This window comes from Euprymna scolopes, chromosome 35 (assembly GCF_053919585.1).
Source record: "Euprymna scolopes isolate OS-2025 chromosome 35, ASM5391958v1, whole genome shotgun sequence".
In the NCBI taxonomy this organism is placed as follows: Eukaryota; Metazoa; Mollusca; class Cephalopoda; order Sepiida; family Sepiolidae; genus Euprymna; species Euprymna scolopes.
In genome coordinates, this window is record NC_136516.1 from 8935643 (window position 1) to 9079821 (window position 144179).

The 144179-nt window shown below is 32.5% G+C and overlaps 3 protein-coding genes across 3 annotated transcripts in view; 1 reads left to right on the forward strand and 2 right to left on the reverse strand.

Annotated features, from left to right (window-relative positions):
* Positions 1–6802: 6802 nt before the first annotated feature.
* Positions 6803–61040, reverse strand: LOC145259672 (eukaryotic translation initiation factor 4B-like). Its single transcript, XM_080117333.1, has 16 exons — positions 60952–61040; positions 43927–44085; positions 41766–41956; positions 41509–41622; positions 41342–41387; positions 36101–36187; positions 35357–35791; positions 24248–24323; positions 20337–20368; positions 19319–19526; positions 18730–18830; positions 17031–17242; positions 16477–16543; positions 11784–11844; positions 11207–11279; positions 6803–8612 (listed from the first exon to the last, which is right to left on the reverse strand). The coding sequence occupies exons 1-16, from the start codon at positions 60962–60964 to the stop codon at positions 8538–8540; spliced, it is 1950 nt and encodes a 649-aa protein (XP_079973459.1). The 5' UTR covers positions 60965–61040; the 3' UTR covers positions 6803–8537.
* A 48-nt stretch (positions 61041–61088) lies between these two features.
* On the forward strand, positions 61089–107365 carry LOC145259673 (leucine zipper transcription factor-like protein 1). The gene is made up of 10 exons (XM_080117334.1): positions 61089–61214; positions 79856–79983; positions 87247–87441; positions 93448–93571; positions 94218–94283; positions 95809–95898; positions 103536–103589; positions 105963–106064; positions 106802–106905; positions 107226–107365. Exons 1-10 carry the CDS (start codon positions 61212–61214, stop codon positions 107248–107250), a joined length of 891 nt encoding a protein of 296 aa, XP_079973460.1. The 5' UTR covers positions 61089–61211; the 3' UTR covers positions 107251–107365.
* A 15667-nt stretch (positions 107366–123032) lies between these two features.
* Positions 123033–144179, reverse strand: part of LOC145259585 (ATP-dependent zinc metalloprotease YME1L-like) — a 42857-nt gene continuing 21710 nt past the window's right edge. Inside the window, exons 2-6 of the mRNA XM_080117239.1 lie at positions 139160–139308; positions 125238–125364; positions 124460–124533; positions 123894–124016; positions 123033–123179 (exon numbers count right to left, since the gene is read on the reverse strand). Of these exons, the coding sequence (XP_079973365.1) occupies positions 123033–123179; positions 123894–124016; positions 124460–124533; positions 125238–125364; positions 139160–139308 (620 nt within the window). The remainder of the gene's footprint in view (positions 123180–123893; positions 124017–124459; positions 124534–125237; positions 125365–139159; positions 139309–144179) is intronic.

The window sequence follows — 144179 nt, forward strand, 5'->3', positions numbered from 1 at the left end:
AGTGCAACCCGGAAGCACATATAGGGTAAGTTAGGATCTTCTCTGGCGATGTCCCTACCACATGGAAAGCCATCTTTTATATAGGCACATATTCCATGCCCATGGTGATCTTAGGGGTCAGATTTGGAAGTTAAATTAGAGTATCCTTTAATTATGAACTCATCTAGGGAAATGATCTGTCTAATGCCAGTTTCACTTAGAAATAATATGTCTGGTTTAATCTCCTGTAATTGGGGTTTAACCTCTGGAAGGTTAGAACGTAGACCCCTGATGTTAGAGAAGGAGACCTGGTAGTGGGGGTCTACGTTAGAAGTTGGATATCCGGGTTTAATCGTGTGTTTTTTATTAAGACTTTTCATGATGGTGTTTTGGGATTTGTGGATTAGGTCGACAGACATGCCTGAAGCAGAGCAGAGAGGGAAAGTAAGAGAAAAATAGAAATGAAGAAATTTTATTTTTTTGTAGCACATGAAAGGTAAAGCCGTAACAATTACCCACTAATATGGTATCGAGAGGCCCCACCAGAAGCTACTGCATGGTCCAGAATCCATTCACCAAACGGCAATACAGCAGCCCCAGTACTTTGCACCTGCTGATAGGACAGCCTCCTTAGTAGTTAATCAAATGTTCAGATCTGACTATCAGGCAGATAACGTCAGCCCAGATAAAACGTTTACCTCCAGCACCCTTACTAGTGACATGGCTACAAGGATAGACATAGAAACAGAAAATTTCCGACATCCCTGGCAGCTGTTCACACAAAATACTGCCAACCTAGAAAACAGCTTTTTCTTCTCCCTTTGTCAGAAAAATCACTCATTAAAAATGAGGACTGAGTGACAAATAAAGAAAAGCGAGAGTAATGAGAGCTGTCAATAACACATCCACAATGCATTGTCTACTCTCTATTAAAAAAAAAAAAAAATTAAGTATTCTACTTAATAAAAGTCCATTTGGTGTGTTTAAGAGGGGGTTAGGTAAAAGACCCCCTCTCACCAACTGAAAATGTAAACAATTGCAAAATCTGAATTTGAAACTATGTTACGTTGATATTTATTTACTATTAATCAAATATTTATTAAAATCAAAAATTCAAAACGAAACCTTTAAATTTCTACTTACAAAAATAATTTACTCAAAAAATCAAATCCATCAGAATTCATTTTGGTTGTTTCATAAAGAGTTATTTTAATCTTTTGTTATAACTGAAAAAGAGTGAATTACTTTCTGACCCTTCGAAACCTGAAAAGAATTTGGAAGTCTTTTGATTGTAAAATTAAGTCATTTTCGCTTTTAATATCCATAACAAATCCTCATTTATTAAAAGCTTGAAAGATTTGAAAGCCATTTACATTAGAATTTAGGTTTGATTAACCGCCCCCTTAAGTAAACACTTCATTAAATCTCCCCACTAACGTACTGTACTTGCAATAACCCTTATCCCTGAGTGGCTTCCAGGCCTTTATAAGTAGTGACCACCGTGTAAAAAAAAAAAAAAATGATCAAACTAAAACATAAAATTCACATTTAACTTTCAAAATCATACATGCAAAAATAAACAAAAACATAAAGTTTAGTTAAAAAGAAAAAAGAAACAAAAAGCAAAACAATACATCCTTTTTAATCTCAACACTAACCCTAAGTTTGTGGTGGCAATATGGAAAAATACATTTACAAATATACAATACATAGTTCTGAAAACATGTCCTTTTTACTCCAACACTAATTCTAAGTCCAGGTGGCAATAAAAAAACAGAAATTCTATAATATAAACATAAGAACAATACATAGATATCTAGGAGAGAAATGGTTGACTTGTTCAGTTAATTACAAATGACAACTAATTAGAATAAATTGAAAACAGACTTTTTTAAAACATAATTCAATCACAAAACAAAAGTATATTTTAGCATATATTTTATGTTATTTCTCCCAAGGAAGTCATGTTTTCAATCGAGTTTGTTTATTCACTATATTTGTTTGTGTACAGTCTAGCATCCACATCTTTTTACTAATTGTCACCAAATTTGGTCAAAATATTGATTACTAGTATATAAAGAAATTAGGCATAGATTCTTATGTCTCCTATAACAGAAACATCCTAAAATGGGTTCTAATGTTTCTCTACCAGGAGAGATCTACCCTCTTACCTCCTTTATATTTCGTTGATGATGGAGAGCTGTACACACAGACAGAAACACACGAACCCTATTGCTTTATAAAAATATAGATTTTACTAATTGTCACCAAATTTGGTCAAAATATTGATTAAGATCTAATTTAGAATAAATTTAATTTGGAGACATATAGATCAAAAGCCATGAAAAAGGTGAAAGTCACATTCAGCAATAACTTAGGTTCTGCTTGTGATAGACTTACTACTCGGTCCTTATTGTTGCCAATGATACCCCGCATCTTATATGACCTTGGAAAGTTCGGCCAAGATCGAAACCTTTATGGAATTTTAACTTTGATTTTTCTAAATTTAATGGCTCGATCCAATCCTTTTTTTTTTTTTTCATAACAGTTGTAGTGACTGAATCGCAGACCAATTCCTATGACTGCTAAAAAGCAAATGGTTCTAACAGGTACTTTCTTTATCTGCTTCGTTTGGATTCATTTTCAATAGCAAGTAAGTTTTCACAGGGACATGTTAACTAAAAGTATTTTCAACTAATGGAAATCATTTCCAATCCATAAAAATAACAACTCTATATGAAAATAATAAGACGATGAAAACTTTAAAAATTCAATAAGATGTGTTCAACAAAATCAATATTCTAGAGATTTCATCAGACGACCGGACCGCATCCATCGAACAGAATCTCAAGAATGTATACTCTACCCCCCCCCCAGCCCCACTCATGCTTTTGGCCGGGGAGTCAAAGAGAATAGAATTCAATGACAGTCTTCTCCATCTTGGGCACACATTCTTACACATGTGCGAGCCTTTTCTAGTCTCGCACAAAAACACACATTCATATTTCAAGCTATATTGCTTGTCACATACATCCGCGCACACAAACATATGCGCTCACGTCCACACACACGTACATTTATTCACGTTCGCGTACATACACTCACATTCACGTGTATAAACACACACGCTAACGCACACATATGTACTCACACACGCGCACACGAACGCACACATGGACGACGTCATTTCCGCTTTTTAAGGAAATATACACATGCGCAAATGACCACCGGAAACAAGTATAAAACAAAGAGACAAGCTGTTTCTAACCCTTTTTTAGGACCAACTCTCAACCAGAGAGGTTGGGCTAACCAGCCACCTCCCTTTCAGGAGGTGCACGCTTGCGCGCGTCACGCCCACTTACTACTATGTATGGGGCATGAGCTAACAGACTGTATGTACACATTCCCACTCTTTCTCTCTCTATCTACTACTGGTCCCTGAGAACACCTTCGCGTAGCTGACTACTAACTGATGTCAACTCTCATATCCTCTTCTTTGTCTACACGCTGGACTATCATTCTCAATTTCCACTACAACATTCATTTCTCTTCCCACGCGCGAACAAATGATAGTGACCCGAACTTGAGATGAACACACATTTCCTTTTCTTGCTACAACACCAGTCGTGCAACGAACATTGGTTACATACGCGCGGACATCAACACATGTTATAACTAAAACGTTCATTCTTTCAACAGTAAATAAACGACGTTTATCTTATCCACCAATTGAGTCTTTGTTTCCTTCAATTCCATTCGTTTCATTATTTTCTTGTGGCGAGCTAAGGTATTATACTCTGGTTCGTTACACACACTAGCAAAAGTCAAGCAAACAGAAACTACTCCCAGTTACATAAACACTAACAAAAACAAAGTAAACCGACGCATACACATATACAATGCTACAGTGCTGCTACACTAACAAATATTTGTGACTTTTAACTCAATTTTCGTTACCCAAACTCAAATTTTGATAAACAAACATTTTCATGATTGAAAGTAACTTTTATGTCTTTATCTTGTGCATAAAAATGTTTTGTTACAAAATTTTGTTTTCGCAAATTTTGTTTACGAAATTGTGTTTCTGTTTGAGTTAGCACTTGTTAACTGGTGATCTTTCTATTATTTTGGTGTTCCATTTATTTCTATTTTATAATTCATGCACATCCGTATATATGCTTGCTTCACTAAAACAACTTTTATAAGCAATTTATATTAAATGTTTGGTGTTGTGTGTAAAGCTCCTCCTCGCCACTGCTCTCCCTAGTCCTCGCCCCTTCCTAAATAATTCTCTCCTACAAAATAGGAAGTTTACTTAATCTAAGATGGCCGCTCAATAAAATTGTTGTTTCCACTTAGCTCTGTGTCATCCTCATTCCGATACTAACCCATGAACGTAACATATTGCAATATGCTACAGTCGTCTCAACTGGCTCTACCGAAGTCAGGGATCACCCCACAAACTGGAAACCACGACGTTAGTAATCACCATGAAACATTTTATCTCGATTAGGTGAACAATGTTAGTTATCAACGTGTAAATAAATTGATATTTCAAACAAATTCACTACCATCTACGATCAAAGGGAGGTAACTCAGTTGTGATTATTTCAAATTTTAAATAGACGCTGAATCTGAACATAACTCATCAAAAAAATGCTGGAACGTTTCACTGCGTTCTTTGTCTAAATTCATGTGAAACTAATTTTTGTCTTCTTGTGTACAAACATGTCAAAATTTAAATGTATTTTGAACAAACAACTTACTGCACAACTACCAACTTAGCATGGCTTTATAAATCTAATTCTTAATTCGCAATACTTACTTGTCTCAGGTTTGGGATGGATAAAGCAAAAAAAAAAAAAAAAAAAAGGGGGGGGGTATCTCCTCAAATAAATGCATTTCCTGTTGTGCTTTTAATACTTTCTTTTGTTTTATGTACGAATGACAACAGTAATAGGTACATTTATTTTCTGCTGGTCAATGAAGCTAAGTTAGACATAAGGAGGTAATGCCAGGAAAGATTGCCTCCTGAGACTGAACAGAATTATAGTACCTATTTACTATGCCTCCCCACGGGACAGAGTTAGACACCAGGGTCGTTTTTTAACGTGGAGAAAAGGTACAAAAATAAAAATTGTCTCAGCCGTGAAGGATTTCTCCTCCACCGAAAGAGAACAAGAAACAGAAGTGCAGCATCTGAAGAACAGATACTACACTTTGATCTTGACCAGAAGGCGAGTTTGAATGAATCGTAGCATTTTTTGGAATGTGATTTTATTATGCATAAAAATTGCCTCAGTTTAGAGATTTCACCTTCCTTGACTGCGGACAGAAAAGATCAGCTTCCTAAACTCTTACGTCGGTTTTTTTATGTAGGGAAAAATCCTGTTCCCAACAAAATGTTTTGCAAATATAAATATTTTGTTTTTTAATTTAAAAATAAAATGCCTACCAAAAAATATAATGCAGGGTTTTTTTCTTTTATGTACAAAATGGAACACTAGATTTGAACAGTGGGGTTTTCCTTATTTAAACACTAAAAATGCCTGCCATTAAAAAGTTTGGTTTAAATAGTTTTATCAAAAAGTTTTATGCGTGTAATAAAACGCACTTCACATAAAAATAAATCTTGCTGGCATAAATCCAAACAAGTTGATTATTTTATATTTGTTTACAGAGGCCATGTATGTGTGCAAAGGTTAAGGTCTAGTATCAACTGAAATCTGTCCCTTTTGCTTCTCAAATATTATGTATTGGATACTTTTTTTTTTTTTTTTTTTTTTTAAATCATGTTTGGTATTTTGATTTCAATGTGATACTTCATAAACATATACTTATTACATAAATTCAAAGAAAATTTTTTTTAAATTAAAAAAAAAAAAAAAAAAATGTATTTTTATAATTTCATAAACATTGCTTATAAAAACTTTGAATTTTTTATTTTGTTATTACAAGTGCAAATAAAGATTGTTATTTTTATCTGTATAATTGAACTTTTTTTTTTGTATATTTTTGAATAATGTCCTTTTCTTATATTCTATTTCAATAAATTATTTCACAATAGAAATACTGAAGAACAATAAAAGTGAAGAAACTGATTGGCCTTGTCACTGCTTCCGGTAGCAGCCATAGAGAAGTTAGGAAGTATGTTAGCTGACTATAACAAAAAATTGTTTCCGAAGTTTAGAAATGAGGATTGATAATTATTTATACTACTGTTCTTATCTTAAGTGTTATTCTCACATTACAACTTTCTTTAGAATTATCTTGTCAAACTTGGGAATCTTTCTGTCAAACTTTGAAATTTGTATGGAATTTCAAACACAATTCTTTATCTAATCCATAGGGATAGCCATGACCAGAAAGAAGTCTTAGGTAATTCACAATTGTATTCTTAGTATAGTCCACACTGAGGATTGAACCTTCAACCTCTTGAAGAGTGTCACTTAGAACTGAATTTGAACTTAGTATTTACTGCTATGCTACAGGTTCTTGTTAAGATAAATGCATTATCAGAATTGTTGAGTGTCGTGAACTGTTTCAAATGCATTTTATTTGTTGTAAGTTTTTTTTCTAAATTCATTTAAATAGATTTCCTGCAAATTTGTCCATTCCCACAAAAGGCAATTCTTTGGTAAACTTTAATTCTTCAAATATGAATTTAAAACTTTTGCCCTCTGAAGTGATTTACATTTTAATTCATGCCAGAGAAATAAAAATTGCACTCAATGAGAAAAGATTTTTTTCAATCAAAATTGTGACAAAACCAAAAATATAAAAATTCCAAGAGAAAAGGGGGGGAAAAAAAATACAAAACAAATTTCATTGTATCCAATTTTATTTTTTCTTCAAAATCCAATTTTAATTCCAGTTTTTTCAGAAGAAATCATTTTATTACACTTACAATTGGTAACATTTTAAATAAAATAAATTTTTTTAAAAATTAAGGAAAATAAAACATCTTCAAAATTTGCGTTAAAAAAAAAATTAAAAAAATAAATAAAAAATAAACAAAAAAAGGAGGGAGAGGGAAAGAGGTGAGGATGCCAGCTCATATTTTTGTCGGTAATTTTTACCGTAAATGTTATTTTTTTAATTTGTATTTTAGAAAACATTAGTTTGCACTGAAACATACAAACCTTTATTTATATATATATATAAGAGAGAGATTGAGATTTGAATATAAAACGTTTTAAAGGCCAGCATTAAGGTTTCTTTTGGGGGAACTAGACGGGTGGGTACAGGGGTGTGTGAATCTTTTCCTTCCAACGTTTGGTGTTCTGTTGCGCTTGTTTCACACTTCAACAAATATTTGCTTTGTCCAACATGTTACTGCTTAAGATATATGGCCTATCAAAAATACCCAAAATTTCTTTACAAATTAAAAAAAAAAAAAAAAATCTTGCAAACAAAAATTTCTTTGTCTCTTAATGAAGAAACTTGGTAGAAATTTATACAAGAACTTTAGAGAGAAAAAAAAAAAATAAGACGTTTTCAGGAATGAAGAATGAAAAATCTTTTTTCAGAGATCAAATGTGATTTTCTTGAAAGACAAATCATGCTTTCTTTGTAAAAAAAAAAAAAAAAAGAAAAGAAATAAAATTCTATAAACAAACAAAAATTTAACAATTAAAACAAAATCCCATTAATAATTATAGCATCCAAATTTTAAATGAGATTTGGAGAAAACAAAAAAGACAGAAAACCACGGCAATTTTCATGCCAATTGAATTCGTAACATGCATCTCTTGTAAAAAGAAAAAAAAATAATATCAGAATCTGATGAGAATTGTACTTTTAGAGCAACAAATTCATTTTTGCTTTCCACACATGACACACATCAAACGATCAAAGGGAAGAAAACCCACATTTTGCTTGTGTGTCTTTGACTTTTATTAGAAAACCACATTTAACAGGAGACATTGGCAAAGAACAAAACAGTGTCAGAGAATGTACAAGTAAAAAAAAAAAAACATGAAAGAAAAAAATTAAGAACAAGGGTGATGATGGGGGAAGGAGGGAGATGCACCACTTTGTCAGTTTCAAAAATTCAAATAAGACCAAGAAAGTTGGCAGACCCTCCCAATCGTACATTAATTATAAAAGAAATATCTTTTTGAAATGGACATTTGTATAAACCTTATTTTTTGCTTTTCATTCAATTTTAAAAATTTATATTCTACTTTAATAGAAACTTTAATTGTATTATCATCCCCCTCTCAACACCCTTTTCTAGCTTATTGTTTTCGTTTAATCAAATCTAAATCGATAAAATGTAGGAAGAAAAACTCTTCAATTCAGGCAGATTTGAGGGCCAGACGATTTCAGACTCCTTGAAGATGGTCAGATGATGACAAGAGAGCAATGTTGGACTGAATTAGAATTTGCTGTTTAAGGAGGGGGATGGGTGACAGAGTAGCAGCAGTTATCGGGTGGGGCTGTTGGTGTTGAAATATTAGGGGGTGGAGGAAGTCAAAGGGAGGAAAAAAAAAAGAAAAAAGAAAAAGAAACAGCAATTTATCAGAAACAGGCTGCTGCTGCTACTATTATAGAATTCAGGATAAGTTTTCTTGATATTCGTCCTCTTCCTCATTGTTCAAATAAGTAAATTTATTGGCATCAGTCCAATCCTGTGAAGACAAAAGAAAATATTAGCCCAAAAAGAAACAATGTGGTTCTTTGAAGAAGAAATTACTGTTGTGATTTATTATTTATTTTTAAACAAAACTTATCCCATTAGAAATTATTAATCTTATATATATATATATATATATATATATATATATATATATATTTTGTGTACAGAAAGTTGTTAGTTGAGACAGGTCATTGGTACCGTCGGTTTCAAGCCCGATAATAAGGCCCGTTTAAGGTATCCTTATCAAGCTCTCTTCAGCCAATATTATCGGGCTTGAAACCGACGGTACCAATGACCTGTCTCAACTAACAACTTTCTGTACACAAAATATAAGTACGCTCTTAAAATTTGGATTTTCCTTTTAATTGAGCACTCTGCTGGAATTCTTTTTCCAAAAAAACTAATCATATATATATATATATATATATATATATATATTGGCAAATTATATATAAATTTTAGTGGTGGGACGATTAATCAGAATTAAAATCGGAAAAATCCAAACTTTTGGGGGTATCAGAATCAGAAAAATTTGTGCCTAATTTCTGATTGCAAAATCGATTCTGTAAAAAATTTTTTAACTTAATTTTCCATTGCTTGTACAGATGATAAATCTTTATTGTTTTTAAACTATTAATAAAACTAAACTATAGATCATAATAGCATCCAAATAAGATGTAATTTTTTTATTTGCGTAAAATAAACAAAACAAAACTTGAAACTTTGTGAAAATTCGCTAGGAAACCTCTAGAAGAATGCAGTTTACTTACAAGGTATCAAAAAAATTGTTTAAAATTAAAGAAATATTTTGTCAAGAAAAATAATATCAAGCATTACTGCTAATTAAATCAAAAGTAGAATATAAAAAGTGTTGTTATTTAATCTTTAATTAATTTATTTTATGCTTTTGTCCAGTTGGGTAGGTTTTTGTCTGCTCCCTCACTAAGCATTGACAAATATGACAGGTACGGACAAAATGTATGAAAAAGCTTAGCTTTGAATTGAATTTGTGAATTTTCATGCTTCCTTGTGAAAAGCATTTAGCACAAAAGTTTCTTGAATTCTATCTGTATCAGTTACTTATGCTTAGACTTAGGGATTCCTACGGCACCTGAGACTATCTGAAGCCTGATAAACCTCACTTCCTATGTATCAAAAGTTGAGCTTGAAGGAAATATAAGGCAATAAAAGCCCAGACTACTAAAAGTATTTTTGGTAATTAACGTCTTTGATACCGTTTGGCTTTGATAATTTAGTTTTCACATTTCCCATTAATTGACACTACGCACGAAAGACTACGAAAATTTGCCAACATAAACTGTAAGTGCATATTAAAAAAAAATTATTATTTCATAATTTGAAAATTAATTACTAACATTTTTTATTTAATACTTATTTTAATGTAATGCGAAAGTTTGCATTGTTTTTTTTGTAAAAGTCAAATATTTTTTACTAGGTAGAAGAGTAACGTATCTTGCCTTTGGTAACATTTTATTTAAATTCCTGGTACTTATACAGTTTAGTGACGACATTAAAAAATGGAAATATTGAAAAAAAAAAATTTATTGTACGTAACTGTTATAGACTGAAGTTCTCCGAAAAAAAATTTCACTTCATTTGATCAAGTAGTTTTTTTTTTTACAGCGAAAAACAATTATTTATCACGACGACGTCAACGTGGCCATTTTGGAAATGTACCTCGCATGAATACCTCCATTTTAGGCCAAATTTCGCAATCTAGCCTTTTTTTTCTCGCCATATTGAAATGCGCACAATACATCTGCAATTTTTTTACGTTTTTTTTTTAAATAAGAATACTATTGAATATGCAAAGAAATTGAAGAATGCAAAGAATTGAAGAATTTTTATACGAGATTATTTTCGAAACATGCGCAGTTGGACACGCATGGATAACTTCGAAACTTCGTTTATTTACTTCTGTTACAAATTTAAAAAAAAAAAAAAAAAAAAAAAAAACACCCCAAAAATGGCATCTGTCTACGAAAAAAAAAAATCCCATTCTGGTGGGGGGAAAAAAAGGCTAGAATGGAGGTATTCTGCTATGTACGGCAGTTACCTGCCCTTGGGGAATTCCTGGGCCTGCAATAACATTTATAACTGTATAAGTACCAAATTCCTTTCTTTCTAAATAGATTTTCATTTTCTAAAACAAAAATAAAATGGAACAAAAAATATTTTAGTGAAGAATGTATTTAAAAAAAAGGATGTACACTTAAATTATTATATTGCAAACGTTACTTTTAACTTCTTTCTTTTCAAAAACTGTAAACATCATTATAACTGAAATTATTTATTTCTTAAAATTCTTTTTAAACATGGATTAACAAATTTAATCAAAAAGTTTTTCATATGAACCCACTACTAACTGTAATTCATGGTTGATACATGAATGCATGCAAAATCATATCTATAAACTAAAAGAATGCAAAGAATCTTGAACAGAAAACATTTCTGATTATTTGGTAAAATCTAAAAAAAAAATATTGAAAGGAAACTACAATCAACATTTGGTCGTTTAACAAATAAGTTTAAATTTTGTTTGGAGTTTACAAACTGTAATGTTACCTTTTTAACTTTGTCTTGATACTGAGGCATTTCTTCGTAAGATTTAGGCATTTGTTTATCTTTAGAAAATCGTCTATAAAATAAATGAAAATTTTAAATCCTTTTATGAAAATTTAAAAAATTCAACATAAAAAGTAAGAAAATGTAAAATAAAATGATTCCATTTGAAATAATTTAAAAGTGACAATAAAAACAGAAGAGAAAGTTGTTGATGGGCAGAAGTCTGGAGCATATAGTAACAATGCCTCAAGAATCCATTCTGGGCCGAAACTTCTTTCCGATCTTCAATGATCTTCCAAATTACATTCTAAAATCATTTATTGACATTTATACAAATGGCATAACCATCTATGGCAACACTTCGAAGGGTATTAATGATCTATTTCTCTTTTGGCACAGAGCATGTTGTACAATGAGCAAAACGATGGCTAGTTTTTAATACATTTAAAACCAAAATATTGGGTGTTCTGACAACAGTAGTTTAAATGTCATACAGAAGTTATATCACAAAAAAATTTCTTTAAAAGCAAAAGAAATGTTAAGCTTTTTTTAATGGAATATAAAAAGAGATGCTTACCCTTTTTCATTTCCACCTTTGACTACACGTTTAGGATCACTGTTTTCTATTGATCTCCTGTCTAAAAAAAAAAAAAAAAAAAAAAAAAAAAAATCATGATGGTTAATCAAACCATTGTGTAACATTAATGAAAGCATTAGTCTCCAACCTATGTATTATATATACAGACACATAAATATAGAAAATATACAATTGCTTTCAACACACAGAAGAAAAAGCTGTTTAACTAAATGTTATTTTACTACCCCCCCCCTCAATTGGGAATCTGCCAACCCCCCAATCTGAAGTGTGAAGCCGAACTTATATCAACAAGCACATCACTCAATAAGTCATGAGCCGAACTTATAGATGGTGCTACTAATAAAAAATCTAATATTTAAAAAAATACTAACCTTCAAATGGCATGTGTTAAAATTTCAGCCCAATCGAAAATTCAATTAATTTACAAATTAGTTATTTAAGTAATGCTACTGTTGCAAATATTTTAGCGTTGGATTTGAGATCCTTTACGAAATACCACAAATGTGATCAAGCAGCACAAACAAGGTTCATCAGTGTGGCTATGTATACAACTGAACCGCAGGTTGCATGGTTCGAACCTTAAACCTCGGGTTCCATAATCTTACATCTTTGTCTATACACCGAATGATTCAGTTGTACAAATGACAAGTATGAATACTGTATCTCAACAGTATGATACATCGTCTTCTAAGAGGATTCAATCTCAGCTTTAACAGGGGAGAGAACCTATGCATTACAGCTCAGACAAATATTTAAAAAATTTACTTGCCTACTGACAAAGGTAAAGTTAAAAAAAAAAGGTCAGCTTTTTTTTTTTTTTTTAAAAACCTGGATTAATATTTTAATATCTAAACTAAATATACTACAATAAAATAGTATCCCTCTTTCTTTTGATGTCATCTGGAATTTAAAGATAAATGAACAAGGATGACAATATCTATTCAGCACTTTCTTTGATATTTCTTTTTTCACATATTTGGTGATTTTAATGTCAACCACAGTAATTGACTCAAGTTTTCAAACTATACAGACGCAACTAGCAGCAGCACATATAGTTTCACTGGATCAGATTCCTTTTTACAGACTGTAAATTTCCCAACTCACCCCTCATAGTTCGCGAGGATTATCAAATTAAACTACCTTCTTGACTAAACTACCTGAGGACTAAAAGAGGAATGCTTTTAGAGCCAACTCAGGAACATTAATTTGATTGTTATATTAGTAGTTATCCCTAACTTTCAACCCTAAGCTGAAAAATACCCCCCCAAGCGGACCCCTATGCTTCTTAAAAATCATAATTATTTTTGTTTAGCATACATCTAAATTTTAATTGTGTTTGGAAGATAACAAACCATAGTTAATCTTTAAAGGGGAAAAAAATGTATGTTTACTTGTTTAGAAAAAAAAAAAAAAAAAAAAAAAAAAAAAAAAAAAAAAAAAAAAAAAAAAACAACACACACACACACACACACACACACAAATTTGCGTGAATTTCAAGTCCGAATAAATCAACTTTAAAAATCTCTGAAAAAATTATCGGTTTTCTGAAACAATTTCAATGATAATTATTCATAAATTAAAATATTAAGATATCAAATTAAATAAAATGTACATACTTTTTAAACTGAAAATTGCATCGTAAATAAAATAAAGCAGGTTAGTTAACAAAAACGCCGGCAATCAGTTGTAAACAAATCCTGCTGATTTTCACAAAAATATGGATCACGGTAAGTGTAATAATTTTGTTGTAATAAAACAGGAAATGCTTATTTAATCAGAATATTTTTGAATACACACAAGAATTTCTTTATTTTTCTCTAAAAAAAAGTTTCATATTTAACCTGATATAAGTTTTTTTATTCAATAATACTATAAAAAAAAAATTGATGACATTTGTTACCAATGCTTTTCCTTAGACTTTGAAATAAAACATTTGTAAAAGGTTGTTCAAAAGGTCAATTATGTAATCACATTACTTGATTTATTCTTAAATTTTATCATTTATGCAAAATAAGCTAAAAGAAATCTTTATTCATGATTAAATAGAATTCAAATTTGAAAGAAAATGATTATTTTCTGATGAAAGTTATAAACTTACTTTTTATTTTTCACGACTTTGTCCAGCCATACTTCTTTAAAAAAAATTAAACTGTACAGTATTATTGGATGTATAATTAATATAATCAGATCCTTCTAGGACAAGACAAAAATCCAGGTGTCCTCAATGGTTATACATCTAAACAAAATGACAATTCTTAGATTTTTATTGTTCCTGTTATTTATAAACAACCTTCTTAATGAGATTATGTTAGAGATGAGTATATTTGTTTATTAGACTATGCTCTATACCAGACCTATGGGGAACCAAGGCAATTTTTGGAACCTTAGAAAATACAATGTAATGGAATGGGAAGGTAAACAAATGTTAACATTTACTGCTACTAACACAATGCTCCTTTACTTCAACAATTGCTAAAAACCTTTTCAACCACGATTGCCATGGATAAGAACACTGAACAAACCTAATATTCACAAGATGAATTGGAACAAATACATAGAAGACATTGACAATTTGCTACAAAGAAGGTGGGATCCCTCAGCCATGCTAGAAAAATACTTATACCTGACAATGATATGTTGCATATTGCCTTTTTATAACTATGTTTTGTCTTCCTTTTTTTATATATAATGACTATGTAACTGTGCGTCTTGCTCTAATATGGGTGTTCTAATGGCCTTTTTGTGATAGTCTTTAAGGTTCATCCGCATGCATCTTTTCCATTCATTTATATAGAAGTCCTATATACAGTTGGGTGTGTGAAACCCCTTTTAAGGATCCTTAGTTGTGTATTTATCTTAGTAGTACTTAACTGCGCACGTGTGTGTATATACACACAGTAAAAGTTCACAATAGCTTTTTTTGTTATCTTGTCTCTTTTGGAATGTAATTCCTCCCATTACTGGTCAATGAGATGTAAAGAGCATCTAAGACAAAAACACCACACTGATTTTCTGGCAAGGATCTCTTTATTTTGTCTGACATCTACGAGTGAACCGAGGGACCCATTGCATTATTGAAGCAAGTTTTCTTGCATTTTTTCCGTCGATGCATCTCAAAACTAACTTAAGTCTGACCGTCTACCAACTTAAGACTCCAATCAACTGTCTACTTTCTACTTAAAAATCCTCATGTGCATTTCTGTTTATATGAGTTTATGTGTGTGGGGGTGGTAATTCTAGTTAACTGCTTGCACCCAAAATACACTCACTGACCCGTCTCACACCACAGGTGCAGCTACAAAGTTCACAGTTTGATGTGCCACCTCTTGATCATTCTGCAACTACCCAACACGAGAGAGTTGGGTTCAATTCAGTACCGCGTTAACCTTGCTATTCACGTCATGAACTCCATAACAGTATCCTATATTTCTACAAAGCAACCATTCACCCATGCATGGAATATTGCTGCCACATATGGGCCAGTGCATTAATCACTAGTTTTTCTGTATTGGACAGGGTCCCCAAAGTTTCCCATCTGATAATTCCCGCACTGTCAAAGCTTTTATTTTAGTCATCACTTTGTAGTAATGTGGTTTTCCCAACTTCCTTATTGACTTTATATATTGCTCTTCTGGTTTCCTTTATTCACCAAACCCTTTATCCACTGATTCCTATGCTTGATACACTTCAAGTTCACTATTCCTGTTACCCTATGCTTTTGTCCACACACAAGTTTGGCTGAATGGTTGGCCTATGAAGAACACAAGCAATGAGTTTAAGTAATGAAGCATTCAGCTAACAGACTCACTACAGGAAGTGTGGAGAATAGGCCTTCTATACTTCCACTCGACCACATAATCTTTAAACTCCTGTTTCACATATTCTTCGAGCCACATTGTGTTGTAAAAAAAAAAAAAAAAAAAAAAAGATATAGCTGCGAAAATTCTCATCAATCAGCAACTTTATTAATATGATTCGCTCACTTACATGATTGAATTCAATCACTTTTTACCTACCAATCTCTCTAATAAAAGTGTACCAAACCCACTCATTTCCTTTTCATTTCCAATCCAATACAAATTTTGCATTCTTTCCCACAATGATTCTAGCAGATTTATCTCCCAAACAAGTTCCCTGGACACAACACGGGCCAATACATTTTCTCTGAAGAAAATCAACAATTTTTATCAGCCCTTCCAAAATTTAAACTACAGCTTAAAATTTAACCAATTTTCTTACCATACCTGATTTTATCTACCTAGTGTGCAATTGAGGTCAGTGCTTTTATTGAGACCATCTCTAAGTAATTAATTCTAAAGATTAAAGACTGCTTCACTTGCTATTATAGTTTACATAAAAAAAAAAAAAAAAAAAAAAAAAAAAAGAAAGAAAAAAAAAAAAGTACAATTATTTATTGATTCCATTTTTTTGTCACTCACCACGTAGTCCAACTTCTGTTAGTTTTATACCAGGGGTTAAAGTGGACGAAATAAGGATTCACAAGCAGTATCAAATGTAGTTTTGATTAGTAAGCAGAAACTAATATTTCCTAACGTAATGCAATGATCAGCCCTTTTGCTTTCTTGGTATTATTTAATAAAATGAAGAGTTGAAAGTTATTTTTATCTTTTCTAGTTGACAGTTGAGTTTTTAATCAATTGCATAAACTTACCATTTTCTCTGTTGGAATCGATTTGATTTTTCTTCCATTTATCCGAAGATTCATATGAATTCTTATCCTATAAAAGAAGTTTATTATTAATTGCAAGGTTCTTTAACTAAATTGGGTAAACACATACATTTGTTTTGACGTTAATAGGGTTGGTTAGAGATAAAAATGAAAAATTGTTTTAAGAAATTTAAATTTATTGATCAAAGGGCCCTGTGATTCAAAAGGGGTATTTTCAGAAATGCTTATTTTCCTTTAGGAACCATTATACTTGACCAAATTTAATTTTTAATGGTCATTTCAATCTTTTCTAATATGTAGAAACATTTTATGGCTGTTCTAAATCTGGATGTTATTTTGAAGCTTTTAAACTAGAAAATAAAAATTATTTTTAGCTAATATTAAAAGTTAAAAAGTGAACATCAAATATTAATGGTCAAGTTATACAATTTCCAAATCAAAAAGAAAACCTGAATTTTCAATAAAACATGCATATCTAATGAATTTTCAAAAACTATTTTCAATAAATTGATTTCAGCTGTTGTTGGTGTGCTCACCTCATTATAGGAATTATCTTTCCCACTTTTCTGCTCAGTTTTCCGTCTTTCCCAAATGTTCTCTTTGGGAGGAGGCGCAGGCACCATTTTTGCAGGAGTATCTTCTTTGAGTGGAGACGGTGGAGAAACTTTCTCGTCTTTCTCGTCAGAATAAGCCTCAGATGTGTTAGAGGTGTTACTATCACGACGAGTTCTGCTCTGGTTTAAAGGAGCTAAAAGAAAAGAAGTTGTCATTATTCACAGATACGGAGAAGTGGGGACTGCTAAAAACTAAATTTTAAAAAAATACAAATTAGGTTTATTAATGTTATGAATAGTTTTGATTAATTTTCTTTTCTCTTTAAAAACAAGGGAATGAATTCTGAATTTTGATCAATACAAATTTATACAAGTGAACATAAATTTTAAATTACATCTCATAAAAATTCGAAATTGAATAAAATATATTCAATAAATTTTATATATTTTCCTTAATTACTTTTTTATAGAGAAAAAGACTTGTTTACACAAAGAAAAATATAATAGAAAATTAAGAATGAACAATCAACAATAATTTATTAAAAACTTGTTTTAATGTTTATGAAGTGATTTTCTATGACTATTGATTAAGAATTTTAATAATTGTATCTGATGGAGTTAAGTCATATTTAAAATTTTTTTTTTGTTTGCACATTTCTAAAAGTTACAGAAAAAGAACAACCAAGGGTGGAATTGTAGTTCAGAGAGTGCTAAGTTGCGCTCAAAAAACCTTCCTCGATCCAGTGATGTGCCTTCTAGAAAGGAACTCCATAGATGATTAGTGAAGGGGAGGGCAGCTGACGATCTGTTCATCAAACAGTTCAGATGGTCAGAGGAGATTTGCTCTAAATACTCAAAATAGAGCTAGGCACCAGGTACAAGTCATCTTAACAGAGTTCTCTCTGAGGTTTTCTTTTAATCATTTGCAGTCTGGCCGATTTAGATGAATTCCACCACTTTGTACAGGATGTGGAACAAACAAAGTACATATAGCTTCTTATTGTTTGACATAATATCAAAACTTAAAGAGAAGGAGAAAAAATACAGCTTTAATGAAGTATGATTATTCCGGTTTCTTCTAAAGTGAAAATGTACTTTTTGTAAAATAAAAATACAAAGTAAAGGAAAAAGGGTACTTTTATGGTTTAATAATAAAAAAAAAGTTATATTGTACGTATACGTTATGGAATGAAGTTCTGGAGAAGAGAAAAAAAAAAAAAAAAAAAAAAAATCACTTAAATTAATCAACTGCTTTTTTTTTTTTTTACAGCGAAAAAATAATTTGTTATGATACCGATCAAAAGGTAGCTAGGGTTTGATTTTAAAGAAGAAAAGCTATTATTTAAGATGTGGGTCGGCGCTTTAGACTGTTATCTCCCCGCCGTGGCATGTTCTAAAAATCCAAACATGGATACTTTCGGTTCGCTGCCATAAAACTGTGTTTTCCACTGTAAAAAAAAAAAAAAAAAAAAAAAAAAACTACTCAAATTAAGTGAATTTTTTTTTTTCAGAGAACTTCAGTCCAAAACGGATATGTACAATATTTTCATTTTTTTAATGTCTTGATTAAACTGTACAAGTACTGGAAAAAGAAATCTTTTATGTCCGATCATCTTTTTCTTTCCGCACTCATCTGACCGTTATCTGAAGCGTCATTCAAAACTCCTAAACGATTACTCACCAGGTTTGATTCCTTTACTCTGATTAGAATTGCTACTGTGTCTTCTTTCTCTTCGGGAAGATTCTCGGTCACCATCAGCTCGATATGGACGATCAATAACTCTGAGAAAGAAAAGATGTCAGTTCTCAAATTATAAACAGAAGAATTTCTGGCAGAAGTGGGTAGGGATAAAAGAGTGTAAATGAATCTTTATATTAATACAATTATGAGACAACTTCATGTATGCACACTTTTTTTTCGTAACTATGATAATTACATGAATTACTTTTTTAGAAATATTTAATCTGACAAATCCAAAGTAATTTCTGGTTTTAAAACTGAACAAATCCTCAAGTATTAAAAGACTGAAAGTTTTGAAAGTTATTAAAACATTATCAAAACAAAATATTTTTAAACAATTTGTTTCAATTAATAATATAAAACAATTCTCTTGGGTATTATTTCTTTTAATACCAAAGTTTATAACTTATCAAAATTGTTCAAACAAAAAGATATTTGTTGTAATTGTAATGTGAGAATTAAATAATTGTGTCATAATGTGGATTATTAGGCATCTTTTATTAAAATTTAAAAGGCCGAAAATTCTTACTTTCGATTGGTGCCGAGATTTTCTTTTTCTTCATCTTGGGATTTAAAGACACTTTCTTGTTTACGAAGCCTTTCTTCAATTTCTTTCTCTCTCTGACTCGTATCAACTGGACGTGCTCCACCAAATATTGAGGATGTTTTTTCAGGAACTACCTCTACAGGTTTGGTCCGAGGCTGTAATTTTAATTTTTGTCGATCCCGAGGCGGCTCTGCAAGCAAAATAAATAAAACTAAATGGTGATGACATTGGAAGGAAGGAAAAGAAAGATGCAGAGTACAACACCCTAAAATAAACATGTATTTTGGAACTTTATACTAAACAACTTCTAAAAAAGCAACTAGAATTTTTTCTTTTATACTTTTGTTTGTCCAAAACCAAGTACATTGCCATTGAAACGTAAGAGACTATTGTGATAGTGGCTAGATTTTTTTTAAAGTAGATGCTTTATTAAGGAAATATTTCCTGGTGAGCTTATCAGAAGAGGTCACACCATAATGCAACAAAGAAGTTTAAAGAGGTCATTAAAAGTAATTTTAAAGCTTTGGAGATTGAAGTCAATAACTGGTAGGCATTGACAGACAAACAGCTTGGGAGTTGGTTTTATTACCATCCACTCTGATGCATGTATTGTGACCATAATAAAATACATGAAGATCCAATGTGGTCAATGATGTAGAAGTGTTACATTTGTGATTGTATTTGAAAAACTTAAGCTTGCCTGAAAAAACTAACTACATATACATTGGAGAAAGTATTCACTATATCTCTTAAAAGTATTGCTTTAAACAATTTGGTTGTTGACAAATTCTTAGTTTGTAATTTTCGTCTTGTTCAGTAGAGTGAAATGCAGTTTACTGCAGTAAAGTGCAGCAGTTTTGTTAAAAAAAAATCTTGGATTTTGGAAATAAATTATTCAATATCAATGGATTTCTCAATAATATCAAATAAAATTTTTGTATGCTTTATTTCAAAGTAAACAATTGTTTGGAGTGTGTGTGTATGTGGGGGTGCTACTTACCACGACTGGAATCTCGACTTGAATTAAGATTCCTAAAATAAAAAACAAACAAAAAAAAGTTTTAGAAGCATTTAGGAGAGGGTTCTTTTGAAAATTGAAGAAAATTATCGCTTTAATTGATAATTTCACAATAATCAAACGAGTTATATTTATTTCCAATCTCCCTGATAAGCCAATTGAAAACAAAAAAATCTTTATAATAACCCACCACCACCACCACCAAAAATATTTCAATACAAAGAATTAACATATATCTATGGAGAGTAGAAAATACATTGTGAATGTGTTTTCAGCAGCCTCATAACTCTCACTTCTATTTTGTCCTTCAGTCCTCATTTACAATGAGTGATGTTTCTGACAAAGGGAGAGGAAAAAGCTGTATACTAGGTCAGCAGTTTTTTTTCCTGGATAGTTGCGCGAGATGTCTGTATTTTTCTATTTCTATTTTTGGGGCTAGGTCACTAATAAGGATGCTGAAGGTAAACGTTTTATCTGGGTTAATATCCACCTGATAGTCAGGGATTCGAACCTTGGACTAACTCCCAAGGAGGCTTGCTGATGCTGTTGGTGAATGGATTCTAGACCATGCCATAGCTTCTGGTGAGAACTCAATACCATGGGAGATTGTTAACAAACCCATTCATGTGCCCAATACTAACAGACAGTATGCAAGTCCCCTAGAACTTTTTCTTACAACTTTCCCAGACAGCTTACCCTTTGTTCTGTCTCCACTGATATATTCTGGTCACTTGGTTGTTTCAGTTAAGATACAAACAAAATATAAGCCTTCAGATGTAATTCTTTACTATACAGTATATTGACACTCTGTGGCTGACTAGGATAGTTTCCGAACATATATCAGATATACCTCTGTGTTCCATGTATAAAAAGAATATGTTCTGTTATCAGGCCTGACTGAATAGTTAACTGTCAGTATCAACCGCTTTATACCTCCAAGAAATTCCAGCAAAAACCAAACAACCAGCCATGGTTCACTTCATAATGTACCGATGCTGTTGCATACAGAAACGATTATTTCCATTGTTTTAACAAAATAGATGCTCTGAAATTAAAGCCACCTTTAAGACTGCTAGCAGCAACAGCAAAAGAGTAATAAGGAACCAGTCTGTTAAATCTAAAGTAGCTGAGTAGCAGCTTGGTTTCCACGAACCAAATAACAAACAGGGTTCTGAACAGATACATGTCCTCTATCCCAACCATTATAAAATGGACCGAGGATAATTTTGTCAGCATCTAACAAAGAAAATCTTTGCTTAGAATTTTGCAGCAAATTCTACCTTTTGCGATCAAGGCCGCCTACCTTTGGTATTTCCTTCTGTGACTGAAAACACACTATGTGACAAACATATACCTGTGCATGATGTTACCAAACTAATCAAAAACCTGGATTCCAGTAAAGCAACTGGCCCTGACAGCATTCAAATCATAATGATCAAAAAGCTTCAACTGGAACTAACTCCCATATTTACAAATCTGTTTAAATGTTTCTTAAGGAGAAATGCTTTCCAACACTTGGAAAAATTCACCAGTCTGTCCTGTATTGAAAAATTCCGGTGATAGGTCATCTGCCTTTCAATACAGACCAATCAGTCTCCTGTGTGTGATGAGGAAATTGCTGGAATCTGCGATAAATAGAGAAGTGGCCAATCACCTCAGCAAAAATAACTTACTCAATGACATGCAATATGGTTTCTGTTCTGCTAGATCTACAGTTGATGTGTTAATTAAATGTCTTGGCGGGGGCTTCGTTTTTAGAGCAATTGCTCCTGACATATCAAAAGCTTCTGATAGGGTATGACATAATGGTCTTCTATGGAATAGCTAGAAATGTCCTAAATTATTAAATTCTTTCTCTCTGATAAGTCTGTAAGAGTAGTTGTTGATTGGCAGAAATCAGAAGCTTATAGTATTAATAGTGGTGACCTTCAAGGTCTCATTCTAGGCCCAATTTTCTTCCTGATCATCAATGATCTCCTAAACCACATTCTTAGATCATTCGTAGACATTTATGCAGGCAACACTACTATCTATAACAACACTTCAAAGGCTGGTAAGGACCAAGATCTTTCTGACTTTTTCCTCTGACCCTGAGCATGTAATGCAATGGGGAAAAAGGTGGCAGATTAATTTTAATGCATTTAAAACAAAGCTTCTCTCTTTCCAACACTAACTCTGATCTCTACCAGATTCCAATTAAAATGAACAGCTCTTGTCTTGGGGAAGCACCATGTTTTGGCAAGCTTTTAAGACTGATCTTCATTCCTGATCTGAAAGAAACACATACATCAAATCTGCTGCCAGGATCACGGAGAAAATGGTTGGCTCATCTCACTTTCGTCCAGTAGATATCTCACTAATGATGCAATCCTCTTCCTATATAATAGCCAAATATGTCCTAAAATGGAGAACTGTTGCCACATCTGGTGAAGAGCTGCTCAGAGCATCCTTTCCTGCCTCGACAGTGTACAAAATCGATTTTAAAATTTGGTGGGCAGTACCCTTTTCTCCTTGCTGCTGCCTCTTTCTCATAGCCTTTATCTACTCTATCATTATTTTCATGGCAGGTGCTCGACTGAGCTTCACCATGCCCCCCCCTCCCCAGTCTGTTATGGCAAATCAGCAATTTCCCTTACTCTATATCTGTGCCTAAATCTAACAAATTCCACAAGCAGAGTTTTTTCCTAGAACTGTCCGTCTGATACACAATACCTAGGAGCTGCTTCATGGCATACTATAACATGGTCATTTTCAAGTTCAATATGAACAGGTTCTTGAAGAGCCATCCTTTAAAATAAATATCAAATTTCTATTATGGTACCCATTACCTCTTATCCTTGAGTGGCCTCCAGGCCTTGATAAATGGTTACTATATAATGTACAAAAAAAAAAAAAAAAATCAAAACACATTTTTATAAAATAATTAAAATGAGTAAAAAGGTAAAATCCCAACTTTTTCCTTGTTCAGGATTCAGTTGTTTTATAGTATGAAGCAAGCTCACTATCCAGTTCTCACAGTTCAGCTGTCTAACCTTCCTGTGATTGAAGGCATCCATATTTCTGAAACAGTTTATCCAAGAGGATGAACATTCAACATGGCCATATCAGCATAATTAATTAATCTTTAGGATAACCTCTATATTGAGCAAGTGTAGTGCTTTTAGCAAATCTTCTGACCTTATGTGTTGAATTTGTTCAGATTGCAGATCCATCTGATCATGGATCTGTCATTGCACTGCAAACAGGTAAGAGTTCAGCATCTACTGCCATATATATATCATGACGTGCTTAAACACAGCTCCTATACAACTTATACATTTATGTTCAAAACATAATGAAATGTACAAGCAAAAGGCAACAGTTTCTAAAATTTTTCCATTTGTGATCAACAATTAAAATGTTCAAAAGAAACTGGGTTTTAAGAAATTAGGAAGAATGAAATGTGGAAAATCTTACACAAGATAATTGCTTATAAGAAACCACCTTGATAACCTCCCTTGAGTAAATTTAATATTTTTAACTGTCAAATGTGGATAAAAAGTATATATAAATTAAATTTTCCGAGATTGAACTCTTCATGGTGTTAAGCAAAACAATGGTGTTTCCCACAGGTTCAAGATGTTTAAAGGAATGATAACGGTGAACCAGTATTGTTATTTCACATTTTGATGGTTACAAGGGTTACTGTAAATCAAAATATACAATAGCTCTAAATATGTGCATAAAATGTGACTTGGATTGAAGTAAAAAAAAAAAAAAAAAAAAAAAAAAAAAAGTTTTGCATAATAAATGAAAATTATGTAGCAAAGTTTCTGTTCAAAACTAATATTCTTGCAAAGACTACTAAAATATCCCATAAAGCTTTTATTCAAAATTCAATTATTAAAACTTACCTATCACTTCCATAATTTCTACCACGTCTTTCATAGTTTCGATCAGAAGCATAAGACTTTCTGCTCCCTCCATATCCTGGAATTAAAAGTAAATAACTTATAAATATAAATCATTAAAACAAATTATATTAATCCTAAGTATGCATCAATAAAATTCAATACAATAAATTTGACAAAAAATAAGAAGTCATGCAAAAAAAGGGAGCAGAAATTTACAGATGATAGAGGCTGAGACCATGTCCAATTTAATTTTTAATTGCTGCGTTATTGGTGTATTTACTACATTTCTTAGAAGTTAATTTCAAAGTCCAGATATCCTAACTGAAAAAGCAGTTTTCCTCCAGTTCAATCGAAATTAGCAAGGGATTGGATTGGATGGGTTTAATGACCTTTTCAGCCATTAAAAGTTGAAAGAAGGTTATCCTAAAGATTAATTAATTATGCTGATATGGCCATGTTGAATGTTCATCCTCCTGGATAAACTGTTTCAGAAATATGGATGCCTTCAATCACAGGAAGGTTAGACAGCTGAACCGTGAGAACTGGATAGTGAGCTTGCTTCATACTATAAAAGTTTTTCACAAGAAATTAGTAGTGTGCATATTTCAGATGTTGTATTTATAGTTGAATATGTATATATGGATGTCTTTAAATTTTCTTAGATTTTCATATATAGATTTACTACATTTAACTAGGATGTGTTCCACTGTGAGCCTCTTTTGGCATGGGATGCATTCTGGTGCCGATTCTTCATTGAATATATATGAATGGGTTATATTGGTGTGTCCTTTGCGTAGTCAAGTCAGTATTATATCTTCTCGGCGTGATCTTCTAGTGTTTGGACATTGTTCCTTAAGTTTAGGTTTTATGGAGTATAGTTTGCTGCTATCATGTTGATTTCATCGTAGTAGCCAATTTCTTTGTATGTGTGCTTTTATCTGGGGTCTAAGGTCAGTATGAGGAATCTTATACTTGTCAGTTGGGAGGTGTGAAGATTTTTTTTGCAGCTGTATCTGCCCTGTCATTGCCTTTGATTCCCACATGACTGGGGATCCAGACAAAAATAATGTTTTTGGTGGTTGAGAGGATATTGATTTTTTCTAGTAACTTTATTGTTAGTGGATTCTCTTGTTTTTGGTTTTGTATAGATAGTAAGACTGATAGAGAATTGGTGAGGATGATGAAGTTTTTGGTAGTTTCCTCTGAAATTATGTCAAGTGCTAGGTTGATAGTTATAGTTTCTGCATTGAATATAGATGCTTCGTTTTTAAGTTTTTCTTCATTGTGGTAGGTTGTTGCACATCCGATGTGATTGTTGCTTTTGGACCCGTCTGTGTAGAGAAAGGTGTAGTCTGGATATTGTAATTTTAAATGTTGAAGTTCGTCATGGTATTCAATAGGGTTTGTGGTAAATTTAAGCTTTTTGTTTGGCTTCAGTTTTATTTCTGCTTGTTTCATGGCCCATGGGGGCGTTTTAGGTATGAAGTTATGAATGCTGGCGATTGGTATTTTGGATTCTTCAATGCTTTCCTTCATTCAGAGACTGAAAGCTTTGATGGTTTTTTTCTCTCACGTTGAAGAGTTTTTCATATTTTGGATAGAAGGTACATTGATTGGTATGCAGGGTTGTTTGGGCAGGATTTGAGTTTAAGTAAGTATTAAAGAGCTAACTTTTCTCGCCTTAGGTCTAGGGGAGGGGGAATTTGTGCGCTTCTGAGTATAGACTGTTAACGGGGGATGTTCTGTATGCTCCTAGGGCCAATCTTAGGCCGGTATGGTATATAGGGTCTAGGCTTTTTATATATGATGTTCGAGTTGATCCATATATCAAACAACCATAGTCTAGCTTTGAGCGGACTAGTGCTCTGTAAAGTTTAAGTAGTGTTTCCCTGTCTGCACCCCAATCAGTATGTGTTACTACTCTCAGAAGGTTTATAGCTTTTTTACATTTTTTTTTCAGATAATCTATGTGTGGAATGAATGTCAACTTTTTATCAAAAAAATCCACAAGAATTTGTACTGGTCAGTAATGGGTATAAGCGTTCCTTCCATGGTTAGGACAGAATCATTGTGCATGTTCTTTAGTTTGCAAAAATGCATGCATTTCATTTTTTCCTTGAGAATTTAAATCCATTTTCTTCCGTTCATTTCATTATTTTGTTTAGGCACAATTGAAGTTTCCTTTCGATTATAGGTATATATTTCGATCTGCAACTTATTAAAAAGTCATCCACATATAGGGAGCAGTCTACCCCAGGATTAAGGTTTTTTACAATGTTATTTATTCGAATACTGAACAGGGTCACTGATAGTATACTCCCTTGAAGTACTCCATTTTCTTTTTCCTTCAAGTTTGAGAGGGTTGTGCCAACTTTTACTCTGAACAGACTGTTTTTTTTAAAGCAAATTTTCAATAAAAATTGGCATTCTGCCTTTTAGTCCAAGCTCCTTCAGATCTTTTGTAACACCATACTTCCATACAGTATCATAGGCTTTTTCCATGTCAAAGAACACTGCTGTAAAATGTTCCTTCCTTAGAAAGGCCTCTCTAATGAAGGTTTCCAGTCTGACTAGATGGTCTATTTAGCTTCAATTTTTCCTGAATCCTGATTGAAATTCCGTGATAAGGTTCTCTGTTTCAAAGAACCAGATTAGTCTTCTGTTTATAATCCTTTCCATGGTTTTATAAATGCAGCTTGTTGGGGCTATTGGTCTGAAATTCGATGGATCCGAAGCCTTACTTAATTGGAATTGGATGTTTGAGTTTTCAGATTTGGGGATTGGTATTATATTATGGCCTCTTTCCAGGTCTCAGGTACGTTTCCACTGGACCATATAATATTGAAAATTTCAAGTAAGTATTTCATTGAGGTTTCTGGAAGTTTTTTTGAGGATTTCATCGGGCCCTGTAGCTGTGTCATGGGATTTGGCTAGAGATTCTTTTAGTTCAGACAAGGTAAGAGGTTGGTTGTATTTTTCGGTATTTTGTGATTTAAATTAAATTTTCTTTTCTTCTCTTTCTCTAATCTTTTTTAATTTCTCTGTTTGTCGCATGATGAGATTTTTGATAAATTACCTACCAGGTTATTGGAAATGTCTTTGATCTGTGAATATTTTGTTGTCTTTAGAGATGTGAGATATTGGTGTACTACAACACTTTCCTTCTATTTTCCTCATCATGTTCCAAACTGTTTTTGCCTTGGTATTCACATTAATTTTGGATACATAATTTCTCTTTGTTGTTCTTTTGGATTCATTTATGATTCATCTGACTTTTGCTCTGTTGTTTTTGAAGAAATCCAGATTTTCGCTTGTTGGGTTCTTTTTGAATTTTCTTAAGGCAGCTCGTTGAGCTCTGATGGCTTTTCTGCATTCTTTTGTGAACCAAGGTTTGTTGTGAATGTTGGTTTTGGTTGTTTTCGGTATGCTATTATTTGCTATGTTTGTGAGCGTTTTAATGAAGTAGTTTAAATGGTCATCTTCATCTTTCTTCTCGGTTATTAATTGATCCTGGAAGTCTTTCCAATCTGCTTTACGTAGGTTCCATTTAGGTGCTTTTTGTTCAGTACTAGTACTTAGACTTTCCAGAATGATTGGGAAATGATCACTCCCACAGGTGTCATCGTGTACTCTCCAATCATAGTGCACATATATGGAAGGATCACATAGGGTAAGGTCAACGGCGGTGAAAGTACCTGTTGCCGGGTACATATAGGTATAGTTTTGATTATTAAGGAGGCCTAGATTATTTTTGTTTATTATGTTTTCTATTTCTTTTCCTTTTTTATTTATCTCTTTACTGCCCCATATTACATTGTGACTGTTGAGGTCTCCTAGCAGAATAAATGGTTTAGGGAGTTGTCTTATTAATTGAGTTAATTCAGTTTCATTGATTGTATCTTTGGGGGGGGGGGGGGATGTAGATTAAGCAAAGTGTTATGGTTCTATGTAGAGTCAATGAAACTGCAATTGCTTGCAAGTTTGTGTTTATATTTATTTGTCTTTGGGGGACTTCATTCTTCACGAGTATTGATGTGCCTCCAGAAGCTCTGTCCATATCTTTATTTATGCAGTTGTAAGATGTGTAGTGTTTTATGCTGATAGTATTATTTTCTTTCAGGAAGGTCTCCTTTAGGCAGACAATTGCTGGGCTTATGTTTGTTATTAATAATATTAGTTCATTTAGGTTTGCTTTTATCCCTCTGATGTTCCATTGTAATATTTTGTTGGTCATTTGGAGTTGTGTTCTACTTTCATTGTCTCTAATCCTTCAAATCTTTTCAGTTGGAATCCTTGTTCGGGATGTGGATCAGGATCACTCTTTTCCTGTTTTTTTTTTTTTTTTTGTCTGAAGGGATTTTTGATTCTTTTCTGGCTTGTGATGTGTTTGATGGTTGCTCAGTTGATTTTGTAGAAATGGTTTGTGGTTTTATTTCTTTTTTTTGGTTCAGTAGTGTCTTTACTTAGGGTTATTTTTGGATTGGTTCCAGCTGTTGCACTATTCATTTTCCTCATTCTTCTAGTAGTTCTTTCATTTCCTTTATTAATTTGCTTAAGACATCAAGTTTTTTTTTTTTTTTTTTTTTTTTTACATAGGCATCACCACATTATCAAGGCCAAGAGGCCACTCAAGGATAAGGGTTAAAGAGTGTACAGTAGAAATTGGACATTATAGTAATCATTAGTAATGAAAATTTGGTAAAGTTGATAACTTATATGGAACGGCTCATCAAGAACTTATTTACGTTAGACTTGAAGACAACCATATTGTAGTCAGCCGGAAAGCAGGAAAACGGAAGACAATTCCACAGGCGTGCAGTTCTAAGAAAAAAGCTTTGTTCATGGAATCTACGTTTAGGTTTAGGCACAGATAAAGAGTGGGGGGAATTATTGATAGTGTTTACAGCTAGACGAGTGTTTCTTGTGAAAGTTTGGCGAGGGGGGACCATAGATTGAAGCTCATTCGAACACTTTCCATGAAAATAACGATACATCAGAGACAAACTCGCAACATCTCTTCTGTGAGATAAAGGTTGTAAGGAAGAGAAAAGGACATCTCCTACGAGGCTACGAAGTCTATTTTGAACTCTATCAAGGTAGGCCAAGTCCTTTCTAGCAGCTCCTGCCCAGATGTGGCAACAGTATTCCATCCTTGGACGTACCTGGCTCTTATATAGATAGAGAATAGCATCAGCAGTGAGATATCTACCGGATCGATAGAAAGATCCCACCATTTTTCCAGCGGCCTTGGCAACAGATTTGATGTACGTGTTCCATTTAAGATCAGGAGTAATGGTCAAGCCAAGAAGTTTGTCAAAACTTGAGGCCTCTTGAAGACGAGAGCCATTCATTTCAATTGATGTCAGATGTGGATCAGAATGTTGATGATGTAAAGAGAGAAGCTTGGTTTTAGATGCATTAAAAGTTTGTTGTCAGTTGTATCTGTTTCATGTATGTTACCATTTTGATTGTTAATTGGAGTAGTTTTTTTGGTTGCATCTGCGTATGTTTTAGTTTCAATCATTTTCCCGGCCTCTGGGTAGGATATATTCTTTGTATGTTTTAGTTTGGTCACTTTTTCTTTTTTCCATATTTCACAGTATCTAGAGCCAGTGCCATGGTTTCCAAGGGAGTTGACACGTTTGAAATCTTTTCTGCAGTCAATGTGTCGACCGCTTTCCCCACACTGGTGACCATGTGCACCAATCTTGATGGTGTCCAAACTTCTGGCACTTGAAGCATTGGAGTGGGTTTGGGATGTAGGTTTCTACATTTATTTTCATCTATCCAACTTTCACTTCTTTGGGTATGGTGTGGGAATCAAAAGTTAGTATATATGTGTTGGTATTGATTTTCTCATTGTTTTTCTTGATTTGAACTCTACGAACATCTAACACATTCTGTTCCTGTAGGTTTGTCTTGATCTCTTCCAAAAGACAAAGTGAAAGTTTGTGACTTTTCACAACTCCTTTGCAGGTATTTAGAGTTAGTTGGATGTCTGTAGCATTTGATTTTAATATTTTCAAATATTTTTAGTTTCAATATTTTTTGGTTTGTTCTTCATTATAAGTCTCAATTAATAGGCTGCCGTTAAATTGTTTTTTAATAGATTTAGGTTTTAAAGTTTTAAAATTTTTTTCAATTTTAAAGGGTGATAATTGGCTCAATTGATTCCATTATTATAAATGTTGGGGAATTCCTCAGTTTTCTTGGCTCTTCTTCAGAGCTATTGGTGTCAAAGTCACCGGAGTGGGTTCTTTTTTTTGTGGTTGGGTGATTTTTTGGCAGGGAATAATCCATTTTATGATTTTTTTTTTTTCATCATCTTTGCTCCCCACCCGCCTCGAAGTCCTAAATGGGAAGTGCCTGGGGAGAAACCCATTTGCCAAGCCTCAACTGAGATACCAGGATGATATACTCGATTTTGGTGATATCATAATGAGTACCTGTCTTCCTACTACGAGTATCCTGTACCTCTACAAGGCCACCATTCGCCCATGCACGGAATATTGTTGCCACATCTGGGCTAGTGCATCTACCATTAGCCTCTCCCTCTTGGATAGAGTCCAAAAAAGAGTTTTCAATCTAATAGATCCAACTTTCTCAACTAAGCTCCAACCCCTGTCCCATCGCCACAATGTTGCATCTCTGTGCCTGTTTTACAAATATTTTAATAGAATGTGCTCTAATAAACTCATTGCACTTGTGCCCCCCCCCCAACATACATTTCCCTGACAAACCTGTGTAGCAATAAAATTTCACCCCTTCACTGTTGAAGTCCCTAAATGCCAAAAAGCTTTCTATTCTAAAAGTTTGCCACATAACCTGTAGAGATATAAATCATTGCACATGCAAAATTTCAGCTAAATCAACTGGAAGTGGGTCAGGGGCATTACTTATTGCACGCCCCTCGTACTTAAGATTTCTACTAAGTCAAGGCTGAAAGAACGAGAGCATGCTACCTCCATGGATTAAATTAGCAATACATATAGACCGATAAAACACTTTGGATAATCACACATTTCAAAGTGATTCTGCTAAAATAGTCATATTTTAAAAACCAAAGAAAAAAATCATTTCTATTGATGTAAAACTGTTTTGTAATATTAGTAACAGCAATAGTATAGATGTAAAAAACAGACCGTTTTTTTTTTGGCTATTGATTTTAATTCCAGAACAATTTTTTTTTTAATAATTGCAAATATGAATATAAAAAATAAAGCAATCCCAACCAGTCTGGCATAATGAACTTTGTCCAACTTGTAATTTCTCAACTAGCCAACTTTTTAAAAATATTTATATGGTTGAAAAGACAAGAAAATAAGCTTTCTAAATGTATAACTTGTGTGCATTTTTATCTGTTGCATTAGTTTTTAACGATGAATTAAACAGTGTTTTGCTTTGAATAACCAAAAATGTGAAATGATTTTTTTTCATGTATCTGAGTGGTATCCCCCCCCCCCCTATTTTTAAAAAAATTTTTTTTTTAATATTAATTCATTTTCATCTTTTTTACAATTTGTTTTGTGAATTATTAAGCAAGCTCACATGAAGAATTTAATGAAGAGGCGTTGGGGCCAGCATTAGTGGTGTTGTAAACGGTGAAGGCGGGTCATCTGATCGTTCTTGTCGCAACTGCCTATGTACTTGTTATAGCCCAAGGCAAGCTGTGGAATGCTCACTTCAGTGAAAGTACCATCCTTTTTCGTGTTGACAGTTCCAGATGAAGGTGATGGTCTTGTTGTCCAGCCATACCATACATGTGATGCTGTCCTGACATAGGTAGTGACTTTCACCTTGAGGGAGTTTCTTGACTGCCTTCAGAAACTGGAAAGAACTATCTGTAGATTTCCAACAACCTTAGTTTGTAGGAGGTTCAGAGCATATTTGGCCAGAGTAAACGAGTTGTAGAAACAGTCCATGACTAGAATGTGTGAGCTGCCCTCCATCCCAGCCGATGTCAAGAGACAGACAACAGTATTTCTGATTGCACCCAATTCTTGAACTGGTATTGATTGGTGCTGCCCCGCTGTAGACTTCTGCATTGAGAATCCACTTCACAAAGAAGAAATGATTTGATGTCCCATTTTGTGAGCTTGTCTTTTTTGTACTGTTTTATTGCCAGGCAATTTTTCGTGGGAATCATCCCCTTGTTCAAGCTCAGGTGTTGTCTGGACTGGTAGTAGTGTCGAAACTTGGGGAGTAGATATTCCAGAACAGACTTGACCTTGTAGATTCTGTCTCTCTTATCAATGCCAGCATCCTTCTCATCAACTACATGCAGGAAAGTCCAGATAGTCTCATGTCATAACGTTGTGGGCCGCAAAGTATATCAAATGAAGTTACTTTCATCACTTTACCAGTAATCCTAATAGCTGGGTTTCACAGATATATTCCATGTAGATCCTCAGCCCAACAAAGGTTTTTATTTCCTCAACAGAAACATCCTTAAAATTCTTGCAGTAGTAGCAGTTAGGCCTTTCTGCACACATTTGAGTGGCACGTAAATTAGTCTTCTCTGTCAAATTCTGCCAGAAGTCATCCTCAGTAAACAACAAAAAGAAAATTGATGCACTTGCTTTCTTCAGTGATATAACCTGGAATGTTCACTGGCCCTTTATCATCCTCATCAAAATCCTAATCTAGAGTTACAAAATTGTGACACTTAGTTGAGTGACATGTGTCCTACTTTGAAAATTCGATTTTAATATGGGCCTACTTGCTGAATTAACACCACTTTCTCCTTCATCGATATATTCATCACTAGCGTTACTTGATTCAGAAACATATTCCTGATAAAATTCGCCTTCGTCTGAATCAGAATTTCTCACTTTATTTAACACTTTTTGCACTGTGAAACTCCTTGGTCTTGCTCATTTACCTAGTGAAGTGCTTGGTCTGTCACTAGCTTGCTTCATGGCTATTTTAGTCTCAAAACAACTCACAACTCCGCCAAAACAAAGGAAGCCAATTGTAGAACATTAGGCTTGTGCTAAAATCGAGGCAAAGCTGCAACTGGATAGCTATTTTTAACTCCCTGACAACACAAAAACTTGGTCAGAAAAATACTGGTTTAGCAGTAACTGGGTATATAGTGTTTTCAGAAATTACTGGTATATCAGTAACTTGGTCCGGTAGGGTTAATGGATACATGGCATTTTAAAGAATTGCAGCATAATTATGTGCCTTTGCTGTAGATTATTTAAAAACTATTAATTTCTTGAGATTTTCAGTGGCATATTTTGATTTCTTGTACAAAAATGAACTTATATGGCAAATTTCATTGTTAAAATATAAGATTAAGCAAAGATGTAACACTTTTACTGCAAAAGTAGTGTAAAAAAATGTGACAAAACAAATATGGTCTTAAACTGTGAGGCACAAAAATAGTCATAACTTCCTTATTTTTAATCGGATTTTAAAATATTCTTAGCTCATCAAGCTCTTTCTATGTATGACATTGAGATATTTTAAACCATTTAAATTTTTTCACGTGTATTGCTCATTAAATAAAGGGGCCCATTTGAAATTCCAAGGTTTGACAAGCTGAGAATAGCAATCTAAATAATATGAAAACAAAAATTGCAAGTTTTACATAAAAAAATAAACCAATTTGCATTCTCTTTCTTGAATCTGTAAATAAAGCATCTGTGTTGTAGATTAATATCTGTTAGTAAAAATAAAACAATCCACACATGCGTGGTCCCCCTCTTGGACTGACTGTATGTGAGATGACGCCACAAAAAATAGTGAAGAAATGATGAATGTGAGAAGTGTGAAGGGCCAATGTTGCCTTCACATTTTCGCCATGTTTCAGAAAAATCTAATGGATGGAACAAAAGTTATGGGGTAAAAAGTGTCACTTTTTTGCAATTTTGGGAGCATTTGTGACCTCCTTTTGAGCTCCTAGGAACGCCGAATCCCAGTGAAAAGACAAACGCAGTTTCACACCTTACGACATGTATATTTGAATTCAGCACCATGAAAACTACTATATAGGTATACATATCAAGTTCTTGAGTAATATGAAAAAAAAAAAAAAAAGAGCTCCAAAAAGGCATGTTTTTTTAGCCTTAAAAGTCCCAGAGGGATGTGAACCAAAATTTTGCCAGAGTCACCCATACTTAAGAACAATAGTCTCCACATTTTAGTCAAGTTTCAAGAAAATCTAATGGATGGGTCAAACGCTATGGGACAAAAAGTGTCATTTTTGGATATTTTGGGGGCATTTTCGAGCTCTTTTGAGCCTCTGGAGATGCCGAATCCCAGAGTAAATGGATAACAGTGCAGTTTCAGGTCTTAACACATGTATATTTGAGTTGACCACCGTGAAAAACAACTATATAGTCAGACATATCAAGTTTTTGTTGAGAAATATGAAAAAAAGAGCCACAAAGAGGCATTTTTAGCACTGAAAGTTCCCAGGGACGCAAACCAGAATTTTGCCAGGGTCACTCATACTGGATTTATAATAAGAACAATAAGCTCCACATTTTGGCCAAGTTTAAAAAAAATCTAATGGATGAATCAAAAGTTATGGGGCAAATGTGTCATTTTTGGCCATTTTTGACCTTTTTTACTGTGGGCGCAACAGGAATTTTTGTGAAAAAAAATTTTTTTTTTTTACTGTGCACATCTATTTAATGAAATACATCTGTGACAAAATTTCTGGAAAAACTAATGGACAGTTATCTGGCAATAGTCCGGACTAACGGACGCCACTGAAAACATAGGCTCCTCTCCAATAAATCGGAGAACCAATAAAGAAATATTTTTTGTCTCTTAAAAGTGAAATTAATTCTTACATTTATTTTTCTAATCAGTCATGAGGATTAAACCTTCACTTTGTTTATAAAAATTAAATTTGTATAACATGATTGGCTTTATCATAATCAGTGATTCTTAAGACTGAGCCCCTGCTCATAAAAATAAATTAGCATATGTAATTATTGAAGTAAGCTGGACACGTGTACATTCATTTTATTCGCGTTAGTTAAATATTAAAGATTAAAGTTCATAAAAGATAAACTATTTTTGTTCAACTTTAAAATAACTATTTTTACATAAATAAAAAACTGATAAAATTAATAAATAAAAAAGGGTTCGAACCTCTGTCATCATGACGGTCACGGTTACCATATCCACGATCACGATCTCCATATCCACGGTCACGGTCTCGGTCTCCATAGCCCCGGTCACGGTCTCCATGTCTATCATCACGGCGATCATTCCAACCACCACCACCACCACCACCACTCCATCGGTCATCACCACGACGGTCACCCCATCGGTCATCACCACCACGGTGGTCACTCCAACGGTCACCTTTCGAAGAATCAACCGTGAAACCTCTGTCCCATTTCTGATTATCATCAGGAGCAGCAACATAGCGGTCATTTCTTTCACTTGTGTTTGGTGGACCCATACGTTCCCAACGCCCAGTTTCTGGAACTGCACTGCCAAATCCACCACGGTCACGGTCACGGTCGCGATCACCAAAACGGTCACTGTAGCGACCCCCATCACGATCACCAAATCCATCATCTGTTAAGAGAATAAAATTACATCATTATTAAAAGGAAAACAAACTGTTTTATTACCAATTATTAAGATTAAGCCTCATATCAAAGGAGAGCAAACTCGATATTATCAATATAATCTGTTAATAGCAACATTTTTTTAAAAGATAAAAAGAAAAATATTTTCTAAATAGTAAAAACAAAAAAAAAAAACAAAGAAAAGAATTATAAAAACAATAAAACTCTTTAAGAGTGAGGAAATGGAGTTTTATTCTGCCTTTTACATGGCTTGCAGAAATGGAAAGGGAAAGAAAAGGATCGATCACCGACTTACTGGAGCGTTCACCGCCACCACGTCTCCAGTCGCAATCCGTTCGATCAATTTGGTCATCTGAACCACCTCTTCGTCCATCATCACGTTCTGGAAAAAAGAAATAAATTTTCTTTGTTTATTATTCATTTTTTTTTCTTCAATAAAACTTTTTCTGCCAACAAATATTTCCCCATTATTTAATTTTAGGCTCTCTGAATGAGACAATGGATGTGTAATGCAAGTTTCAAAGACAAACTTAGGTCTGATGACCTCAGAAAATTAAATTTGAACAATACAGAAATTCATGAAAATTCTGACACTTTAAATGTTTTCACTAGGTATTAGATATCAATTAATAAATATTTTTCAAATTTCAACTTTTGGAGCACTTTAAAGGATTTTAGAGAGTATAATCTCTCGTTTAAAAATTCACATACATGACATTTGCAGAGAATTTTCTCCATAGTTACTGGGAAGATTTCCCAAATTTTATTTTCCTAAAACTACTTAAGCTGAAACTTTTAACTTTTGACATTTCCTAAAATCAAATCATATAATGAATTGGGAGCAAAATTGGAAGTATTCCAGACATAAGGTTTAGTAGCATTACATGTTGATTTTAATCTTCGTAAGGAGACATATGTGGCAACAGCGTAACTCTCGCTCCATTATTTTGTCCTCACACTCTATGAGCGATGTTTCTGACAAAGGGGGAAGAATTGCTGTTTTCTAGATCAGAATCTATTCCATCTAACACTTATCATTGGCAATTTTTTGAAATTGAAGTAGTATTGTTTTTGCCCCTTACATCATGCTTTCTCTGGAGTGATTTCCATAAAAAAATAGTGCAAATATATTGTTCAGGCAATTAATTTTACTGTGTGGGTATTCTTTTAGAGAGTGTGTGTGTGTGTGTGTGTGCAATATATATAACAAACAAATGACAAAAGTCTATATTCCAAATTTCATGATGTTGACCATCTTAAAATTCATTCCTTTAATTACGCTGATATTTACAATTCTTGATAATAACTGTTTCATAGGGCAAAATCATCCATTTAAATGCATTTTATTTTTTTAGCAGATTGATAGTTGCTATTTCTTTTGATGAGTTAAGATATAATAATTAAATGAATGATTTGGCGCTACGAAACAGTTACTGTCAAGAATTGTAAATGTTAACGTAATTAAAGGAATAGATTTTAAGATGGTCAACATCATGAAATTTGGAATACAGAATTTTGTCATTTGTTTGTTATATGCTCTGTAGTTACATTGAGCTTCAGAAATTAAGGATTAGTATATAAAAAAATGTTAAATATAGTTGAAAAGTCATATTTCCACAAATTTATATATATAAAAACAAACTTCAAGTATATTGATAACATGAACTAAAAACCAATATTTTTTCAAATGTGCTAAATACAAATGCTTTTATAGATGAAATTATATATACATTGTAAGGATTCTACACAGATTGACCAAGGCTTTGACATTTCCATGTTTTCATCAAGATTTTCAAATAAATCTTGCAATCATTAAATATTTTAAAAATAAAATCTTCCAAGAATACAGACAAAAAGGATATTAAAAAAAAAAAAGAAGTATTATTTCTCCTGCTTTTTAACAGCCCCTTCTTTCTCACCGGGCATGGACACATATATTTGAGGCTTACTTATCTCCCCTCACACACAACCAGAGCCTTTTTCCCTAAACCACATTAATATAGTATTTTCCATTAACCTTACAAATTAGTATGAGTTAATAAAATAATTTAATCGTTATTAATCAAGAAATAGAACTAGCTTAGGTACTAAAATGTCGGAAATTAAATTCAAGTTATTCCATTTTTAATCGATTGAGAATAATGGCAGTTCCTGATTGTGTGTGTGAGGATGCAAGGGAAATGAGTAATCCTTAAATATACAAGTGTCCATGTCCAGCGATATTGTTGGGTGAAGCGTGTTGTAAAAAAAGGTACCATCTCCATTTTTCTCTGTATTATAGGAAGATTTTATTTTTATCTCATTTCCTGACTGCGCATTTCATTTAGGAGCCTTGATGACATGTAAAATGTTCATGTAGATGCCTTACAAATATGTGCGTGTGTATATATACATTTTTTTATGAGGGTTTCATATTAATTTATTTTAACATAACTGATAACCCTATGGGTTTGGAGTTTGGTTGTACCTGAATTCTTTACTAAATGCAACAGTTCAGACATTCAGATACCCCAATGCAATTATTTTTTTAAATATTGTTAATGTGCAAATTAGGTGAAAATAGAACTTGATCTTAAGATAGAGGAAAAGTGGTAATATTTTATTAGCTGAACCTGTGGAAATTCCACAGGGAACTCATTCATATGTAATATATTAATATTGGCATTCTGTAGATGTTCAGCGTAAAAAGAGACACCGATATTATTGTAGCTCTTTTGTTAAAACTGCAATAGTATTTATCAAAGTTAGCAAGGACACCCAGCAAAGCCTGGTCATAAAATATTTTATGTTTGTTTTGTTGAGTTTTACAGCATGTCAACTCTTTGGATTATTTTATGCTAAGTGTCTATGGGTTCAGAGAGCCTTTGCCCCCTGCTCTAGCTGTTGTATAAAGGGTTCTTAAAAAATTTTTTTGATAAAGGCCAATTTTTTAAAGATATGAAAGTGTGATGTGGGGATTGTTTTTATCAAATAAATCCTTAATATTGTTTTCTTTGTAGAAATTATTCCTTGTTCTTACAAAATCAGTGCATTCAATTAGTATGTTTTATTGTGAATAGTGTTTGACAAGGTATACAAATGGGTTGGTTTTCTTTTTTTTTTTTTTTAAGGAGATATGAGCGAGTTAAATGTGTGCCTATTTTTATTGTTAGTTTGCCTTCTTTTCTGTTTAGTTTTGCATTTTGTTCTTGTTTTTGAATTTTTAGCATTATTTTGCGAAGTTAGTTAGGATATTCATTTCAATAAGTTTGCCATTTCTCTATTGTGTATATGTTGATATGTCTTGAGAGATCTGTGTATGGAATTTTAAAATTTGCATTAACTGGAAGATTTAAGGTGGTTTTTGCTGCTGAATCTGTTAATTCATTACCTTTCATACTAGAATGGTTCTGTATCTAGCAGAAAATGATTTCTTTTAGATTGTTTAATTCAGTTAATTTGTGGAATAATTTTGCGATTAGTGGGTTATTCAACTTTTTATTTTTGATAGCTTTTAAAGTAGGTTAGGAGTCTGAAAGGATCATAAATTTGACTTCTTTGTTATTGGAGGCTAGACTGAGAGCTAGGATATGAGCATGTATTTCGGCACTGAAAATTGATGTTTCTTTTGGGAGGTTTGCTTGTTTTTTTTTTTTTTGATTTGTTGAGTACTGCTGCACTGGCTGTTGTGTTATTTTGTGTAGACTCTTTAGCAACCCACGGCTAACTGGTGGCCCCATTGAGGGATTTTTACCCTCAGTAGGCGAGCAGTCGGCTCATTCTGATGCCCCACTGACAGAGCAAGAAAAAAGGTTTTTATACTTCAGTTGTTTAAATCTTTCTATATTTATTTTTGTAGAATAAGATAGAGATAAAGATAAAGACTTGTAGTGGATCTTGAGGTTTTTATTCCCGGCCCCACATAACATGATTCAGCTCTGCAAAGAGAAATGGTTTTTAATGGTCTTGGTTGGTGTGTTTTAAGTCAGGAAGCCAGTAGGGAAGTGGGGGTGGAAAAAGAAAAAAAGGAAGGTAGAGGAGGGGGGGGATTTGTTTTTGTTTTAAACTTTGCAGAACATGACTTATTTGTGCAAAGAGTTAAAAAATCGAAAACAAAAAGATGTTAATGTAGGTGCATCGAGTCAGGAAGCCATCTTCAGGCAGCCTCATCTGGTGCAACAAGATGATATTTTAATTCTTGCAGATTTCGTAGATATTATTATAGAGTTAATGATCTATCAACTTTTATATATTATAAAGTTGCGATTTCAAAAATCGCAAATATCCATATGACTTGGATGTATCAGCTTGAATCGAAACTGAAACCAAAACTTATGAAATATATATATATATATATATATATATATATATATATATATATATATATATATATATAAAACTTGAGTTCCTTCAGGTGAAACCGAAACTAAAACTTATAAAGAATTTTTGGTAAAATTATTTATTACAAGAAATGGAAGTCCATAGCAATTAAACAAGTCACTCAGATGTAAGTGAGACACAAAATAAATACCACACACGCTATCCTATTAATATATAGATATTACCTTATAGTCACTGTTTATCCAGGCCCAGAGGCTACTTGAGGATAAGGGTTTGTCTCTGATGTATCGTTATTTTCATGGAAAGTGTTCAACTGAGCTTCAATCTATGGTCCCCCCTCGCCAAACTTTCACAAGAAACACTCGTCTAGCTGTAAACACTATCAATAATTTCCCCCACTCTTTATCTGTGCCTAAACCTAAACATAGATTCCATGAACAAAGCTTCTTTCTTAGAACTGCACGCCTGTGGAATTGTCTTCCGTTTTCCTGCTTTCCGGCTGACTACAATATGGTTGTGTTCAAGTCTAAGGTAAATAAGTTCTTGATGAGCCGTTCCATATAAGTTATTAAATTTACCAAATTTTCATTACTAATGATTACTATATTGACCAACTTCTACTGTACACTCTTTAACCCTTATCCTTGAGTGGCCTCTGGGCCTTGATAATGTGGTGATGCCTTTGTAAAAAAAAAAAAAAAAAAAAAAAAGGGTTAATGGGAACTGATGGTTGGTGATTGTAGAAGTTGGAGGAGTTAATTTATCTAAGAGGATTGAGCATCAAGAACTTGTTTACGTTGAACTTGAAAACAATCATGTTATAATTAGCTGAAGAGCAATGCTGCAGTATTGTTTTCTGTAGACAAGCAGTTCTAGGAAAAAAAAAAAAAAAAAAAAACCTCTGCTCATGGAATTTTCCTTTAATCACAAAATCATTTAGGGAAACAGTTGGTCCAATGCCAGTTGCACACAACCATGAAAACTAATTTCTATATAGAACTTCTTTTTAGATTAATAAAATCATTTTTTTTTTTTATTGTGATACATATTGTAATTTGACATCAAACTTTCAGGCTTGGATGGAGTAGCAAAGACAGATGGAGCTGGCTCAACTCACTTCGTATGAATGAACTACATAGTGACACATATTGTACAACAACACGACTAACATTACATGCCTAAAAATCACACAAGAAGTTTCATCAGAAGTACAAACCAGAGTTTCCTGAGAGAGCAATGCGAATCTTCCTCCCTTGAATTATCTGAAAAAGATGAAGACCAAACAACGCGTAAAAAAGTGAATCCAGAAAATGCATTAACAAGAATCATCAAATTAAGATTCCCTCAACAAAAGACTGAAAGTGAAACAAAGAGTAAACTTACATCATCATTCATCGACAAAGCTTCAATAAGGGATTCTCGATCTTCAAAATCCACATAACCAGTACCTCGTGGTCGTCCTTTTTCACCTGTTCCTGATAATCGAATATTTTGCACCTGAAACAAATTTTATTTAGTATATTAAAAAGAAAAAATATATATTCACATATATTTATACTTTTCTGGCTTTTAACTTTAAGACAAAAATTTTTCTTTTTGATTTTTGGATCTAGAAAAGTTCAAAAGTAGTTAAAGCTTACCTTGAGTTTTGAAAAGAACTTATAAATTTTTTCCTGTTCAATATCGTAAGGTAAGTTTGAAATATAGGCAGTAAAGGGAGGCTGTTTAGGGACAGTATCCCAATCAATATCAGGACCCCGAGCAGCCCGAGGAGCAGTCGGTAACATGGACCGATCAATAACGGATTTATATGGAACCTCCGGATAATCCCCTAGGGAATAGAAAAAAAAAATAAAAAAGTAAATAAATAAAAATAACAAATTTATTTAAAAACAACTTATTTGCTTTAGGAGTTCAAATTTTTAAAAAAAGAAAAATCATTTAACAAAAATTTTAATTCTTTAACAACGCAAAAGTTAATTTTGAACAAAATCTCAAATGAATTCATCATTAAGACAAATTGCATTTCAGTTGTAGAAACCGCAATTCAATTCTCATGCAAAATGATGAGCCTTTCTTTGTCAGTGTGCCATTCTAATATCACCCACCAAAGGACTCATACCAGTCATCTTTCATGTACTATTTTCTCCTGAAGTATATCAACAAAGTTATTGTTGAATAATAAAATGATTTGGCATATAAATAGTTAGCTGGATTAGTTCTTTGAAACGCTTACAGTTGTTGATTTTCCTGCCTGCTAACAGTTAAAGTCAGATCATACAAGTTAATGCTGGTCCTGTCCAACTTAGTAGCTGAGAATGAAGTCTGCCACGATGTGGTGACAAGTTATTTTTAAAGATTACTATTGTTTTTAATCCCTTGTTAGCTTTGACAAAATAAAAGTTGTTAAACAACAAGGCTGTTGTCTACTTTCTTTTGTGAATTGAAGGGACTATTTAACTCTTTTGAATATAGAGTCTGAGGATCATCAACTAGAACTTCACTTATCATCATGGATATCTAATCACTTCAACCTCATTCATTATAACTGACCATTATAAATCCATCACACCAGAAGTAACCACAACCATTGATTGATAAATAAATTTGTTGCTAAATAATTTTACAAGCCTTAGGCGATTCTTGTAATGGAATCAGAATCATGAGGCTGGAGAGACCAGATTGTTGGGAAAGTTATCACTATATATGACTTCTCTAACAAGGAATATTCGTGCTTCAACAGGAAAAACAATAATTCTGCCTCCTCGATCAAAGCGGTTTCAGCTTGTTGGAAAATCCAGATGAACAGTAGTGGATGGTGTAATTTAAAACCTAAGTTCTTGGGAAAATGACAAGATAATCTGTAGAAAAGATGTAGATGAAGCAAAACTTACAGATGAAGAGCAATGGCTATTCATACAAATTCATTATCAATAAGATCAAAAATTCCTTTCAGTACAATTCTAAACATGCGTACACTTCTCAGGAAAAATAAAATTCAAATAATTTTTGAATGAGCTAAAGTCAAGTCTTTTTCTATGCAAAAAAAAACCCTTTACCCCAAATTTAGAAATAAGGATAAAAATTAAACCAAAACATTTCATAGCTCAATCATCACCATCAAACGTAATCCAACTCCTAAATATAGTAGGGCTGTGGTAATACGTAGTGTCAGAAATATGAGGCTCTGGTAAATCCAAGGGCATCTGCATTGAAATCTGGTACATTTGTAGACAAACTAGAACGAGCAAGAATGTACGATTGCAAGGCAGAGTGAGAATAACAATAGTGTATGTGAAATTATAACTCAATGCTGATAAATGACAACTCTCCTCAACGACTTGCAGTAACTGCTGATTCTTGTCGACCTTAGAGGAAAACTTAAACGGAATATTAAGTACTCCAAATCTAAGAGAAGAATCACAATCAAAAGCAGTCAATATCAACATCTCCATATTTTTTGTTGCATTCAGGCTCACCTAGCTTAATAAGAACACTTATAATGTGTCTCTTACAATTGTCAGCCTCATAACCCAAATACGCAAGGCATACACTCTTTAGTGGGTCTTCATAAGTGGTGATTCCCTAATATTAAAAAACTAGGTTTCTTTAATTTTTTTTTACTTTGTTTTAAGTTTAAATTTGATCAGTTCTTACAGAGTTGGTATGAATTCATTCAAATTGGCACTGGGATAGTGAGGAAACTGATTAAAACTTTATCAGCATAAGTTAAAGTTGTATTGAATTGTAGTAAAGCGGCAAACGGATAAAAAACAAATTTTAAAAGTAAGGATAACTAACCTTCTGTGTCCTGGCTTTCAACCTCATCGGCCCATGAATTGAAAGTAGGGCGGGGTCGCACGATACTGCTCCCCGGCCCCCCTGGCAAACCTCGTTGCTCATCAGCAAGAAAGACACTTAATTCAACTGTCTTTCCTTTTAATTTCTTTTGCTTTTTACCTGAAATGAAAGAAACAAAAAAGGGTCAAAGATTTTAGAGAAAAATCATTAGTGAAATGACCAAAATGAAAAAATGTCATTCAATCACCTGTTAAAACACATTTGTATGAAATGTAGAGGATTTCAAGATTTTTTTTTCTTTTGAGATTTACAAACAGGTGGACATCTAAAGCGACACAATGGACCCCTGATGTAATGAAAAATATGAGGAAAACCAAAAACTTGAGTAGAAATGATTGATCAAACAATTGGATCCCATGTGGTCATGCCTAGTCAAGAACAAAACAAGATAGAAGGAAACCAGATGGGTCCCTCCTCCAAAATGATAAAATGACAAAATTACAAAAAAGTCAAAATCATAAGAAAAAAGAACTTCTTATTTAGTTTCTTAAAAGTAGGTATCCCAAAGCAAAATTTTATTTTCATCTAAAAAGAATTTATTGCATGCACATAACTCATAAATAACTTATTGATTGTGGTAGCATAACCAACTATTGAATTATGACTGTCCAAAGTTTGTTGAAAATTGAAAAATGTAATCTTGCGTGCTATATTGGTCAAGACAATTTTCACATCAACAAATAACTAAAAATGCTGAAAAATCCTTGCAAACTTGGTAAATGATAATCATTAAGGAAGCACAAATTATTACATTAAGACGGACTAAACACTGAACAAAATCCTATTATAAGTTAAAAAAAGAAAAAAAAAAAAAAAAAAAAAAACTTTGTTTATATAAAATTCATTTCAATGGCTAACACATTAAATATTCAGGATTCATAGCAGAATAGAGATCAAACAATTTTATCATTAAATAGTAAATCACTAAAAATAAAAAATAAACACTGATTTGGTCCATAAAAAATTCAGATGGAAACACAATTTGATAATAGAACAAAAATTTAATTAAATAAAGATGTCAAGATTTTTTTTTGCACAAAAGACAACTTAAAATATTAAGATCACCATACTGATGAGTAATCCTTTTTCTTTAAGATGGGACTGTTTTCACATGGATAGGACACAATATTGTGCGCATTAAGTTAAAAAAATAAAATATCAACATTAAAAAAATAATTCAGATGTCACTGAAAATAGTAACCTAACTCAAAATAATCTGGGGAAAATAAAACATTAATGACACAAAAGAAAGAATGATACATTTACCAAAAAGATTACATTTTGATTAAATCCAAATTTCACTAAATTAACATAAAAAATAAAGTTATTACAAATTGAAATTAAAGGAAATTTTACTAGATTTACTTATTTTTACACATTAAACTGGCTTGTGTGTGATATATAAGCCTACCTTTTTTTTTTAAATTACAAAGTAATGATCAAGCAGATAAACAAGACATACTTCATTCTAAGAAATGTGAAAGCAGAGCAACAATCTGGTGGTCACTTCTGTGACATCAAAATTATTTCATAAATACCATCCGATTGATTAGAAAGATTTCTAGACACTTTGAAACTGATGTAGTGGCATTCAGTCTGATTGAGTAGAGCTCTATCCCAAACCATGGCAGATAATGCAGTGGTTCTGAACAAGATAGCTAACTAACTACAATTCCACTTTCAGAGACCAACTACATTTCGTTTGCTCACTTCATTGAAAACACAATACATCCATATGGCAAATACTTCTGACAGTCTTATATACTTTTGCACAAGTCCATCATCACTGCAAGCCGCTTTATTGTACAGCTGATGCAGAACCAATTGCAGTTGTTTCACTGTTGGCAAGGTCTCTCTTCTGCTAACTCAGCATTGATTTCTGTCTACCATCAGATTGATTAGAAAGATTTTGAAACTGACTAATGAAAATTGGTGAGAAGAAACTGCAGAAAGTGATAACAAATTAAAAAATGACACCAGTTAATCTAAAAAACTGAAAAACCAGTGCAGATGACATAATATTTAATGTCTTCGTTCAAGAAAGCATAAAAACTATAAAATTGAGAGCAAATATCAAAGATTCTTTGATGCAGATCCATAATACTTTGCTCCAGATAAAATGAAACCAAAGTGTAGCTTACTAAAATTTGACAAGTTCTACTTAAAGCATATTATTGATAAGGTATTTAAATGTTGCCACAGCATTCATCCTGATCATGTCGAGCTGGCTTTTCTGGCCTGCACTATGGTAGCCCATGCATTGTCGCTAACCAATGTGATTACACCACCAAAAACCAGCTACTTGTGGACTGGAGAACTCAGTCACGGCCTCCTTTAATGGTTGAAACTACCCAGATACATTTGCATCACCCAAACAGAGGTAGGGGAGATTCTACTGTGAATTAACTCTTCCTTGGGGTAACAGGATGCATGTTTAAACCATTGAAGATGTTGCTGTAACAGAGCATATAGCAAAGAGTTTAGATGTAGATTTTAGTGATGAACAGCAGTTGGAACACTGTCAGCCTACTGACAATGCAAGAGTCAGTGAAAGCTGTCATTCTGAAAAAATTTTCTATTTCCACTGATCAACCACCTTCATTGGCCGTGTCTCACAGCAATAATGGATTGTCCAGATACACCTCTTTGTTGATACTGATTTAAGGGAAGAAGGGATCTCTAGAGAGGGATAATACCTTTCCGAAATTACTTCTGTAGTGTCCTTGATTGATCCGCATGCACCCAACACTATGCATTTTGCAGCTATAGTCTGTAGTTAGCCTCTCTATAGCAAATGAACATTCATGCTTAGCAGAGAGTCACATCTTTGATGAGGTAGCCCCTGTTAATGTGCATGGGCATAAACAACACTATGGGTCTAGGAGTCAAACCTTGATAAGAACTCTCTTAATCCTTTACAGATAATTCTAGTTCTTATAGCGATCGACAAACAACAGAGAGAGAACATGGTAGAAAATTTGAAGAAGCTTCTGCAAACTGACAGTTACTTTTTTTTGTCCTTCTATGCCTGCACCTATTGGACAATTTGCAGCATATAGAAGATTTACAACAGTAAAACTGAAAACTCTTCACTTAAATTCTCCTGATGCTTCTTACATATGACAAGCACAAAATTCTCTATACTATCGTTATCTTGTGTGATCCCCAGGAGAGATAAATGTTATAAAATAAAGTAGTGTGCAGCATGGCTTTTTTTTTTAAGTAGGTGATCACTCCAGTTATGGATTTATAAATTTGATCATGTCATAATGCTTTCTCCAATTTCAAAAGAGCCATGAAAGTGTGAATTTGTATGAGGTAGATATTTTTAAAATACAAACTGAAACGACAAAAGTCAATTGGTACTCTTTGTTGCCAAATTCATTAAAAAAGTCATAAATCTATTTCCATTTCGTGGCTTGAAGAAGTGATGTGGTGGACACCACAAATGGGGTTTAGAACTTATTAACAGTCCCCGTATCGATGGTGTTTGCAAATGAAGTCATCTCACCCTTGGCAATGAATCACTGTGTTTAGTTGACCTTCATTCAAGACTCAGAAAATTCATTGGAAGGAGCTGGCTCAACTGACCCAGGGTGAATGGCACCACATATGTACAACAAAAGGGGAGGGGGAGAGATGGACGGACAACATAACCTGCTTTTCTATTGATACTTAATGGCTGTTTTTAAATATTTACCAACACCCAGGTTTCATCAAGCAAGACATTTTAAAATGTATATAAACTGAAAATTAAAAACAACCAACTTTCAACAAAATAATTAGTGTTTATGAATTGGTTACATCTAAGTGCACGGATTGAGTCAGTATAGGGAGATGTGTGCTAAACAGGAAACTTAAATAGTATGGGCACGTTGAAAATGGTCAAAGATAGGTTAGTTTGGAAGTTAATTTCTAAAAGCCGTTACATGCTAACATGTAATATGGACATTAAACCAAGTAGGATGTTGCTGTTTTCAAGACATTTTTACCAACAGATGCAAACCTCAGAATTTCAATTGTAATCAATGCCAATTAGAATAAAAACAAAAATTAATATTCTTTAGATTCATTCAATCTGTGTTTATCAATGTAAATATAATTTCAAACTTAAGCACAATCAACAGGACAACAGACATAATGTCTTATAGAGATCGGTGGACACATGGAAATAATATGAAATGTGTGACAGATGAAGAGGCAGAGGTTTATAGAGATGCTTGGCTGCATTGAAAATAAGTTATGACAATTCAATCTGACAGTTTAATATAAAAAAAAAAAAAAGGCTATTCTAAAACTGCCTCATGATAGACCAACCAACAAACTTAGAGAAGCGTTAATACACTAAAACTAATAATAACTGATAAATAATTTGAATGGCAAATTAGAATTGAACAGAATTGTTTGTTTCTTTTTTTTCAAAATAGCATAAATTTTAGATTTTGTATTTGAATAGTTTCATATGAAAACAAATGTTATTTATTTTAAATTGTTTACATAAAGACAGTCTGTAATCTGTTTGGTCAACATTGGTATAGTTGCCCACTAATTAAGTAAATAAACATTTTGAAAGTACATTTATTCATGTTATAATTCAAATTCCTCATACACGACTGCTATTATCCTCCATCCACCCTTCATCTTTGTGTACAACCAAACAAGAACAATGTTTTACTATACCTATGATTAGTTGGGTTGGTATGTTAAACATAGTAAATATATCATTCTTTAAAACTTTGATATTAATTAATAATCATTTTTACTAAAAATGAATGACAAAGGATGAACGCCTTTGAAAAAAAAAGAGGGGGGGGGCAAGGATCATTTTAAGATGCCATCTATTTTCAACTTAAATATATATTTACTCGTCTCCTACCACCCTCATATCATACACATTTTTTTTTTTTTTTACTTCATTCAGCGTGTATGATAAGCAGATGCAAGCGAGATTAAAAAAGTTTTAATTAAAAAAATGTTTAGTGTGTGTGTGTGTATATATATATATATATATATATATATATATATGTATATCCAAATTTTTTAAAATAACCAACTCAAACTTAAGTTTTCAACTTCACATATACTGATTATTACGCATCTAACCAGTATATTGAAGTTTGGTATGTTTATATATTTTATGTACTGTTTCCACCCTTAATCTAATGAATGGATACAACTTGTGTCACCACTAGCACTTTCAGTGACAGAACCGACAACAAACTTTAGACATGAAGAAGCATCAGTAGAGGATCACAAGCAATGAAAATATGTAGGTTTTCTTGATAGATTTATGAATTACAAAACACATTCATCCCATTTTCTAAGAGGAAATGAGGACTTCACCAAATTGTTTTAGAGAGGCTCAGTAGATACTTTCCTCTTTTAACCTTTGATTTTAACTGTGTGATGGTAGCCTTTCCTGCTATGGATTAAAGAACTGTAAATTTATAAGTAGGTAAGGTGCTGGAGTTCATCCATATTAAGATGCCCTTGCAAATAATTAAAAGAGAGAGAGAGAGAGAGAGAGAGAGAGAGAGAGAGAGAGAGAGAGAGAGAGAGGGGGGGGGGCAAAGTAAGAGGATGAGAAAGAAAATATATACTTAAAAATTGATGATGTCACAAAATGCTTTTTTCTTTCTCAAAAGTTGCCAAAAGCTACTAATCATCTTTTATGACATCATCCATTTTCAAATCCATATCTCCTTGTAAAAACATAATTCAGTGTTAAAAAACTGATTATTTAATAACATATAAAGAATACTGACTCAACAGACCAGAGATCGTTTAGTTGTTAACTACAACTTTCAATAGAATTTTAAAATCTTATATAAAAAGATTCTGTGCATCTGTCAGTCCAATTTTTAAAAAATCATAATACATTGCAGAATTTGTCTCATTTCATAATATCAGATGTTTGTAGATAAATAAATATAAAAAAAAAAAAAAACTTTGGAATTATCAATCAATTAAGCACATTAAAATGTTTCAATTTAGAGAGAGAGAGAGAAGCTTATATATAATAATATAAAATGATATTTCTGGAGACAAGTCAGCAATTCATAAATGAATGAAATAGTGCATACCATTTCTGATTGCACTGTGTGTACAGATCATCTAAAAATGCAGGGCTGTGTCATCAGAGAGTAAAATGGATTGCTGTACAAAAGAACTGACCTTTTATGAAAGCTGTATTTATACTAGATTCAAGTAAACGGGATTAATGCTGTGTTCCACCAGACCAAAAAAAGGATTTTGGCATCGTACAAAGAAGTGAGGGTGAAAAACCATGAATGGTGCACATTAAAATTTAGAATTCATTGCATTACCATGATAACCAGTTTATATTCGGTGGTCATTTACAGTACACTTAAGAATATGGAAGACTTGCATATATATTTTCATTCAGTGCCAGCTTTGTCCCAACAGACAAAACACTCATTGTTAGGTTGAAAGTTTCAAATATGTTGGTGCCATAATCACAGCCAACAACAACACAGCATGTCATATTTTCTGTCAACTTTACTCTTGGCTCTTATTAAAATCTGAGATAAAACAGTACCAAAGTAAGAATCTATAAAGTGCTGGTACAACCAATTCTCATTTACAGCAGCCAATCCTGGCTAACTAGTGAAAAACGTTAGATAATTGTAAACTTTCAATCACCACCACTTGTGTCACATCCTCTGCGTCCAATTGTAGTCTTCCTCTCAAACACAGTAATTTTTCTTTAAAAACTAACTCCATCGACAAGTCGTCTTCCCAAAAGACACCTGCGCTGGCTGGATTATGTCCTTCATCAGCAACCCGAATTCACCTATGAAACAATTGCCTCGGTTCCTTTACAGTGTTGAAAAAAAAAAAAAAAAAAAAAAACACACACACACACACACAAAGTGATAGACAAAAGAAAAATCTAGGTGATGACAGTTAAAGATAACCTGGAACCCAACCAGAATTTCTGTATCTACGGAGTTCGCCGTCAGAACAGCGATTAACTAGAGATCATTCAATCGTTGACTTAAAATCTTGCTTGTAAGGAGCCAGATAAACTCACTATGGGTGAATTCCTTTTTAAAAACAAGTAGTAATTCAGTAACACCAGTGGACAATTATGGTGACACATGAATGATGAGAATCAGTCTCTAGTCTATGTAACAGTGGCATCCTTCTGGAAGAGAAATGTCCCCTTCCTTCATTGTCACCTTTGTGATCATACAATCAGGGTAGAAGTGTTAAGTAACTTTTATTCTTAATAATAAATAGTAACAATTGAATCTTCAACTGTACAAATGTCACTTAGAACTGATTGTGTTCTTGTACTACGAATTTGTGTGTCTGCTATGTTTAGTTTATAAGAAGTATGAACTTGAAATTTAGTAGAAATTATCTAATTTTGCCATGTTTTATCTTTAAAAATAGATTCCTATGAGAGCATGAAAACTAGTTATTTACTCACAATGAGACTAATACCATCGATACTTTACATGAAAATAAATAGATTCTCAGTTATCTTCTATCTATACTAATAAAGTTAGGAAGAAAATTCATGTCTTTAAAAACATACCAACATAACTTCTTTAATTGCACATAGAAAAAAAAAACTTTAAATCTTTTAATACATAAGGATCAATAAATTCTATTCTTCAGACTACTGTTCTCATCTTGGATCTTATTTTCACGTATCAGCTGACATAACCTCCAACCTTCAGATACATCTTGTCAAACTCGGGAATCTGTACAGAATTTCAAACAGAACCAGTTATTTTAATCCACGGAGATATCTTATCTAGTTTCATCAGCCATGACTAGGTAGAAGTCTTACATAATTTGTAATTGTGTTCTTAATATCGACTGTATTGAGGATTGAATCTTTAACCTCCAGAAGACATTGACTTAGAACCAATTATTGCTAAGCGCTTTTATTAATTGTATCACAGGTCCCTCCAGAAATTCTATACAGATTCCAGAATTCACACCTGAAGAAGGTTGGGGGGGGGGGGATTTTTTACATCGGCTGAAACGTGAGAATAACAGCCGAGATAAAACAGTCTGAATAAAGCAAGTGAGGATTTACTAAAAACAACTATTTGGCAGTTTAAACATTTCCAAATTCTTTTCAAATATTGAAGGGTCATAAAATAATGTTTTTTTTTCAACTCTTAACAAAAGATTAAAATGGCTAACTTGTTTGTGATGAAAGTAAAATGAAATTTCCTTGATATAATATTAATTATAAAAATTTTTAGTACTGTATGTTATTAAACTTGATTTCAAAATAAATAATTGATCTAAAGTAAACAAAGAAATGTACGTCACATAGAAGCAAGAAACACACATACACACAGAAAATGATCACATCAATAATATTAAGACTCAAGTTTATGTATTTTAACCCTTGACCTGAATTTTAACCTATCTGTTCGTGGTTTAACTAGACTATATAAAAAAAAAATTTTTTTTCTGGAATAACATTTTTAAACTTTGTTGGCAAATTTGTCAGCAGCGAAGAATAAGTAGATTTTACTGAAAAATTTCCCATTAGTCAAAACGCAAGTTTAAAACTTTTTTTTATCTGAGTTTACGAGAATAAAATGAAGTAAAATTGCAGTATGGTTAACAGTTAAGAAATCATAAAGAAAAATTAAACACGATAATTTGTAGCAAAGTAAAATGAAATTTTGGTCAATTTTTACGACGTGCCCCAGCGTATTATAAACACCCAAACGTTTGGTACCTAACAAGAATTAGGCTCAGGTGTCAACTAACAACATCTAAAGTATAAATTTAATCAAGGTGATTTCAGGGGCACAATGGATAGATTTCATTTCAATCTTATTTAAATCTAAATATTCTGCCAAAACGAATTCTATAAGCTGATGTATTTATGTTTGATTTACATGACATTTTCTAGCACATGAAATCGTGAGCAATTCAGAGATTTTAGAAAAGAAAATGCAGGTTTCCATTGATACACAAAAACTGGAGAAAATCGCACAATAGGTGATATATTACAAGGTTATATGCAATAGCCACCATAAAAGAGTGGCTTTAGACACCCACAAGTGCTTGGTGAAATGGGGCAATGCAAGTCATGTCATTAATTAGAAGATAATGTTCCTCTATCTAAGTGTGTATGTTTACAAACCCATTGTGTCCCGGCTGTAATGTCAGGCAGTGAAAATGGTCTTTGTTTTAGTAGGAGGGGGGGGGATAGTTTAGCTGATTGTAAAAACAACGTTGATTCTGAAATAATTTCATTAAAATAATGTGGACAGCACTAACCATATTTTGGGTGGTATTTGGGATACCTAAACAAGAAATAACGATAAAAAGAAATTCAGATTATGATTTTCTTCACAGCAATAAAAAGAATGATCAATGAATGTGTGTCCAGTAAGCACACTAAGGATGATGCAATTTCAAATGGTAGCAGCAATAGCAGTGTCAGAAATTTCGTGAAAATAGTGAATAATTCCACCCCATCTTTCCAAGCTTATAACTCCTCGAAAAATGTAATTCAAGCCCTAATTTTTTTTTTCAATTAAAGGAGTAAGGACCAAGGTTTTATTTAAAAAAAAAAACAAAACAAAACAATGTGTTTTTTTTTTTTAAAAAGGTTTTAAACTTCGGACTTTACAGGTAAATTTCTAAAAAACTGATTTTTTTTTTTGTTTTAAATTTGAATATATTATTTATTGACCTTTTCTCTTCAATTTGTGATATATAAACCTATTAAACATAAATTAATTATTTACTTTTTAATAGACATTTCAAAATGAGAGGCGTAAATTATTCGACCCCCTATCTTTCTAAGCTTATAACTCCTCGAAAAATGTAATTCAAGCCCTAATTTTTTTTTCAATTAAAGGAGCAAGGACCAAGGTTTCATTAAAAAAAAAAAAAAAAAGACAAAAAGAAAAAATGTGTTCTTATAAAATAAGGTTTTAAACTTCGGACTTTACAGGTAAATTTCTAAAAAACTGATTTTTTTTTTTTGTTTTAAATTTGAATATATTATTTATTGACCTTTTCTCTTCAATTTGTGATATATAAACCTATTAAACATAAATTAATTATTTACTTTTTAATAGACATTTCAAAATGGGGGGAGGCGTGAAAATGGGGGGGCGTGAAAATGGGGGGGCGTGAATTTAAAAAAAACGTTTGTCTAAAATATTATATTCGGTTTATTGGAAAGAACATAAAATTTCACATTGACCCTGAAAATATCGTAAAAATAGAATCAATAGAAAAATTTTGATAGATTTTTAAAATTTAAAAATTTAAAAATATTGAGTTTAAAAATTGAAAAATATTGAGTTGTGAAAATTCATTACTGTTTTAAAAAAAAATAAAAATATTTTTATTACTTTTAAAACAACTGTAATAGTTTATTTTGGAAGTATAATCCATAAAGAAAATAAATAACCCACTTTTAACAGAGAAATTACGAGATTTTTATATTGTATTCGCAGTTTCGTGTTAGGGGTGTCAAAAATTCCTACAAAAATTCTGATACTGCTATAGCAGCAATTGTATCACTGTAACATGTTGAGAGAAAAAATAGAGTAAAACATTAATTAAAAAAAAATAAATAACATAAAACTAAACCTTTATTTTATTACAAAATTTTATTTCTATGATTGTTGAAATGAAAAACACCACAGCCGAATAGAAGTAATAATGGCTTCAATTCAGTAAACTTGGTTTCTTTCTTTTCTTTTTTGCTACTTGGACTTAGGGTTAGTGGTAGAATAATTTATTTTTATTATCTTTTCAATATGAATTTAACAGCCAGTTTGGTTTAATGTAACGATAAACCAAACACCGAAAACGCTCTGAAATAAAACAAAATTTAACAAAAAGTTGCAGCACAAGTTTAAAAGATTAAATTTACTGCGTTTGGTTTGAATTTTTTATTTTTTTTTATTTACGATTTATGGACTATTAACTATATTGCAATTTTACCTAAAATTAAAACTTCTAAGAGATTAAAAAAAAAATTTTAATAGGTATCACTTTGCAGACAGATATAAACTAAGAAATGCAACAATATTGAAAAGATCGAAATGTGGGGTGAGAGAAAAGAGAAAAAAAATGTTTAATCCTTGCTCAATAGTAAAAATAAAACTGATAAAAAAAAAAATCCAAATTTATCATCAAGACTGAACATCTGTTGAAAATCGCACGACTAACATTTAACTTTGTTCATGTTTACCAAAGAAAGTTTGCAACACACTTTAGTTTTATATTAAAAAGAAAAGGCTGACAAAGCAAACAGTTAGTTCTTGATATTACAAAGGCACGTTCGACCACGTCATGACTTCCTCTTAAAAAAAAAAAAATAAATAAATAATAATAATAAGTGACAGTTTAAATGCTTCAAAATCCTTTTCTAATTTCGCACGACGACAGTGTAATAATGATCAACCAGACTATTTAAATAAATTACTAATAAATAAGAAAAGTAGTTTACTTCGTGTCCAGTACTAAATTTGAATGTGATTTTAAAGTGTCGATTAGATATTATTTTTCTTGGAATACAGTTTAAATAAAAAAGTTAGGTCTTCTAATAAAACAAAGGAAAATAGGAATAGTTTAACCAGTTTTCCTATCTACTTTTCTCTTCATGAAGACAAAGTTAGATATAGTCAGTTTTTAACGCGGAGAAAAAATCAGCCTTCCTCCCCCCAAGGGCACTCTGGATCGGCACAAAAATAAAAGTTGCCTCAGTCTAAAATAATTTCTCCTTCACTGACCAAGGAGAGAAAATAGTATAAGAACATATACATTTCGCACCTACCTAAAATGCCAAGAAGCTGAACAACTGAAAATATACAACCAAGGTAAACAAAACATGTTCCAGATGTTGGGATCTAAAATCAAACGAAATATTTATTTTCTAATATTTCTATTTACTTGCCTCTATACGGGAGGGGGGGGGTAGGCATAAGGCCAGGTTAGAAGAAATACTATACTTTGATCCAAGCCAGAAGTGTCATAATCTCCATTAAATAAGATTATAAAGATTTGAATTTTAATAAAAAATAAAAAATTCGGTGATGATGCAGCTCGCTGACTCGAATTTCGAAGCAAGCAGTGTTAGATAAAAATTTATTTTTCTAAAAAAATTAAAGAAATCGGCACTTATGCAATGCAAAGAATTATAGTGCTATTTTTTAAAATAGTATTTTCAAGTGAAATTCAAGTTTTATATATTATATATTTTTTAACTGTTAGGTGAAAGTACAGAATAATAATTAGAAAACACTGTCCCCTCATCATGTTCCTATTTACAATGCCTCCCCACAGGACAGAGTTAGACACCAGGGTCGTTTTTTAACGTGGAGAAAAGGAACAAAAACAAAAATTGTCTCAGTCGTGAAGGCAGCACGGTAACTTCTCGGCATAAATATAAAGAAATATTTCATATAGTAACAATCTTTTTTATAATACTAAAAATAAATTCGGTACTTCTCGGGGATTGGTTTATTTAATCGAAAACTTTTTTGAAGTACTATTTGAGGCCAAAAGTATTATTTGAATATGTATTAAAAAATAAATGTCACAAAAAAATAAAAGAATTTAATCAAAGAAAAAAAAAAAAAAAAAAAAAAAAGAATAAACACATGCGCGATTTAAAAGAAAAAAATTACGAAATATATACGAAGAAAGTGAAAGAAAACGTTTTGCGCATTTCAGGGAGCAGCCATTAAAAAAAAACCCAAAAACACGTTTACGCAAGGTCCACGATCCTCGTGAATCATCAAACTTGAAACAATGACATTTTATTTATTATTTTATGCAAAAAAATAAATAAATAAATAAAATAAAATAAAAATAAGTATAATTCGAATGTTTTATCTGACATTGTTTACTGTCGACTCGAGTCGTCTATTCTTCTGCATCACCAACATTCCTATAATTCTGTTTCTAATACACGCGGGTAAAGTTTGACACAAGAGTAAAAAGGGAGCGTCCAAACAAAGAAAGCAAACAAGAATAAAATTTCGACACAAAAATGCGCATAAAAAAAGTCAACGTAACAAAAATGAGAAAGCTGTTCGAGAAGATACGCGCACGTAGGCATTTACTAAGATTTTAATTTCAGGGAAAAGAGGAAAATCATACGAGTTTTCTCTTAAGATTTTAAATAAAACTTTTCATTCACAATCAATATGCATTTTAAGATATTAAAAAGAAAAAAAAATACATTGTAATAATTAGTAAAAAGAAAAGAAAAAAAAATAGAGCACGTGTTATTTTAAAATTTATTCCGTCGTTGGGAAAAAGAACAAAAGATTTATTCCAAGGTTTTTTTTTTTTTTTTTTTTTTTTTTTTAAAGAATTTTGTGTAAATAAAGGTTCACACACACACACAAAAAAAAATCATGTAATGGATAAAGTTACAGCAATTATTTTAAATAAATTAATTTCATTATACGTCGAATAAGAACACCGTCATTTAAAAATCAATACTAGAATCATTACAATTTTTTTCTTTTTTAGAGTGAGATTGAATTGGAAGGAGAAGATTTGAATAGTGAGAATAAACAGAATATTCCCGCCAAATTTACTTAAGACGATCATACGAGGATAAGGGGGAGGGATATAAGAGGAAGAAATTTGGACACGAGAATTAAAAATAAACAAACAAAAAAAATAAAAATAAAACTTAGTGCACTTGTTATAGGCTCGGCGGCGCTAGGTGTATCAGAATTTTTGTAGGAATTTTTGACACCTCTAACACGAAACTGCGAATAAAATATAAAAATCTCGTAATTTCTGTTAAAAGTGGGTTATTTTCTTTCTCGGCGCCACTTTAATATTTTTGAAAAAAAAAAAGTATTAATCTATCTCTCAAACTACAGGTTAAATAGTACGCCTGGTCTTTTAGGTAGGAACAAAGTGTAGTAGGTGTTCTGATAGTATGATTCATCTTTCATGTCTTAGATCAGTAAAAGTAATCCTCCTCGACCGAGACAATTTAAATTTGTTCCAATCCAAAATAACCCTTTTGGGGAACTAGAACTGGACTCCCCTCCCACATTAAAAGTGACCTTGCACCTGTTTATCCTCGAGGGGATAAAGTCATTAGGGACTATACTTTCAGGCTGTGTCTAGAAAAGGATATCTCACAAAATAACATCAGTCTTTCTATGCTTATTTCGACATTGTGTCCAGTTAGTTATCAATGGACTTGAGCAATGTCAACCATAATTGTGCATTCGCCCGATACACGATGGATGGACACCCTATGCAAGCACCCGTACTGGATGCATACATACAAATAGAGTGCGAGTGATTTTTTTTATTAACTAATCAGAAACAAAATTATGAAAGTGTTTCAGTATTTGGTACTCATGCAGAGAGTGATCCGTGCTGAAATAATAACGTTATTATTTAAAAAGCTATTCTTAACATGGGGAGGGTGTTTTGTACCTATTCTGTACTTTTAACCTTACAATTGAATAAAAAACAAATATTTGATTAAACGTGGAAATACGATTTAAAAAATAGCGCGTATCAGTAATCACTCTCTGCATTAGTACCCAGTATTTTGACAAAAACTAAATTAAATTTGTTGCTTTAGTTTGAATTGTATTTTAAAAGATTTTTTCTAATTTTCTTTTAACCATTCAGAATGGAAATTTTAGAAGCTTCTAAATTCGTAGTACCAAAGAAAACGTTTAAATAAAAGGCACTACTCAATTGTTGTCTGGTCTGTAATTTTTTCCAGGATTCTTTTGTGAATATTTGAAAAGCTAAAGTAATTACACGAACAATTCGGAGAAAAAATAAATCAACCATTTATTTTTTTCTCTCTTCAACGGAAGAAGTACTTAATAAATAATTTAGAAGAAAAAAAAAACTCTGTTATTTTAATTTCTTACTTTCTCCGAGCAAAGTTAAGTTTTTTTTTTTTATCTTCTCTATAAAAATAAACTTATTTATGAAACTCGCCTCAACGTCAATTACATTTTATTAATGGATATTATTAAGAAACAAAACAAAATTAAGTGAAAAAATACCAAAAAAAAAAAAAAAAAAAAAAATGTTTGTTTTACAATAGAGATCGACAAAAATGGTCAAAAAATTTAAATATATAACAAAATAAATGTTATCAAAAACAAGATATGTTACTCTTCTACCTATCTGGAAAAGTTTGTACTGGTTTGACTCATTTTAAAACGTTTATTCGGTTTGAACATATAGTGTCGAACGTTAGGCGAGAACAGGAAAAATGGCTGCGAATTGACACAAATATTCAAAGTCTCCATCGCAAGAATAAAACCAAAATTGTTCTTGTAAAATAAAAACTGCTTTAAACACGAGCCAGTTGTCCCTGTGGTCGCTGGATTAGAAACATTATTTCCACATCAGAAATGTTACATTTATATTGGAAAATTAATTAAATTATCAACTACACCGTATGTCTGTGTACGGGTAAATACAGAGTATAAAATATACTCAGTGGAAATTATAAATCTATATTAAATAGTAGGCAAAACTAGACAAATACCGGTTGTGAAATTAGTGGAGACGTAAAATTCCGAAATATAAATCTTTCCCTGCTTATCCCGGCATTGTTTCTAGTCTTCCAGTACGACATTTCAAAACAAGGCGCGGTTGTAAATTGCGCAACCCATGCTTTGGTTTAGACACTCTTACATAGAATACCGATTTTCTGTCGAGAATAAAACGAGACCTCAATAAAAATGTTCCACGTGTTATGCCCCCCCCCTTTTTTTTTTGTTTAGGTCGAAGCAGCAAAAAAAAAAAAAAATACCAAAAAATATTTCGGGTAGAAACGTGTTGTCAATTTCACTAGTTGATCGAACACAAAACAAAATGGGACAATTACGTAGTTATTTTATATATGCTTTCGACGTCCAAAATCTTTCTCCAAGAAAGACTCCAATTTGGGGGTTTTAAATTGTATTGGATTTCAAGTACAACTATTCTTAAAGATCCGGCTTATTTTTATAAGCTCCAGATGTGCATATAATGTCCTTTCATGTATCTGTTAGTTTTGCTATTTCTCTCCCTACTGTCTCTTAAATTGCAATGATTTTTGAAAAAAATTTCTCAGAGTAAAAAACGTATAAACCGACATCGTTGACTTAAAAAATTTTGACCATCAAAATCGGCAAGTACAGATCATTTTTAATGAGGGCAAGAGCTGAAACTTTTTACCAGCTGAAAGCATTCAATTGGAAGTTGTAAAATGTTTTTATATCTTTAATACAAAGAATTTTTTTTTAAAATTATTTATTAACAGTTGATCCCTCACTTTGTGACCTCCAAAATAAAATTTAGAAAGGTTCTCAGAGTTGTCAAAATATTAGTTTTTAAAAAGATGGAAGGGGGGGGGGTGATGGGTCATTTTATTTTTAATATAATAAAGAGAGGGAAAATAAGTTCTTAAATTATGTGGACATAATAAACAAACAAAAATAACAATGTTTTCAAATAGTGAAAAAAAAAAAAAAAAAAAAATTAAGTCCACATTTCAGACTTGAAAATGAATCCCTCACTTTATGACCACCTTAAATTCTCATTTTGTCCAGACAGCATTTTTCGTACATTAAATATCTTTTTTTTTTTTTTTTTTTCAAAATATTATCGATAACACATTAATCCTACACACTTCTCAAAGAAAATTGAACTTCTCCTAAATGAAAATTTGCAATCAGAATGGAAACAAGATTTCATTTTCTTAGGAATAACCAGAAAAAAAAATTTGAAAAAAAAAAAAAAAAGAAATCAACGTGCTGTTTTTAGGAGCGAACAATATTGAGAATGGATTAAATAGAAGACCGGTCTTTCACAAAAAAAAATCGATATCCTTACAATAAATGTACATATAAGTTTCATTAAAAAAAATATGTCAATTAAAAACGAACACAATTATCATTAAAAGAATATTTTTTTTTCCGAAGAAAATCAGAAGCATGTACTAACCTGATGCTGCCATCTTGGTTTTAGTACACGCCCGGAAAATGTTAGCCTCGATCTCAACCAAAAAAAAAAAATTACTTTATTTTTTTTTTAAGGACAAAAAATAATAAAAATATATCTATAATTAATATTTTTTATTTAAAGTTAGATCTTTATGAAAAAATTAAAAAATGCGATGAAATTTAAAGTAAAGGAAAAAGTAAAAAAATTCAACTAAATCTCGCGTGACGTGCTGAACTTCCGCCAGCAACTTTCTTATCACGATGGTAAACAATATTTCATTCTCGTCTTATAAAAATGTCAATTTTTAATACATTTCTTTACAAACGAAGTTTCATTTTATTTGTTAATGTTTTTACTGGTTGAATTTTTGTTGTTTATCTTATTAGAGATATAAATTAGAAACATAATTTGAATCTTTTCGGCATTTTATTGTAAATTCCATGCGTTACCACTGGTTACGAGTTCTGATTTTGCACAAACATTCAAACATTTTTTTTTACTCTCGAGAATTGTCAAGTATTTTTTTATAATTAAAATTTATTTCATTTATTTAAAACTATAAAATATTTACGGAAATTTAATATATGTGTATTAAATTTTCACAGAAATACTTTAGATTTTTAAGATTTTAAATATGAATAATTAAGTGTACCTAGCGTTGTCTGGGAGTCTTTTTTTTGTAATTGCATTTTCATCCCAAACAAGGCACAGTTGAGCGGCAAGATGTCTGTTTACGTTACATTTGAACTTCTGCAAGTCAGGGAAGCAGGAACCCGGAAGGGAATTCTAAAGTCTAGCAGTCCAATGTAGAAGGCTTTCTAGCATCTAGGGAGCTCTACTGTGTAGATGTGGGATTTAGCTGCTTATCAGGTTCGTCAGGAGGCGAGCATTTACGTCGAGGAGGTACATTAGGTACAAGGGCTTGAAGTTCTTCGGAGCACATACCATTAAAATACTTGTAAAACAAACACAGGGATGCAACATTTCGGCGAGGTTGAAACCTAGAGGATAGTCCGGGACCTATCTCTTTTGAACCCAGCCCAAATGTTGCAAAAGTACTCCATACATGGAAGAATGGTAACCTTGTAAAGGTACAAGATACTTTCAGAAGTAAGCTCACCTTCTTTGCAGCAGCTTTGGCAATATTCTCAATGTATCTGTTCCAATTCATGTTTCCTGTGAACGTTAAGCTGAGGAGTTTGAACGAAGTACTTTCAGGTAATGTATCATTAGCCATGGCTATCAGTTGCAGGTAGTTTCCACCATTGCCATGGAGATTTTTATTTTATTTTTGTAATATGCTAGCAAGCCGTCCGGCGTTATCCAGTCATAAAATATGCATAAATTTTGAAGACACACACATACTAATGTTTCAATTTTACCCCCTTAGCAGCCCCCCCTTTTTTTGGGGGGGATGAAAACAGATTAAAAAGTTTTCCATGTATCTGAATACCCTATATACCAAATTTTAAGTCTGTAGATCAAAAATTCATTGAGTACATAGGTTGAAACTTGTCCTCACAAACACGCATATTCTGACATATATATATATATATATATATATATATATATATATATATATATATATATTCCATTTTTACCCCAAACAAGGCACAGTGCCACTTTGATGTGAGGGGCTACTATTGGTGCCATAAATTACATTAGAGTAGAAGGGCTTCTTACATCTAAGCATCTCTACTGTGTAGGGGTGGGATTTTGCTGCTGTCGGGTTTGTCGGGGGTATTTACGTCGAGGGGGTACAAGGGCTTGTAGTTTGTTGGAGTATCCACCATTAAAATACTTGTAGAACAGGCAGAGGGATGCAACATTTAGTCGATGGGACAGAGGTTGAAGCCCCGGTGAAAGTTCTGGACCTATCAGGTTGGCGACTCTCTTTTGAACTCTGTCCAGGAATGAAAGACTAGTAGCAAATGCACCAGCCCAAACGTGACAATAATACTCCATACTTGGGCGATTGATGGCCTTGTAGACATACAGGATACTTTCAGGCATAAGTAACTTTCTAGCATGGAAGAGAGAGCCCACCTTCCTCGCAGCGGCACTGGCAGTGCTCTCAATGTATCTGTTCCAACTCATATTCCCTGTGAACATTAAACTGAGGAGTTTGAAAGAAGTACTTTCAAGTATATTTAACCATAGCTATTGGTGGTTGAGAAGGTTTCTTGTAATTATTGAAGGAAACAAGCTTAGTCTTGGCAGCATTGAATGTGTCCCCATTCAACCACAGATTGGAGGTCTTCCTCTAGTGTTTTTGTTCAGTGATATCCGATGATCTGATTTTCCTGAGAATACTCTTGTGCCAAACCCTGTCAAAAGCCTTAGATATATCTAGGGTTACTGTTCTACTCTCTCCTGCTTTGTCCAATGTATGGTATATACATTCAGAGATTACAGTTAGGATATCTGCTGCCTAAATCCAGATTGTTAGTTGTTTAGCAGCAGTAAGGTGATGAACTAGAGCTTGATTAATTATGGACTCAAATATTTTGTCAAAAGCGGGAGGAGGCTAATGGTGGGGGGGATAATTTAATGTGTCAGTTCTTTTGCCAGAATTCTTGTAAACTGGTACCACAGAAGCAGTTTTCCAGCAGTCAGGAAAGCAAGATTTGTTTAGACATTTGTTGTAAAGCTTGGAGAGGACTGGAGCAACCTTTTAATAGCACAGCTGAGATGGTATCAGGTCCACATGCTTTTGAGGTGTCTAGGTTTTTATGATATCATGCACCTGAGAAAGGGTGATTTTTCAGATCTAGTGTGGCGTCTGTCCACAAAGTAAAGTCAAGGAAGGAGTGGTTTGTTGGGTCCAATGTGGAGTCTGAAGTAAACCGACTGATAAGCATGTTAGCCTTTTCGGTTGCCATGCAAACAACTTCATGAATGTTGGATAGTAGGAGAATTGTTGATTGCCCATTATTTACTACACTGTTGTAGATTTTCCAGAAATCACGGGTTCCTAATTTCTGTACTTCAATGCGTTTTCTGATGGTTTCGATATTCTCTCTTAGGTGTTGCTATTTCTTTCTTACAATTACTTCTAGCTTATATAAACTTTTGTCTCTCTGTACTGGACTTATGTCGGTTAAATCAGCGGGATGCGTGCTATCTTTGAGCAATGGCAGCTGTACAAGTAGATAAATCATTAGGGAGAGTGGGGTTTGCTATAGAATTTCCATTTGGGAACATGTGCTTCAGTTGCCACATTGAACCATTCAGTGGTCTTAATTGTTCACTGTTCAGCGGGAAGAGAAAAGATATTTCCCCATGAGACATCTGTGATGAGATCCCTGATCATTTCCCAGTCAGCCTTCTTATAATATTTTGTCATTTTGGCTCTTCAGTTTTGGGTCGAGAATTTAGGGCGATTTCTACCATTATCACAGCGTGATCAGCATTTCTGAGTAAGCTATGGGGCATTTGTTACACAATCATTGGGAACTATGGTCGGAAATAGATCTAGAAGTGAGGCATATTGATCTTGTTGATCTGGGAAACGTGTTGGAAACGTAACCATCTGTGGTAGGGAATGAGATGTAGAGAAGCTATGTGTTATGCTACCAGCTGATAAACATGCATATTAACTTATTCAAGCATGGCCAACATAAATAAAAAGTCCTTTCATTAAAGTCACATAATTTGCTGCCGTCACAGAATAAAGTACAATTTTCCAAAAGATAAAGAATTATTTTACATTTGAAGACATGTAATTAAAAGGGAGTATTTTTCATCAGAAAAGTACTATATAACTTCTATTATTTGGATTCTTTGGACTACTGTTCTCACATCGTTTTGGTTGATGTAACCTCCCACCTTTTCTAGGTGTATATGATCGAACTTGTGAATCTGCACAGAATTTAAAACAGAACACATTATTTACTTTACGAGAGAGTTAGCATGCTCTTGTTCTATCAGTCATGACTGGATAGAAGTCCTAAGGGATTCACAGTTGTATTTTTCAGTCAGCCACACAAAGGAGAATATCACTTTACATTTGAATTTTTCCAAGTACTTTAACCATTGCACCATGGGTCCTTACAAACAATTTTAGTATGAATTTTAGGATCCTTAAACCTACTTTATTTCTAGCTGTAAATATTATTATTACTATATATATTACTGTGTGTGTATATGTTATTATAACTTTATTTATTACTGTATATATTATCTATTTATAATTAACGGTTCCCATATCATGTTAAATTCTATACTAGGTCTATTTAATAATTGATAGTCATTCATCATGTGTTGCTTCTTCTGTCTATAAAGGTAGATGGTTTCCTTTTCCCCCCCATATATGGTCAGCCATACCCAAATTTGCAATCTCTCTATGTATTACGACTTTTCAATGTTCTTTTCTCACCTTACTTTTAGTGGATGACATGTCTCACTTTTGCATAGTTTTCCACATTTACACAAGGTCTCATACACACAGTTCTTAGTTATGTTTTTTTTTTCTGTAAAGGGCTTGACTCACGCAAGCTGCTTCCAGAGAGTCAAATTACTGTTGAATACTGTCCTGATATCACATGGATTAGATAGTCTTTGAAGTTTTTCCGACAAGCCCTTCATGTATGTTATACAAACTGTGCTGAGTTTTTAAGTGGTGTCTTTTGGTGTCTGATCCAGATTTCTTAAAACTGATGTCATACTCTCCAGATAGTTGTTTCAGTGGAGAGTTTCTCTTAAACTGTCCATCTACTCTTGATATGTATTAGTTACTACATATTGCTTTTGCTCGGTGTTGTAAGCAATGGATGATTTCTTTCTTTAGATTGTATAGAGGGTGGGTGTTGAAGTTTAGGTACTGTTTAGTGAAAGTTGGTTTCCGGTATACAGAAGACATAAATCCCTGACCAGTGCAGGTTATCAGCACATCTAGGAACAATAATTTATGTTTTTTTTCCACTGTGAATTGTATAAATGGACAGATAGAGTTCACATGGTCTAATAATGTTTGAAGATCTTTATGGTGAGGCCAGAGTATGAATGTATTATCCACATATCACAACCACATTATTGACTTTAGTAATGGTGATCTTAATGCCATTTCCTCAAAGTATTTTGCATATGCATTGGCCAGTATTGGGGACAATAGTGATCCCATCACTAGACCTTCTCCCTGCCAATATATATAAGATCCCATCATGAAGTATGTAGTTTCTACACACAAGGGAAACATTTCCATTATATTGTCAATTGGGATACAATTGCGTTCAATCAGTGAGTCAGTTTGTCCCATACCACTATCAGTTTTATCTGTGGGTAATTTTGTGAACAGGCTCACTACATCTGGTTGGAATGAATGGGAGCATTGTTGATTATTTCAGTGAAGTGAGCTGAATTCTTGATGTACGACTGAGATTTACCTATGGTTGGATTGATTATATCTACCAGAAATCGGCTCAACATTGGGCACTGACAACGGGTCTTAATACCATCTTTATAAATCTTAGGGAAGCCATATAGGTAGCTTGCTGTAATGTTAAACTAGCTGTTTATATTTTGCAGATGGTATTAAGGATCTGTTTTCAAAGTATGATTCCTTTTCATTTCAAAGTAGCCACCAGATCCTATTAGATCTGCAGATTTCTTGGAATATTCCACTCTATCTATTAACACTATAGCATTGCCTTTTTTGCTGATAGTATTATATCATTGTCACTGTGTAGTGAATTGATACAACACTTCTTCCTTGGACAGGTTAGGTTTTAGAGGCTTTGAATTCTATCTTAGTTCATCTCTTTGTGCCTTGGGTTTATTCAAGGCTACCTCCTTTATTGGAGCTATCATATCTAAGTATGAAATCCACTTGATGTTTGTGGCAAAGTTAAGACCCTTGTTTAGCACTGATTTCTCAGAGGGAGTTAGCTAACATTTACTTTTATTGACAATGGCTCTTTTTTTTTCTTTACACAGTGATCACCACTTATCAAGGCCCGGAAGCCACTCAGGGATAAGGGTTATTGCAAGTACATTACGTTAGTGTGGAGATTTGATGAAGTGTTTAATTAAGGGGGCGGTTCATTAGGAATTTGTTAACATTGGACTTGAAGACATCCAAGTTGTAGTCCGGAGGGAAGCAGGCAGACGGAACAGAGTTCCACAGGCGTGCAGTTCTAAGAAAGAAGCTTTGTTCATGGAATCCGCGTTTTGATTTAGGCACAGATATAGAGTGGGGGAAATTTTTCACAGTGGATTCAGCTTTTCGTGAAAGATTGGCGAGGGGGGACCAGAGATTGGAGTTCAGACGAGCACCTGCCATGAAAATAACGATAAAACAAGGATAGGCTCGCAACGTCTCTTCTGTGGGAGAGAGGTTGCAGGGTAGAGAAAAGGGCATCCCCCACTAAGCCACGAAGTCTATTTTGTACTCTGTCAAGGCATGATAGGCTGTTTTTGGCCGCTCCTGCCCAGATATGGCAACAGTATTCCATCCTTGGACGTACTTGGCTTTTATATAGATAGAGAATTGCATCAGTAGTGAGATATCTTCTGGAGCGGTAGAAGGATCCCACCATCTTTCCAGCGACCTTGGCAACAGACTTGATGTACGTGTTCCATTTCAGATTAGGAGTAAAGGTCAAACCCAGAAGCTTGTCAAAACACGGGGCCTCACCTAGACGAGAGCCATCCATCACAATTGATGCCAGCTGGGGATCAGAGCGTTGATAATGTAAGGATAGGAGTTTGGTTTTGGATGCATTAAAGGTAACCAGCCACATCTTCCCCCACTGAACCATGCACTCGAGATCAGAGGAGAGAGAATCAGAGAGAACTTTGTCATTTACAGCCTTTGATGTGTTGCCGTAGATGGTTGTGTCATCAGCATAGATGTCAACAAATGATTTAAGTATGTGTTTAGGGAGGTCATTGATGTAGATCAGGAAGAGAGTTGGGCCCAGGATTGACCCCTGAGGGACTCCAGCATTTATATTGCAGGCCTCCGATTTTTGTCCATCTACCACTACTCTTATGAGCCTATCGGAGAGAAATGATTTAATGATTGAGAAAACATTTCCAGTTATACTGTAGCTGGAAATCTTGTGAAGTAGACCCTTATGCCATACCTTGTCGAAGGCCTTTGATATGTCAAGAGCAATTGCCCTAGAAAGGAAGCCTTTGTCAAGAGATTCACTAATCCTGTGGGATATAACCGTCAGCACATCTGCTGTAGATTTTGCAGAGCGGAAACCATATTGTGTGTCACTAAGAAGGTTATTCCTGCTGAGGTGGTTGACTATTTCTCTATTTAATATTGATTCCAGCAACTTACTCATAACACACAGGAGACTTATTGGTCTGTACTGAGAGGGAGATGACTTATCACCTGAATTCTTAAATACAGGGTATATTGATCAGCTCTTCCAGGGTGTTGGAAAGCACTTCTCCTTAAGGCAGCACTTAAATAGTTTCGTAAGTATGGGAGCAAGTTCTGGTTGAAGCTTTTTTAACACTATAATTGGGATGCCATCAGGGCCAGTTGCTTTACTGGAATCTAGGTTTTTTATTAGCTTGGCGACCTCATGCACGGATATTTGTATGTTACCTAGCTTGTTCTGTGTTATAGGAGGAAATATGGGGAGTTGATGGCCTTCGTCGCATAGGGTAGAATTAGCTGCAAAGTTCTTTGCAAATAGTTTGGCCTTGTCTGACGCTGACGAGATGACCTCTGGTCCATTGATAATTAGTAAAAGATGGACATGGAGTCTTACATCTTTAGTTTTGAGATTTTCTAATTTCTTTATTTGTGGGTGACTGAAAAATACAATTGTGAATTACTTAGGACCTCTATTCAGTTATAGCTGACAGAACAAGAGCCTGCTGCTCTCGTGAAGTAAATAAAAGGTTCTGTTTGAAATTCCGTGAAGATTTCTGAGTTCGACAGAAACACTCCGGAGTCGACAAGATACACCTGGAGAAGGTCAGAGTTTGCATCAACTATAATTGATGCTCAAGATAGAACAGTAGTCCAAAGAATTCAAATAATATAAATGACCAATCCTTATTTAAAAAATTCAGAAACGTAATACTATAGTAATGTTCTTGTGTGGGGTGGCACCCTTACAGATTCTGCTGATGGACTATTTCTGATGTCATTTTCTATAAGCAGGTTCTGCTTTCCAGTGAGTCTAAACTCAAGACAGAGGGAGAGAGTTAAAACATTACTTGTCCTTCAGTTGAGCAGAGTTCCCGTTCAACATATTTGTCTGTATTTTTCTGTTAATATATTATTCATTTCACTGTTTCTGAGTCTTCTCGTTATTCCTTTCGATATTTACACCACGACAGTTTTATTTTTTAAAAACGTACTTAATTATCAATTTTAAAATGCACCCGTTTTAAAACAATTCTCATAATAGTTACTTATCGCCTAACCATGAACATTGTACTTTATACTGCAGGTTACAAGATTTTAATGGAAGGGCCTTCTATTTATGTTGACCATACTATTCAAGAATAAGTTAATATGCATGTTTATCATATATATTAGTGAGACATCACTAAACAAGGCCAAAACTCCCTCGATGGAATGAGTTGTCAGTTGAAATGATAGAGCATATTATGTGAGAAAGGGACTGTAGAAAACAAATGAGATTATCCACCACGAGATTGTGACATGAAGAAGGAGGAAAGATCAAGAAAAAACAGAAGAATTTTGAAAATTAGATTTAATTATTATGGTATGATTCAGTTAACTTTTTACTTGGACCAAATTGTTGTAATACTATAACCAATTATATTAAGGTAAAAGGAAGATACGCACAAAAATCCAGTACAATCTTCTAACTGAATAATAACACTCAGTAAACACCATTTTTCCAATTCTCTCAATAACATTGGGAGTGGAGGGTGTTTTTTTTTAAATAGTCTGTACTTTCACCTAACAATTTAGTAAACAGTACAAATATAAATGTTAGAACAATAAAAAAAAATAATACTTATGTAGCGAACGTTAGTATTTAGAAACCCATTCTTAACACATGGAGGAGAGTAGCATTACAAGCGTATGCTGTATTTTCGTAGATATCGGCAATACTATATATCTAATGTGCTTCAACAAGTCATATCTTTTTTATTTGTTGGTCAATTTTTAAAAGAATTACATTGATGAAAAGAGAATAGAATAAGCATTTCAATGATGTTAATTTATTTTTCTTTTATGTGTTCAATATTTTTATGCTCCAAGTTAAAAATGAAAAAACGGTAAAAAATTACAACAGCAAAAAGGGAAACCATTTTTTCAATGTTTACATTTCATATGTTACGTTTGGATACATATGCGCAGGGTTGAATTTGATGGGATATGGCTGAAATTTTACAGGTGATATAAACGAAGAAGTCCATCTCTACTGGTCTTTGATTTTTATTTTTCCGACCACAGGAAGCAAACTTACGACCGGGCAAAGTTGACAAAGAATATTTCAAAATTGATAAAATAAATCAGTATATATCATCCATTTTCATATAGATAATAGTTTCAGAATTATTTTCATGTATAATATGTAAATATTTGATAAGTATTAATTGTGCGGAAATTTCTTTAAAATGTCATCTTTTCTAAAAGAGAAATGGCTTGCTTTTTGCTAACCATCGCTGTCAGCATATTAACGAGTTTGTATTCACTTAAAAATAGAAAACTGATTTTCTGCTTTCAAAACGAAAGCAGAAAAAAGTTTATTTTTTATTCTGAGTTTGTCAATTTAAAAAAATTATCAAGTTTTTCAAATTTGATTTCCAAACAATACTATTTTGTTGTTTTTAACACTTAATGTACTAAAAGCATTAAAAAACAACAAAATGTGCTTAGTACATGCATTTGTTTTTTAGTGGTAAAAAAACAAAAAAAAAACAAATATATAACAAATAAAAGGTACTTGTGCACTTATGCTACCATGCTGATATAATAACGTTATTATTTAGAAACCCATTCTTAAAATGGGGAAGGAAGGGTGTTTTGTTAACTCTTCTGTACTTTCACCTAAAAATTAATTAATAATTAAATAAAATATATCGTGAAACTAGAATTTATTTTTAACTCATTGTCAAGACCATTTTTTCGAATCTGTAAAATAAACCCGTTTTTTTGTTAACTGAAGATATCTAAATAATAATAATAATAATAATAATAATTAAGCGGTTCGATAAAGAATTTCATTGTGATACATTTTGTAATTTTTACCTTGTTTCCACTTTAACATTTTTCTTTAAAATGACTGTCTTTAAGGTTTTCGGATATGCTGAAAACGGATATTAAGCAATGTCATCTCTTATGTTATTGCTGGTGGCCATCTTGGTACATGCATTTGCGCATAGTTTCTTGGTGTTATGTTTGTGTGCTCGCGTGTACCAAGATAACCACCAGTGATAACATAAGAAATGACATTGCTTAATATCTGGAAAACTACTTATTTGCAGACAATTTAAACGCGATATTCGTTTTCTGCATACACTAAAACATATAAAAGTAATCATTTTAAATGTTAAGGTGGAAACAAGGTAAAAAATTACCGTTTTATTTCTTTGTTTACATAGTTGAATTTTCAGTAAAACAACGGAATAGAAATGGCAAAAATTACTATCAACTGCTGAATGTATAGTTGTTGCTTATTAGGATTCCTGGTATCCTAGTACTGTGAAAACTATATCAAGGATTCATGTAAATTACGATTTATGGTTGCATCTCAGAGAATAGAGGTATATTTTGGGCCAGATAGAGAGGATTTACAAAATTGAATATTGAACTGGTCCCAAAATGCATAAGTTCTGGTCGACTATGGGAATTTCCATCTTTTAGAGAAATACAAAATCTATATGAAAAATTTTCTTCGGTTTATTTCTAAGATTAATTCATATCTACTCAATTTATTTTTCGCTGAGAGGAGTAGTAAATACCGGCCATACTCTTTAGGCATTTAATGGCTACACCCACATTAAGCTCTCCTTTGATGAGGAGGTAGGAAAATGTCTGCTCTCAATAAAGCTATATTTAAATACCACTATAATACTTAGTTTTGTTCATGAATAGACACCCACTGTGTGATACTATGTGCCAGTTTAAAGAAAAATGGAAATTAGTACATCTTAATTTATAATTCATGGCTTATAGTAAAGAGATACATCAAATTTGACTATATAATCAGGAAGAGCACACAATTTTACATAAGAGTGCCAAGTTTCATGAAAATAGCTTGAAAAATAAATAAATGGTGGCGAAATTACTGAATTTCTTGAAATATTGAGATCCGTAATTTAGCCCACTTTTTCTAAAGAAAAATGTCCACAGAAAAGCCTAAATTTTGGCACTTAAAATTCTCATAACTTTTGAACTACTGATAGTATTTGCATAAATCAAACGGTTTTAAGCATCTTTTACATAGCTCTTTTCATGCAAGTTGATAAAATAACAATTATCTAAAAAGAAAAAATCAACTTGTAATGCTAAGGAGAGGGTCTTTTTTTTTTTTAAATAGTCTATACTTTCACCTAACAATTTAATAAACAATACAAAAAATAAATGTTAGAACAATGATAAAAGAAAACAATAGTACTTATGTGGCGAACATTAGTACAATAGAACTCTGGGATATGGTGACCCTAGGATACGTTTTTTCAGGTTACGATGTTGTTGTGGACGCACCCCTACTACTTGGAATAATTCCATGATGTCTCTTCCGGGAAACGATAACCATTTAACAAAAGGAATCAGAGACTGACACGCAGAGAGTATGGTCGTCACTACTAGTCCAGTAGTGAGCAAAGATATTGCTTAACTACCCTTTATGTGTATTTTTGTTAATACATATTTATTTAATTGTTTCTGTGGCTTCCTCATCAATTTAAACTAACACCACAGCACTAACGAATGAGGATTTTGAACTTACACGAGAAAAAAAATAATTCGGCTTTACACAAAATAACTTGTTAGCAACTATTTGAAACAATGTACATGAGGACTTTTGAAAGAAAAAAAAAAATCTAAGTAAGCTCAGTCTTTCAATACAAGAAAATTGAATGAAGTCATCATTAATGCCTCCTTGCCTCTTTATGAAAAAAACAAAACTGTAAACCAGACATTTTGGTAATGTTTTTTATTCCTTGCTAGTAGTGCAAAAAAGTAATTTTTGTGTTTGAAAAAATACCCCAACATTTTGTTATAATCTGTTGATAGTTTGAACTTTTTTTTACAATTTAAAAAAAAAAAAGAAATAATAAAAAAAAAATCATTACCCTGTGCTTTAGGAAGACAAGAAAGAATTAACCTAAATTCTATATAAAACTGTACACTTTTATGCAAATTAAACTTTCAGCTTGAAAAAAATACAACTGTCCCTTTTTGAAAAAACAAAACTGTCCATTTTTAAAGGTTGACTTAATTTTGCACATGTGTTTCACAGTTGACTTGTTGATTAAGTAATTCATTGCAAACTGAAACTTTTAAATTGTTCATTTTTTTTCTCTTCGAATTTTGAATATTTTTTTTACTTCTAACTTTTTGGTAATAATTAGTCCTCGTGCGAAAGAGCAGGACACAAAATGTTTTAAGTAATAATAATAGAATAACAATAACAAAGACTTTCGCTGGCGAGGACTACTATTGACCGTAACCAGTTATACAGTCCTTTTGAAATTTTTATCTCTATTTTTCTTGTTATGTATTGAATATTTGTTAATGAAACCTATATGAAATATATTCCTTATTAAATTTTAAAGATTTTCTATTCTGAAAGAGGTTTAAAAAAATTTAATCCAAAATGTTATTTTAAAATTTTTGTAAAAAAAATTCAGATTTTCTCATTATTCAGACCTGTATTACAAAGAGGGGGTTGCAAAAAAATGAGTTGTGGTGTGAAGAGAAATACAAACCGAAACAAAGAGAATATTCAGACCTGTAATAATACAAAGAGGGGGTTGCGAAAATGAGTTGTGGTGTTAGGAGAAATACAAACTGAAATAGAGAGAAGGAGAGTTTTAAAATATAATCTTAAAAAGATAAGATACAAGTTAGAAAAGCATTTCATCCAAGGCATGAACATTGTTAAACAAAATGTTTTTACTATAGGCTTTAAAAATAAAGGTACAAGATTCAATTTGAAATTTATTTATCTTCAAAGTGCACTTTTATTAAATTTTACAAAGTAAGGTATAAAAATTTAATTTAAATTGAATCAAAAATTTACCTTGGATTTATTTTATGTAATGTACATTTTGTTGCAATTTAAAAATGTTATAAAAGATGCTTTCATCTAGCAATTAATGATATAGATATAAAATTTTCAATGCTTTTTTTTTAAAGTGCAACAGAATGTACATAGCATAAAATAAATCCAAGGTAATTTTTTGATTCAATTTAAATTAAATTTTTTTACCTTACTTTGTAAAATTTATAATAGTGCACTTTGAAGATAAATAAATTTCAAATTGAATCTTGTACCTTTATTTTTAAAGCCTATAGTAAAAACATTTTGTTTAACAATTTTCATGCCTTGGATGAAATGCTTTTCTAACTTGTAGTTTATTTCTATGAACTGGAAAACTAAATTATTCAAGTTTTTTTTGTCTTGAGTTTTGAATATTTTTATTTTTTTTGCTTTTCTTGGCTAAGATTGGAAGTGAACATTTTTATTTTATTGAAACGTGAACATTATTTATTTATTTTTTTTGCTATCAGACAAAGAAGCCATTTTTAGTGCAGTAAATTTTTGAAAAAAAATATTTTCCCCCTCGTTTGCAAGAAAAAAAAAAAGACATTTTCTTTTTGCCTCTTTGAGATTTTTCTTGCCCAGCTTCAGAAAATTTTTTTTGACATCCGCCTGGGAAGGATATCCAATATAGAAGACTTGAAGGCCATAATCATGCAATTACTAAAGGCTCAGATGGTTGAAGGAAAGTTTTAAAGACCAAATCCAGTAACAAACACAGCGGCAACATATGTTGGAGGAGAAATTGTTACTTCAACAGAAGGAACAAAACAAGAAATTGCTACTTCAACAGAAAAGACATGAGGAATTATTTTTAAAAGTGTTGAATAAGACTGAACACAGTGATGACAGCACTGCATTTTCCCAAACCACCATATGGAATTCCATCGATACATTTAACTACCTACCCAAGCAGGATATGATATTCAAGGCCTTTTATAGGAGATCCGAGGACTTATACATTGTTGATCATCAGGAGTGGAATAATGCCAAAAAAGCCTACCTACTTCTACGGAAGCTAGGGACTACAGAACGCAGTAAGTTCATTAACTATATTTTATCCAGGAAGACGAGTGAGCTGGAATTCGTTGAAGTGGTCAAGCTCTTATCTGAACTTTTCAGCCCAAATGAGATGCTTTTTCACAAGAGATGGAAGTGTTTCAACCTGGCAAAATGTGACAATGAAGACTATCTCACTTTATCTCACCTTTGCATCTTTTGTTAACAAACACTGTGACAATTTTTGGCTAGCTTAATTATCAGCAGATGATTTCAAATGTTTGATTTTTGCACAGGGTCTAGTCTAAGCAAAAAACGCAGAGATAAGACGATCAGACTTATCTAGACTCAGAAGTGAACAAGAGCTCACTCTCCAGAAGTTGGCAGAGGATTGCCAGTGCGTAGTTAGTGTAAAGAATGACTCCCGAAACATCGAGGAATCAGGCATGTCATACATGCGAAGGACTAGTTTCAGACCAAAGGATTACTCTCATGGGAAAAAAACGAATGAGAAGAAAACCAGGCACAACCAAAAAGTGGCCATCCAATCTTCAAACCTGATTCACCCACAAGAGCATGCAACCGTTGCAATGGACAACATTGGTCCGTCAGATGATTTTACCAAAACAAAATATGCAATGAGTGTGGCAGGAAAAGCCAAAAAGCGACGCATTGCAAAAGGAACAAAAACCGATTGGCTATACATCCAGATTGCTACCACTAGCCGAGAGTATTCGCCGATCGAAAAGGAGGCACTAAGTATCATATTTGCCATAACAAAATTTCATAGATACTTACATGGCAGAAAATTTACATTGCAAACAGACCATAAGCCATTGCTTGCAATCTTCCAAATCCAAATCCAAAAAAGGCTTACTGATACTGCAAATAGGTTGCTGAGATGGGGCAAATCTTACTGAATTATAATTTTACACTGGAGTACTTGTCATCAAAACAAATTAGCCATGCTGATAGCCTATCTAGATTTATACCTGTGGAAAGGAAACCTTTTGAGGATTCCATCATTGCGGTTCTTCATACTGACTACAAAATAAAAATAATGATATTGGGCCATGTTTCAGTGAAGAAAATGTCACACAGATGCTACATGTGCTAGGAAGCAGGGATAGTAAACTTGAGGCCCTGAAAGATGAAATTAGGTTTCAGAAAATAGTTCTTGGCAATAAATCTGAACATTTAGAACTTGACCGACCCTTAGAGTTACTGGCAAACCACCTGAAAGCATTTTTGAATGGCACAGACTTAATAAATCACCACAAAACATTGCCAGACAATGAAGCAGAAAGCAGTGCAACAGATGAACGAAACATTTTAATTGATCAGGGACAATTTGGAAATTACAGCTTCAGTAAACGAGGACGGTTTGTGGCAGTATATTATGACAATGACATTTATTTAGGTCAAGGTATTTGTGCCACAAGCAGTGAAGAAGGACAGATGAAATTTTTAGATAAGTGTAAGGTAAAAGTAAATGCCTTTAGATGGGTTAGGTCAGAACTAGAAAAAGTTTCCTCTCTGTATGCGTTTGACTAGGGCTTGGAGATAATCACCTCAAATGGGCAAATGTGGTCAGTTCCCAGCAAAAAATTTAACAAAATCGCAAAGAAATACCAATTATATAAAGAACTCTATTGTTTATAACATGCAGCTTTCTTTTCTAAAGTTAAATTGTTGTTGAATATGTACGTTTGAAAAATACTACATAAAATTATTGCATTTTCTTGAGGATATTATTTAAGAACTACAAGGTGTAAAGAGCTGACATTTGGATATGATATTCTATAATATCTAATGATTAAGCATGCAAAATTCCACACCTGTATCTTTAATAGTTTTTGTGATATGTTATTTTGAAATTAGTATACAATTATGATATTTGGTACTTTATTTTTGATGTTGAAATTGAACAAATAAGCATTTTTATCTACTTATAATGAAGTAAATTGAAGCTGTGATTGTTTGAAAAAAAAATAGACATAATAATCATTATATATACAATTATATTGCATGTGCATATTTGCTTTCCTTTAATTCAGTTTTATTTGATGATACTTTAAAAATTGCCCATCAGTGCAATTTTGTTATTATAAATGATGCAATGTTCACTTTTCACACCTCAAAAATGAAAGCGAAAATTGAATTAGATATAATTGTACTTTTACTTCCTATTATCTTCTTATACTAGGAATGATGAAAGCATCTTTTATAACATTTCTACTGGTTACTTTTTTGTCAGTTGCTTTCAAAGTTGTCATATTGTAATTTAAATATGTTCATGCCATGTCTGTGAATATTAAAATGGTTATAACTGGAAGACTAAAGATATCTTCATGATTTTTGTTTTGTTTTTCTTGTATTGATGTGTACTTTTATATAAGAGGATTGAAGTTACTCATAATTTTTTGTAAAATTTTGGCTGCTGATACCTACCTATAGTGGGTGAAATCCAAAATGTTATCTGTTTGACTTGTTCAAATGGATCTATCATATTTGGCTGCGCTCCATCCTGTCATCGGAGGCAACACATGTCTATGACACAGGCTCTGTTTTCTTCCTCATTCCCTACAGTCACCTCTACAGGACTCTAGTGATCTTATCTACTTTATTTTGACTAGACTTAATGAGTGCAATATCTACCACTAGCATGCACTCTTTGACTAATTCTGAAACGATTTGCAGCCATCCACTGATTTTAAGGAGGGGTTGTACAAATTTTGTTTTTCTTTATAATTAGAGCTTTTCATATACTGCTGATCTGTATGCTCAGTTTGCTTAGTAATTTTTCATTTTTTAGCATATGTGCTGCTTCTTTAAGTCGTCTAACTCTCCATCTTGCATCCCTGTTAATTATTCTGACCTCGTTCCATGAAAGGAAGTGCATTCTTGTTTCATTCCATATGTAATAAGCTAGTCCCAACTTTTCAACCTTTCCCCATCTCATGACTTTACGGTGTTCTTCTAATCTTACCTTTAGGGGGCAACTGGTCTCACCTTTTGTATAGTTTTCTATATTTGCATGAAATCTCATATACACAGTTTTTTTGTCATGAGACTTTCAGTCAGGGGCTTGACTTGTACCAGGTGTTTATGGGAGCTTTTAATTATAAAGGAAAATAAAAATTGTACAACCCTTCCTTAAAATTTCAACAGTAAAAGGGAGATAATCCCCTATCATATTTTATTAAAGTTACCAACTTTTGTCGACCAAATTTTTTTTTTCACACATATGAAACTACGGTGAAAAAAACAAAAACAATTCCAAGAATACAAAACCATATACGGAGTCAGTAACTTTTCTTCTTTCTTTTCCAAGATGGTGACCAACATGTCTGATGAATGTTGAAAGCTACATCAACTGAAACGTTGCATAAATAACACTCAAGATGAGAACAATAGTCCAATCAAAACAAGTAATAGCACTCATCTAAAAAATTCAGAACTGTTAATAATATTGGGATTACAATTGGTCAACATTTTAATGTTATGATAATGTTTAAATAAGTTAAAATTATGAATTTGGTGTGTAATTAATTAAATAATTAACAAAAAAACAATGTTCATTTTTCAAATTCAGTAGACTTAAGCCAAAACTATAATACAGAAAGTATAGTAACTCATACAATAAATTTTTTCCCATTAACTAGATACATTAAACCAACCGATTTAGCCAGAACACACAGAATAGACAAAATTAAATTCAAAATGAAATAAAATTATAAACACATAAAAAAATAAAATAAAATATTAAGACTTTCCCAGAAAAAATATCAAATATCTGGAGTGGATCAATTAGATTTTAGGTACTTCAGAACCAGTAAATATGAAAAGGATGCATTTTATTTATAATTTAAAACTTATAGAAATTCACAGAATATCTGCCATTGGATGGGTGTTCCACTGATAAATTTTAATTTGTGTTCAGCTCCAATACTCATATCTCTGGCCAAGGTCTGCATTGCCTTGTCTGGATTTTGCTGCACTTTTTCTATTTTGCATCTTCTTGATGAATTACATTATACAGACACAGTCAGAATGCCTGTTATGATCCTTTCTGCTTCAACATGCCCATTGCAATCCTCCAAATCACATCTCATGTCCTTCCAAGTGCACTGAGTTGTAGCTAAGATTTCCACATTTTTAACTGTGGCGTGAATCATCAACCTCTTCCAATGTTTTGGTGATTTCCAGTCATCTATAGTTTACAGCTCTCAAACCCACCAACAGGATACACAAAGAGTTAATCATTATACTTTACTGCTATTAAATACTTAAAATAATACTGGAATTTAAAAATATATTTAAAAAATCAACTTTATCCCAAATAACCTGTAAAATGCACAATGGAAACCGTGTAAGTGTTTTAAGAATATTATTTCAACTTTATTTCAGTTCAATCATTTAAAATTGATTCCCGATGATTTTGTGTTTTGTATTCAGTTTGTCATTTCATTTAATGTTGTATTTTAAAATCGTGTTTTTTTAATTGAAATTTGAATGTAGAGATGAGACATATTGCATTTGTTGATTAACATTACTCTTTAATTAGGCCTGTAATTTTTTGTTCCAAAAATATTAGCAGTAATCTTTTATCATCTGATGTAAAGGATTTAAAAAAAAGAAGAAAAAAAATAATTTTTCTGTTTTTGTTTTCTTTTTTGGCTTATCAGTCACTCTCCTTGGGTCTAAATGAGCACCACCAGGCACAAGTTGTTGCTTATATGCGCTTTGCACGCTATAACAAAGTGCAACAGATGCGTACAATAGATACTTGCTTTGAAGATGTGAAATGCAGTAGGTGAGTTCAATTTTTCATCAAGTTCAAACAAATTTTTGTCATTCAACAAAAACCTTATCGTTTCATTGGAAAACAGGGAAACATCATTTCAAAAATTGAATGAATTTCAGGTTAATATTAACTTTAGGGAAATCCTAAAAAATGCAGCTTGGTACTATTTCAAAATACTTCATTGTATGAAACCATTATATTTAATATTTGTTTTTTACTAAAACATAATTTAATAAAAATATTATTTCTGTTTGACTGTAAAAGACCATTTTTCAAGATGGCTGCATCTTGTCTATATGCTTAATGTTACATTATCAAATCAAATCAAATTAGATTTATTTGGTAAAAAATAGCAAGTGCAATAAGCCATGTAAAGAGATTGAATATTTATTTTTTTAACATGATGATGTATAGAAGTGAAACCTGGATAATGAAAGTTGAGAAATGATATGAAAATGGTTACTAATGCATATTTTGTCCTGGACATTGGTTTGGGCTCAACCGGCAGCTGATGAGAACCGTCAAAACAAGCTGAGCAAAAATAAGACATTGGGAAACATTTATTACAAAAAAAACTAAACAAATTAACAAAAATCTATCTTAAATTTAATAAATATTTTTATTAATTTAGTTTTCTTTAACTTTCAAGAATTGTTAGCAAAAATGTATTTTTGTGAAAGTTTATAATGTTTGTTTTTTTTTTTACATTTTCTTTTTTAGAAAAGTTTAATATTAAAAAAATTTTGTTTCAAGAAAATTTGCAATATTTCTGTGAATGTTTTTATGGTTTACTATTTTTTACAGATATTTTTTAGAAATGTTTCAATATTTTTTATTTTTTTATTTTTGTTTTCTTAAAACAAAAAATATTATATTAAATGTTTCCTTTTTTTTTTTTTTTTGACAAAAAATACATGTAATATAATTTGATAAAAATATTACTATTACTGCTTGATTGGCTTTGAGAAGTCATTTTCCAGATATTGGCACCATGTTTACATGCTTACTGATGCATTATGGTACAATATTTAAATTTTTTATGGGGAATTCAATAATATAGCTTTTTATTTTTTAACTAAATATTTCTTTTTTTTTTTTTTTAAGAAACTTTGTTTTCTTAATACAGTTGACATTTTTTTCTCTAATAAAAGTTGAAATTTATTTTTATATATATTTTTTTCTTTGTTGGGGAGGAACCTATTAGAAAACAGCCAAGCTTATATTTGATAACTGCTGAGGAATATTAAATCTGAACAATATATAGAAATGTGTGCAAAACAAGAGACTGATGGTATTGTTACATTGAATAAATCGATGAGAAAACATAGGAGGAAGTGATAAAGATCTATTTGAGAGAAAGATCATGGATAGGTTACTTTGGAAGTCAATTTCTAAAAGCTGTCCAGCATATAAAATGGACATTGAACTGAATATAATAATGATGAGGGACACTTATTTTTTAAATTAACCTATTTCGCCCTCATTTTGGATAAAATAGATTGATTTTATATCGTATTTTAGTTAAAAAATAAAAAGCTATGTTATTGAATTCCCCATAAAAAATTTAAATATTGTACCATAATGCATCAGTAAGCATGTAAACATGGTGCCAATATCTGGAAAATGACTTCTCAAAGCCAATCAAGCAGTAATAGTAATATTTTTATCAAATTATATTACATGTATTTTTTGTCAAAAAAAAAAAAAAAAAAAAGGAAACATTTAATATAATAATTTTATACAATAATAAGGTATTTGGAAATAGTGCCATGTAGGATTGTTTAGGTTTTCCCTAATACAAAATGTTTATCTCTTATGAGCATTTTTTTTCATCAATTTGTTATCAAATTATTTACTAGTATGTTTTAATCTTTTTATTTTTGTTTTAATTTTGTTAACACTTTTTGTTCTATATAATAAAGTCAGTTTGTCGACTTCTGTCATCGATAGCTTTTATCCCACAAACTTATATTTCATTTTGAATAGCTGCTTCTTGTGGATTGTGTCACTATGTTCTTCAGAACAATAAAATCTAATTTGATTTAATTCCTTTCAGAAAATACTTTACCTGACTAGGAACATTTTTCACATAGATGTTATCTTTGTTATTGTAATCTTATTAGAAAAAGAATAATTGACAACATGCTCACAACATTTTACATTTATTTTGTTCTATTTGCTGCCAACCACTCCCCCATTCTTTCATCTATGATCTATTTATAACATTTTTAGGGCAGCTAATTCATTGATATGCAAATCAATGAATATCAAACTATAGTATCAGCAGCAAATTTGGTGCTTATTTAGAATTAAACCTATTTTAAAAACAAAAATACAGGAAAATGTTTTAAACTTTATGATGTACATACCTGTCAGAGAACGAAGATGTCATATTTCAAAAATTACATAAGTTGATTAAGTAATTTTTTTTAACTAAAAAAATCAAATTTTATGACAAAGTGCGATATTGTTTTGAATCGTCATGAATAAAGGGGAGACAATTCAATTCCAACTATCGAGAACAACCTTGTAATGGCTACAATTTCCCATTAAAGTCACTAAAAATCATAAAAAAATTATTTTCTATATAAAAAATACTTGATCAATTTGGATGATTTTTGGAATATGTTTATTCCATAATAACTATGCACATCATAAAGATTTTTCTGCAATTTAGTTTTTTAAAATGGATGTAATTCTAATAAGCACTCCAAATTTAACTTATAATACTAAATGCTACTAATAATGCATTATTCCATTTATTATTAATAAATAAAAGTTAAATAATATTATTATTAATATCAAAAGAGATGAAAAAAATAGATAATCTTGGAAACTTTGAAAATTCACTCATATCAAATGACATAATGGTCACTATTGTCAAAAACATTAGCTGTTAGGTTTTTGTATGGTTGCCATCTTTGTTAATTATTTCATTTGTAACTGTTTACAAACAATAAGCATTATCAAAAAATTAATTGCATTTAATTATATTGATTATTTATTTTAAAGCAAATTTTCTATATCATAAACATTTTGAACTATGTTATTTGTTTTTTCTGATAAATTATTACTTTTGTTTTTAAAGTTAAAATTAATTATTACATCATTTGCTCATTTATTTAAACCAAGTTGTTATAAAATGATAACAAACTTTGTTTTTCATAAAATTATTGGACTTAAATCGCTTAAAAATATTCAATTTTAATACATGAGAATTTGCTAAGATTTTTAAAGCTCAAATGACTATCTATTCATGAACTGAAAACACTCAGGGACAGTAAATTTATGCTATCCTCCAAAGCAAATTGATTTTAATTAAACCATATTTTAGTAAAAACAAATAAATAAAAGTAAAAGTAAAAAATACTTTCTGATTTGAACATTGATGTTTTTCCTTTGAGATCAACAGCAAACAAATTAGACCGTGGGGGGAGGGATTTTCCTTCATTCATATTGGTAGTTGTTCCAAAAACAACAATAAAATTGAAACAAGCAATCAGTTAGCTGCTCGTCTTTCTTTTTATCCATGTCCCTAGGCAACACAGGATAGTTTTGTTAGTTTTATATAAAAAGAATATCTGAAGTTTAGTTTTATGTAAATATATTTTTGCTATGAAAAAAAATGGCAATATGGCTGCCAGCGATTAAAAGATGCAATTAAAATTCAATTTTGAAGATTTTTAAAAGTAAAATAGAATTTTATTATTGAACAAGACATAAAATTTAAGAACAGCAATCAACTTTATCCAAAATGTAGATAAAGACAAAATATGGGAGATATTTTAATAATTCTTATGCTACAATTGAACCAGATTAGTAATATAAAATTTTTTGGCAAAAGTGTAGTAGAGTTAACTATGCGAAAGGATGGGGATAGGACAACAAAAAAACTTTTAACAAACGCAAGAAAATTTACTTTTCTATCTGCTTGTATAAGATTCGTGTGAATACTGATTGTAAGATTCATTATCTATGAATTCGTTATTGTCACTTTTACTCGTCATTTTGAAACATGGTCATTGATTTGTTTTTGTTGTGATCACTAATGTCAAGTTCAAAGAATAATAAGAAGCTTACCCTAATCCAATGGCAACCACCCCCGGTGTTAGGCCTATGCTTCCACTAACTTTTTTACTATCTCAAGCTTGAAATTAGTGACCATCTCCCCAAAAAATTAACTGCCATATTGGAAGATCACTGTAATGATAAAGTAAAAATGTAAAATTCATAAATAATAAATTTTACAATCAATATCCACATTTGAAACTTATACAGGTAGGTAGAAAAGTAAATTTCATTGCATTTGGTAACAATCATTTGTTGTATATATCTCCCCACCTTTTGCACTGTTAACTATATTTTGATCATTTTTTCTTATTTCATGAACAAAACCATTATTACAGTTAGCTGTAGTTTTTCCTTATTTGCAAACATTAATGCAGACTAGCAGGACCCATGGAAATTCCACAGAATGTGAATTCTATTTAATCAACAAATATGCTTTGATAAAACTGATATTTTTCTGGATAGTGCAAAAAATTATTTTTTGGGACAGAAAAACCAATAATATGCAGCAAATATGAGTTTATTAACTTTTTTATGGAAATAGTGTCTATTGTACTTTAAATATAGAACTGAGATACATTAATTAGTACTAATAAATACCCAACACGTAATATTGTGCTGTATAGTTCAGCACAAATAATAAAATTACATTGTAAAAGACAATTCCCCACTATCAAACAATCATGAGGTTGCTTGCACGGCGACTGACAAGGCTAATCTGCTTGCCAGTTGGTTTGCCTCAAACTCCACACTGAACCCGGTACACCACTCCCTCCCTGATTTTCCTCTACGAACAGACACCACACTAGATGATTTGAAAATCACCCCTTCTCAGGTACATGCTATTATAAAAAACCTAGACACCTCAAAAGCATGTGGACCAGATCTCATCCCGGCTATGCTATTAAAAAAATGCTCTGCCGAGGTTGCTCCAGTTCTCTCCAAACTTTACAATAAATGCCTTAACGAATCTTGCTTTCCTGACTGCTGGAAAACCGCTTCTGTGGTACTAGTCTTCAAGAATTCTGGTGAAAGAACTGACCCACTAAATTATCGCCCCATTAGCCTCCTCCCGCTTTTCGCCAAAATATTTGAGTCCTTAGTTAATCAAGCCCTAGTCCAGCACCTAACAGCTGCTAAACTCCTGACTGATAAACAATATGGATTCAGGCAAGCCCGTTCAACAGCAGATATCTTAACTGTAGTTTCTGAATGTATATACCGTTCATTGGACAAAACAGGGGAGGATAGAGCGGTAGCCCTTGATATATCTAAGGCTTTTGACAGGGTATGGCATGATAGTTTTCTAAGGAAAATTAGATCATATGGAATCACTGGAAGAATTCATAATGTAATTAAATCCTTCTTAAATAAGAGAAAAATCCAAGTTGTCCTCGACGGTCATACATCTAAACAATATGACATAAATGCGGGAATACCTCAGGGGTCTATCCTTGGACCTCTATTATTCCTGATATTCATAAATGACCTTCCTGATAAAATTGTTTCGGAGATGGGTATATTTGCAGATGACACCACTCTCTATAACAGATATGAGGGGAAAACAAATGAACACATATCCAAGAAAATGGCAGAAACACTAGAGGTTGACCTCCAATCTGTAGTGGAATGGGGACAAAAATAGATGGTCATATTCAATGCTGCTAAGACTAAGCTTGTTTCCTTCAATAACTACAAGAAACCTTCTCTACCACTAATAGCAATGGCCAAGAATATGTTGCCTGAAAGTACTTTTTAAACTCCTCAGCCTAACGTTTACAGGGAATATGAACTGGAATAGATACATTGAGAGCATTGCCAAGGCTGCTGCAAGGAAGGTTGGCTCCCTCTACCGTGCTAGAAAACTACTTATGCCTGACAGTATCCTGTACCTCTATAAGGCCACCATTCGCCCATGTATGGAGTACTGTTGTCACATCTGGGCTAGTGCATCTGCTGCTTGTCTCTCGCTCCTGGACAGGGTTCAAAGGAGAGTCGCCAACCTGTTAGGTCCTGAACTGTCATCTAGGCTTCAGCCTCTGTCCCATCGACGAAATGTTGCATCCCTCTGCCTGTTCTACAAATACTTTAATGGTGAATGCTCTGACGAACTGCAAACACTTGTACCTCCCCGACGTAACTACCCCCCGACAAACCCGACAAGCTACTAAGTCTCATCCCTTTACAGTAGAGATCCCTAGGTGCAAGAAAGCCTTTTACTCCAATAGTTTCTTCCCCAGAACTGCGGATCTTTGGAATTCCCTTCCAAGATTCTGCTTTCTCAACTGTACTGATATGCAGAAGTTCAAATGCAATGTGAACAAATATCTTTCTACTCATCTCCCTTCATAATGACCCTGCTAATTAAGTCCCTGATAGTAGCCCCCTGCTTCAAAGTGGCACTGTGCCTTATTTGGGGTGAAGATTGAATAAAAAAAAAAATGATTAAAAAAAAATCTTTAATTTACTTGTTCACTCCAGCACCTCTTGGCAGATAATGTTCTTTTTTTACCCTGTTTCTTTTGAATGTCCGTTTGTTATGTAATATTTTACTAATTTCTTGCTTTGGTGAAGAACCGCTGCACATATTAGCCCTTATCCTTGAGTAGCCATCGGGCTTTGATAAGTGGTTACTCTTTGGTACCCCCTCCCCCCCAAAAAAACCCTCCAAATTACCAAGCCTTCCTTTCTTATACCATTAGAACTATGATCATATATTATTATAATGATATTTGAAAATGAAGCTACATCAAAGGAAGGTTTCTCTCATATTCTTCTCTAGGGTTGTCATTGACCTTTTTTAAAGTCAAATTTTACAACGTTACCCTTTTTTTTTTAAAAAAAAAAAGCAGTTTGGATTTCAAAAATTGTATTTGGCCTTTTTCAAAGTATAAAGTATGGAGTAAGGAAGGAAGGTACAAACGGTATATTATATAGGTAACCCTCATTATCATTCTTACTTTAGTATTAAAGTAAAATTACTAAGACACCCCTCTCTTAAGTCCAGTGTTTTTTTAAAGTTCAAATTTTTCTTTTCTGTTATTATAAATTATGCTCTTGATAAATCATTTTCTTATTCTTTCAAACTTTTTCTTTAATTTCATGAAATGCAATATTTTCTGGGGAACTTTTTTTTATAATGATACTTTTTTGCTTATCTTTTGTTTGCTTGACTTATATGAGTGACAAAGTATTTTTTGATAGACTTGGAGAAGACACTTACACATGCGATGAAGTGGAAGATATTATTAACAGCTTGCAACAAGTCGTCCATGCTGACATAGAGTCTGAATTGATCAACATGTCACACACAAATATCCTGATGTTGAGGCAGATGTTCCAGCAGGCAGAGAATTGGCACCTCAAGTTACAAGCAGACATCTCTGAACTGGAAAATGGGTAAACAATTTCACTTGATGTCAGGCTGTTCTCTCATTAGCAAGCTTTTTTTTTTTTTTTTTTTTTAGAATAATAACATTATTGCTTTATTTTTTACAATAAATGACTAAAATAAAAACTCAATGCATGAACATTAATTCCTTCTTTGATCATAATGATGAATTTATAACATGGTTGTGTCATCAATTAATTAGATTTTTGTTAAAATTTCTAATGTGATATTTTATCATTTAAGTCATTTTCAGTTCTGATAAAAAGGTAAAGTGTTCGACCATTGTTGAGAATAATCCAAAGATTCCCTTTTCATTGACTATTACACTGTAAGGGGGACGTCACTCTTTTTCCATGACTCCACTTACCCTTGATCCTCACCTTATAATGCTGAGTGTTGAGCAAGGATGCATCAAATATCATATTTTGAGTCTTTTGTAGGACTTAACCAAGGATTAAATTCCGGTTTCCCTGTTCATTAGCAAACTCTCTGTTAAAGTTCCTAATGTGATATTTTATAATTTAAGTTAAGTTCATATTAGTTGTAGAATTGTTTAAAGTGCAATAACTTATACAGAGTGGAAAGATAATGTTGTCACCCTAAAAAAAAGCAACACTACAGCTTTATTTTTAAACTTTTATTGTAAAAATCAATTCAAGTAACTTGATTATGTAGTAGAGCTGACATCTATTCAATGTAGCTGCCTTCAACAATGTGAATGGAACTGGGAGCATGCCTTTTCCAAAATACTCAGTGGATGGCAGTGATCAGGCTGTCTTTGGTGCTGTGGAAGGTTATGCTGGTGATATTCTCGACATATGACCAAACAAAGTAATCCAGCAGATTCAGGTCGGGAGAGGAAAGGGAGCCAGTGAGAGAAGTCATAGCACTCCTGAAGCCGGCTTGGGTCTCTTTGGGCTTGTTTGCCAGCACCCAAGGTCTGACAGCAGCCACCTGATTGCACCAGTGGATCACCACACTCTTCAGCACATCCAGGTACACTTTGGTGTTGACTTTCAAGCTCACTTCAAAGGTGTAAAGTGGCATAATGTGACCTTCACTTGAAATCACACTAAAGACCATAACCATGGCTGGAAACTTTGTTTTCATCAGCCTAGGCATATTTCTGTTATTTGTGGCAATCCAGCGATGTATTTTGAGGGCGTTGGCAATGGTCCTGTTGTCATAACTTGGATCGGTAGAGAGCATGAGTTGTACAGCAGTGCATCTCCGATCTCACTTGTTGAACATTGTGTCACTTTCAGACATAATAGAAGGCTCCTATCACTCTTGGAATTTGTACACAACTGGCCAGCTAGTAGATGGTCTGCAACAAGAAAAGAAAACCAGTTTTTATCAAACAGAAATGGAATCATGTTGTCTTTTCTAGGGCAATGATTCTACCATTCCACCATGTACTTACTCATTATTATAGTAGTAATGTCAAGGAGAAGTTTCCTCAACTATGTCAAACCCCTATCAACATCTCAGGAAGAGACCACACAATAACAGTACACTAAATGGCTAAAGAATGCTCCAATCCCTCTTGAAATGGGAATACCTTTTTTTAAGGCTCTTCATCCTAGTTCAGAAGCATCCTGGCTCCAGTGGAAAACACTCAACTGCCTCTTCATGGGAATGGGGTGATCAAAAGTTGCTACGACTAGATAGGATTAGAAAACTGACTCAACCATCTGAAATCGTGAGAGGATGACTATACGATGCAATTCTATATAATAATGACTTGTCTGCCTTGTACTGCCCAACTGATGCAGCTTGAAAGAATTTGGAGAGTACAACAATAATGAAAAGAACTAAGTAAAAAGGTGGGAAACTGTTGTATGACTACAAAGGCCTGCAGAGAAGAAACTAGTTATCTCAAGTTGAGTAAAATATAAAATCCTCTCAGCATCCTATTGTTGTTTTGCAAATACAATTCCTTTGTTTTTCCTTTTTTTTTTTACTGATTTGAAGCCATCACATATCAAGAACCAATTGAGGATAAGGGTTGAGGTGAGATGGGAATGATTGCGAGCCTAAAGATGAAGAACACTATGGGAGTACTAGCATTAATCAATGGTATGAATTGCATTTGATTACTTTTGGAGCAGTTCATGACAAAAATTTGAGATAGCCAAGTTATAATCAGCAGGGAAGCAGTCCCATGATCATGTGTTCCATAGGTGTGAAGTGCTTGCAAAGAAGCTTTGCCCATGGAAATTCTGCCTGACACTCAGGTTTAGTAGATGTGGCTACTGAGGTTACTGGCAATGGACATAAAATGTCTTGATTGACTCAAGTAATAATAAGTAGTAGTAAAAATAATCTTATTAAAAAATGTAGATATTTATTTCAAGTGACTAAAATATTTCATTGGCATTGAAATTCTTAAAAATTAAAATCGTAGGAAAAAGGATATCACATTTGAAATGAACAATCAAATTTAGTGTTCTATTACTCTTGGAATGTAAAAACATTTGCCCTTGTATTAACAGGACTTCTTGAAACAGTGTAAATATTTAAGAATTGAGTTTGCAAGAATTACGTTACATAACGGGTATATGCAGTCATAGTTATGTATGTATAATATATATGTGCCATGTCATCGTGGCATGCATATATAAATTTACCAATGGATCTCTTTTCAAGTATGCCTAATCTTGATTAATTGTCATGTCAATGTGTTAACATATAAATGCAGTAGGCATGTCTAACCTAAAGAACAGCTCAATAACAGGATGAATAAACATGACAGTCTGATAATGGTCTACTAATCTCAGCAGATACTTTTATGTCTGCATGGTGCACAGGCAAAAGGACATACTTTGTGTTCCTGGTTTATTTTGTTCACGAGTGGTTGTTACTTGCTTATTGTAAATTCTTACTTCAGACTGATTGCCATTTGTTTACAATTCCACGTAACCCCACCAACAGGCCACTGACTCCAAAAGTTGTGTGTGCCATGGATTTTTCAATCATCTTATCTTATTAATGGCTGTATTGTCATTTTCTCACTAGCGACTGTCGATGGGGACACACACGATTCCATAAGTATAAAAATAAAACGAACATGGGGAAAAACAGATGCCGTTGCTTCACATATATGTCAGTTGGACTATGGGTATGTATGTCCTCATCAACATCTATCACCTGTCAAGGCTGGGTGCATCTATTGCCGTCAGTTCATCTCTCCATCTCCCTTGGAACCTTTGAGCGACCCACTGCCCTCGGCCATATCCAAAATTCAACTGTCCACCTTGAAATTCAGGCCTCAACTAACTAAGCATATGACTGCTCCCCCCCCCTGGTCAAGTGTCTTATTGTTCGATCCTTGGTCCATTGTTCAGACCTTTTGCTATTGCCATTCGTAACACTCTACCCTTATTTCTCTTTGGCTGCATTAAGAACAAATTCTTATCCATTGTCTATTGATAAGTCTTTTTCTTTTGTCATCTATCCTTTGTTCTTTTCTACCCCCCCCCCCCCCCCCCAGCACTCAATGACCCCAGTCGAACATAGTGTCAGATTTACCAAATATTTTGTCTTCAATTGTTTTCCTTTATCATAATCAGTAAAAATAAACAAAATTTATTTTCACATAAATTTTCACATAAAGCATTTATGATTGGTGTATATTGAGAAATTGTGATTTCTTGTAAAAAGAAATGGAACAGAACTTCTGGAATGTAATAACATTAAATTGACTCTTATATGTCAAGAAATTAAACCTTTAGATGTTACTTATAATACTAATGCTAAAACTGAGGATTTTGTATTTTAGTTTGACAGATGAAATGGGAGATAATTTATTCGACAGTTACCTCCCTTTACGTGAGAAGACACTGAGGATGTAAATAGTTCATTCAATGTTATTTTGATATGAAAATGTTTTCTATTTTTTTTTCAATATTCAAGTGATATTTTGACAAAAAATGTAACATCTCTCTGCACTACATTTGGCAGAACAGCTACTCTATTTTATTTTATAACTTGAAAATTGAAAATTATAGAAATTAAAAAAATAGAATAAAACTTAATATGGGATTTAGGATGGTCGTTATTCATTATCACGCAATGCTAGATAATCTTCTAGTTAAATATAAAAGCAAATTGAAATTTCCTCCTTTTCTTTCTTTGTTAATCTGAGTCTTCATTTGAAGCAAGTTTCTGTTTTTCTTAAATGCTTCTTTTCCTCTCCATACTTCCTAGTTTTTGCTAATCTTGTGTCTTTTTTTTTTTTTTTTTTTTTTTTTTTTTAATTACATTTTCACCCCAAACAAGGCACATTGCCACTTTAATGTAGGGGGCTACTATCAGGGGAAACATCTACTGGGGTACTATGTAGGGATTAGGGCAGCGAGATGTTGGTTCACGTTGCACTTGAACTTATGCATGTCAGTACAGTTGGGGAAGCAGTGACCTGGAATGGAATTCCAAAGTCTAGCAGTTCTGGGGAAGAAACTACTGGAGTAGAAAGATCTTTTACATCTAGGGATCTCTACAGTGTGGGGGTGGGATTTTGTAGCTTGTCGGGTCTGTCGAGGGTGTTCACGTCGTGGGGGCACAAGTGCTTGCAGTTCTTCAGAGCATTCACCATTATAATACTTGTAGAACAGGCAGAGGGATGCAACGTTTCGACGATGGGACAGAGGCTGAAGTTTTGATGCCAGTTTAGGGCCTATCAGATTTGCGACTCTCTTTTGAACCCTGTCAAGGAGCGAGAGACTAGTAGCCGATGCACCGGCCCAAATATGACAGCAATACTCCATACATGGGCGAATAGTGGCCTTATAGAGGTACAGGATACTTTCGGGTGTTAGAAGTTTTCTAGCACGGTAGAGAGAGCCCACCTTCCTCGCAGCGGCCCTGGCAATGCCCTCGATGTAATTGTTCCAGCTCATGTGTCTGAAAGATGTTAATATATTTTTGCACTCTTTCTTTATTATTTTTAAAGCTTTGGATATCAAACTTTTCAACAACATGCACATTCCTTTAATCATTGTAAACATACTTTCTGGTATTAAGTTCACCAAGATTAGGGTTATTTATTCTGTCGAATTTGTAACTATGTTTATTTGCATACAACCTAACTTAGAACTGATTTAATTTTAGGATATCTAGATCAAAGGTCAAGGTTAGAGAAAAGAAAAATATTTTTTATGATAACCAGCTATATTCAACATAAAGACTCACTACTTGGCACATAGAGTAACCAATGAAGACCTGCCTCTTATATAACCGTAACCTTGAAAAGTTTGATATTTTAATGGAATTTCAACTTATATTATCAGGCGATGATATATATATATATATATATATATATATATATATATATATATATATAAAATAAAGCATAAACAAGATTAATCAGAAGATCCTGATTGATCTTGTTTATGCTTTATGTCTAGTATGTTATTTTTATCTCTTGTATTTAGCATTATTTCCCTTTAATTTTGGTTGGAAAAAAGATTTTTTTCCTCAGACATCTATGAAAACTAGCATGTTACATCCATAATGCCATAACAGTTTCAACCTATTGTCTCCTGTTGCAGGATAAGATTGTTTTTTCTGTTTTCAATTGTTGTGCATGGCAGGAGTATCCAGGTGAAGTTTTGCCAAGGGTTTTTTTTAAATCTTATTTGACAATTTTTTTCTCAATAGGTTACCATGTGGTGGCTACTCTCTGCAGTGGCCACCAGATTTGTTTTCATTGTTTTCATTGACTAAAGGGCGGGTGCATTTGGTTTGATTTTCTGTGAGTCATAATTTTGAAATATTAGAAACTAAAAAACTTCTTGCCAAATTTGTGACTATAAAAATAAAACCAAACTAAAGTCATAAGGTAAAATAAACAAACAACAATATTATTAATTATTATTAATAATTAATTATAAAATCAAAAGTAAAATAAAACAAACTTAACACTAGTACACTTTTTTTCAATCATCCGCTCTACAATTTTGTTTATTTTGCAATAATATTTACTTGTTTTTCTTTTTCTTTATGCTTTTCAGAGAACTAATGGATAAAATCAGAGATTTTGAAGACCAAGAATTTTCTGGTAAAAAGACAGAATCTGCTAGTAAAGTCAAACTTCTTCCCCTGAATGAATCAGGAGGATCTTCTTTGCTTCGAATGGTAAGTTAAATCAGAACCTGCATGTAATGTAAAAAATTTTGCCTTTTCATTTTTTTTTCTTGTTAGGTTTCAGTTACTTTGATGGTTTTATCTTCATCAGTTTCTCCCCTATTTTCCATTTGAATTTATTTATTTTCAATTATTGAATCAAAATTGCATTCCTTTTTTTAAGAAATTAGCCTAAAAAATCAAAACTTGTATTAAAAGTTTCAGTGTTCATTTGTTTTGAAATTATTCATTCAATTTTGAAGAATTTTAATAAAATGTTTTTATCAATATTTAGTTGTTGAAAAAAATAGATACCATTTATAAAATAATATTAAGTTGAAATTAATCACATTTTTACCAAATCGGATCTCTTTTAATATATTTAAATAAATAATGAAAAAAACATTTATTATTCTTTTCATCTGTTAAATTCTCTAAATGATTTCAAAGCTGTTTTTTTTTCTTAAACTTTTAGCAAGATTGATGAAAATTTTCTGATTTAACATAATTTAAAACTTAGAAATTGTCTAGGAATTCAAAATTTTTATTTTTTAAGATTTCATAATAAAATGATTTCTTTGTATCAAAAAAATCTGTAATATTTTTAAAATGGAGATTTTTAATTCATAAATAAAAAGGTGTTTTTTTTTATTTTTAGAAAATCACAGAAGTAGAAGAGGAAAATGAAAAACTAAAAGAAAGATTATCCAAACTTGAAACTCAGGTGAACTGCTTTTTCTTACACTGCGTGTTTGTGTATGTTTATTGTGTAGGTCATGAATTGAATAAATAAATTGAATTTGAATGAATATTATCACGATTCACAGTGTTCAGTGCTTCATTTAAACACTAACATTACTGCCAATCATGTGATCTCAATCAGTATTATAACAAAAGGGTTTTCCTTAAAAATAAGTCTGAATTTTTAGACAAATATCAATATTGTATTTTATGAAGTTAAATGAATGATAGCTGCTTTCTCTTCCAACTGAGAATCACCTCTAACTGAATGCAAAACAAAGGTTAGTCTACTTAAGTTCCTGACCATACCTAGAGCCTGTCTGATACAAACAATTCCCTCTATTTGTTTTTGATCAAATATATATAAATATTGCTGTCATTTGAGATAGGCAAAACCTAACAAAACCACTAGACATAAAAATTTATTGACCAGGATGCCTCTTAATCTAGAATGAATATTAATTCTGTAATATTTTAAGTGAGCTAATCTCCCAGCATGAATCCCTGTTTTAAAGAGGCAGTCATTTTTTCAATTAGAGAAACCAAATTTTGGTTGATCAAACAGTGAGTCAGATAGTTTATCACAGGCACGTCATCTGCAACTTCACTAATTATGCATCATTAGTGCATATTTATATCATTAATAAAAATCAGTAAATCTGTAGCTTTTTGATTCCATTGAATCCTGATCAGAAAATTTCAACTTTAATATTAAATGCAATAAAAGGCAAATTATTAAGTGCATTAATAAGGAAGATTATGTTAATAAGTAATATTCATCATGAAAATACATGTTTTTCTTTTGTTTCTTTCCTAAACTATAAATTTATGTACAAACAAAATTTACCAAAACATTTCTTTTACATTTATTTTAATTGCTTTGATGCATTTTTGTTTTCTTTTCATATTGTTATGCTTTTATAGAAGATGTCCACTTGTTCAGTTGTAACCTATGAAATTGTAGGTCATTTCATTGCATTTTCAAAAGACATTTTTCAAACAAAAACTGAAATATTAATGATTGACTTTGTAGATTTGTTAGGAAGAAGATAAAAGATATGCAAACAATTCTTCACTTGGAAAAGATATTTTTGAATATGATTTGTTGATTGTTGTTTTTGGTTTGAAAGTTTATTGAGTGTGCTCTCGAATTTTGGAAAAAAACAATTGATGCAATATTTTTGATAGAGTGTGAGGGTATGGTTAAAAGAAAATTGGAAGGTTCTATTTATACACTGGTGATAGAAACTGACCAATCGAATGGAGCCACACTCTGCTAGCAACCAATCAGAAACCAGAAGCACTCCATAAAAATACTGCATGTTTTTGAATTCTCCCCATATTGTTTCATCCTCACTCAAGAAGTAACTATTTTTCGTCTTATGATTTATACAGATTAAATATAAAATTAAACATGGCTTTCAATTAAAAAACAGCCTTTTTTCTTTCTGGACATGGCTTACAAAATTAAATTATTTAGCTAGTTTGTCTTTTCTTTTTGTTTTCAGTCTATCAAACTTCTTGAAGAAAAAGACCATCTTTCACAAGAAATTGGTGCCATGCAAAAATATGTTAGCAATTTGAATAATGAACCGCAGGTAAAAAGAATTTATTTTTGTCTCATCGGGGAAAGTAGGGGAATAAATGATTGTGATAACTTTTAGAAGGCAGTTATACAGAATATTTTATTGTACTGTATATATACCAGACTTCACTGTCATTAGAAGAGAGAGAGAGAGAGAGAGAGAGAGAGAGAGAGAGAGAGAGATTAATATCCTCTTGCCCCTCCTTTGCTTTCCACAACATTCACTGTGACAATTAGATTGTCTCACTCTCTGTTCTGTTTGTAAAAATTACCTTCTTTTATATAAATAATCAACTTTCTAGCTTATTTAAAAATGGAAATACAAAAATGCTTTACTTATTAGTCATATTCTGAAACATTCAGAGAGAGAACTTGAATGCCTACTAAATAGTGTCCTCAAGTCAAGAGGTTTGTCAGGACAACCTGGTATAAAGATACTTTTCTCTACAACTAAACCCTAATCAAATATTCAAAATCGCAGCCCGAATAAGATCTCAATATGACTAACTCACACTGGCTTGTGCAAAGAATAGTGCACTTTCTCCAAGTGATGTCACTTGAAGTAACAACATGAAGCTGGATACTCCACCAGACTAGATGAATTCTTCTCTTGTAAAACCATTAGATCTTGTGACATAAGCAAAGGGGAAGTAACTCAGTTGAATCACCATGGATAGCAGACAGAATTTATTAAAAAAACAAAAATAAACGTATTACATAATTTGTGAATTTTTAAAAAATAATTTTTTTAACTGTTTGAATTTTTAATGTTTTTTTTATAAAAATAATTGATTGAATTTTGCCATTAGATTTCCAAGAAATTGAAAACTTTACCTCTCTTGTTAACTCTCCAATTTGAATTGAAAGATTTTGAAACCAAATTGCTAGATTATACAGATGTCTTTTTTCATAAATAATTAATTTTCTACCTTATCGTTTTCCATGATTTTTGCATAATTTTTTCATACTATTTGTGACATGACAATTACGTAGATACCATTTGTTTTACTTGAAATTCAATATTTTTTCGTTATTTAAATATCGAAGCACGGTCGATTGGGAAGAGGGAAATAATATTCTCTACTTCTTTACTAACTCAGTGTTTAAGAGGTAAAGGAAAACTTTAATGGAATATTTGAATATCTATGTATTTCATATAAAGATCAAGTGTTAGCCCCAGGAATGGAGGCCTTTTGATTTTTGAAAACTTTAAATGAAGTAAAATGAAACAAAAAAGTCTCTTTTTTACTCTCAATAGCATTCAACCTCCAATGACATCTACCCTTTAATTCTATGCAAGTGTCATAAAAGACCATGCTATGATGTAACAGGAAGATTTTAAAGTTCCCTAAAAAAAAAAAAAACAAGTAGCTGCAATGGAAACAGAAATTGCTAACAAATTAACTTTTTTAATCATTTTTATAAAAATATTTTTTCCATTCAAGATTTATTTAAAAAAAAAAAAAAAATGTCTTTAAGATGTGTGAAAAAATTTAGAATATTTTGAACAGATAAAAACATTCTTTCAGTTAATTAAAATGTATAATTCGTTAAAAAAATTCTATCAAAAATAAAATTATTTTGAATAAATTATTTGATAAAACTTAGTGTTATTGAGATTATTTGGATTACTCTTCTTATTTTGCATGTTATTTTAACAATGTTTCAGCTAATGAAACCTGACCTTTAGGAGTGTCTTGTTAAACTTGAAAATCTGTATGTTGACCTGATCTCTTTATTTAATCCACGGAGGGTAGTTTACTCTTGTTTCATTGGTTATGACTGAGGAGCATTAAGTAATTCGTAGTCATATTTTTTATTTTATGGAAGTCACTTCAGACAAGGCCTGAAGCCACTGTATGTAAGTAGCTAAAAGGAATGAAAGATGCTTAACACAAAACTGGGAGATGACTATTAATCTTAGTCTTGAAAATACCAAAACTGTAAGTAGGAAGAAAACAGCCTACAGGAAGAGAATTCAACAAGCATGCATTCTTGGAAAGAAGTTATGGTAATAAGAACATGTCTTATGATGAGATGCCTGAATAGAGAATTGGTGAAGACACAAGATGGAACAAAGGAAGCAAGGACTAAATCTGACAATTCTGTGAGAAAGAAGGTGCAGAGAAGAAGAAAGTGTGCAGCCAACCAAATTATAGATACACTTCTGAATCTTATCGAGAACCCTCAAATGTGACAGATTCACCAGCCCAATTATGACAGCAGTACTCCATACAAGATTTATAGATAGAGAATAGCCTCAGATGTGAGATATTGTTTGCAGTGATGATGAGAACAGACCTTATGAGAAGCAGAAAGAGCAATGGATCTAATGTATGAACTCCAAGAAAGATTTCAAGACCAAGAAGTTTCAGAGTTAACTTCTCCAGAACAGAACCAATTATGAGAATCTCTGGAAAAAAAGAGACACATTTACAATTGAAAGACACGAAATATGCTTTAACAGAATTAAACGAAACAATTACCCCAATCCACAACCGAACACGTCAACTTCCAGATCGGTTGCATATTTCAACTGATTCTTAGTATTGCCCCTGCTGAGGATTGAACCTTTAACTTCCAGAAAACTGTTACTTAGAACTGATTATTATTTAGCACTTTATTTGTTGTGCCAGAATACAATTACAAATTACTTAAGACTTCTACCCAATTATGATTGATGGAATGAGAGAAAGCTAACCTTATGAATTAAATAAAGTGTTTCATTCAAAATTCCAAGTTCAACGAAGCACAAATTTTGAATTCCAGTCAGTTGGCTATCATCTCCGTCCTGATCTGAACTACATTAATTCTTTGCTGATCTTATGTTGCCACCTTTGTTGTAGAGAATTACTCAACACTCGAGATCGTGACTGCATTGATTCTTTGCCGATTTGATTTACTACCGCCATCTTTGTTCAACATAATGGCTCAACACTCAACAGGTTGAAAAAGAGTTTTAAAAAAGAAGAATTTACACTCTAAGATACAATATTTTTGACATGATTTCAATAATTGCACGAAAATCAAAAAATTAAACGAAAAGCAAAAAAAACAAAAAAACAAAATAAAAACACACAAATCACAAGGCAAAAAAAAGTGTGTGTGTGTATCATAGGCTAGGCTATACTGCCTTGGTGCTCTTTCCCTGCCTCCTCCTCCTCCTACTAGCTCACAATCCTTAGTTGCTCATCCCTATCTTCATGATAAGTTGGTTACAATTTTATTTTTTATTTTGTATTCATCCTTTCTGTTATATTAAGACTTAAATATTAAGCATTTAGTAAGTTCATTCAATGTTTTTAATTGTGTATAATATTGCTCCTTTTTAGTTACCATATTGTGTGTGTGTATGGTACTTTTACTTCTCTCTCTTCCCCATCCTTGCACACATTCCATACGCTAGCACTCACCTAAGCAGTGAATACAACTCTATTTTATTTTTATTGATTTTATTAACATTTATTATTATATATCAATTTTCATGTCTACTTTTTTATTGTTATTATGTATCAATTTTCATGTCTATTTTTTATTATTATTATATATCAATTTTCATGTCTACTTTTTTATTGTTATTATTAACATTTATTATTATACATTAATTTTCATGTTTATTTTTATTATTATTATATATCAATTTTCATGTACTGTCATATATTTATCTTTCTCTAGTGATTGTCGAGCATAATTTGAGCTTGTTTTGTGTAAATTTCTTGCTCTTGAGACGGATTAATTCTGTTTCTTTTAATTATTTTGAGATACGATTTTTTCATTAAATTTGTATCTAAAGGTATTACTGTAACTTGAAAATGGGTGATGTCATTAAAATTGAATGGTAGCTATGATAACTTTTGAAAAATAAAGATGATTTTGTAACATCATCTATTTGGAAGTAAATATATACATTTCTTGATAATATTTAGAGACCTGTCATGGCCAAGAGTGAAATAAATGATGTTTCTTGTGATCTTGACTGTAGCAAGAATGGTAATATAGACAATGTGACAGAATAAATTTATGCTGAATTTTTTTTTTTTTATCAGGATCTGATATTATTTTTCAAGCATCAACTTTTAGGATGTGTATGATAATGCCATAAAGAATGAATGGTAGCTTTATAATGTACTCCATTTTGAAGTAAATATATATTTCTTGATGAATTTTTTTTTATTCGCTATTTCCCCTTTTCTATTCCCTCTTTCCTACATCTTTCTCCCCCTATTTCTATTTTAATTTAGATCATTTACCCTCTCCCACTACTCTTATCCTTTTTTATTTACATCATTGACCCTTCCTCCAACCATCTAAAACATTCATGTACAGGTGAACTGCATAATCCTCAGTGTTTTAGTAATATAGAGATATTTTGTCTACATTACCCAATTACAATAGAAAAAAAAAATAAATGACGTTTTTGGAGCCGTTATTTTTTAACCAAGATAGAGAGAAGAGAAGCTGTGAGGAGAATCCAAAAGACTGTAAAAGAACAAAGAAAAAATTTATGCAACCAAGCACACACACACATGCAAACGTACACACAAGATTTTATATTTGTGTAGCAATCTATCTACAAAACAATGTCGAACTAACAATCAAATCTGGTTATTGTTTACAACCATTAATAAGCAAAAAACTAGTAAAACTAAAAAGATAATAATTGTATATGTTTTCTTTTGTCTCTTGTGTGAACTAGTAACAAAACCAACATTTAGCTTTTGAAATTACTATAAAAGTATTTGAGGAACTACAACAGCAACAACTGCTAATAAAATGAGCATAACAAATGAAATAGCACTGGATGAAAGATGCAAACAATTTAGCTAGTCACCCTCCTCCCCCTCCTCAAGAAAGATAAGGGGCTGTGATATTGCACTCTTCTTCTGAATGACATGTTATGTTACATTAAGTAATTTGTTTACAATTGCCCTATTATGATGTAGAAGTCTGATTCATGAAAATATGACTGAGATGATTAGAGACATTTCCCTGTTTTAATGATCAAATTGTTACAGATATAAATTTATTAAGAGATGTATGAGTGACCTCCTTTTTGTCTCATTAGGAGTAGAGGAGTGAATGATGATGATGATTTTTAGAAGACAGTTGTACAAAAATATTTATCGTACTGATTATGTATCAAACTTCACTGTCATGGAAAGAAAGAGAGAGAGAGAGAGAGAGGGAGGGAGGTTAAGATTAATAAATTTTATTGGGATTATTTATAGAAAGCTTTTAAAACTTGAAATTGTGTAATTCTTTTTCTATAACTCGTGAAATTATTAGGTGATTAGAGTTGATTTTGATTAAATAATAAAATACCAGTGCAGAACATTTCTTTGATTATGCAAAAATGATTACAACTTTGAATAAAGAATCATCGCTTATTTTAGTCTTGTTTTTAGTAAAATAAATTCCAATATTATAGGAAGCTGCAAAAGGAAGATGAACAGTTCTAGGAGGATGAGCTGATGAAATTGCTGATAAAATGACAAACAGAAAACTTTGTTTGTACACACATGCAATAAAACTTCATTTGAACTTCATTTCATCAACCACCTTCACAAATAAAATTGTGTGGTCAATTCTTGTTCTTCCATGTTTCTCAAAACTATGTGACTTACACATTTTTATTTTCTATTACTTATTTAGTTTTTTTGTCCCCACCCCACCTCAATAAAAGTAGGGTGGACCTGTAAATTCACCCTTGTCCGTTCGGTTGTTCATCTGTCCGCACTTTTCTCAGTAACTACGTCTTGAAATCTTTTGAAATTTTGCACAAACATTAAACATGATATGAGTAAAAAAGTAAATGGACGGATTTTTTGGGAAAACTCTGGTTACTCCCCTAGGGGTGCCTTTTGGGTTAAAATGGCTAAAATTGACACTTTTGTGCTTATTAAAAAAATTGATGCTTTGGATTTTTATAAAACTTTCTGAAAAGTTGTAACTAACTGATTTCTATATAATTTTGTTTGTCTATACTTCAGGATAACTCTTGAGTGTGCTCTAGCAGCTCTTTTAGGGCTAATAAAACACTCCATTTTTGGGACTATTTTACTATATTTGTCCAAAATTTTCTGTGTATGTCTAGCAGTTTTTCATGGTTCTGAACTCAAATTTAAATATGTTAAGGCCTTGGGGACTTTTGGGGCTAAATGGAGGGGAGGGGCAAATGATAGACTTAGTCATTTCTTTTTTTGCATGACGCAGAACTCAAATTTACATACGTTAAGACCTAAAACTGCACTGTTTGTTCATTTTCACCAGGATTTGACATCCCCTGGGGACTTTTGGGGCTAAAGGCTGAAATTAGTCAAATTTTTTATGCCTCGTTCATTGTGCACTCACGGGGGACCATGCATGCTTCACTTGTTAAATTAAAAATGCAATAGCATGAAGTACCAAAAATAACTTTTTAAAAGATCATATTCCAAAAATAATTTAATTACAAAATTAAATCCACCAGAATGCATTCAGGCTTCTTTGTAAACAAATTAGCCATTTTCATATTTTATTAGTGGTTGAAATAAAAAAGGAATGAATTACATTGTGATCATTCCAAATATGAAAGGAATTTAGAAGAATTTAAACCATTGAACAGAAAGTAATTTCTGGCTTAAAAAAATCTTAGTAAATCTTGATGCATTAACAAAATTTGGAAATTATTTACATCCAATTTTATAAACTGAGATTAAAACAATGTTAGCATACCAAAATTATAGTTTTATAACAGTGTGGTTCAATTAATAATTTAATTATCAACATATCATAATCATTATCGCCCTGTCAGCAACCCCACCAATTCCTTCCCTGCAACCTCATGCAAAGGGTTAAATACCTCTCCAAAACAGAGCCACCGATAGGCCGTGGGTGGAGATTCTTGATGCCTTAGGACGGAATCCTGATGGTTGAGAAATTTGTGGCTTGGATCTCTGATGTGTATATCATATGAGGGAGCTTATACAGAACAATATATATTAATAGACTATCAGGATCTTCAAGAAAGCGAAAGGAAATACTACAGCTCCAAAAAATCTAAAGGACCTGTTTAAAAACACAAACCTAATCAATGTCTTAGACTTCAAAGTTGGACTCATCAGAAAAATTTATTTTTAATTTTTTTTAAAAACAATATAAAATAATTATTCTACCTATAAAATTGCATTTGAGAACTTTATTTGACATGAACTAACATCTAGCTAGTTGATGTGCTGTAAAACAAAGCAAACTGTAATAATTAAATTTAACTTTAAAAATAGTATTTATAAAAAAAAAAAAATGCGAAATGAAAAGACTTCCAGGCAACACTGGATCATTAAAGTTTCTTATAAAATCCCAAAACAATTGAACTTCTACCAAAGAAATTTCTACCAAAGAAAAGAAGAATCATTGTTTTAAACATAGAAAATGCCATAAGTTTAAAAATTGTTGAATTTGGATCTTTTCAGAGTTTCTTTTTATCGACTCTTATTGAGAAATTAATCTTCTTTTTTTTTCTTTCTATTTTGTGTAGATACTAAATTTTCTTATTCTGCTTGTAAGTAAACTTGAGATTCTGTTTGTCAAGTTGCATGAATTCTATGTTGCCATCAAAGACGAATTGATTTTCTTTTGTATAAATTTGAGATTTTTTCTTTTTCTTTCTAGAAATCTAAAACTGACATTGAAGAAATGAAACGTTTGGAAGTGGAAATGCGTCAAGTAAATAACTTTAAACTAATATTATTTGGATTATTCTGATTACTGTTCTCATGCTGGGTGTTATTTTCACAATGTTTCGGCTGATGGATAACCTCTGACCTTCAGATACATTTTGCTGAACTCTGAAATCTGCATAGAATTTATTTAATTCACGGAGGTAGCATACTCTTGTTTAATCAGCCATGACCTAGTAGAAATCTCAAATAATTCACGATTGTATTCATCGTATTGTCTGTACCTTCAACCTCCAGGAGAGTGCCATTTAGAGCTGAATTTTATCTAGTACTTTATCCATTGATAAGTTAACCCTAAACCCCAACAAATATAAAAAATGCCTGGGACAGGCATATTTCCACAAAGAGATGGTAGGAAGTAGCATACTCTATACTAACTAAGAGATATGCTGAGTACGTGATGATTGTGAGCAAAATTTTGATAGCATCCTAGGCTGCTTCTCTCTACATCTGGCGGAAATTGTATAGCTGCTGTGTAAGGAATGACATGTTATATGGCAGTGAATGGTTGGCTGTCATCCAGTTGTCTCTCGCCCAAGTGCAGTGTAGTGACAGATCTATAATTAGATGGATCTGTAATGTGAAATCTGTTCAAACCCAAGACATTAAGCTGGAGAATTTGTTGAGAACTTCGTTTATTTTGTCCTTACATTCCATGAGCGAGGTTTCTGACAAAGGGGAAAAATTGCTGTTTTCTTGTTTGGAATATATACATTTAATGTTGGCTAGTTTCTGACCTTAAAGTAATATTTTTTTAGTTCCTTACATTAAGTGGCTTCATGGAGCAATTTCCATAAAAAATATGCTACAGTTTCCCAGCGTCAAGATTATTATAAGGATGAGTCCTTATACTGGTACGTTTGTGTATGACATTCACCCTCCTAGATAAACTGTTGTAAAAGCATGGATGTCTTGAATCATTGGGAGGTTGGCCAGCCAAGGAAAATCTTAAAGCTAGTGATTTTTATAATTCTGGCTCGCATGATTACTCTATTTAAATACGTCCCTTTTTATTTTTATATATATGTGTTTGACCTCTTGCCTTGAATAATTATTACTCTAAAAATTCAGTTGAATAAAACCTTCTTAAAGTTTTTTATCTTTATTGTTCTACAATCAGATTGGAATTTTGAGACAGGTGATCCACTGAATCAGAGCGAGTTTGTGAAATATCAAAAAACGCCCTACCCTTACATAAGGGAAAAGTGATGTCAAACGAATAGAAGAACTCTGATGGCATTAAAAAAAAAATTGTAATCCTTCTTCAGGAGTATTTTTTGAACTTGGGGAAACATCTAATCAAACTTGGGAATCTTTATTCATATACCTATAAAGTTGATTTTTTTTCTCACTCTGACATTGATATTAAAAGCTTACTTTTTCCATTTAAAAATGAGTAAAACAAACTTCTTGATATACTCAGTCATAAATATGTGAGCAACTACACGAAGGTTAACGAATTTGCATATTTCTTTAAAAAAAAACCAAGCATTATTTATTTATTCCTTTTTTATGGTTTCTTATTAGAAATCTAACAAAATGTAATTCATCTGAGCTAAATTTAAATCATGTAGTTCAGGATTGAAAAATGTCACAATTTTATAATTTTGGTAAAGCAAAAGATTTGCAATCATAAAAAAATTGTTATTTAGTTACGTTTGATTTTTAAAATATGGAAGATTAAAAATTCAACATTGTGTCTCTACCTGACTTGTCAGTTATTAATTTTCAATTCAAATTGCTTTTTTTTTTTTTTTAGAAAAAACTTGTTGATTTACAATCATTTTGTTACTATTTTAGAGTTTCTGGTAAAGTCAAGCCTTCAGAAATTAGAAATCAACTTTGTAAATATAACAAAAAATAATTTCTTTGTAGGGTAGTCTGCAATCTGATGATTCCTGTGTCTAGAAAATTCTGTGCTATGTTCATATTTTTGTTATTTAACTGATATTTTGTGTCCAAACACCCAAGTTTTTTTTCAGTATTATAAATATTTTTGCCCCTTTTTTATTTTCTGTGCTGCTGTAACTAAATTTTAGTGTATTTTGTGTCGTTTGTTTAATGCTTTGGATGCGTTTGTTTGTTAAAAAAAATGATGAAATGTCAAATTCTGTTTCTTAGTGTTGCTAAAATGTACCTTAAGTTTTCTGTGGACCTGTTAAGATTATGATAATCTCTTAATTCTGAACATAATTTCATTGAAGTAATGTTCTCAAATCTGCTGCTGATGACCTATTGCATGGGTAGATTGAGATGATGTGTATATCTAGTTCATTATCATCTTTCAAAATGGTTTGTGTTCTATTTGTTTTTTAAGAAACAAATTAAATGGATATTTGTTCATTGTTTTATTTTTCAGACCCAAATAACATCTGACAATTTTCAGATGATGGAGTCAGATCTGTCTCGTACAAAACTGGAGCTGCTTAAAGTTAATGAAATGTTATCTATGGCTGAAATGGTAAGATTACCTCACATCCTGTGTGCGACCAGATTCGTTTCTCCCAATATCAAAATCAGCAAATATTTGCATAATTTCTTTATTTAGTTTGACATGCAATAATACACATTTTTTTTATTTCGTTGATGAGATTAATCAACTTTCTCTCTCTCTCACAAAGCCAGCCGCCATGCATCTGGACACATACAGTTTCCTTCCGCAATTTATTTGGAACAATATGTATTGTCCAATAAAAAAAATTCATTTCAGTTGTTTCAAACTTAAAAATGTTTTCTTTCTGATTTGCAATAATTCATTGGATGATAAAATCATTGACATTTGAATCTGCAGAGATGTTTTCAAACTGAACTGAGAATAAAACTTAAAATCATAAAATTTTGGTAGGAAATGGCTTAAAACATTGTTTTTTTTAGTTTCCTTTTTTTTTTTTACTTATTTAAAATAACTAAGACAAAATGATAATTAAAATAAGAATTTTGAGAACTCGTCTTTTCTAACTAAATATTGAAAATTATTTTTATTAAAAAAAAAAAAAAAATAGAAATCTTTACAATTAAAATTTTGTTTAAATCATACTGTTTAAAGGAAACACAATCCAGGAATTTAAGATGGACATTCTTTATATTCACAAATTCTTAAAATTTCAAGTCTGAATATGTTCTATTACATTGTTTTGAGTTTAAAAATAATTACTCTTGTATTTTATGTTAATTTCTTACCATTATCTTTTCATTTAGGAATTAGAAAAGAAAGTTTCACATACAACACCTTTCAAAAATCTCAAGTTAATGTTACAGAAAAAGAATGAACAATTGAAAGAACTTCGACAAACACTTTCAAAGTGAGTTTTACCTTTTTTTTTCAAACTGCTTCATGTTTGACCAGAATTTATTAGGTTGGTACGAAAATAATGTTTTTTGACATGAAGTTGAACGTCAAAAAACGACATTTTTTTGCACTAACCGATATTTTCAGTATTTATGTAGATTTTAAGAAGTTTGGACTAGATATAAAAATTAAGTTTCTCAAATCAAAAATATCTCACAATGTCGATCACTTTTTCTTTCTTTGCTGAATTTTTTCCAAAGATCACTTTTTTCTTTTCACTTGACCATGTTTTCATAAAATTGAAATTATTAAAAACTATTTTTTCTTTTGCAGATATGAAGAAACTTGTGATGAATAAGGACATTTTGCAGCATTTTTGTTTTGCCTCTTGCATTCATTCCAGTTTTAATCAAAGCACAAGTTTGGAAAAAGATTATTTGAAAATCCGTCCAGAAATAAAATAAAACAATGTTGCTATGGCTTTTGTTTTGGTCAAGACTTGTAGCAATTTTATTTTTTAGAAATTTAAAATTTATTTTCTGAATATTTTTATTAACTGTTCATCCTAACTAGGTACAAGGTTATGTACATTTTGTAAAATTAGAAATTATTTATAAATTGACTTATGTTGATTTTTCAGCCAATAAAAATGTTTAAATTATAAGATATCTTAGTTAATAAATCTGGAAAAAAAGATGCTTTCTTGAATGGTAACTATTAAGTAGTTAACGAATGACAAGAAAGCATGAAGTTCAATTTGTTTTTCTTTTAAATGAAAACTATTCACAATTTTGATTTTTATGCCAATTTATTTCCAAATTGATTGCATAGCATAGGATTATGTGCAACTCTCAGTGATGTGCATAAAAATTTGCCAAAAACCTGTTTTTTAAAATTAAAATCAATGTATAATATAACGTTTGAGCATGTAATTAAAAAGAATGTTGGATACATGAGGATTTTTTCACATTTTGAATGTTTGCAAACTTTTTATGAAATAATTTGTTCGATTTAATAATGTTAGGAAATGCTTTATTTCTTGTAATGTGTTAATATTTTTTATTACTGGATGATGTAAAGATAAATAGTTAAATTCATTAATCAGCAAAAATTATTTTATAAATAACTAGCAGTTCAGCCCAGCTTTGCTCGGGCCCTATGTAATGTTCATAACTTTATGTGCATATATATATATATATATATATATATAGATATATTAAAAAGTTTGACTCATGTTCAGGTAACCTACCTCTAAAATTTCAAGTGTTTAAACCCAAAATTGGCGGAGGAGTTTGGTAGAGTCTGCAAAGGTCAACTCTTTCAACTTTGACCTCTTGGCAGCCAAATTTTCGCCCCAAAACTGATTAAAATGCTTGCTGCATGTCTGAATACCCTTTATGTAAAATTTCACATGTTTAAAACCAAAATTGGCTGAATAGTTTCCTAGAAACTGCAAAGGTCAGATCTTTTGAACTTTGACCGCTTGGTAGCCAAATTTTCGGCCAAAAACCGATTAAAAAGCTTGCCCTATGTCTGAATACACTTTATCTAAATTTTCAAATGTTTAGACTAAAAATTGGCTGATGGCCCTGTCGGTGAGGCATTAGAATACGCCGACTGCCCCCTTGTAGAGGGTAAAAGTCCCTCAATGGGAGTCCTGGATATGACCTTAAACTATATCCGATGGTGAGGCCCCAGCTTGCGGGCTCTGGGGAGTGTGGAGCCACCCTTTAATTGCCATTGCTCCCAGGTACACTCTGACCCGGAGTGGTAGTACCTGTTAGGGTCCCAATTATGGGTTAAATAGAAACTAGTTTGCAAAAAACAAATATATTCTATTAAAATTTTTTTTTCAAAATCACCGGATTCGGCATTAAATAATCTGAAAAGGGTCGATATGCTGTAAAACAAAAACAACAAACCAACCATAAAAATTGGTTGAGAGGTCAAATTTATTTTTTAATTTTGACCCCTTAACATTTATTGTTTTGGGCTCAAATCAAGTTAAAAAGTTTGATCCATGTCCAAGGAACCTAGATCTAAAATTTCCAGTGTTTAGACCCAAAAAAAGGAGTTTGGTAGAGTTTTCAAAGTTTTCATTGAACTTTGACCTCTTGACAGCCAAATTTCTGTCCGAAAACTGATTAAAAAGATTTTCTCAAATCTCAATATCTCTTATGTCAAATCTCAAGTATGTAGACTCAAAATTGACAGTAATTTGCTAGGGAAATGTAGGCACACAGACAATTTCACTTTTATAGATATATAGATTTTTTTGAATATCAGAAATATCTCAGCCTGAAAATGCAATGTACTTTTTTCTTAATAATTTTTAAAGAAAAACACATTACAAATATTTTCTATAATGAATGTGTTAACTTACAAAATAAACTTACCATAGAAATAAGTCATGTTCATAATTTAAAATCCATTCTTCATGATTAATAAGTTGCTTATCATATTAAAATGAAATAACATTGTAAATAATTGTCCCCTCCCCCCCCCCGAAAATTTGGATACCTTCTAATATTAAAGTAATTTTAAGGAATTACTTATTGAAAATGTAGAAATTTATTAACTTTGTATACGGTTGGTGCTGCTTAGGTTATAAACAAAAAAGTGTCTCTTGTCAAAAAAGATTTTTAGCTGGAATAAGTATTTTGTGAAGCAAATTACATGACATGAAAGGTCGATTTCAAATCGGAATCGAAAATTGGAAGATTGAAAGGTCTTCCAACGTAGATCCCCATTACCATGTCTTCTTTTCCAACATCAGAGGTCTACGTTCTAACCTTCCAGAGGTTGAAACCCAATTACAGGAGACTAAACCAGACCTATTATTTCTAAGCAAAACTGGCATTGGACAGACTATTTCCCTAGATGATTTCGTAATCAAAGAATACTCTAACTTAACTGCCAAATCTGACCCCCAAGACGCCATGGGCATGGAATATGTGCCTATATTAAAGATGGCTTTCCATGTGGTAGGGACATCTCTAGAGAAGATCCTAACTTAGCCTATATGTGCTTCCGGGTTGCACTTGCTCACACTACTGCATTTATATTTACTCTCTATCGCCCCCACAACAGCGGAGTTACTATATTTAAAAGCATATCTGAGAAAATTGACCACATCCTATCTGCTTATCCTTTAGCTAACATTCACGCATGTGGAGACTTCAATGTTCACAATGTGGAATGGTTGACCCACTCAAACAAGACCGATGATGAGGGGAGGTTCTGTCATGATTTCTCCATTGCTTATGACCTCACTCAGATTGTTCCCGAACCCATCTGTGTGCCTGACACTGACGGCCAGTATGTGAGTCTCTTAGACATTTTTCTCACAACTTGCCCTGAACTATGTTCAGTTTCTGTTCTGTCTCCTCTTGGATCTTCCGACCACTCTGTTGTATCAATTAAGATAAAAATGAAATGTAATAAGTCCTCAGACGTACCTATCCATTGTACAGTATATTGATACACTATGGCTGACTGGGATAGCTTCCGTACATTTATATCAGATCTACCTCTGCGTTCCCTGTTTAAGAAGGATGTGTCCTCTATAGACGGAATGGTTAATTGTAGGTATACCCTCAAAAAAGTTCCAGCAAAAATGTAACAGCCAGCCGTGGTTCTCTCCAGAATGTGCTACTGCCATTGCGCACAGAAATCACTTTTTCCATTACTTCCAATGCAATAGATGTATGGAGACTAAAGCTGCTTTCAGGAACGCCAGCAACCACTGTAAAAGAGTAATAAAGAATGCAAGAGAGTTGTATGCTCAGTCCGTCAAGTCCAAAGTAGCTGAGCAGCAGCTTGGTTCCCACCAGTTTTGGCAAATAGCAAACAGAATCCTGAACAGAAGTTCTATCTCAACTATCATCAATGGACCTGAGGTAATCTTGTCAGCATCAGACAAAGCCAAACTCTTTGCAGCTAATTCTACCCTTTGCGACCAAGGCCGCCAACCTCCAATATTTCCTCCTGTATCAGAAAACATGCTATGTGATATACAAATATCTCTACGTGATATTGCCAAGCTAATCAAAAACCTTGATTCCAGTAAAGCAACTGGCCCTGACGGTATTCCAATTATAGTACTCAAAAAACTTCAACCAGAACTAGCGCCCATACTTACAAAACTGTTTAAACGTTGTCTTAAGGAGAATTGCTTCCCATCACCCTGGAAAATCTCATCAGTATATCCTGTATTTAAGAATTAAGGTGATCGCTCATCCCTCTCTCAGTACAGGATGGAGTACTGTTGCCACATCTGGGCAGGAGCTGCTAGAAAGGACGTCTCCTGCCTTGATAGAGTTCAAAATAGACTTTGTAGGCTTGTAGATGTCTTTTTCTCTTCTCTGCAACTTCTATCTCACAGAAGAGATGTTGCGAGTTTGTCTCTGCTTTATCGTTATTTTCATGGCAAGTGTTCGACTGAGATTCAATCTATTGTCCCCCTCGCCAAACTTTCACAAGAAATACTCATCTAGCTGAAAACATTATCAATAATTCCCCCCACTCTTTATCTGTGCCTAAGCTTTAACGTAGATTCCATGAACAAAGCTTCTTTCTTAGAACTGCACGCCTGTGCAATTGTCTTCCGTTTTCCTGCTTTCCAGCTGACTACAATATAGTTGTCTTCAAGTCCAACATAAACAAGTTCTTGATGAGCCGTTCCACTTAAGTTAACAAATTTACCGAATTTCCATTACTAACGATTACTATATTGTCCAATTGACTACTGTACACTCTTAACCCTTATCCTTGAGTGGTCTCTAGGCCTTGATAAGTGGTTATGCCTATGTAAAAAAAGGAAAAAAAAAAAAAAAAAAGGTCCAACAAAAAATATATTTACAATGAGATTGGAAAGATTAAGTTTAACGACTTTACTATAGAGAAGAGTGAGAACTGATTTAATCGAAACTTTCAAAATAAGTTATTGCATTTGTAGGGAAAATTGTAGAAATCAAGAAAAGGGTTCACCGTTAAAGTGTTCATGCATCATGTGAAATCAAGCTGGAGGAGGGGGGTGGGGTTAGAGAGAATCAAGATGGTGGCGCCCACAACTTTTATTACGAGTGATCTCGCAAAATGATGCAAAATCTTGCCGTTTGTGTACAGATTAGGTGGGCCTTGGCTGCATAAAAGTAAACTGCATGGAGAACGCAGACAGTCTGTTATAGGAGAATACTTGGAAACTGTTGTTGTGTGTTATTGAGTCACTTTGCTTTTTTGCCTTTTTCTTTTCCCCTTCCATTATTGTGCCTACAAGCTATTCCGGTGTTATGGACAAATTCAACCTGAAGTTGATCCCTGAATTTGACGGCTCCCCCATTGGCCCCTCTGTTGTCAAATGGTTTGAAAAGGTCGAATGTGTTTGCAAGCTGTCTAAAATAAAACAATGATGGTACTGTTGCTACTTTATTACTCTAGTGATGGCAGACGTGAAGCAGTCAACGAAGAAGAATTCAGACGATTGATGGAGTTTCTCAGGCTTGTTGTGGAGTTGGTCATCCCACTGAGGCTCACAAAAGGAGCCTATGCCATGCACCAGCAACTCGGGGATGATGTGGACCTGGAAGAAATCAAGCAGAAACTATATGCGGCCTTTAGTATAGACCCTTTCATTGCCTGGAAACAATTTACTCAACGATGGCTTGAACCAAGTGAAACAGTGGATGTCTACCTGGCTGATTCGAGGAGGCTGGCTGTACTGTTTGGTGGAGTGAATGACCGCATACTAGGATGCGCCTTTTGGTGGGTCTTTCAGACAACACCAGTCGCCTACTGCGAGCATTTTTGAGGCTTAATGAGCTTTAATTGGACAAATTACTAGCCAGGGCACCGAAACATTTTGAAAGATGTGGGACCGGTCACGGCAGCTATGAAAGCATGCGAATCATCAACAGAAGGCCCAAAATGCTACGGATGTGGTGGACCTAACCATTTCTCCAGGGACTGCTGAAGCCGTAGCAATACAGGGGACACAAATGACCAAAGAGCATGAGGATGAATACGTTGTCATCATTGCAACAAGCTAGGCCACATAGTGCAGAATTGTTTGGGAAATGTGTGCTAGCTTATTACCCTAGTTAGCATGAATTGATGGCAGATGTAGAGTGGTCAATGAAGAAGAATTTTTACGATTGATGGGGTGTCTCAGGCTTGCTGTGGAGTCAGAACTGTGTTGATGAAGGTTCAGGTCAAATTCAACATTCTGATGGCTTGTGGGAAGCCCCTCAGTTATGACCTGCTGCTTGGAATTGACGCAATTTGAGAATTGGGAAGCGTTGCAGTCTTGTTGGTCAGAGACATGGAAATTGGTAGAAGGAGGGTATGTGCAGCCCTGTGTATTAATAACCCTGATTTTAATGTCTCTTGATTCTGACGAGAGTGTGAACTGCAAGGTGGAAATCAGCCCAAAAGGACATGCCAGTTCAACTCCACATCAAAGCTGCAGAGTACAAAGTGCATGATAATGTCAGAGAAGAGTACAAGAAGGAGCTGGAACTCTGGATCACAAATGGCTGGTTGATTCCATATCCCTAAGATAGACTGGAGCCTCCCAAGAGCTTGATTCCTTTAATGGTAGCTGTGCAGGAGAAAAAGCAGAAGGTGCATCCAGTGCTGGACTACCATGAATTAAATGGTTTTATGGATATGTTTACTGCCAACGCAGAAGTGTGTGCACAAAAGCTAAAACAATGGTGACGGCAAGAAGTTGATGTATTGTGTCTGGATTTATGGAAGGCATACCTTCAGATCCACGTTGATGAGGCACTTTGGCCTTTTCAAACTGTTCTTTTCAAGGGTCAATGCTTTTGTCTCACTCAGCTAGGATTTGGACTCCATGTGGAGCTTCTCATTATGAAATCTGTTATAGACACCATCATATCACAGGACCACACAATCGAGCAGTAGACATCGATGACATTTTCATCAATGAAAGTTTAGTCTATGTTGTCTAAGCACCAGCATTTTTCAGATTTTGGTTTGGTCTGCAAGAATCCGGTGTGACTAAAAGATGTAGCCATAGTTCTTCGCTTGCAGGTTCAGGAAGAAAGCATCATCCTCCGATGGAGATGAGGAAATCAGATTCCTGAAATCCCTGATGCGCTGAATTGTCGGTGCGTGTTTCTCTGTGTGGGAAACTTGTTAGTCATTTTCCCATGTGTGGATGGCTGAGGGTTGGAGTCGCGTTCTTCAAGTGTCTGGCAATGTGATACTTGTACAGTTTTGTCAGAACTGTGCAAATTGCCTCACCAGAGTACCGCACAGATAGCTGGATCTGCTGCAGGAAGGAGGACGGCTAGCTTTTGAAAGCTGGACCAAGACTAGTTAGCCAATGTCCATTGTCAAAGCAGACATCTGGGTGTGAAGCAAACTCTACTTTGCCAGATTAATCGGCCCACAAGTGTCCAAAGAGAATGTGAAATGCCTGAAAAACCGACATCTTTTTGCTGGGAAAACTGAGTACAAAAGACTGCTGATGGACATAACTCACCACAATGGTGAGAATTTTTTTATGCTTATTGATTGCGGTCCAATCCATCAGCAAGAGGCAATTTCCGTCATCCAACAGGTAGAGAGTGTCTTCCGTGAGCAAGACCCACCAACCGAGGTTTTACTAATGAGGAGTTCAAGAAATTTGTGGATAGTTGGATGTGCATCTGCAGTTTCGATGTGCCTACTTGCCGAGAGGAAACAGGATCATCGAATGAAACCACAGAACTGTCAAGACCATTGCAGCCAGGAAGAACTGTACAGTGTCTTAGGCAGTCTACTGGTACAACATCACCCCAAAAGATAACATTTCACCTTCAACAGCATTGGCTGGTGCATTGCACAGGTTCCATGTCAGGGTGAAGGGCATAGAAGCCAATCCGCTGCCCAAACTGGAAGTGACTGGAGAGAAATTTAAGAAGGGAGATGTCATTTGTGTCAACAACCCGCGCAAGATATGTGTACAAGATATGGTATCGGACATGTCACTGAGGCAATCAGTGTGGGTTGATGATATGCCCTATTATGTTAAAGACTTAGAACTGGCGACGCAATTGCAATCATCATTGGATGACAAAAGGAAATCAGATTCTGAGACCAGTGAGCCATTGTTCTGGTTTATGCCAGCTCCATCGGGCAGTGATTTGGATATTAGCAGCCTCCCGGCAGATGCAGTGATTTTAGACTCGGATGACGGACGAAAGCACACATGAGGATGAAGCCTGCATCGTTCCTCTTAAAAGGAGTGCTCAGCGAAGACAATCGCCACCTCCCTGCCCTGTCTGTGATAAGATCAGGGGTGAGTGTAAGGAAAATTGTGGAAACGGAAAAAAAGAAAAGAGCTACCATTAAGATATCTGTATGTGTGCGTCATATGTGGAATCAAGCTGCCAGAGGGAGGGGAGAGATAGAATCAAGATGGTGACACCTACAAGTTTTACGATTAGTGATCTTGCATAGTGGCACAAAATCTCACTGTTCGTGTGCAGATTAGGTGGGCCTCAACTGCATAAAACTATACCACATGAAGAAAGCAGGCAGACTTATAGAACCCTTGGAGATTACTGCTGCATGTTACCGAGTCACTTTGCTTTCTTGCTCTCTTTTATTTTTGCTTTTTTTGTGTTACACTGGTAGACATTTTTGTATTTTCTAATAGATCTATGTTAGTGTAAAGACAGACTTCAAAACAAATCGATTTCTTATTGCTGTACATTAACATTTGGTGAAATTTCGGTGCTTTTAAAGTTTCATACTATCTCTTCTCACCAACGTTAAGTCAATTTTGTATCAGATATTTTTAACTCATTCATAACTGATATTATTTTTTTAATTTTAAGTATGTTTGCATTAAATGATCATCTAGGCAACAAAGTAAAAGCTATTTAATTCCAGTAATAAAAAAGTACTTTTCTCAAAGCATGACAATTTGATGATAGGCGTTTAAGGTATGCGTTCTGGTCAGGCTTTTGATCTTGTGTTTGAGCACCAGCAGGCACTGATGTACAAGTTTGGCTATGCAACAGAAATTAGCAAATGAGCAGAGCTCATTCCCATCCATCTGCTACTCAGTATAACTTCTACAGATCATGCCTTCTTTTACACACACACACAAAACAACACTGAGTAGCTGGCATTTCCATGGAATCACAAATATAAAATGTTATGATCTGCTTCAATTTCAGTTTTTACAAAAAAAGATCAGTTGTGATTAAAGAGTATGGTGAACACGCAGAGCATCTCAAGAACTGGAATCCATTCTTTCAATTTGACCAAACAGTCTTCCGTTTTGCACACATCTCCCTCTACTGTGCATATCTAATCTTTTTTTGAGATCCTCAGCTAGAAGCTCCTGATTAAGACTCATATTAAACATCGATCATATCATTTTCATATTTCTTTCCATGTAATACATGTTCTCAATCTTCATTGGCCATGTTTCACTTGCAAACTGCATATGCCTGATAAACTCTTCCCTTAGTCAACAATAGTAATGCTCTACTGGTTAGTAATGGCAGAATTTCTCTAAAATTACTCCATCCACTTCTAACTCTTGTAATCCTCCAGAGTTACAAAACTTCAATCTCAACAACTCCACCATTCAAATATACTTTCTTCAAATTTGAGTTTTTATCCATCTCCATTGTTTTACATTTCTTGCACGTAAAATGGTTTTCTTTCAACCTACCTGTAATTCCACTACAGTTTTTGTGTATACAATGCTTGCAAGTGCCTCACATAGACCCGCAAAAGAATGAGTTGAACCAATCTCCCTTTTCACAAACTGGGGGCTTTCAAACACTGCATCCACTGATCATCACTTTGGTCTTGATAACATTCACTCTGTTACTGTCCATAGCATTCATCCAAGTCTTTAATTTAACATGCAGACCTTTCATTGTTTCATAGTACTAAATCAGCATACACCATTTCTTCGAGACAACCCTTATGTAACTACCTGGACAATGTTAAGACACAAATGAAAAGCAATTAACTTGGTATAGAACCGCAATGTACTTCTACTTTAAAAGTAAAGTATTTCTGTACACTGCTTACACAACCTTCATCAACCACTCACTTGTTCTTAGTTTACGCAAAGCCCAGTAGATAACATCTTTCTCCAGATTCACAAAAGCAAAATACAGATGCTTATTTTTTACCAAGGTATTTCTCTTACATTTGTCTCAGGATAAATATAGCACTAGTTATACTTTGTCGTTTCAACATAAAGACTGTCGTATGACAGGGATGCCTTCTATCGCCATTCTTGTTTCTACTAGCTATTGACTGGGTGATGAGGCGGACAACAGATGGACAGCATTCAGTGGACCCTCTGGATGACCTTGACTTCGCTGATGATCTTGCTCTGCTCTCCCACAAGCAACAACAAATGCAGAGCAAGACTTCTAGACTGGCCATCCACGCTTCTCAAGTTGGCCTCCACATACACCCTAACAAGACCAAGATCCTGAAAAATCAACGCATTCAGCAAAGGCAGTGGAGTTGGGCAACAAAAACTTGGAAGAGGTTGAGACCTTCACATACCTTGGGAGTGTGATAAACCAGCAGGGAGGAACAGATACAGATGTTAAGACCCGTATCGGAAAAGCAAGACCATCTTTCATAGCCCTCAAGAACCTCTGGCAATCCAACATCATCACTTCTTGCACAAAAATCTGACTGTTCAATTCCAACATCAAATCAGTACTACTGAATGGAGCAGAAACGTGGAGAACAACAAAGACCACCATCGGAAGAGTGCATGCTTTCATAAACTCATGCCTTCGAAGAATGCTAAGGATCCACTGGCCAACTACCATCAGTAATGCAGATCTCTGGGATAGAACTAATCAAGTACCAGCAGAAGAAGAGATCAGAAGGAGATGGCGATGGATCGGACACACCCTGAGGAAACAACAATCGAATATCACACGCCAGGCCCTGACCTGGAACCCTCAGGGAAAGAGGAAAAGAAGCCGATCAAAAAACAACTTGAGAAGAAACCTGGAGGCAGACGTTAAACTGACTGGCTACTCATGGAGGGAGTTGGAGCAAATCGCCCAGGACCGTGGACGTTGGCAGGCAGTTGTGTATGGCCTATGGCCCATCAGGGGCTCAAGGCTTAAGTAAGTAAGTTATACTTTGCCCAGGCATAAAACCAAACTGTAATTCATCTATGCTAATGTGGCTTCTTATTTGCTGCTCAATTATTCTCTCAATCTTTCAAAAGCTGATCTATTAGTTGTAACCCTTGTAATTACCTCCATCGAAAGCTTTCCTTTTACCATTGTAAGAATTCACACTTATACTAAGATTTTAGTTTATTAGGATAACCTTTTCATTTATGATCCAATTTCTCCAGTCTAATCACCTCAATACCGGTTTCACCCACAACCTTCAACATTTCTGCATAACGCCTGACAGTCCTTTAGCCTTACCCTTCATTTTATTGCACCACTTTTGTCTCAATTCTTATAACTGGATCATTCAAATAAAAATGATTTTATCAATATCCATAAAACATATTTTCCATTGTAATGATTAATTTATTTTAAACATTCCATTCTGAAAAAGAATTCTTGGCTGAGAATCAAAAACTTTCAAACAATTTAAAATATTTTCAACAAAATATAACTAAATTATTGCATTAAGAAACAAAGAAAAATTATTAAATTTAAAAATACTTTTTGTTGTTTTTGGAAACTTTCAATGTAAAAAAAATTATTTGCCCAATGAACAAAATCCCAAAATAAATATCAAACGGTTTTATATTTTTAATATTTATTTATTTTCCAATCCAATGAAAGTCCCAACTTCTTACATGCGACAAAATACAGCTCCATTTGCATAAAATCATTTTGCAATGAGAAACAAAATATTTCTTGCTGTTGTTTCCTGTAAGTGTGAGGCTTGGGTTGGTTTGGTAACCTAATGAGAATTGTAGCTTTTTAATGAAATGGTGGGAGAAGGACAGAAAAATAATTAAAAATAGTATTTTCGTACAACAAAGTGGAGCTGATTTTTTGTGCCTAAACAAATCAAAGATGATATTGTATGTTTAACAAAATTGTAAGTCAACCCACTTAACATTGAACATATTTGAAAGTGATTTGAAATAAGTTTTCTTTCTAAATGATGTACAAGAGAAAAATAAAAATCTGATTGTGTAAAACATTGATCAAAAGTTGTGCAAATCTGAGACATTAAAAAAAAAAAAATTTTTTTTTACAAATAATAAATAAAGTAATAACAAAATCAGCAACAGATTTAGACATTAAAAATTATTCAAATAAAACTGGAGGGAAATTTTGACTTCCATTAAATTATAAAAACGAAAAATATTTTGCAATTTTAAATCTTTTTGAAATTTGGCAGTGAAAGCAGAAACTTAAAAATGCAGAAAAGGAGTAGATAAGTTTTTGTTTTAATATTTAAACTATCTCATTAAATCTGGAAATAGTTTTCCGTTTGGCAAACTTATTTTTGATGACACAATTATGAATTATATTTCTTTGTTAAAATAAAAAAAAAAATTTTCACCATTAAAACATAGTTAAATAGATTTATTAAATTCAAATTTTTTTTACTCAACGTTTTTATTCACTTCCTAATGAAAGTAAAAAAAAAAAAAAAATCTCCCAAACCTATTTTTTTCTACAAGGATTTGCACTAATTAAATGAATTGCCTGAAACACAAATTGCAAAGTGTTTATTTAATGGATGGTTAAAACAACAATTATATAGTTGAATTTAAGTCAATTTTGCACCAGGATTTTATCAAGCTCATGATGAAGCGAAAATCTATCTTTATTTTTCAAATTGAGGGAAGAAAAATCCTCTCCAAAAAATGAAATTTTGTTACTAAAAGTTTTATACAATATTTCAAGCTAAGAAAAACATTTCAACACTAAATTTTCTTTTATTGTACAACTGTTTTGTGGTCCAAGCAATATTCAGTTAATCTTCACTTTGAAAGTGAAGATTTATTTCTTTATATTTTTACACACATTTCATTGTCTACTTTTGTACATATTTTAAAATGTCCAAGTGAGAGAAATGAAATATTAAAAACAAAACATTTGTGAAAATAGATCTAGGTGAGTTTCGATAGTTTTTTCCCCCCAAAATATATTTAATTTAAGTCAGATTAAAAAAAAAAAAAAAAAAAATAGCAGAAAACATTTAAGATTTTTAAGTTGATGAAAAACTCAAGTATTCCAGATTTGTGAAAATTATTTCTGCATGGAATCATTTTTATGATGGCAGAATTACCCCCTGCTTCCTCAAATTAAGAGCATCAATAGCTTTTGAAAAGAATCAAAGAATTGCTTTTCTCTTTAATTATACAATTTTCAAAATTAAAAATAATTCTTTCCTGTTTTTATTTTGAAAATATGATAAAAATTATTTAAGTCCAAACATTGAATTTCAACCCGCAATTATTTTTGTATAATGTAAGAGAAATGGAGAATCATTTAAAACATTTTTGACAAAGAACATTTGGGTTTATCTGACAGCGTTATAGCTTATCAATAAGTGGGCTGCAGCAATTCTTTTGTAAACAAGTTTCTATCTATCCACCCTCTTGTGGTATTATTGTGTAAGTAAACAGTGTAGATCTGATAACATTTGAAATCAGTTGAGCTAAATATAAACATGTAGACACACAGACATCAAAATTACTATGCAGTACTTCTTTTGTTTAAACACAATTTAATTTGACTCAATATGAATTTGGACTACTGTTCTCATCTGGAGTGTTATTCTTACATTTTGGAGGATTTAACCGGACATTCTTCAGGTGTATCTTGTTGAACTCTGGAATCTTTTTGTCAAACGAAACTATTTATTTAATCTATGGGAATAGTATGCTCTCATACCATCAACTATGACCATGTAGAAATCTTAAATAATTCACAATTGTATTTAGTATTGTCTGCACTGAGGATTGAACACCCATTAGAGTGTCTCTTAGAACTGAATTTGATAGAACGAGAGCATGCTACCACTGTAGATTAAATAAGGAGTTCCATTCAAATCCCCAAGTTCAACAACATACACTTGAAAAAGGTTGGAGGTTACATTGACGGAAATCTTGTGAGAATAATACTCAAAATGAGATAAAAAAACAAATTACCAATTAACCCTAGTTCTCATTTAAAAAATTCAGAAACATAATATCAACATGAATTATTATAAAATTTTATAAAGACTGAATAATAGTTGGGTTAGCATTGAATTATTAGCTAAGATTACATTTAAATATTTGTAAAGTACTCCTTCCTCCCAAATGGTTGCATTTCCATATATAAAATGTTCAAACTTTTTATATGTGCATTCATAAATCAAATATTTAGATATTCTCGAAATGTGATTAACTTTGTAGACATTAAAGAGTTTGAAAGATAGAAGAAAATGAAAAATGTTTGGGCAGAATCAGACTAAATTATTTTTTATAGAAATTTTTTTTTTAACAAACTTGTTTTTTGAAGAGTTCATTTAAGTATGAGAAAAAAAAGAAAAATTTCTTGTCCAGAATTCTTCCATTATAAAAAAAAACAAGAATAAAGAAAAGTCTTTATGATGTACTTACTCATGATGAAATGGAAATATATTCCAAAAATCATGCAAATTGATCAAGTAGTTTTATTTTTTGTTTAAAAGGAACTATTTTTAAGGGTGTAAGGAAATTTGTGGGCATTAGAAAATAAATCTTCCGTTTGAATTGTTCTAGAGTTATCTTCCTTCGTTTCTTGAGATTGACAGGAAAGACAGCTACTCCTTATTACTTATAAAATTTGATTTTCTTATTTAAAAATGAAACTACTGGATCAATTTACATAATTTTTGGAATATGATTTTTGTTTTGTTACGAGTACATACATCATACAGATTTTTGTAATTTTTTTATTTTTTAACACATAGGGAACCTGGACAAGAAAAAAAGTTCCTGAAAAATGTTGAATAAACAAATCTTAAAATTATCAGAATGTTTTCATGTATCCAGAGATAATCTTTCACTGATTTTAAATTTTTCAAGAGCAAAAATTTCATAATTTATTTTTCTTTTAAATGAAAATAGTAGACAGATGTTTTTGTTATTTTTGTTGGAAAAAAAATTCTAATTTACTTTTATGTCAATAACAGCAAAGATAAAAAATTGCTCAAGAATCATGAGCATCATAAATAAATTGCTAAAAGATTTTAGAAAACTATAAATTCAGAGATTTTTGTCTGAGATATTGATCAGTTTCTATTGAACTAAAAATTTCTTAAAAAGAAAAGTAGTAGCATTTTTATAGATAGATATTAAGGATAACTTTATTGCATATGTGTATAAGTATTACTAGAATATGTATTCTATATGTATTAAGAAATGTGAAGAATTGAAAAACCTGCTTGAAAGATTTTTATGAAAAAGTAATGTTTGCTCATAAATGTTTGAGTAAGCGAAAAAAGTTAATGGAGTATTTCTATGGTAGAAGAAAGGATGAAAATAGCAGTTCAATTGATAATATTAATCAATCCAAAATCTCATTTATGTTCGATGAGAAAAATTATTTATCTGAAAAATTATTCCGTTGACATTTGGGACTGCCTGTAAACAGCACAAGCAAATATCAAACTGGGGTAAAGTTAAAATTTTTATTTGAAAGGAAAAAAAAAAATCCTGTTTTGTTTGCTAAATAAGACATTTGCTGATGTTTCATGATACTTGATTCAAAATTTAATAATCTCTGCAGAAAATAATACTTGGGTGACTATTCGATCATTTGCCATTAAGAAAAATGTTGAAATTTATTAAAATTTTAACATTTTCTTTTGTAATGCAAATCATTCCCTTATGATAAAATTCCTAAATGTTCATAGATAATCGCTAGCAGTTTGCTCCAAAAGTTGCAAGACAGAAAAAAAAAAAAAAAAAAAAAAAAGAGCACAAAATATTAATGGCTAAAAACTTTATATTAAAGTTGAGAAAAAAAAAAAAATAGAAAAAAAAAGAAGCCTTTTACGAGATTTTGTTCTGCAAACCATTTTTCTGTGAAAATTTTGATAAGCTCAACTGCTACTAAAGATATACACATGCAGTTTGATAGCTCCCAAAGTCTTTAATGGAAAGCAACACTAGTGTCAAGAAACCATCTTTGGTGATTTCCCATCAACAATTGCCTTAATATCATCAGAGTCCAAAGTTTCATACTTCATCAAGGCTTGCGCAAGGGCTTTATGCTCTGTACTGTGACTTTTTACAATCTGACGAGCTCTTTCATAAGATTCCTAAAACAGAAAAAAAAAAAAAAAAAAAAAAAAAAATGAAAAAGAATTAATGATTTAAAATATAATTTTTTTTATGTTTCTTAACCTCTTCTCCCATCATTAAAAAAGTTATCAGTCATTCATTCATTTTACAGCCTAAAAAAAATAGTTTCAATTTTTATTTAAGCAAAATATAAAAGTGATTCATCTCATGTAACAATGATTATAATAAAGCTAATGTTTTGTTATGAATTTTTCTGGTATATTTTAATCATACAGAATTTTCCTGTCTTAGATTATGTTTGACTTCCATTTTGATTGTTCTAATTATAATTTTCAATTAACTTATCAAGTTAGCTATCTCTTACTTTCTATCACTTTCACCCTCTTGCACTGTATTTTATTTAGACCACTGCTTTCTTATTCTATATACATCATCTATTATTCTTGCTTCTGTCACTCTCTCTTAATCAAAGATAATAAAAAAGCAAAGAATAAAGAGACTGTAATAGTTCATAAACAAAAGGAAATATCACTAGTTGCAGTAATATTATTTAACCCATACTTGAAGAGGAAAAAAGATGTGTGATATTTAACTTGCCTTCCAAACCAAGTTTTTCCTAATTTAAACAATTTAATCTGAACTCAACGTGTCACAATTTTTTTTAGTTTTGAACAAACGTATAAGATTTTTAATAGATTTTAAAATTTTAGGTAAAAATTGTTTTTTCTTACGTGTAAAATTCGTTTAATTTCCGAATCCACTTGTTCTTGTACAGCTGGACTCAATTCATTCACCTTCAACATTGAGAGTCCACTGTCAAAAGGATCATTGTCATCAAAGACACGTACACCAATCTGGAAAGAAACAATAAATCACAATTGATGACGTCAAATATGAATATTTTATCTAAAAACATGACAAATTTTCTTGTCATTTTAATGTTGATAAAATATTGACATATGTAGCTGAGATCAAAAACAGCTTATCCAAGAGGAACACTGATCTTCAATCCCCATATCAAAAAATAATTTTTTATGGCTCTGAAATAATTCAGAAAATATTCCAAACTATGTTTGGATCCAGAGAAAATTATCATTCCTGTAAATTGACATGAATTTGAAAACTTATCTAGAATTACTGCAATTCAAAATGGGAACTTTAGTAACCAGAAATTTTGTATCCTGATTAAATTGTTAAATTTTTTTTCCTTTCAAATTTAGATTGAAAAAACAAAACAAAAACAAAACAAACATTTTTCTATAAAAAAGCAGTAAATATTTTTTTTTTTTTTTTTTACCTTTTCAGACATTCCAAACTTTTTGACCATGGCTTCTGCGATAAGTGTAGCCTTTTGAAAATCAGATTCTGCACCTGAAAATAATCAAGTTTATTACTTGGAATAAAATTAATCACTTTTCTTATGAACTTGTTTAAATAATTTTCACTTATTTTTCACAATTAAATTCTCAAAATGTAACAATTACTTTGAAATTAAAAACGCAAGGTTTTATACCAAAATTGGACAATTGATTGTTTAGTCCCACTAAGTTAACCATTTTTAATTTGATCTTTAAGTTATCCTTCAAACTCACAAACTTTAAATGTTTTCTTTTTTAAAATTCTGAATATCATTTTAAGCCTTCACATGAAACACTTAGTTTTTGTTGTTTTATTATGTTTTTCGAAAATAAAATACAGGCCAGGATTTTACCTGTCATAGAATAGTTTTTCTTAAATATATAGTGGGGCAGAAATAACATGTTTTTGAAATTTTGCATCACCAAAAATGGACATCACATGAAAAACATATTCCACAATTGACTTTATAAAATGGCAAACCTTTTTGAATAAATGGATGAAAAAAATTATCTCATTTTCAATAAAATCTTATATTACATGATGTTTTAAAAGACACCTGTTATTTCTTTCTTGTGTCCCAACCTGTATTAAAATTTTAAATCAAAAACAGAAAAAATCCATTCAATGTATTTCAGAATTAGGCAATGTTAAAAATGTTTTGTAGAAAAAAAAATGTTGCATAGAAATAAACAATGAAAAATAAAGTTACTTTTTACCTGTGGTTACTTTGTCAGAGCCATAAACAAATTCTTCAGCAACACGGCCACCCAGACATACATCTATTTCTGCTAGAAGCTGGGCTTTGGTTTTGTTAAAGGTCTCCTTGTCTGGGATAAACGACGTCTGGAAAAATAGAAACAAAAAATGGTCCAACAATAGAAAGCAAAATAATTTATCCAATCAACCTAAGATTTTCTTAAAATTATAAAATTCAATGGAATAAGAATATTCACTGCAGTGAAAACAAAGACCCTGTTGAAAGGTAGGGATTCCCTGAAAATCGCTTTGAATGAAAATCTGGATGCTGCGAATTACTTCAGGTATCTGGATACAATTATTATATACTCAACATAGTTGTATTTCACTGACATTATCTTCCTTAAATATCTTAGAATTCTTGCACATAACCTTTTGTCTTCACATCGGGAAGAACTTCGTTTTCAAGCTTTTACAATTCAAAGCTTCTCTAGATTGATACTGCCATTTGTTTGAAACATTTCTTTTCTATTCTGAAACTAAAATGGCTTACAACTTGTAGTGTTGTAAATAAAAGATGTAAAAAAAAAAAAAACTCTTTCCAAGGCTTTATTGAACAAAATTCACAGCTACTAAAGCAAGAGAGAAAGAACTCAGTCTTTTAAAGAAAAAGGAACGCGTGCAAAATCATGTGGCAAGAAACTGAATTTGCATATTTTTTTGTTTTTTAAACAGTAACAAAACAATTTGCATTAGCGTTTCCTTTAAATGAAAATATAACATAACTCAAAAACATCCCAAACAAAAAACAGGATCAAAACAGACACCTATAGAAATAAAATCAAGTAGCTTCCTTCCTTGAGACTCCTATTTCAAAGAAGGAAGGAAGTGATGTGATTTGGTTTACAAATATCCATAGACTTAAAACTAATCCAGATGATGTAGAATGATTTGTTTTAGTAAACTCTCCAGATATCCTTTGTTACGTTATTGCTGCACTTTTCTACTGTAGGCTATATAATTTTGTTAGCTCAAGTGCCAAAATGTGTGCGAGTAATATATATATCAACAATAACCTTATACAAAACTGTTGTTTATTCTATCAAAAGCTCACTATAGAGAGAGAGATGTGAGTTGACAGTGGCTTGTTTACGACAAAAATGACAATCCGGTCAGCTCCTCTCGGTTCTTTGTTTCTTTCCGTCTTTAACCTGGTTTTGCATTTGTTTTTACCAACAACACTTTTGTCAGGAATTTGTTCGGCATCCCAGTCAAAGCCAACATTCCAATCGGATTGTTTTCGAATCTTGTTTAGTGTCAAGAATGTTGATTTCCAATGTTTGCACATTCTTTGCAGTGTTTTGATTTACGATTGCAATATTCCCTTGTTTTGGAATTTTGTCAACAATCCACTGTGTGTGGGTACAACCAGTGATTATTCTAGTGTTGCCAAGCTCAATATGCAACACTCCTTTCACTCTTATTTTCAAAGTGTATACATTATATAAATACATTTTCACTCCTTCTCTCTCCTCCACCATAGCTACAATACAACAGCAATTTTCATAATAAAAAACAAAAACATCAATAACTTGTTTCAAAATTAAACATTCACAACAACATATATATATATATATATATATATATATATATATTTTTTTTTTAATATATTTTACGATTCGTAGAGTCCAATGAAAGAAAAAAAAAATCATTTTCTTTTTTTTTTTTTTCATGGTTTTCTCTTTTTTCAAGTCCATAAATATATATATATATATAATTTCATTAATTTTTTTTCCAATTAGTTAAATGTCTCTTGATGCATGATCTTTGATCATTGCCAGTAAACCGCATCGTAATTATAAAATTAACATCAATAAATGGCACTTGATAGCCCCATGCATGCTTCTGCTAAAGTTTTTTTTTTCATTTTTTAAAATTTACTTTACCATTTCAACCTACTCTGATTGAAATGAGAAGCCGCTACTATCTTCCCTAAGCGTTATTCATTGTAAACCCACAGAGAAAGGCTTTTCTTTTATTTTCTTAATATTAGGATATTGTGGAGGTGACGTAATTCAAGTTGAGAATTAGTTTATTTTTAGTTTTCCTAGTGAGGCTTAACTGTATTACTGAGCATAGTTCTCACCCATCTCAAACATCCTCCTGTTTACTACCAACTCGCCTAGCCTCTGCGTTATTCTTATTTACCTTCTTGTTGACCCTTTCTTTTGCCGGACGTGAAAATTTACTCTCTTCCTAGCCACTCACGTCTGCAACATTTTTTAATCTTGCCGATGTCTCCTGACATCATACTACTACACGTCAAGATATGGCGCCCCATCAACGGAGCGTTAGATTCTTCATCGGAATTCTCCCATTGATGTCAACCTTTCTGCATTAGAAGACCAGTATCTTCTGGCACCAAATCGCTCTCCAAATCATTTGATACCTCCAGTGCAGCCAATGCAGTTTTCCTTAACAGCCTCTCTGTAGTGGGGATCTCCCACTCCTCAATAAATGCTGCCCTGAGATGTTCTGCATGCCCATTTGTTACAGAGTCCGTTAATTGATCTCTAATTCTACAAGAGAGGTCCTGTTTTTTTCTATGACTACATAATATGGATTCCAACATACATCTAATTTTCCTCTTCTTTGGTGGTTTTTGTATAAAACTAAGTCACCAATCTTAAATTCTACCGTTTTTGTCTTTTTCTCTGAATTTTTTATCTTTTTCCTAGCTTTTCTAATATTGTTTCTAACTAGAGTGAAGGTCCGATGCATTTCTTGTAGAATGACCTCGTGATGCTTGTCACCATAGTATACTCTATGAAATCTCAATATATTGTCTAATGGCAGAGTAACAGCTCTTATAGAGCAAGTAATACGGTGAGAATTTTGTTGTTTCACTCACGTGGAACCTGACAGTCGCTAACATTTGATTTATATAAATATCCCATGATTGTTGTTTCCTATTTTCTTTGCTAAAAAGCATCATGCATCGTTCTATGGAACCTTTCAACTTTCCCATTACTTTGTGGGTGATAGAATGATGTAGTCACATGATGTACATTGAGGTCCTCTAATGCCTTTGGTGACAAACATGCCCCAATTGGATGATCGGAGGCATGTATATACAGTCTGTAGTCTTTATCAGGATCGGGATATGCCAGTATTACCATGTCTACAAGCTTCGTTTTTAGGCTGTCAAAGGCAGACTAGCATGCGTCGTCCTATTGAAAATGCGTTCCTCATCAACCGGACTAATGGCTCAGCGATATCAGAAAAGTTTTTATAAATTGTCGGTAGTATGAAGTCATATCGATGAAAGCTCTTACTTGTCTCACAGTGGTTGGAGTCGAAATATATTTTATAGATTTGACTTTCTTTTTTAGGTTTTGCTGTATACTCCTCTCACTAATCTTGAAACCCAGATACTGTATTTCTTTTCTAAAGAACTCACACCTTGTGGCTTTTAACCTGAGGTTGTGTTTGCGTAAACTACCTAATACCTTATGTGTTTTAAATGGTCTTCCTTCGTATTGGAGAATATTAGTATGTCATCCAAATAAGGTAATGCAAACTCTTCTTGTCCCTGTAAAACTATGGACATTAATTCCTGGAGGACCCTGGGGGCGTTCGCAAGTCTGAACAGCATCACGTTAAAGTAAAATAAACCCTGGTGGCAGGTGAACGCTGTTTTCTCTTTATCATTCTTATTCAATTTAACCTACCAGTAACCTGATTTTAAATCTAATTCTGAAAAGTATTTTGCTGACCCAAGTGAGGCTAAAATATCGTCAATAACTGGTAATGCTCAGGCGTACTTCTCCATGACTTTATTCAATGCTCTAAAGTCTACATAAAATCCCTTGCTACCATCTTTCTTTTTGACACAGGCTGTTCGACTTTTCAATTACTCCTGCCTGCATCATTTCATCTACTGCTGAATTTACCGTTTTCTTTTGCTTTAGCAGTGTTAAATAGGGTTCATGCGTTTCTGTATCAATATGCATCTCTACTGTATTGGTTCTGCCCAAGCCCTTATTCTCCGTAATGAACAAATCCCTATTCCACTTGAGCAATCTATCAACCTCTAACTTGAATTCTTCAGGTACACTTATTCTTTTCAAGTTTTCATCAGATCTTATTATTTTCTTTATCTGGCATGATAATCTCAGTAATGCTATCAGCCCCACTACACAGCTATCGGACAACCCCTTCTTAAAGTGACCGTTTGATTGGTGTTATTCATTAGAAGCAACAGAAACTTATAAGACTTGTTAATTTTTACCACTGCATTAACCACTAAAATTCCACTAAGACTACTAACGAATCTGCTGCTTATTTGCTATCTCGTAAATTAGTTCTTGATGAGCCGTTCCATATAAGTTATCAAATTCACCAAATTTTCATTACTAATGATTACTATATTGTCCAATTTCTACTGTACACTCTTTAACCCTTATCCTTGAGTGGCCTCTTGGCTTTGATAATGTGGTGATGCCTATGTAAAAAAAACAAAAAACAAAAAAAAAACAAAACAAAACATTTTTTTGAATTAAAGCAACTTTAAAGGGTCAACAACAAATTAATTTAAATTAAACTGAAAAATTATCTAGTTTAATAATTTTGTTATTTATTTCATGCTTTGCTCATAGTTTAAAATTATGATTTCTTCCTCGGATTTTAATGACAGGTGCATGAAAAAAATGGCGTCTCCATTTTCGGCGATAAACTGTACAAGTACCCCCGAGACCTATATGTTCTATCAGGTGTTTTTGACAAACTTGAACTGAGATATCTCAAGGTTGTGTTAGGTGTCAAAATCAGCACCAGTGGAAATAAAGTTCAACTGGAAGCTGCTCTCTCTGACTACTTGAGAAGAAATTCAGTTAATTCATTTCCACCTCCAAAGCAACAAAAAAAGTCCCTTAACGAATCTGCTGAACATTCAGATAACTCCTGCAGTTGTGATGGAGAACCATCTCAGGATATCTTCAGTTATGAGCATCAAGGACAATGGGTTGCTGTCTACTATGACACCAACTTTTACATTGGTCAAGTCATTGAAGTTATATCTGCATCCAGCGCTGTAATAAAATTTTTATTGCAAACCAAAGGTAGAAAAGATTTTTTTTCGATAGCCTTTGTCAGATGACATTGCACAGGTAGAGTCAGCATTTGTTTTACAGATGGAGTTTTGAGGTAATGCCAGTTTCAAGTGATGGTAGGATTTAGAGTGTTCTCAATATATCTACCATAGCAGAAGCTTATGAAAGAATTCTGAGAGAAAATCTATAAGGAAAGGAATTGTAGTAAGACCTCTGCCTATAAAATATCTTGTTTACTTGTCTTTTAAGTTGAAAGTTTTTCAATGCTTGAAAAAATGACTTGTGACTTTTTGTATAACAAAATTCTAAATCTTATTGTTGTCGGTCCTTTTTTAGCGAGTTTAAATTCCCCAAAGTAAAAATATTTCTGTGGCAAAAAGTTTTGTTATTAGAAACAAGGCAAACATTTTTTTAAATTCCTCACCCCAAAATTAGTAAAGTTGAAAAGTTTAAAGCTTCTACGTCCAATAGTTACATTTTTACAGCAATTTCAGTAACATACTTTTGACTCATTTTTTAAACCCTTTTTTGCCTTTTCTACCAAATTGTCTGTTCGAACGCTTTTACATGGTCCACAATTAAGTGGTTTTATCAATTTATAATTAAAAGAAAAAATATCTTGATCTCTAATGTTTTATGAATCATACTAAGAAGATTCAATACATTAGCTATTGAAATGAAATTGATATGAACAGTCAAAGTTGCATTTCCGTGTCATATTTTCACTTTTTACCCGTTGGTAGTGGGATTTTACCTAGTGTTTAGGTTGGTTTCATCTAATAATTATTGCTTTCTTTAATATTAATTTTCATTTACTACAAGATGACATTACATTTATAAGGATTTTTCACTTGTTAGTAGCTTACATTTTTAGTTATATACAATGAAATTTGGCTTCTGGACCATGATAGCAAATTTTCAACTTTCCGACAAACTTTGAACGATCATAACTTGATGGCTAATTGAGCTACCAAAACAAATTTGGTACTTTTGTTTATGGTTTACAAAAATCTATAATTTTTTTAGATACAATGAAAATAAAATTTTGGTTTGGGATACCTAATAGTAGTATTGGGTAAGTATGGCGTTTGCTGTTTTGTTTGGTTTGTAGTGTTTTCAGTTTCATCATTCTGGGATTGGGGATTTTCCTTTAGGTCTCATTTAGTTAATCTACTTAAATTTACCTTTAACGTTTTTACAAGAAATCTTAATTCTTTCATCAATACAATCAGATTGTTCTGTGCCATTTTTTTTGTCTTGAAATCGAGTTATTTGTCATTTTAGCTATGTTTGCATACGTTGGTGAGTCTGATGCATTCTCAACTAACCTTCTCGCTTCTGGGCATGATAGATTTTTGGTGTGTTTGATTGTAGTTATTTGTTTTTCCTTCTTCCAAACTTCACATTCTTTTGAGTCAGCTGTGCATTTTTGTTTACAGTTTGCACATCTTAATGGCATTTCGCAATTAATGTGTTCTCCAATTTTGCCACAGTTTTTACGTTGGTGGTCTAGTACATTCGTCTTTGTGATAACCAAATGCATGACAGTTGTGACATCGCAAAGGATTTGTATATAAACTATTTTTTCAATTAAATATGTGATTTTTATTTCAGTAGGAGGTTTGGGGGGTGTTGAAGTTTAGGATATAGGTGTTCGTTGGAATCATTTGGTTCTTTTTTTTTTATTGTTACTCTTTGGACGTCTATGGCGTCTTGTTCCCTTAAGTTACTTTTAATTTCATCTGGTGAACAAAGTGAGAGTTCTGGGCTTTTTATCACGCCCTTTGAGGAGTTCAGAGTGGTGTGAGGGTAAGCTTTTATTTTAAGGTTGTGGATATGGTCTTGATTTAGGAGTGTAGTTGCTGACAATTTATTGGATACTTCTGTAAGGAGTGTGTTGTCCTTTAGTTTTTTAATTGATGTGGTTTTTGTTATAGATTAAATTTTTTTTTCAATGATGAATGGGGATAATTTAATGATTGGAGTGTTGCTCTCTATTGACTCAAAAACGATGAATCTTGGAAATATTTTATTGTTGATTTTGTTGTCTGGTTCTGATCCATAGTCTGTGTATAAGTACTCAAAGCTGGATTCGATATGGGGTCTTTTGTTTTTGTTGGATACCATTAATAATTCTTTTTTAAGTTTCATCTTCCTTGCTCCCCACCCGCCTCGGAACCCATCAGTGGGAGATGTTGGAGGGAGGAGACCCTTTCATCCTATTATCCCAGGGATACAAGGAAAGTATACTCGTACTAGTAGAGTGCTGTTAGCATTTCAGGTTTTTCTTTGTTTTCTTGACCCATTTTTCATGTAAACTTCAGTTTTAATCTCTTCCTGTAATAGCTTTTCCATACTAGTAGACTGACCCTTGCCACCACCTTCTGATATTTATGCTCTATCTCTTGTTTGTGATTGAGAGTCAGACGATTTTTGGAGGTGTCTGATGGTTTATGTTATCTGAAGTAAGTTGGTCTTATGTAAGTAAGTATTAGGGCTTGACATGACTGGCCAATTGATCGGATTGGGCCTCTCCGACTGCTCGTCTCCCCAAAGTAATGGGTGGCAGTGCCTAGACTGTTATACACTCAGGTCAATTACCAGGATCATGTTCTAAAGCGTTATGGGTAGCAACCCAGGGCTAACTGGTTGCCCCATTGAGGGATTTTTACTCTTTGCAGCGAAGCAATCAGCTTATTCTGGTGCCCTACGAGGTGAGAATAATAAAAAAAAATTTATACTTCAAGTTGTTTACACATTCCTATATTTATTCATGGGTTCTTGATTACTGATTTTCTAAGTACTTGTAGTGGATTTGGTTGTTTTTGTTCCTGGTCTTGCAGAACATGGTTTAGCTCTGCAAGAGAAAGAGTTTATAATATTCTTGATTGGTGTGTTTTAAGTTAAGTGGCCAGTAGGGAAGTGGGGGTGGAAAAAGAAAAGAGGCGAGGGGACTTGTTTCGGCTTTTGGCTTTGCAGAACATAATTTAGTTGTGCAAATAGTTAAAAACAAAAAGGTGTTAATGCAGGTGCATTTAAGTAGGGGAGTCATCTGATCTGGTTGTATCAAACCACAGTAATTGGTTCTGTTTCTCGAGCTATACAAACACAGATGTTAGCAGCATGCATAGTTTCTCTATAACTATATAGACTGTCACATTTTCGATCCGCTTACCAAGTGTGAGGATCAACAAGCCTTACTTCATGATCCATTCCTGACTACAGTACCTGAGGATTCTGTGACAAATGCCTATAGTCCACTTGGAAACACCAATAACCTTATGATATTGGTAGACAACAATTCTCGACCCCAAGCTGAGGAGCCATTGCTCAAAATGACAAGATACTTAAAAAAAAGGTTGATTAGAAAGCTATCAGAGATCACATCAGAAATGCTCCATGGAGTAATATCTTTTCTCTTCCTGCTGAATGGTGCAAAGCAGGTATTGAAGCACATATTTCCATACAGAAATTCTATAGCAAACCCCACTCTCCCCAATGATTCACTTCAGTCTGTAAAACTATCATTGCCCAAAGGCAGCATACATTCCATCGATTCATCCATCGTAAGTCAAACACAAATAGACAAAAATTTATTGATGCAAGAAATCATTGTAAGCTCTAATAGAAGCAATGACCAAAAATGCATTGAGTTTCAGAAATGAGGAATTTGCAATGTCTGGAAAATTTGTAATAGTATAGTAGATTATGGGCAATCAACAATTCCCCCAATATCCATTATCCAGGAGGTTACTTGCATGGTAACGGAGAAAGCTGAACTACTTGCCTGGCAGTTTGCCTTCAACTCCACAAACCACTCCCTCACAAATTTCCCTTAGTGGACATAAGACACACTTGATCTAAAAATAATATTTTCTTATGTCTGTGATATCATAAAAACTTAGATGTCTCGAAGATATTGGGCCTGATCTCATCACTGCTATATTGATATAGAAATGCTCTGCTGAACTATCTCTTGTTCTCTTCAAACTACAACAAACACCTTGCCGAATCTTGCTTCCTTAATATCTGGAAAATTACTTCTGTGGTACCAATATTCAAAAATTCTGGTGAAAGAACTGATTTGCTCAATTATCGCGCCACCAGTGTCTTCTCTTTCTTTATTAAAATCTTTGAGTCAATTAAGCATTAGTAAATGCTAAACTTTTTTCTTACTGGCAATATAGATTTAGCCAAATCTGTTCTACTGTGGATATTTTGACGGCCATCCTTAAACACGTGTACCATTCACTGGATAAATCAGAGGAAACTAGAGTGGTCGCCCTTGATATATCCAAAGCCTCTGACAAGGTCAGGTAAGTTTTTCTCATAAATTATACAGTATTACTGGATGAATATTTAATATAATCAAATCCTTGATGAGAGAAAAATCTAAGTTGTCTTAGATGGATGTACATCCAAACACAATATAATTGTGAGTGTGCCTCAGGGGTTTATTCTTGGACCTTTATTATTTCTGATATTCATAATGATGAGTATATTTTCTGATGACACCACACTCTATAACAGACATGAAGAAAAAACAAATGCACATATATTGAAAGGCAATGGCGAAAAACTTAGAAAACAACCTTCAGTCTGTAATGGAATAGTGACATAAATGGATGGTAACATTTAATGCTACTAAGAATAAGCTATTTTTCCTTTAACAATTACAAGAAACCTTGTCAACCACCCATTGCCATGACTAATAACATTACCTGAGAGATCATCATTTAAATTCCTTGGGTTAACATTTACAGGAAACTTGAATTAGAATAAATACACTGAAAACCTTTTTTTAAAAAAAAAAAAAAAAAAGAAAAAAAGAGGTAGTCAACACTTATCAAGGCCCAGAAGCCACTCAGGGATAAGGGTTATTGCATGTACAATACGTTAATGTGAAGATTTAATAAAGTGTCTACTTAAGGGGGCGGTTCATCAGGAATTTGTTTATGTTGGACTTGAAGACATCCAGGTTGTAGTCAGGTGGGAAGCAGGCAGACGGAACAGAGTTCCACAGGCGTGCAGTTCTAAGAAAGAAGCTTTGTTCATGGAATCTACGTTTTGATTTAGGCACAGATAAAGAGTGGGGGAAAATTTTGACTGGTTTCAGCTAGACGGGTGTTTTTCGTAAAAGATTGGCTGAGATTGGAGCTCAGACGAGCACTTGCCATGGAAATAAAGATAAAACAAAGATAGGCTCGCAACATCTCTTCTGTAGGAGAGAGGTTGCAGGGAAGAGAAAAGGGCATCCCCCATTAAGCCACAAAGTCTATTTTGTACTCTGTCAAGGCAGGATAGGCTGTTTTTAGCAGCTCCTGCCCAGATATGGCAGCAGTATTCCATCCTTGAACGTACTTGGTTTTTATATAGATAGAGAATTGCATCAGTAGTGAGATATCTTCTGGAGCAGTAGAAGGATCCCACCATCTTTCCAGTGACCTTGGCAACAGACTTGATGTACGTGTTCCAATTCAGATCAGGAGTATAGGTCAAGCCCAGAAGCTTGTCAAAACATGGGGCTTCCCTAGACGATAGTCATCCATTTCAATTGATGCCAGATGGGGATCAGAGCGTTGATGATGTAAAGATAGGAGTTTGGTTTTAGATGCATTAAAGGTAACCAGCCACGTCTTCCCCCACTGAACCACGCGCTCGAGATCAGAGGAGAGAACTTTGTCATTTACAGCCTTTGATGTGTTGCCGTAGATGGTCGTGTCATCAGCATAGATGTCAACGAATGATTTAAGTATGTGTTTTGGGAGATCATTGATGTAGATCAGGAAGAGAGTTGGGCCCAGGATGGACCCCTGAGGGATTCCATCATTAATACTGCAGGCCTCTGATTTTTGTCCATCGACCACTACTCTTATGAGCCTATCAGAGAGAAATGATTTAATGATAGAGAAAACATTTCCAGTTATACCGTAGCTGGAAATCTTGTGAAGTAGGCCTTTATGCCATACCTTGTCGAAGGCCTTTGATATATCAAGAGCAATTGCCCTAGAAAGGAAGCCTTTGTCAAGAGATTCACTAATCTTATGAGATATAACCATTAGCACATCTGCGGTAGATCTTGCAGAACGGAAACCATATTGCATGTCACTAAGGTTATTTCTGCTGAGGTGGTTGACTATTTTTCTATTTAATATGGATTCCAGCAACTTACTCATGACACACAGGAGACTTATTGGTTTGTACTGAGAGGGAGATGACTTATCACCTGAATTCTTAAATACAGGGCATATTGATGAGCTCTTCCAGGGTGTTGGAATGCACTTCTCCTTAAGGCAACGCTTAAACAGTTTCGTAAGTATGGGAGCAAGTTCTGGTTGAAGCTTATTAACACTATAATTGGGATGCCATCAGGGCCAGTTGCTTTACTGGAATCAAGGTTTTTGATTAGCTTGGTGACCTCATGTACAGATATTTGTATGTTACCTAGCATGTTTTGTGTTATAGGAGGAAATATGGGAAGTTGATGGCCTTTGTCGCATAGGGTAGAATTAGCTGCAAAGTTCTTGGCAAATAGTTTGGCCTTGTCTGATGCTGACGAGATGACCTCTGGTCCATTGATAATGGTTGGGATAGAGCGCACACTTCTGTTCAGGATCCTATTTGTTATTTGCCAAAACTGGTGGGGAAGCAAGCCGCTGATCAGCTTTGTATTTAACGGACTGAGCATATAGCTCTCTTGCATTTTTTATTACTCTTTTATAGTAGTTGCTGGCATTCCTGAAAGCAGCTTCAGTCTCAGTACATCTATTACGTTGGTAGCTATGGAAAAAGTGATTTCTGTGCGCGATGGCAGCAGCACATTCTGGGGAGAACCATGGCTGGCTGTTAGGTTTTTGTTGGAATTTTTTTTAGATGGTATGAATCGGTCTGTGCCTACAATTAACCATTCGGTCAGGTCTGATACTATAGAGGACACATCCTTTTTAAACATGGAATGCAGAGGTAGATCAGATATGAATGTACGGAAGCTATCCCAGTCAGCCATGGAGTATCGGTATACAGTATGGTGGAGGGGTACGTCTGGGGACTTATTACATTTCATTTTTATCCTAACTGCTGCTGCAAAGGTGAGCTCTCTCTACCATACTAGAAAACTAAACACACCTGAGAGTATCCTATATCTCTACAAAGCCACTATTCACTCATCCATGGCTTATTGTTAAATCTGGCCTGATGACTATCTCTAGTTTCTTCCTTTTGTAGAGTCCAAAAAAAGTCTCCAATTTAATAAGTCACGCACTATCAACCAAGCTCCAACCCCTAACTCAAGGTTGGAATGTTGCATCCCTGTGCTTATTATACAAGTACTTTGATGGAATGTACTCTGATAAACTTATAGCACTAGTGCTACCCTTGACATACATTTTCCCCAAATTAACTCAACAAGCAACAAAGTCCTATCCCTTTACTATTTAAGTCCTTAGATGCTGAAAAGCTTTCTACTCTAATAATTCTCCCCCACCCTGCTAGACTTTGGAATTCTCTTCCTGTTTCCCTGACGGTATTTACATGCAGAAATTTAAATGTAATGTGAACAGACATTTCACTGCTCAATTCCTTACATAGTCCCCTATAGACATGGTTCCAAAATGTAATCTCTAAGTGGTAATATGCTTTGTTTGAGGTTAAGAGTAAGAAAAAAAAAAACTGTCACTGAAAAAAAGAAAGACTAAATGTTGTCAAACTTATGATAAAATCTTGATGTCAGCAACATTTCAAGCATTATCCTTATGAATATGCTGTGATAACTTGCTCAGATTATTCTAACAAAACTATTTAATTGTTACTTAAAGGAGAAATGCTTTCCATCTCCTTGGAAAATTTAGTCGGTCTGCCTAATATTTAAAAATATTGTTACAAGCTGATCAGTAGGCTCAGTCACAAAAGGTTTCTTTCCAAACTGGCTACTAAGGAATATCTGAAAATGTATTCTCAACCATGAAGTTCTTCCTTTCTGATAGGTCTATAAAGTAGTTGCAGTATAAAGCATAGATTTTAGGCCCAACAATTCTTTATTTTCATTAATGATCTTCTAAATTAAATTCTGAGATTATTTGTTGACATCTATGTAGACAAGAACTGTCTATGGCAGCACTTTTAAGAACATTGGTGATTAAAATCTTGCTGATTCTCTCTTTCCTGATTTGGAAAAAGCATGTGGTAGAGTGGGAGGATAAAAATGGTTTCTTACCTTTAACACTTTTAACACCAAAATACTCTTCCACCACCAACACTAAGATCCTCATTTTGCTCATTATTCCTCTCCTTAAAATCTCTTGGTGTTTTTATAAGCTCATAAGACTGACTTTCACTCCAGATCTAAAATGGAAGACTCCTATCAAATTTGTTGCTAAGGTGGCTGGAAGAAGTTGGATCATTCTACTGCTCCAGTAAACACCCGATCCCTGGTGCAATTTTCTACATGTATAAGAATCAGATATACCCCAAGATGAAGGACTTATATCCGAGGCAATACCATTCAGAGCACTCGTCTTGACAGAGTAAAAAATTGACCTCACAATCTAGTGTGAGATGGTTGGTGCTGGATGGAGACCCCCTCTCACCAATCACAGCAAGAACTTGTCTTACTACTACTACTACTACTACTGCAAAGAACTTCCGTGTATCTGAAACTAAACAAAATTTCCATAAGCAGTTTATTTCCAAGAACTTCGCATCTGTGGAACATAATTCTATGGAAGTGCTTTCCTGCTGACTACAACATGTGATCCAACATCACTGTCTACATTTCTTTACATTTCATTTTTATAAGAACAACGAAGAAAAACTGAAAAGTAAACTCTACTTACATGCCCAAGACTCAGTCCACGATGTGTAATAGTAACTTTATGGAGAGGAGTAGCATTCTCGGTGAAATGAGCAACAATTGTATGTCCAGCTTCATGGTAGGCCGTTAACAAACTGACCTCCTCAGGAACATGTGTTTTCTTTGCTGGACCTAAAACAAGATGAAAAAAGTTTTAAGTGAATTTAAGATTGTTACCTTTTATAATTTAAAGAAATAAGGAATAGAATTTGAAAATTTGTTAAAAGAAATGTTCTAAAAATATATCACACTCCTAAACAAGGCTTTTATAATTTAAAGAAATAAGGAATAGAATTTGAAAATTTATTTGTTAAAAGAAATGTTCTAAAAATATATCACACTCCTAAACAAGGCTTTTATAATTTAAAGAAATAAGGAATAGAATTTGAAAATTTATTTGTTAAAAGAAATGTTCTAAAAATATATCACACTCCGAAACAAGGCTTTTATAATTTAAAGAAATAAGGAATAGAATTTGAAAATTTATTTGTTAAAAGAAATGTTCTAAAAATATATCACACTCCTAAACAAGGCTTTTATAATTTAAAGAAATAAGGAATAGAATTTGAAAATTTATTTGTTAAAAGAAATGTTCTAAAAATATATCACACTCCTAAACAAGGCTTTTATAATTTAAAGAAATAAGGAATAGAATTTGAAAATTTATTTGTTAAAAGAAATGTTCTAAAAATATATCACACTCCTAAACAAGGCTTTTATAATTTAAAGAAATAAGGAATAGAATTTGAAAATTTATTTGTTAAAAGAAATGTTCTAAAAATATATCACACTCCTAAACAAGGCTTTTATAATTTAAAGAAATAAGGAATAGAATTTGAAAATTTATTTGTTAAAAGAAATGTTCTAAAAATATATCACACTCCTAAACAAGGCTTTTATAATTTAAAGAAATAAGGAATAGAATTTGAAAATTTATTTGTTAAAAGAAATGTTCTAAAAATATATCACACTCCTAAACAAGGCTTTTATAATTTAAAGAAATAAGGAATAGAATTTGAAAATTTATTTGTTAAAAGAAATGTTCTAAAAATATATCACACTCCTAAACAAGGCTTTTATAATTTAAAGAAATAAGGAATAGAATTTGAAAATTTATTTGTTAAAAGAAATGTTCTAAAAATATATCACACTCCTAAACAAGGCTTTTATAATTTAAAGAAATAAGGAATAGAATTTGAAAATTTATTTGTTAAAAGAATGTTCTAAAAATATATCACACTCCTAAACAAGGCTTTTATAATTTAAAGAAATAAGGAATAGAATTTGAAAATTTATTTGTTAAAAGAAATGTTCTAAAAATATATCACACTCCTAAACAAGGCTTTTATAATTTAAAGAAATAAGGAATAGAATTTGAAAATTTATTTGTTAAAAGAAATGTTCTAAAAATATATCACACTCCTAAACAAGGCTTTTATAATTTAAAGAAATAAGGAATAGAATTTGAAAATTTATTTGTTAAAAGAAATGTTCTAAAAATATATCACACTCCTAAACAAGGCTTTTATAATTTAAAGAAATAAGGAATAGAATTTGAAAATTTATTTGTTAAAAGAAATGTTCTAAAAATATATCACACTCCTAAACAAGGCTTTTATAATTTAAAGAAATAAGGAATAGAATTTGAAAATTTATTTGTTAAAAGAAATGTTCTAAAAATATATCACACTCCTAAACAAGGCTTTTATAATTTAAAGAAATAAGGAATAGAATTTGAAAATTTATTTGTTAAAAGAAATGTTCTAAAAATATATCACACTCCTAAACAAGGCTTTTATAATTTAAAGAAATAAGGAATAGAATTTGAAAATTTATTTGTTAAAAGAAATGTTCTAAAAATATATCACACTCCTAAACAAGGCTTTTATAATTTAAAGAAATAAGGAATAGAATTTGAAAATTTATTTGTTAAAAGAAATGTTCTAAAAATATATCACACTCCTAAACAAGGCTTTTATAATTTAAAGAAATAAGGAATAGAATTTGAAAATTTATTTGTTAAAAGAAATGTTCTAAAAATATATCACACTCCTAAACAAGGCTTTTATAATTTAAAGAAATAAGGAATAGAATTTGAAAATTTATTTGTTAAAAGAAATGTTCTAAAAATATATCACACTCCTAAACAAGGCTTTTATAATTTAAAGAAATAAGGAATAGAATTTGAAAATTTATTTGTTAAAAGAAATGTTCTAAAAATATATCACACTCCTAAACAAGGCTTTTATAATTTAAAGAAATAAGGAATAGAATTTGAAAATTTATTTGTTAAAAGAAATGTTCTAAAAATATATCACACTCCTAAACAAGGCTTTTATAATTTAAAGAAATAAGGAATAGAATTTGAAAATTTATTTGTTAAAAGAAATGTTCTAAAAATATATCACACTCCTAAACAAGGCTTTTATAATTTAAAGAAATAAGGAATAGAATTTGAAAATTTATTTGTTAAAAGAAATGTTCTAAAAATATATCACACTCCTAAACAAGGCTTTTATAATTTAAAGAAATAAGGAATAGAATTTGAAAATTTATTTGTTAAAAGAAATGTTCTAAAAATATATCACACTCCTAAACAAGGCTTTTATAATTTAAAGAAATAAGGAATAGAATTTGAAAATTTATTTGTTAAAAGAAATGTTCTAAAAATATATCACACTCCTAAACAAGGCTTTTATAATTTAAAGAAATAAGGAATAGAATTTGAAAATTTATTTGTTAAAAGAAATGTTCTAAAAATATATCACACTCCTAAACAAGGCTTTTATAATTTAAAGAAATAAGGAATAGAATTTGAAAATTTATTTGTTAAAAGAAATGTTCTAAAAATATATCACACTCCTAAACAAGGCTTTTATAATTTAAAGAAATAAGGAATAGAATTTGAAAATTTATTTGTTAAAAGAAATGTTCTAAAAATATATCACACTCCTAAACAAGGCTTTTATAATTTAAAGAAATAAGGAATAGAATTTGAAAATTTATTTGTTAAAAGAAATGTTCTAAAAATATATCACACTCCTAAACAAGGCTTTTATAATTTAAAGAAATAAGGAATAGAATTTGAAAATTTATTTGTTAAAAGAATGTTCTAAAAATATATCACACTCCTAAACAAGGCTTTTATAATTTAAAGAAATAAGGAATAGAATTTGAAAATTTATTTGTTAAAAGAATGTTCTAAAAATATATCACACTCCTAAACAAGGCTTTTATAATTTAAAGAAATAAGGAATAGAATTTGAAAATTTATTTGTTAAAAGAATGTTCTAAAAATATATCACACTCCTAAACAAGGCTTTTATAATTTAAAGAAATAAGGAATAGAATTTGAAAATTTATTTGTTAAAAGAATGTTCTAAAAATATATCACACTCCTAAACAAGGCTTTTATAATTTAAAGAAATAAGGAATAGAATTTGAAAATTTATTTGTTAAAAGAAATGTTCTAAAAATATATCACACTCCTAAACAAGGCTTTTATAATTTAAAGAAATAAGGAATAGAATTTGAAAATTTATTTGTTAAAAGAAATGTTCTAAAAATATATCACACTCCTAAACAAGGCTTTTATAATTTAAAGAAATAAGGAATAGAATTTGAAAATTTATTTGTTAAAAGAAATGTTCTAAAAATATATCACACTCCTAAACAAGGCTTTTATAATTTAAAGAAATAAGGAATAGAATTTGAAAATTTATTTGTTAAAAGAAATGTTCTAAAAATATATCACACTCCTAAACAAGGCTTTTATAATTTAAAGAAATAAGGAATAGAATTTGAAAATTTATTTGTTAAAAGAAATGTTCTAAAAATATATCACACTCCTAAACAAGGCTTTTATAATTTAAAGAAATAAGGAATAGAATTTGAAAATTTATTTGTTAAAAGAAATGTTCTAAAAATATATCACACTCCTAAACAAGGCTTTTATAATTTAAAGAAATAAGGAATAGAATTTGAAAATTTATTTGTTAAAAGAAATGTTCTAAAAATATATCACACTCCTAAACAAGGCTTTTATAATTTAAAGAAATAAGGAATAGAATTTGAAAATTTATTTGTTAAAAGAAATGTTCTAAAAATATATCACACTCCTAAACAAGGCTTTTATAATTTAAAGAAATAAGGAATAGAATTTGAAAATTTATTTGTTAAAAGAAATGTTCTAAAAATATATCACACTCCTAAACAAGGCTTTTATAATTTAAAGAAATAAGGAATAGAATTTGAAAATTTATTTGTTAAAAGAAATGTTCTAAAAATATATCACACTCCTAAACAAGGCTTTTATAATTTAAAGAAATAAGGAATAGAATTTGAAAATTTATTTGTTAAAAGAAATGTTCTAAACATATATCACACTCCTAAACAAGGCTTTTATAATTTAAAGAAATAAGGAATAGAATTTGAAAATTTATTTGTTAAAAGAAATGTTCTAAAAATATATCACACTCCTAAACAAGGCTTTTATAATTTAAAGAAATAAGGAATAGAATTTGAAAATTTATTTGTTAAAAGAAATGTTCTAAAAATATATCACACTCCTAAACAAGGCTTTTATAATTTAAAGAAATAAGGAATAGAATTTGAAAATTTATTTGTTAAAAGAAATGTTCTAAAAATATATCACACTCCTAAACAAGGCTTTTATAATTTAAAGAAATAAGGAATAGAATTTGAAAATTTATTTGTTAAAAGAAATGTTCTAAAAATATATCACACTCCTAAACAAGGCTTTTATAATTTAAAGAAATAAGGAATAGAATTTGAAAATTTATTTGTTAAAAGAAATGTTCTAAAAATATATCACACTCCTAAACAAGGCTTTTATAATTTAAAGAAATAAGGAATAGAATTTGAAAATTTGTTAAAAGAAATGTTCTAAAAATATATCACACTCCTAAACAAGGCTTTTATAATTTAAAGAAATAAGGAATAGAATTTGAAAATTTATTTGTTAAAAGAATGTTCTAAAAATA

Bases quoted from the DNA above. Each gene is read 5' to 3' on its own strand.
- LOC145259672 (XM_080117333.1), bottom strand. The intron at 41,957-43,926 runs GTTAGTTATCCT...TCTATTCCCTAG, and splicing joins TGAAAGCCAGGACACAGAAG to GGGATTATCCGGAGGTTCCA. The intron at 18,831-19,318 runs GTAAGAATTTTC...TTTCTTTCTCAG, and splicing joins AATCTCGGCACCAATCGAAA to AGTTATTGATCGTCCATATC.
- LOC145259673 (XM_080117334.1), top strand. The intron at 94,284-95,808 runs GTGAACTGCTTT...TTTTGTTTTCAG, and splicing joins TATCCAAACTTGAAACTCAG to TCTATCAAACTTCTTGAAGA. The intron at 106,906-107,225 runs GTGAGTTTTACC...TTTCTTTTGCAG, and splicing joins CTTCGACAAACACTTTCAAA to ATATGAAGAAACTTGTGATG.